The 144,179-nt window shown below is 44.6% G+C and overlaps 2 long non-coding RNA genes across 2 annotated transcripts; one reads left to right on the forward strand and one right to left on the reverse strand.

Annotated features, from left to right (window-relative positions):
* Nucleotides 1-37,010: 37,010 nt before the first annotated feature.
* On the forward strand, nt 37,011-90,350 carry LOC140132458 (uncharacterized). The gene is made up of 2 exons (XR_011855659.1): nt 37,011-37,415; nt 89,912-90,350. It is a non-coding gene; the product is annotated as an uncharacterized lncRNA (long non-coding RNA).
* On the reverse strand, nt 55,088-57,210 carry LOC140132457 (uncharacterized). Its single transcript, XR_011855658.1, has 2 exons — nt 56,110-57,210; nt 55,088-56,076 (listed from the first exon to the last, which is right to left on the reverse strand). It is a non-coding gene; the product is annotated as an uncharacterized lncRNA (long non-coding RNA).
* Nucleotides 90,351-144,179: the final 53,829 nt, after the last annotated feature.

The raw sequence follows: 144,179 nt of genomic DNA on the forward strand, positions 1-144,179 counted from the left end.
TTGAGCCAGATCCAGAGAAGATTGCAGCTGTTCACGACTGGCCTACCCCATCAACCGTACGGGACATCAAAAGCTTCCTGGGATTTGCCAGTTATTACAGGCGTTTCATCTCGAAGTTTGCCCAGCTGGCGGCTCCCCTGCAAGAGCTTCTAAGGGGCCTGCCAAAAGAGAGCCAACGTTCCCGAGTAGCCATTGAGTGGACGGCCGAACGAGAAGCTGCCTTCCAGATGCTCAAGCAACGGTTGACTGAGCCCCCGGTGTTGGGATATCCAGACTATAGTCTGCCTTTCACCCTATACACTGATGCCAGCAAGCAAGGTCTAGGGGCGGTATTATCCCAGCTCCAAAACGGAACTGAAAGGGTCATAGCCTACGCCAGCCGTTCCCTCCGAGAACCGGAGCAAAACGACCAGAACTACAGTTCCTTCAAGTTGGAGTTTCTGGCGTTAGTCTGGGCTGTGACCGAAAAGTTCAAGGACTACCTAGCTGCATCATCTTTCACTGTCTTTACAGACAATAATCCTTTGGCGCATCTGAACACCGCACGTCTTGGAGCACTGGAACAACGGTGGGCCTCCAGACTTGCCAATTTCAGCTTTACCATCAAGTACCGGGCTGGTAAGACCAATGACAATGCCGACGCTCTGTCCCGTCTCCCTGACCAGTGGGAGGGACCCTCCACGGATGCTCAGTGGGAAGATGTCGAGATGCCAGCATTCTATGCCCGGTTTGTGCGTCAAGATGCCCAGAGAGTTTACTCCCTACCGACAGAGGCAGCGCCAGCTACTCCTCAAGAAGAGTCAGAGCCCCCTGCGGAAAAGGACCTCTGGATGAGTCTTCAGGCTGATAGCCGTGCCATAGGAGAAGTAATGGACTATCTCTCTAGTGGGCGAGTGCCTGAAAGAATCCGGCGCAGAAGAGCTGATGGAGAACTGTCTCAATTGTGGCGCCAGAGAAAGACTCTGAGCATGCACCAGGGTCTGCTAAAGAGAAGAACTCTGGACCCTATCACTTATGATCGGATATACCAGATCCTGATTCCCAGGAGGGACGCCAAGATAGTACTGGAAATGTACCATGACCAGTCCGGACACTTTGGCGCTCAGAAGACTGAAGCCACCCTCCGAAGGCGATTCTACTGGGTCAACATGAAGTCCGACATTGAAGCCTGGTGTCGAGAATGCCCAGCCTGCGCCATCGCTCGAGGAGAGCGACACAATCAAAGGGCCCCTCTACGTCCCATTGTGAGCCAACGGCCCTTGGAGATCCTGGCATTGGACCACGTGAAGTTGGAGCCCAGCAGATCCGGTCACAGTTATGCTCTTACGATCATCGACCACTATACCAAATTTGTGGTTGCAGTACCTGTCAGAGATCTGTCTGCAAGGACCACCGCAGCGGCCCTGTGGAAGAGCTTCATCCTCCCCTATGGGTGTCCGGACCAGATCCTTACAGACCAAGGAACAGCATTTGAGTCCCAAGTCTTCCAGGAGCTGTGCACTCTATATGGCTGCAAGAAGCTGAGGACCACAGCCTATCATCCCCAAGGCAACGGGCTTTGTGAAAAGATGAATCAGACTCTAATCAATATGCTGAGGACTCTGACCCCTGCAAAAAGGGCTGACTGGCCAAAACTGTTGCCCGAATTAGTGTACCTGTACAACAATACCACTCATTGCTCCACAGGGTACACCCCGTATTATCTGATGTTCGGGAGACACGGCCATCTCCCTGCTGATATGATCTGGGACATGGAGTCCCCTGATTCCCAGTCTTTACTCCCCCAGACTGACTGGGTTCATGAACACCAGAGGCGCCTGGCGGATGCCAGAGAAGTTGTGGATCTGCGGTTGGAAGAGGCCCGGGAGAAACAAAAAAGGGACTTCGATCGTAATGCCTGTGCTGAGCCTTTTGCCCCAGGAGATCGAGTGTGGCTGCGCAACAACCATCCTACCAGTAAGCTAGATGGGCGTTGGGAGCGTGAGCCATACCTAGTTAGGGACAGTCTCTCCCCTGAAGTCTACGAGATTTCAAGAGGAGACCGTCCACCACTCCGGGTACATAGGAACCGGCTGAAGAGATGTCTTCGTCCTTTTGCCCCTATGTCCACACCTCTCACCTCGACCCCCAACTTACAGACCTCCTTGTGTTCGCCTACCCCCAGTTTCTTGGAACTTGTGACTGTGCCTCAATTCTGTTTTGTTTCCACTCCAGTAAGAGGTACCTCGGAGAGACCATCATCCCCACCGCAGTCTCCAATACTGCTGCCTGTGGAGGATGATCTGGCTCCAGAGTCTGCAACCCCTGAAGCATCAGAGGCAGCTGAGACTCCGACTCCAGCGCCTGAATCAGAGGACGACGATGAGGAGATTGTTATCTTCTCCAGGCCGGAACTTCGAAGGTCTCAAAGGGAGACAAAAGGTAAAGCTCCTGCGTACCTGCAGGAGTACCAGCTGGTGACACGCAGAAGCAGGAGGCAGGTACGTTTTTCTGACACCGAAGTACTTACCACCGAAGAAGATGCTGAGTAACCCCTGAAGGGCTGTAGCCCACTTCAGGTACTGTACTGTGTACATATTGTATATTTCTGTCCTATTCCACAAGAGCTAGAGACTTTCCTGAGACTCTTACCCTTATTTATCTCAGTCAAGAGACTCTCCTTGAACTGATTATTGTCCTGTGCTATGATAGTACCCCTTCCTCTGCCACAGCAGAGAATTTCTTCAAAGGACTCTGTCCCTCTACCCAAAAAAAGAGGAGACCCTTTGCTTCTTCATTGCACTTTTCCCCACATCAAGGGCTGTACCCAGAAGATGGACTTTGTCATTAGAGACCTTCTGTGAGACTTTTGCCAACCTCAAGGAAAAGTTGCAATGTAATTTATTATCCTTTTGCACTTAATGCCTTCCTTTTTTAAGGTACGGACATTATGTTTGCACTTTCATGCCTTTTCTTTGCAGGAAAAGAGACATTTACTATCTTGCTACCCTGAGTAGCCTATCTACTTCTGTAACGGTTGTAGCGTTCAAGATGTGTACCCATTGGGCTCCTAAGCCAATGTGAAATTAACCTGTTTGCACACTGTCATATCTGCCAGTAGTCTGCATTAACCCTTTCATAGGCTTTTCAGGTTGTAGTGTGGCTGTGTCGGACCGTCTTTCTATGTAAAACACTGACCGCTACCTGATCCCTCAAACCGAGGTTTGCACATGGGGGTAGTCCGTAAACTGCGGGTCTTTAGGGGACCGGGGGTGTTACACAGTTAGCACCTGGATGCCACCCATACATGGGTAAGGATGCCAGTTAGGAGGTACTCGTGTCACATATGCCAATGTAATGCATATACACACACTATATAATTGCCGCCAGGGAAGAAGCGTTGATACAACAAATATACAGGCCTTGGTGCAAGGAGTGGATTACAGGACATGACACCACACCTTTCCTACTGTACAGTTCGGTTTAATGGCGTCAGCGACCAACTGTCATACAGCTATATGTTTTGTCTTAGTCCGACACCAACCCAGGTGCCTGTCTCCAGGACCATGGGCGGGTTGTCCCTACACCTCACATAGCCTGCACTTCCCAGAAGTGCCCTTAGCCCCCTCTGTGCCCCAAAACATCTGTAGTCGAGCCGAGGGCGGCTCTTTCAATTGCCCCCGGGGTATGCAACACCCTCGCCGATGCAATGGCGAGGGAGGGTTTGCGAATACGTCCCACCTGCATGTAATCACCTTACACTACATGGTCCTGAGAGGACATAGGGGATATTGCAGTGGTGAATCCTGCCTGGCAAGGCAGAGGTTAAGTATTTTGTATGATGCAAGATGCTGTTGTCCAATGATATGTGTTACATCCTGTGCTCTGTAAGCTGAGATGTGATTGGAGGAGCAGCCACCACCTGACAAAAGGGAGGTAGTAAAACCCCCTGGCCAGGACTTGTTCTGGAGGATTCCAGTATGTCACTCTAGAGAGAAGTCTCTCAGATCTTCAGAGAGATTCTAGTGTAGGAGAATCCTAGTGAGTGAGTGAGTGAGTAATCTCAGTCTAGCCCATACCAGAGCAGGAAGAGCTTAGCCCCTGCCTCTGAAGAGTGGAGTATTAGATTAGAGTTAGTGTAGTGAGGAAAAGGGGTATCATCTTACCTTTGAAGGTGATACCTGAAGCCCTACAGGACAAGCTGAAGCTTCCTACCAGGACACAGCTGCCTCCCAGCCTGCCCTATACATCCAGGCTGGTGAACTATCTCCTGAGGCTCCCTCCAACTCACATCTCAGCACTCCATCTACCTGTTAAAGGCACGTTGCTGCGGTTCCTGCCGGTTCAAATAAAGAACTGTAAGTTGTTTTCTTCAACTTCTGTCTCCGTCTGGTCCCTGCTAATACGGCTGCCTTCATCACCGGCACCCTGTCCATCACCCAGAGACTCACACTCGGGACATTAAGGGTTTGCCCCAGGGAGATTCGCTATAGCAGCCTCTCCCTCATCATTTCTTGCCAACACCACCCTGCTGGAGACCTGCCAGGCTGTAGGACAGCCCTCCGGTTCCCCCGTACCAAGCACCGTGACAATAGCGTGCTTAGGCCGCAACCGCCAGCCACTCCGGTACCGCGGGCCCCGGCTGTCACCAGGCTTCACCTCAAAGGGCTAGGCCCCGGTGGGGGATGTTGCATATCTATCTTGGACTATCTATGACAATGCAGTACATACAGAAGCTATACATTGTAGATGAAGCTTCTCTATTGCCCGGTGGAGAGGTCTCGCTCTATCACTAATCCATGTGACGTTTGATCCTCTGCAGATGTTACCACATGATGTGCGCAGTCGGATTTGAAGAGAATTGTCTCTGACAACTCAATTGCCAAAAAGTACAGTAACTGTGGACAACAATGAAAGCAAAGCAGAGTCTTCAGGGCAGACATTGTGCTTACGTCATCTCTGCGCAGGGCTGGCGGCTGCACTGGGCATACCTGGGCAGTGCCAGGGGCCCAATGCTGTTGGGGGGCCCACAAAAGGCTGTACATAAGGAATCCATGGGGCTGAGGGGGGCTGTATCTAATGAGTCCAAAGGGGGGAGGGTGGCTTATAGAAAATAACCACAAGGGTGCTAGTTGGGATGATAAACTTTGGAATATTTTAGGGAACAGGAGATTGTTTTACTTTCTGAATTTTTAATGCCGCCACATGAGTTCACTGCAAAGGGGCCCACTGAGGCTCTGTCGCCCAAGGGCCTACTGAAACCTGGAGCAGACCCTGTCTCTCTGGCTCAGATTTACTAAAGCCCCTTCACCAGTGTCACGGGTGTTCGCGCAATCCCTGTCTCAGATCGGGGGCGCACCCGTGTGACTCCGGGTGCCCCCGCGGCTGCTGCAGCTCCGGACTGAACTGTCCCGGCTCCTGCTCCCCAGCAGACTGCCTTGCGCACGCGTCCACTCCTTAGGGAGTGCACACCGGCTGTCAGAAATTTAAAGGGCCAGCGCACCGCTGATTGACCCTTCCTTCCCCTGTGACATTCCTGTGTATTCCTGCGTTCCTGTGTGTTCCTGCTTCCCGTGTGCCTGTGTTCCGTTCCCATCTGCCTGGACCTCCCGTTGATGACCCCGGATTGGACTTGACGTTGCATCTCTGCCGCCTGCCCTGACTGTGTGCCTGGACCAGACCACGAGACTGTCTTCCGCTAAGTTACCTCGGCTGCACCGCGGGTTAGTCGCACCTGTGGAACGGCCTGGTGGCACCCTGCCGCAGCAAGACCATACAACTTTGCGGCGGGCTCTGGTGAAGACCATGTACCACTTAGATTCTGGTCCCAGGTGTCGGCTAGTACCATCTCCCACGGTGGTAACAACCAGTTTTCTGTCAGACTTTGCAGGTTTTTTCTTGTGCACACTACTTGCACAAGTGTCTGCGACATATTTATGTGGCACGCAACTCATTTGTGGCGCGTCTGCACTATATCCAATACACATTTCTGCACATAAAGGGGCGCTCCGGAGCTCAGTCGGACCATGTGCCACATTTATCATGCAAAGTCAGACAGAATTGTGTCACAGGTCCCACGTTAGAGGAGCACCAAAAAAAAGTGGTGCACTCTATCGGAGCAGTGCAGGGGGCGCCAGATTCATGAAGAACGAGCGGCAGAAATCCTGAATCTGGCGCCCCCTGCACACTACACAGGACACTGCACATAGTACACACTGCACTGGTTTTGATAAATGTTGGCCAGTGGGTCCAATGATGAGTCACATACGTTCAATGTGATTACGGTTTCATTGTCTATATTAAAAATTAGAGGACAACCCATATGGCCGCCCCGTGTTCTGCTCCATTGAAAAGTGCACCATGGACTCTCTGTAATTATGATGGCAAATAATATCTTATCACGTGCTCTGTAAATCAGTGGTTGCCTATAGATAAGATCCAACCCTGATCATGGCTAGAAGAAAAACTCCATCCAAAAGTGAAGATAACTTTATCACGTCTGTACAGAACATGGCTGATTGTTGGGGCTCAATGAACAGTTAGTTGGACAGGTGACCGGCTAGTATACTGGGTCCCAGGGTCAACATCTGCAAAGAGTTCTGTATGTTCTCTCTGTGTTTGTGTGGGTTTCCTCCGGGTCCTCCGGTTTCCTCCCACACTCCAAAACATACTGGTAGGATGATTAGATTGTGAGCCGCATTGGGAACAGGGACTGATTTGGGAAGCTCTGTGCAGCGCTGCGTAATCTGTGTGCGCTATATAAATAAAGAATTATTATTATACTGTAGCTTTAACCAGTTTAAAGCTTGACACAAATTTTTTTTTCTACAAAAGCAGTTTTAAAAGGTTGATAATTTCTTATTTCATTTTTTCATAAATACATATATTTTTTACATACAGCAAATAGTTTTTGGCGAAAAAAAATGGGGGAACATATCTGATCTTGATATCACAAAACATCACTAGAGATATAAAATGAAACTAAAAACTTTTATACAAATATGTTTAATATTCGAGGAAATGTTTTTTGTTAAGAAAAGAGGAAACATATCGGTTCTTGATAGCACAAAATGTCACCATAGATTTAAAAAATAAATAAAACTTTTTACACAATTAATAGATCAATCACCGCACAATAGATTCATTGGGGGTCATTTACTAAGGGCCCGATTCGCGTTTTCCCGACGTGTTACCCGAATATTTCCGATTTGCGCCGATTTTCCCTGTATTGCCCCAGGATTTTGGTGCACACAATCGGATTTTGACGCATCGGCGCTGGCATGCACGCGACGGAAATCGGGGGGCGTGGCAGAACGAAAACCCGACGGATTCGGAAAAACCGCCGCTTTTTTAAAAAAAAATGTGTCGCGAAAATCGCTCTTACCTTCACTAGGTATTGGCTGGTAAATTTCAGTGCATTCCGGCGCACCTCCGGGAACTTCAGCGCACTAGCGCCACCTGGTGGACGGCGGAGGAACTACCTTAGTGAATACCGGCCGGATCCGAATCCACCGCAGAGAATGCGCCGCTGGATCGCGAACGGACCGGGTAAGTAAATCTGCCCCATTGTGCGGTGCCAGCCAACTTCTTGGTATACAATTAATAGATCTTTTATCATTGGGGTGGGACTGAAAGTTTTATTCCCAATTTTTGGTGTTTTTGGTATTTACTTTTATTTTACACAGTGTATAATATGATACACGTGAGAGTACCGCCCCCCTGACATGGCTCTCTCTAGGACCCAGCAGCTCCTGTACTTACCTAACAAACAATGATCACATGATCACTGGATCGGGAGTGAAAAGAAGCCAATCCCTGCATTTTAAGTAATTAAATGCCAACTTTCCTAAGAGTGATGTCCTAACAGTGATGTCCTGGTCTCTACATAGTATAGAGCCAGTCCATATGGGTCCAATGGACCACATCCCATATTCAGCCTCTGACTTATTCCTTATGTCCGTCTACATTGGAGATGATTGCATTCACAATTATAATCTGCTCTGTATTATATCACGTTTATTGCATGTGATATCTCCCGTACAGTCCTATAGGAACCTTAATGCATCCTCCATTATAGGGTCTGTGTATTAGGACAATTACAGTCAGCAGAATATGGGTCATTACTAAGCAATGTTAATTGTGTGTCCCACTCCCCGTCTTCTATATCTCTGCCTTATACAAATACTGACTTCATCCAACAACGTGGCTGGAGAATCGGTAATACATTTATGTCCTGACCAGGAGAGGGACACAGGGATAAAACGTTCCTCTGTACACAGGATGGATGGATCAATGGATCTGATAACCTATCTCCAGATACATTTCATAAGATGACCAGCCTTGCCATGAGGTGTCTATCCTATTGTCTCTGTCGGGCCACAAAGTGGTTGTGTCAATGGTTTTGCTAGCACTTCCCAGTTTTGTATTAAAGGGATTTTCAAGGCCACAGGAATGCTGCTGATCCTGGGGGGGGGGGGGGGGGGGAGGGGGGGTTGTATCAGAACTTCACTGCTCTGATCCAAAGGTAATCAACATTAATGTCCTAGAAAACCCATTCATGAGTATATGGCATTCATAACCAATTTTGGTCTCCTGGTGGTGCAACTGGAGCAACTACTAGAATTTAAAGTGATACTCCAGGCAAAATCTGAAAATGTACTTAGAGATTCTTTGAGTAGAGATACACCAAACCCTAAAGTGTCATCCATTTGCCCCCCCCAGAGATCAGGCTACAGAAGCAACCAGAGAACACCCCTGTATTACCTACTCCATATTCAATGGGGTTCCTAAGGTTGTAGTAGGTGACCCTAATGTGGCTACTAGATATACTATGAAGACACAACGCTGCCGTCCCTGGGGTTCCTAAGGTTGTAGTAGGTGACCCTAATGTGGCTACTAGATATACTATGAAGACACAACGCTGCCGTCCTTGGGGTTCCTAAGGTTGTAGTAGGTGACCCTAATGTGGCTACTAGATATACTATGAAGACACAAAGCTGCTGTCCCTGGGGTTCCTAAGGTTCAAGTAGCAGTAGGTGACCCTACTGTAGCTACTAGTTATACTATGAAGACAAAAAGCTGCCATCCCCGGGGTTCATAAGGTTGAATTAGGTGACCCTACTGTGTTTACTAGCTATACTATGCAAGAATTCAAGGTGAAGGCCAGAGATTGGTTCATGCAGATAAGGTTCAGGTCAATTCAAGGTCATCAATAAAACTGAATACACAGTGGCAGAGGCAGGGGTCAAACACAGGAATTAAAGGAAACCTTCCATCAGGCTTCTACCAATGAAGGCAGATCTGATGATAAGTTCCTAGTTACCGTCCAAGCCCTAATGCAGTGATGGCGAACCTTTTAGAGACCAAGTGCCCAAGCTACAACCAAAATCCACTTATTTACCGTGAAGAGCCAACATGGCATTTTAAGCAGTAACTTACTGCTACCTGTTCTTCCACATCTTTCAATTGTATCAGCCCCCTGAGGCCACCGATACAGTGGAAAGAAGGAGGGCAAATCAGACTCTCTCCAGGTTTTGTTCCTGTCTGGTGAACTCTGTCCTGGGGTGATAACCTGAGTGCCCACAGAAATGGCTCTGAGTGCCACCCCTGGCACCTGTGCCATAGGTTCGCCACCACTGCCCTAATGTGTCTTTACCTAATCTTAGATGCTTTCTAAGCTTATCTACACTTTATCTACCTAATTTACAAATTTTCTGCAGAGGTTACTGGGGCATGGAGTAGCCTGTCCAGGCAGTGGGAGCAAAGGCTTCTTCCCACTCCAGTAGCCTCTGTAGTCCCTTTTACCTGCATGTCCTGCTGCAGATTCGGCTTCTTCGGGGGTTTTGCGTATGCACAGTAACTCTCGATTCAGAGAGCACGAGCATAGCGCCGTTCCCGTTGGCACTGAAGCCAGAACTACTGTTTCAAAGCTCTAAACGAGATGGCACTGTGGCCAAGGACATGCAGGTAGGAGGGACAGCAGAGGCTACTGGGGTGGGGAATAGCCTTTGCTCCCACAGCCCGGACAGGCTATTCCACACCCCAGTAGCCTCTGCCAAAAATTAGCGTATTAGTTAGATAAAGTGTAGATTAGCTTGGAAAGTATCAAAGGATTAGGTCAAGATAGATTAGGATTTAGAGGGTTGCTCGGAATCTGTAGCCTCTGCTGTCCCTCCTACCGGCATGTCCTCGGCCACAGTCCCAGCTCCTTTGGAGCTTTGCCACAGTAGCCCTGGCTTCATTGCCAACGGGAACACCGCTATGCTCGTGGATGAGCACTGACACATTAGGCATCCTGATTCCAGCAGCAGAAAATGTCTGGCCATGATGGAGCTGAGGGCACAGCAGGACACCAGGGAGAGTGGACCACAAGTGCCGGGCAGGGACTGCTGCCGGTACAGTATGTAAAGAAAAATACCCCCAACCTGTAAGTTACACAAACCATTGCGGCTGTACTACATCTAACACTCATCCACAGCTGCTCACTATCAACCTTGTCACCATTCAGGAATCACTGTACTTAAAGGCAACTAAATGACTGGGATTTTTTTTTTTGCTCTTTTTACGGGAAAATGACTTTGGATGTAACGATGATGGAACACGACTTGTATCCACTTTCTCAACTTTTCAGTATTTTCTAAAATCTCTCCAATTCTGTTGACTTGCACTTTTGCTTCGCATGTGTTCTTGAGTCAATAAACTCTAGATATCCATTAGGTAAACATTATTCAGAAAGCCGTTCTCTTGATCTACTCCTAGAAAGCAAATTCTGTTTTACATGGGGATAATTGCTTCCTTCTTTCTGTCTGAGCTCGGCACATGGCTGCGGACTGTAGCGCTGAAGAACGTTTCATGCACTTGCTCGAAAGTTACAGCTCAAAAAGATCATTGTCATGACGGATCTATTGATCATTTACTGGAGGAAAATCATCCATACTGTCCCAGGATTCATGACCATAGAAAATGTGGGTGACATACAGTTTGTAGTCGTAGTCGTAGTCAGGCCCCGTAGTGGTGGATGGCCCAAAGATCTCTCTGGTGCCATCTACTACAATATTCTATTGTGATACACAGTCGAGAAGGGTGATAAGTGGGGGAGGTCCAAGGAGAACTCATCAGTATCAACGCCCAATTCCTTCCAGAACCAAACAACCCTTTTAATATTAAAACTACATGTGCAAAATTGAAGTCAGATCTAGAAAATCCACTGAAAATAGATGACAATTGGTTTGATAGGCAAATAAGTAGCCGTAATGGTAGCAGAATAACCGGCACCTTGGGTCAAGAGGCCGAAATGCTGCATTTGCCACATAAGAAGGCATTCGTTTTCTAAATTTTATTCTTAAACACTGGACTTGCACCTTGAAACTCAATTTAAAAAATATCTACATTGACATTTTCTCACTACCATGTTTCTAGTTTGTTGTATCACTAAAGATAGTGGAACAAAGTTGTTTAACAGTGTGTAAGAAGATCCCGTAATAGAAATAGCAAACAAATAAGTAGATAGCTCCACCCATAAAGATAATGGGGAAGAAGATTCCACCCATAAGAAGAACAGGGCAGAGAGGCTCCACCCATGAAGATAACAATGTTGAGAAGCTCCACCCATGAAGACACACACAAGTATGGTCGATGGTTACTTTTACTTGGCTAGGAGGTTAGTAGGACATGTGCTTAAGCCGTAGGATGGGATTATAGGATGTATAAAGGTTACTGTTGTATTCAGGGCTGGTTTTACGAATATGTGATCTATTAGCTTGGACAACCCGAACATGAATCTCTGATCCCACACTTGCTTAAAAGAAATTAGAGGTGACTAGTGTCTTCTTTATGTCACTTTGTCCTAATAACCTCTGACCTCAGAGTGGTGGCCTTCTCACTACATATTAGGTCCATGTTTCGAAATGTAAATATGTTCAGAATATCTCACAACTGCAGCTGCTTGTGGTTATCCACAACATGAAGATGATCTGCTATTCGAAAGTGATGAGATGTTTCATATTATTGATGTCTAGTTGTATGCAATGTAATATGATGGAGTGAAATACAGGCAGCCCCCAGGTTACGTACAAGATAGGTTCTTCAAGTTTGTTCTTACGTGGAATTTGTATGTAAGTCCGAACTGTATATTTTATAATTGTAACACCAGCCAGAATTGTTTTGGTATCTGTGACAATTGAATTTTAAAAATGTTGGGTTGTTATAAGAACCAGGATTAACAATGAATTTTAATTACAGACACCTTTGATAACTGTTACAGCTGATTATCGTAGCCTAGGACCAAAGTACAGTAAATTACCAACATCCAGAGGTCCGTTTGTAACTAGGGGTCGTCTGTAAGTCGGGTGTTCATAAGTAGGGTACCGCCCGTACAATGTTTTTTACTAAGTAACCAAAAAAAGTACAAATGTAAAGCTTTTCGGTTAACACCTAAGTTCTTCTGATGCCTCCTACTGGTATATTACATATTTGACTGACTTAGTGGAGACACCGGTTGAGGAGGCGTAGCAGGGAGGTCATTGTATGTTGTAGACAATTCTAACCAGGTAGGGTTTCAGGTTATGTGTAAAGGGGTAGGTGGGGGAAGATCTGATTTAGAGGTATACACAGTAGACTTCCTGGAGATGGTTTTGGCAGGGAGGGGGCAGCACCGGGCTGCAGTGGGCTGGCCGGCGGCATATCTTGCCCCACTCCTGCACACCGCCTTTAGCCTGAGCCCGTTCAGGCGCAGTTCTACACTTGGTCAGGCCTTGCGTAAAAGTGCCCCACCAGTGCAGCCAATCACAGCTGTCCGTCGGGAGCCTCCTGATAGATCTGGGAGTGCTATGGAGCAGGGGAACCATCACACGCTGGCGCACATAGGGCCAGTGTATGATAAATGTTCCCCTACGTGTGGGGACAACTTTGAATTGGTTATTTCAAATAAGTTTGGTCCCAATTCTCCTCACTGATCGCCAGCAATCGGAAACTTACGTCTAACCTAAGGTAGAGTATAAGTGTTTATTATGGCATAATCCCTCAAATATATTTCCAGTGGTATTTATTGTAAGGATATTATAGATGAGTAGGGGGTCTAATTAATGGGATGCCAAAGGAAAGGGTCATAATTAGTGTTGAGAAAACCCATCAAAGTCCAGGTTCGTTGGATTCGGCCATCCATCAACCCATCAACCAGCTTTTTCAGTATATCCCAAATCCTGACTGAAGTTCGGGTCCGGGTTCGGCTCTACACAAAGTTCGGCACAAACCCTAAACTTTGCGATTCAGGTTCATTCAACACTAGTTTTGATGTAAGTTATAAAAACTTGAGACATTCAGTAATTGTCCTTACTAGTCCATTCATCCCTTTTCCAGTTCCTCACAATTTGGTCCCTCAATAGTTAAAGTTTGATAAAATAAAATCCAAGAATATTACTTCCATCACTAATTAACAAAAAAAAAAGCTAATTGATAAAATTAATGAAGTATGCAAATAGGGGGAAAATAACGGAGAAGTGGATTGCTTTATCCCTATTCAGTGACTGAGCCCTTACAGTCCGATCCTAAAAATAGCTGAATTCACAACCATGAATGCACTGGAGACCATTCACATGAATGAAACACCCCACAGTTCAGGGAAGCGCCGTCTGCAGATTTTTTAATTAGACCCGTTCCTCTGTGCAAGGATTTAATCACTCAAATTTCATATTAAGACACCGGGAGGGGTGAAGACGTCTATTGAAGTGCGGAACAGATGTGGGGAAATAATCCTCTCAGTGTTCAGCCTATCCATCCGATCCATCACAGCCACAGAGGAGACGTGTAGATGGGAAGATCTAAGGACGTGCTCAATGCTAATATCTCTATTACTGAGTCTATCATGGAAATTATGCCCTCAGTAAAAGTGTCCCCGGCCAATCCCTGGTGGTTCCTGGTTAGAATAGACGTCTTCCCTCCATCGGAAGGTACTTGGGCATTATAAGCTTCTGCTCAATTTCCAGAGAAGGTGTTTGATCTCCATGTTCTCAACCGTGATGGACTTCGTCTATGACCTGTATTTCTTTTATTTTGACCTCTTTGTTCTTTATTCTACACATTGATAGCTGCTCCTGTTCTGCTGACCCTTTGGTAATAAGTCGGGCTTGTCCAAAACCTCATGACTGTGCTGCCCATTCTGACCTTGGCCAGTCTTCAACCGATCTATGCCATCCATGCCTTAGATCCTTGGATTTGACCTTTCTGGGTCAGCTCTTGCCTATGATGGGACAACCTTAGGAGACCTGTAGACCCTGTTGCGACAAAGACCATGGTAACTTAAAACTACTCTGAGTGTAGGCTACAGTGAAACTGGTTAGATGGTACTATTTCTATTACAAATTGATATGTTGCCTGATGGGCAGGAAAGGTCCTCCAACCGAAATGTTCCTTTAAGCTTCTCTACATTCTGGTCAAGATAAAGATCCTAAACTTAGGACTCAACCTTCACCATTACTATTGGGGCCCACACAGGGGTAATCAGCCCAAAAAAAGTGCACTTACCCTGCTTCAGCTCCCAGTTCCAACATCAGAGAGAACTCCCATGCTTTTGCACTGTTTTCAGATTATAGAGAATAAGTGATGTCCCTGGTGCTGCTGAGGGGGCAGTAACAAATACTGAGAGACTGACTTGATACTGGAACCAGGAGCCCCATCCTTTAATTCCTTAAAGTTGTTGTCTGGGATTGACCAGAGACCCAGCAGTGAACAGGAGCACCGGAGCCATATATAACATTTTTTAATAAGGTGTATGACAATAGGACTAATAAATTGGCTCCCTTTTAAAATTCAGTTACATCGCCTACAGATACACACTCAGCCAATCACAGGCCATAACATTGATCCGCCTCTCAACTAGGCGTTTCCTGTTTCCTGAGTCCACAGGAAGTAAACACCAGCAGGTAACCAGGCAGCATCGGGTCTTTGGAGAGAGGAAAATTTTACTTTTTCTCAACAACCCATGTTTAGGCTTTTTTATATATATATTTTCAATGTTACAATTGGTACCTCTGCCACCAAAAATGAAGGGCAGAAAATTGTTCCATCATCTTCTGTATATTGTTAAGTTATTTTATTATATTCCAGGAGGTTTTAGATGATAAAATTCTTTTCATATGCTTTTCCAAGAATTCTATGACAAGTTACATTTTTGATTTTTCTGGACACTATTACCAATTTTAAGATTTACCTTCAAAGTAAAACTTTTATCCTTTCCTAGACTTTGGAATTTTCTTGCTTTAGAGCAAATCTACTTCTTTGCTTTGATTCATCATGTTTCTAAAGTTTTCTCACAGTATTATTTCACGAGGTATGAAGATTTCAATTCTCTCTATCTCATATCTATCTATTGAAATAATAGATAATGGAGCAAATTTACTTACCCGGTCCTGTCGCGATCCCCGATTCGGACGGCCGACAAAGATGAAGTCCGGCGCGATTCACAAAGCTTGTGCGCCGAGTTCCTACATCCGTCACTTCCCCGCTGAGGTCCGCTGGAGTTCACCTTCTTCTTCCCGGTGCTTGTAAGTGCGTGGGTTGCGACACAATTCTAAATATTAAATCCCGCGCGTTGTCCGAATCCGTCGGGTTGTCCGGCAGCCCGCCCCCCCGATTTGTGTTGTGTGCAAGCCTGCGCGATGCGGCGCAAAAAAAATGTGCACTGCGGACCCTTAGTAAATGAGCCCCAATATATTACATATACATTATATACTGTGCACTTTAATGGATTTGAACCATTGAGGCCTGGACCTCACAAGACTTCTGAAGAAATCCTGAGGAGCACCAGGTGATCTAGAAGGGAGCAGTCATCTGTCTTATGTTGTTTTATTCTTTCCAAAAACAAAGGGGGAGAATTCAGCCTCAATTCCTGGTACGGAGAACTATATGTCGGTTTGGGCGGTGCCGGGCCATGCAGTGGACTGTCTCATGGCTTTCCTGCCCCGCACACTGTCTATAGCCAGCACCCATTCAGGTACATGCTTGGGTGCAATTCTATGGTAGATGAGCCCTGGCGTAGAAGAAGTTCCCCGTCGGCTCAGAGGATCACAGCTGCTCGATCCGACTGCTCCCTATATCCATGAGGAGATGTCATACATGATCTGTTACGGCCTGGGCTTGATTAAGATGGGGGAACTTGGACCAAATATTTTATGGATGCTGTCTATCACCCTTAGATCCCATCCGATACACCATCACTCTGCTCTGACCCAAAACTATCCTGAATTGGCCTAATATATACATAAGTATTGTCAAATTTGGGCATGTCCTGACACAAAGGTGTTGGGCTTGTAAAATCTGGCAAGTTGTCAACTCTGCCAAGTTTCTGGATGTCCATGGGCAGGTCCATGGCTGGTCAAGGGGATGGACTTATTTATTTATCCAATTCAGAATGAATATAGGACAGGTGACATACCCCCATCTGCAAATGTCCCTTTAAGGTCCATATTTGCATCATTTCTCGGTCGGTTGGTATCATTGACAGAGAGTGATCGGTGGTGATGACCTAAGACCCTAAGGCAGTGATGGCGAACCTTTTAGAGCCTGAGTGCCCAAACTTCAATCAAAAGCCACTTATTTATTGCAAAGTGCCAGCGCAGCAATTTGAGCAGTAATTTATTTCTCCTTGTTCTTTGACAACTTTCAATTGTTCAGCCTCCTAGGGACACCAATGCAGTTAAAAGGAGGAGGGCAAATTCATCTATCATTGTAGGAAGATTCTATAGGAAGATTCTTTGAGTCCTGTCTGGTAAACTTCATGCTGGGGTGATGGCATGGGTGCCCACAGAGAGGGCTCCGAGTGCCGCCTCTGGCACCAGTGCCATAGGTTCGCCACCACTGCCCTAAGGCGTTTGACGGCCCCTAGACATGTTCTGCTTACGTGAGCAGTGGGCTCTTAATACTCTAATATTCATGGTTGCTGACATATTGTAGTGTGCTCTGTTTTTAGAGCACTAATAAAAGTGAACTGCTGTGAAATCCTCCCCATCGCTTTACTGCTCATTCTTGTAAAAGCCTCAGGTAGCAGGAACAAAGAAAGACAAATATAGATGGAGGCTTCATAAAAACGTAAGGATTATTCCTATAAACTGCAGGGGAGCCCCTAGTAATGTTTTCACTCCCACAACCAGTTGCCTTCAATCTACAGAGGATTTCCATGAACACATATTGAGGGGTTGTGCTTAAAGGGGATCTCAGAGTTAAAGGGATTGGTGACATTTCCTTACATAGGTCATTAAAATATTGGCGGGGGTCCGAATGGAGATTCATGCAGTAACACAGCTGGCCCAACGGTTTAGAGATCGATGGTACTGGTGGCATCTGTGAACAACTGGGGGTAGTGGGTTCTGAATCCCCACTGATCTGATATTGATACCTATCATAAGGTTTGGTTAGGCAGTCGAGTGTTACTGGTGGGGCCCAAAATCCTGCGGCAATACAGAACTTCTATGAATGTTATGGTTGGCCAAACCATATAAGCCATAAATCTAAAAAACAAATTTTTGAAGGATGTTTTTTAGACTCATATATCTGGAGCCTGGATAGAGGAACATTTTGGGGCCCTGCCATGTGCTCTTCTATGATCTATAACAGTGATGGCGAACCTATGGCACGGGTGCCAGAGGTGGCACTCAGAGCCCTTTCTGTGGGCACTCAGGCCATCACCACAGAGGTGACCAAATAGGACGAATCCACCAACTCTTCCTGCAGTCTCAAGCAACGTATGAGATGCTGCTCTCAGCGCTATTGTAAAGCGACACTTCATTGGCTGATTGGAACTGCAGGAAAAGTGAGGTGTGGACTGGGCTGCATTATCTTTGGAGGTCCTCCTGCTGGACGCACCATTCTTCCTCTACCTTTCAACTGTATTGGTGGCCCTAGGTGGCCGATACAATTGAAAGATGTGGAAGAACACATAGAAATAAATTACAGCTGAAAATGCCACGTTGGCACTTCACAGTAAATTACTGGATTTTGGTTGTAGTTTGGGCACTCAGTCTCTAAAAGGTTCGCCATCACTGATCTATAAGGTCCTCATTCAATATTTGAAGTTGTAGGTTTTGTTATCGTGATTGTGGTTGCAAGGCAGTAAAAACCTGGATGTGGATCCACTTTGAAACAGCTGAGCAGAGAATCACTGGCTCCATGCCCTGCCACTTACCGAGTAAAATGACTCTTAAAGGAGGTGGGTGTATCAGGACGTGAGCCAGTTGAAATGTTGCCTTGGGGCTTGTAAGACCAGGGATGTATATTTAGGGGTGCAGATTTGCAGTTGCACCTAGAACCAATACCCTTTTAAAGGGGTTGACCTCTTTTCCACATGTTTTTGTACTGTATGTGTAAGTGTATGTGTGTGTGTGAACCTCCATCTGAGGCCATTTTATGGTCAGGAATCTCTGGTTTATGAGGTAAAAGAGAGGAGGCTTCACTTTACAATTCAGGAAAGCGGAGCAGAACAGGAGGGGTCTATCTAAGCCCAGGAAGCAGAGGTGCTTTAGGCAAGCTGCCTGACACCTTGGCCAGTCAGAAGAGACTAGCCCAGAACAGAGGTCCACATCAGGACTCTCTTCCATCTCTACCAGCCCAGCCTGAAGATACCAGGCTGTGAGCAACCACCTTCATACATCTAACCAGCTGAACCTTTGCTGCTGTTAAGGCTTTTGCCTGCTGTTTGCTGTTCGAATAAAGAACTGTAAGTTATTCTTCACCAATGTGCCTCTGAGTGATCCCTGAATCCGGCTGTATACTACCGAGGGCTCCCCCATCTTCCATCACCGGGGATTCCTTCTACACATCGGGATTGCCCCAGGGAGAAACCTACTCTGTCAGCCTCTCCCTACATTTTCTTGCACACACAACCTGCTGGAGACCTACCAGGCTGTGGACAAGGCCTCCATCCTGATACCAAGCCCCACGATCATTTCGGCCCACAAGGTCGCATTGCCAGCCACTCTGGTAGTCAGAACCCTGGCTTCCTCCAGCCACCCAAAAAAAGGTCAGGCCCCGGTGGGGGAAGTTGAACTTGTATACAATAGCCTGAAATTCCTTCTCTGCAAGGGACTCTAGCTATGCCCCTTTAATATAGGATTCCTGTGACAAATTTGGGCACCTCCTCTCTGCTGTCATCCAGTAGCAGGAAATATTTAAAGGATCTTGTCAGCAAGATGTACAATGGTGACAGATTACCCCCAGCATTGTCTCCCGAATACAATACATTCCACTATTGGGATTTCACAATGTGGCGTCGCGTCCCCTTTAATCCATAGAAGTAAAGATTGTTTTTATTTTGTAATGTGTGGTCAAGGGAAAAAATGTGAATCATTTTGTTATCGTAAAATTATAAGAGCTCCCATGCCAATTTCCTTCCACCAAACAGTCCTCGGGGAGCCCAACAAAAATCTCATAAAATGAAAAAAACATTCAGAGTAACACAGATTTATGTAAGGTTATGCACATCGACCCGGGAAACAAAGAAATAGAATTGCGTGAAAGACTTGTGGGTATTGGCAAAATTTTGTGACCAGAGCCAGGCCCATAAAGTTATGGGATGTATAAATAGAGGTATAAATTCTCATGATAAGGACATAGTTTTGCCCTTACAAATGACTGGTCAGACCACACATGGAATATTGTGTACAGCACCAAGCACCAGAGTATAAAAAGGACATAGTAGAACTGAAGCGGGAGCAGAGGAGAGCATAATGTACAGATATGAGATCACCATGGGACAATCTAATTACTATGAGCAAATACTTTAATGGACAGTACAGAGGTCTTTCTAATGATCTTTTTATACCTAGGTCGGTATTTCTAAACCCATAGAGAGGCGGTTCTATCATCACCATAGACAGGGGCATCCTCTACACCTAGAGGAGAGGAGGTACTACCATCACCATAGACAGGGGGCATCCTCTACACCTAGAGGAGAGGAGGTTCTACCATCACCATAGACAGGGGGCATCCTCTACACCTAGAGGAGAGGAGGTTCTACCATCACCATAGACAGGGGACATCATCTACACCTAGAGGAGAGGAGGTACTACCATCACCATAGACAGGGGGCATCCTCTATACCTAGAGGAGAGGGGGTTCTACCATCACCATAGACAGGGGCATCCTCTACACCTAGAGGGGAGGGGGTTGTACCATCACCATATACAGGGGGCATCCTCTACACCTAGAGGAGAGGCGGTTCTACCATCACCATAGACAGGGGGCATCCTCTACACCTAGAGGAGAGGTGGTTCTACCATCACCATAGACAGGGGCATCCTCTACACCTAGAGGAGAGGCGGTTCTACCATCACCATAGACAGGGGACATCATCTACACCTAGAGGAGAGGAGGTACTACCATCACCATAGACAGGGGGCATCCTCTACACCTAGAGGAGAGGGGGTTATACCATCACCATAGACAGGGGCATCCTCTACACCTAGAGGAGAGGCGGTTCTACCATCACCATAGACAGGGGCATCCTCTACACCTAGAGGAGAGGGGGTTCTACCATCAGCATAGACAGGGGGCATCCTCTACACCTAGAGGAGAGGAGGTTCTACCATCACCATAGACAGGGGGCATCCTCTACACCTAGAGGAGAGGAGGTTCTACCATCACCATAGACAGGGGACATCCTCTACACCTAGAGGAGAGGAGGTTCTACCATCACCATAGACAGGGGACATCCTCCACACCTAGAGGAGAGGAGGTTCTACCATCACCATAGACAGGGGACATCTCTACACCTAGAGGAGAGGAGGTTCTACCATCACCATAGACAGGGGACATCATCTACACCTAGAGGAGAGGAGGCTCTACCATCACCATAGACAGGGGACATCATCTACACCTAGAGGAGAGGAGGTTCTACCCTCACCATAGACAGGGGACATCTCTACACCTAGAGGAGAGGAGGTTCTACCATCACCATAGACAGGGGACATCATCTACACCTAGAGGAGAGGAGGTTCTACCATCACCATAGACAGCGGGCATCCTCTACACCTAGAGGAGAGGAGGCTCTACCATCACCATAGACAGGGGGCATCCTCTACAGCTAGAGGAGAGGAGGTTCTACCATCACCATAGACAGAGGGCATCCTCTACACCTAGAGGAGAGGAGGTTCTACCATCACCATAGACAGAGAGCATCCTCTACACCTAGAGGAGAGGAGGTTCTACCATCACCATAGACAGGGGACATCCTCTACACCTAGAGGAGAGGAGGTTATACCATCACCATAGACAGGGGGCATCCTCTACACCTAGAGGAGAGGAGGTTCTACCATCACCATAGACAGGGTACATCCTCTATATCTAGAGGAGAGGAGGTTCTATCATCACCATAGACAGGGGACATCCTCTACACCTAGAGGAGAGGAGGTTCTACCATCACCATAGACAGGGGGCATCCTCTACACCTAGAGGAGAGGAGGTTCTACCATCACCATAGACAGGGGACATCCTCTACACCTAGAGGAGAGGAGGTTCTACCATCACCATAGACAGGGGGCATCCTCTACACCTAGAGGAGAGGAGGTTATAACATCACCATAGACGGGGGCATCCTCTACACCTAGAGGAGAGGTGGTTCTACCATCACCATAGACAGGGGGTATCCTCTACACCTAGAGGAGAGTACGTTCTACCGTCAACATACACAGGGGTATCCTCTACACCTAGAGGAGAGGAGGTTCTACCATCACCATAGACAGGGGACATCCTCTACACCTAAAGGAGAGGAGGTTCTACCATCACCATAGACAGGGGGCATCCTCTACACCTAGAGGAGAGGAGGTCCTACCATCACCATAGACAGGGGGCATCCTCTACACCTAGAGGAGAGGAGGTTCTACTATCACCATAGACAGGGGGCATCCTCTACACCCAGAGGAGAGGAGGTTCTACCATCACCATAGACAGGGGGCATCCTCTACACCTAGAGGAGAGGAGGTCCTACCATCACCATAGACAGGGGGCATCCTCTACACCCAGAGGAGAGGAGGTTCTACCATCACCATAGACAGGGGACATCCTCTACACCTAGAGGAGAGGCGGCCCTACCATCACCATAGACAGGGGGCATCCTCTACACCTAGAGGAGAGGCGGATCTACCATCACCATAGACAGGGGGCATCCTCTACACCTAGAGGAGAGGAGGTTGTACCATCACCATAGACAGGGGGCATCCTCTACACCTAGAGGAGAGGAGGTTCTACCATCACCATAGACAGGGGGCATCCTCTACACCTAGAGGAGAGGAGGTTCTACCATCACCAAAGACAGGGGGCATCCTCTACACCTAGAGGAGAGGAGGTTCTACCATCACCATTAACAGGGGGTTTGCTCTACATCAAGAAGAGAGGAAATGCTACAGTCACCATAGACAGGGGGCATCCTCTACACCTAGAGGAGAGGAGGTTCTACCACCATCATAGACAGGGGTCATTCTCTACACCTAGTGGAGAGGAGGTTCTACCATCATCATAGACAGGGGGCATCCTCTACACCTAGAGGAGAGGCGGTTCTGCCATCACCATAGACAGGGGGCATCCCCTACACCTAGAGGAGAAGAGGTTCTACCATAGACAGGGCGAATCCTCTACACCTACAGGAGAGGAGGCTCTACCATCACCATAGACAGGGGGCATCCTCTACACCAGGGGTCCCCAAACTTTTTACATAGGGGGCTATTCACTGTCCCCCTCAGACCGTTGGAGGGCCGGACTGGCTGCTGCCGAACAGGAAAGGGTGCGGCAAGTTCAAGGAGCGATGTGCGCCGGGGTTGTCTTCCGGCCACATCGCTCCACCTGCAATAATAGTGCTAGAGCGGCCACGGCCTAATCATCGACTCTATGGGAGCTCCAGCCTGGGGGCCCCCAAATAACAAATCCGGATCCGGGGGCTTGGCACTGGATGGAACAGGGGCCGGATAGAAACGGTCCGTGGTCCATCCCCTTAGACAGGGGGCATCCTCTACACCTAGAGAAGAGGCGGTTCTACCATCACCTTAGACAGGGGTTTTCTCTGTCCCTAGAGTAGTCGCAATTCAAATATGATCACCATAGATAGGGGCATCCTCTACTCCTAGAGGAGAGGAGGTTCTACCATCACCATAGACAGGGGGCATCCTCTACTCCTAGAGGAGAGGTGGTTCTATCAAAATAGACAGGGGGTATCCTCTAAACCTAGAGGAGAGAAGGTTCTACCATCATCATAAACAGGGGGCATCCTCTACACCTAAATGAGAGTGGATTCTACCATCACCATCGACAGGATTATTTACAGTAAAACCAGTAATACTATGGACCTCTAAGCTAACCGAAGCCTCGCCTATTTTACCGCCTCTTCCTCTAATACCTGAAAATTCACGGATCTAAGATCCCGCCAATATAGGTTGTATTCCCATGTAGCAGTAGGTGGGCCTCAAGAATCAATTTCTTTGGTGGGCCCTAGGCACCCAAGTACGACACTGCAGCTTGGCAAACAGCTCAACTCATATTGAAATACAAGGATCTTGTGTATAGTGGATAAGTTGCTTAGACCAGACAGCCCCTTCCTATATCATTAGTCTAGAAAACAAGACTCTGACATTCCACAGTTAAAATTAGCTCTTTTATTGTTTCTCGAATATATTGTATTAGTTTCCAAAGAGATAATGCGGGACAACCTTCAGCACATCTCGTCCTTTGATGGTCACATGATTAATGACCTCCATATCTCCGTCGTGTCACATACCGCACCCTGGTAGACTGGGCATCTAATCTGTTTCCACAGTCCTTCCTGATCACGGTTACTTATTGTACAGTGAAATGTCACGTTCCAGACCAGAGCAAAATATCCCAGGGTGTATTTACTTATTTATTTATTACTGTTTTTGTTTTATTTTATTCTTAGGTTTTGATGAAAAACTTCATTGAGGAACCCACAAAAAAACTACTTAAATATATATTCAAATTGCTTCCTGCCATATTATATATACATTGCCAGTCTGTGTTGGATTATTAGAATTTCCCAATAAATGAACATTTGGAGAGATTATACACCATGTTCCAAATTATTATGCAAATGATATTTATCTCGGTTTTTCCAAGATGGACAATGCAAATGTCATCACTCGTTAGAGTATAAATCAAATTTTATTGAACAGACCTCCCAATGATAACAGGATATTCTTCCAAATTATTCTGCAGAAAACATTTCCAAATGTTTTATAGGTTGTAAAGAACCGAAAATGCACATTTGTTTAATTTGCAGTATTAGGAGGTCACATTCACTGAAATCTAAAGCTTTTTCACTCCAAAACATCCTAATAGGCGAGTTACATGTGACACAGGACCTTCTGTGATTTCACCTGCACAATTCTTACATCCATTGAACTTGTGAGTTTTTGGAGAGTTTCTGCTTGAATTTCTTTGTATGATGTCAGAATCATCTCCCAGAGCTGCTGTTTAGATGTGAATGTCCTCCCCCCTCATGGATCTTTTGCTTGATGATAGGGTTAGTGGGCCCAGACATTCATGAAGACTAATTTTCAAACAGTCTTTATTACTGATGAGTGTTGTGCAACCCTGGATGGTCCAGATGGATGGAGTAGTGGATGGTTGGTAGGTGGAGGTGGCGAGGTGCGTTGTCCGACGAGGATTCGGAGCTGCCGCGATTCACTAAGATCGTGCGTCCAATTTCCCGCATGTGTTGCTTCCCCACTCAGGTCCGCCGGAGTTCACCATCTTCTTCCCGGTGTATGTGAGTGCTGATCTTGCGACACAATTTGAATTTGAAATTCCGCGGTTTGTCTGAATCAGTCAGGTTGTCTGACGGCCTTGCCCTTCGATTAGTGTCGCATGAAAGCCGACTCCGATGCGCTAAAATCCGATCGCGTGCACCAAAATTCCTTGTGCATTTCAGGGCAAATCGGAAATATTCGGGAAACCCGACGGAAATGCGTTCGAAGGACCCTTAGTAAATGTGCGCCAATGCATCATCTCATGCCAAACAATAAACCATCTCATGCAGGACAATGCACCATCTCACGCTGGACAATGTACCATCTCATGCCGAACAATGCACCATCTCATGCAGGACAATTCATCATCTCATGCGGGACAATGCACCATCTCATGCTGGACAATGTACCATCTCATGCAGGACAATGCACCATCTCATGCCGGACAATGCACCATCTCATGCTAGACAATGCACCATCTCATTCTGGACAATGCACCATCTCATGCCGGACAATGCACCATCTCATGCAGGACAATGCTCCATCTCATGAAGGACAATGCTCCATCTCATGCAGGACAATGCTCCATCTCATGCAGGACAATGCTCCATCTCATGGAGGACAATGCTCCATCTCATGGAGGACAATGCTCCATCTCATGCAGGACAATACATCATCTCATGCAGGACAATGCACCATCTCATGCCGGACAATGCACCATCTCATGCTAGACAATACACCATCTCATGCTGGACAATGCTCCATCTCATGCAGGACAATACATCATCTCATGCAGGACAATGCACCATCTCATGCAGGACAATGCTCCATCTCATGCAGGACAATGCACCATCTCATGCAGGACAATGCACCATCTCATGCAGGACAATGCACCATCTCATGAAGGACAATGCACCATCTCATGCAGGACAATGCTCCATCTCATGCAGGACAATGCACCATCTCATGCAGGACAATGCACCATCTCATGCAGGACAATGCTCCATCTCATGCAGGACAATGCACCATCTCATGCAGGACAATGCACCATCTCATTCAGGACAATGCACCAACAACAGCAGCTCTGGGAGATTATTCTGACATCATACAAAGAAATTACAGCAAAAACTCTCCAAAAACTCACTAGTTCAATGGATGTAAGAATTTCAGATGTTTTGGAATGAAAAAGCTTTTGATTTCAGTCAATGTGATCTCCCAATACTGCAAATTCAACAAAAGTCCATTTTCAGTTCTTTACAACCTATAAAATGTTTGGAAATGTTTTCTATTATGTAGAATTATTTGGACCTGGGCATTCTGAGTTTTTTTTTAATTTTGAAGAAAATCCTGTTATCACCAGGAGGTTTGTTAAATAAAATTCAATGTATACTCTATCAGGCGATGACTTATTATACTGACTGTCATTTACATCGACCAAAGAGATAAGTATAATTTGTATAATAATTTGGAATGTGTTGCATATTCCCTGTATACTGTATATCAGACATGTGTCCTAGTTATCGGCTTTGCTATCTTACTTGTCCCAGTTTCCTGTCGGCAAGAGTCTTGTCAGTGTCCGACTTCCAAGAATTTACCCGATTGAATCCGTTTTGTCTGTTTTCTTAAAATTTCTGCCTGAAGGATTCAATTAGACAGCTCCGAGATATCACTTGTCACCAAAACCACAGATTATTTTACAAACTGTTTTTTTGCGACACCCTCTGCTTCGGATTTACAACACGTTTTTTGTAAAAGGATAAATGTGTAGAATAAAAAAATTGGAAACAAATTTTTTTTAAATTATAGTTAGAGGCGAACGATCTTTTTGTCGATTCGTACGAATTTGGTACGAAATTTGCTGATTTTACTGCAATGATTGAAATTTTTTCTTATTTGCTACAGATGAACTGATGTTGCTCCAATTGTTCTGGAAATTCATATATGACCCCTTCTAGTCCTTGGAAATACAGATATGTTTTATCTAATAAAAAGATTTGTTGTACCATATAATTTCGGTGCACCGGATTATAAGGCGCACCATCAATAAATGACTACGTTCATTTATAAGGCTCCTAGGTTCATATATAAGGCACACCATCAATAAATGCCTAGGTTCATATATAAGGCGCACCGGATAATAAGGTGCACCTGATTAAAAGGATGAATGACCAGCAGGTGGCAGACCTGTGCACTGTTCAAGGCAGCTGGTGTCTGTAAGTACAGTTCATATATAAGGCGCACTGGACTATAAGGCGCACCTTTGATTTCTTAGAAAATCAAAGGATAGTCCGAAAAAAAAAAGGTAAATGAATGAAACGATATTAAATATGATCACTTTTTCAGAGGACAAGAGGGGGTCATATACAAATTTTTAGAACAATCTGAGCAACATCAGTTTGGACCAATTCGATTCAGACCCGAATCTTAGGCGAATCTCGGCCAATTGAATCTGGAATCAAAAGTGCTGGAACCGATCTTCAAATTACTAGAGAAAATAGATTTTAATCATATCCCACATTAATGAAAGTACACTGCTCAAAAATAAAGGGAACACTCAAATGACACATCCTAGATCTAAATGAATGAAATATTCTCATTGAATACTATATTCTGTACAAAGTGAAAGTACTGACAACAAAATCATCCAAAGAAATCTAATTTATTGTCCAATAGAGGCCTGGATTTGGAGTCACCCACAAAATTAAATTGGAAACACACACTACAGGCTGATCCAACTTTGATGTACTGTACGTAAAACAAGACAAAATGAGGCTCAGTATTGTGTGTGGCCTCCACGTGCCTGTATGACCTCCTAACAACACCTCGGCATGCTCCTAATGAGGTTCAGTATTGTGTGTGGCCTCCCCGTGCCTGTAGGACCTCCTAACAACTCCTCGCCATGCTTCTAATAAGGTTCAGTATTGTGTGTGGCCTCCACATACCTGAATGACCTCCTAACAACACCTCGACATGCTCCTGATGAGGTTCAGAATTGTGTGTGGCCTCCACATACCTGCATGACCTGCTAACAACTCCTCGGCATGCTCCTAATGAGGTTCAGTATTGTGTGTGGCCTCCCCGTGCCTGTATGACCACCTAACAACTCCTCGGCATGCTCCTGATGAGGCTCAGTATTGTGTGTGGCCTCCCCGTGCCTGTATGACCTCCCTACAACATCTCCTTGGCATGCTCCTGATGAGGCTCAGTATTGTGTGTGGCCTCCCCGTGCCTGTTTGACCACCTAACAACTCCTCGACATGCTCCTGATGAGGCTTAGTATTGTGTATGGCCTCCACGTGCCTGTATGACCTCCCTACAACATCTCCTTGGCATGCTCCTGATGAGGCTCAGTATTGTGTGGGGCCTCCCCGTGCCTGTATGACCTCCCTACAACGCCTCAGCATGCTCCTGATGAGGCTCAGTATTGTGTGTGGCCTACCCATGCCTGTATGACCTACCTTCAACTCCTCGGCAAACCACACAAGTGACTTGGGTAGTGCAGCTCATCCAGGATGGCACATCAATGCGAACTATGGTCAGAAAGTTTGCTATGTCTGTCAGCGTAGTGTCCAGAGGCTGGAGGGGCTACCAGGAGACAGGCCAGTACACCAGAAGATGTGGAGGGGCCATTGGAGGGCAACAACCCAATGAGGAACACTGCAAATGCTCCATAACCTGGATCAGAGTTCCAGTAACTTCCATTAGAGAACTTGGGTCTGGTGTCACTTACATAAAGTAGTAGGAATCCATAACTTGGTACTGCTTGCAAGTGACCACACCACATTTGGGCGATATCTTCCCAGAGTCATCCTTTACACTATACACCCAAACTTTTCTGGTATATGGAGGGCTGTATGAGCTTCACAACCATCCTAGCTTGACTTTTCTTGACCCCTTAATGCTTTGTGGTTCAAAATGCTCAAATCTGCAACAGCAACTGGAAACGTTCCCTGTGATCACAGCTATGTGATGTATTGTCCCTGGTGCTGAACACAGAGCTGAAGGATCCTGAGAATCTATACAGAATCTCTGTGTTGGTTACTTCTGAAGGACTGGGGATATTGCAAATTGTTGTCATCATATTTCATCTGCTACAGAACCTCCTTCCCATTGGAAACTTGCCCTTGTTCCAATATGGCAGCTTTCAAGATGGCAGCCATGTTGCAGACATGAAAAATAGGCCTTCTCGCCTACTACTTGCTGGGGTATTCAGATATGTCATTTTCACTTTTGTTTCTGAGTGGTGTTGAGCGGGCCTGAATCTCAAAATTTGGGTTGGCATCAGAAGTTTGGTGTTTGGTCCGACCTTGAAAAGCCAGTTGATTGGCTGCTTTTAAAGGAAACCTACCACTTGAAGTGACAGGTATAAGAAGGAAATACCGAGTGTTTTAAACCGCTATATCGCCGTTTAAAACACTTTTTAAACTGTATAGCCGGCGCAGGGAGGTACGCGCTCGGCGCTTACCATGCGGGCGGCTCTCCTTCACTTCCTATGTAGCCGCGCACACAGTCGCACGCATGGTAAGCTCCGAGCGCGTACCTCCCTGCGCCGGCTATAAAGTTTAAAAAGTGTTTTAAACCGCGATACAGCGGTTTAAAACACTAACAAAAATAAGCTCCGGCACCAGCTCAGCCTGATCTGGTGCTCGGTATTTTCTTCTTAAACCTGCCATTTCAAGTGGTAGGTTTCCTTTAAATATGTGTGAAAACAGTGGTGGCACCGATCATGGGTATTACCCTTTAAATGCATACAGCATAAGAGCACCGCCATTTTCCCGATGACATCACATGGAGCGCTAAGAAAGAAAATGCCAGTGTCTTTTATACGGCTCTTTTATCCGGCTTTGCCAGAGACATTTAAAGGGTTAACAACTGCACTGGGTCCCTGCAACGATTGCAGATGCTTGCGGTCAGTTTGGGTTTGGGCATCCAAACCAATCTTTTTTAAGGTTTGGATGCTGCTCATCCCTATTATTGAGAAGTGAATGGGGCACATTTACTAAGGGTCTGAATCCAGTTTTTCCGCCAGGTTTTCCAAATTTTACTGTTTTGGGACGAATTGGCCCGGGGTTTTGGCGCACGCGATCAGATTGTGCCGCATCGGCACCGGCTTACACGCGGCGAAAAACGGGGGACGTGGCCGTCGGAAAACCCGCCGGATTCGGAAAAATCGGGCTATTTAAAAAAAAAAAAAGTTAAAATTCGGGGGACCTCGGCGCAGCAGCGACACCCGGTGGACATCGGGCGCATGGCCTTAGTTAATCGCCGGAAGACCCGTATCCTCGTCGGAGAACGCGCCACTGGATTGCGACAGGACCGGGTAAGTAAATAAGCCCCAATGTATAATATGTAGCAAATAATAATATAATCGAAAATACATAGTAATACAAGTAAAAAGGATAAAAATGAAGCTCTAATTTGGAATAATCAGACTACTCAGAGGTCAGGATCTGGTCGGATGGCTGTAACAGGGAGCTATTATACTGTACGAGGCTTTCATGTGCACAGGTGAGCCGCAGGAAGACAAGTGGGACATTGAGAGCAGGAGGGAGAGGAATACATAATTTACCCTAGTGGTGCGATACTGGAGGGGCAGGAAGCGGAAGGTCTGCATAGAGCCCTCTTGTTGCCCACGGTTTACACCTCCGCACAGCCGCGCACCCTTTGATTGTCTCTCTGTTCCTGTTCTATTTGCTTAATAACCTCCAGGTGCTCGGACAGAACAGAAATCCCAGTAAACTCCTTCTATTACAGATCCGTAGCATTAATTGTCGTCTGCGGGGGCCAAAAAATTTTGATATGAAAAGGAAACTTCCTTCTAAAATGTTTCAGATCCAGACATTAAACTTTATAGAAACATTGGGCCACATTTATCACTATTGTGCGCCTAAGTGTAGTAGTTGCGCCTAAATTCGGGCGCACTGTTTTGCCAGAATTATCACAAGCTACAACCATCTGTGATAAGTATATTTTCTGCCTCTTATTAATCACTTTACTTTAACACAGTTTAGGCGCAGTTTAGGCGCAATGTTAGATTCGGGCACTTACATGTCATCCTGCTACAAGCTCCTCTCTGCTTCTCCCACAGCCCAGAATGGAGATAACACTCACAGCAGCACCCAGGTGTGTGACACCCTGCACCCAGTGACCTCCTCAGCAGCACCCAGGTGTGTGACACCCTGCACCCAGTGACCTCCTCAGCAGGGGCTTCTCCTGGAGGGGATCCCCCAGTGCTGGTCTGCTGCTGCACCCCTGTAATTCTGCACAATATCCCCCTCAGACACTGTGCAGAATTACATGGGGGACACTTGTTTGCAGTATCTGCAAAATTCTGCAAACTTGTGCAAACTTCTCTTCTCTCTTGCTGTGAGCTCAGGTTTTGCAGAATATTTTGTAAATAGAAGTGATGAACTGTAAATAGAGTCTGCAGCTCCTGTCTGTAATGTATCTAATGTATCTATTATATGTTCCAGTGTCTGTAGTGTATCTAATGTATCTATTATATGTTCCAGTGTCTGCAGTGTATCTAATGCATCTATTATATGTTCCAGTGTCTGTAATGTATCTAATGTATCTATTATCTGTTCCAGTGTCTGCAGTGTATCTAATGTATCTATTATATGTTCTAGTGTCTGCAGTGTATCTAATGTATCTATTATATGTTCCAGTGTCTGTAATGTATCTAATGTATCTATTATATGTTCCAGTGTCTGCAGTGTATCTCATGTATCTATTATATGTTCCAGTGTCTGTAATGTATCTAATGTATCTATTATATGTTCCAGTGTCTGGCTGAGCTCTGCTGCTAGAAATGAGCTCTTCTGCAAAGGGTCTCAGTGCTTTCTTCTCAGATAACGCCACCTTCGGGCTGGAGTGTTTTTGCGCCCGTTTTTGCGCCTAAATGCAAAAGTCGCACGTGATGAATATCATTAGGCGCAGCAAAACATCTGGAATTGAACGATAGATGAGGGAAAGGTGGTTATTTTTGCTGCGCGGCTAATTTGACGTTTAATCGCAAAAATGGCGCAAAAACGGTGCGCCTAAACGAAAAGGCGCAAAAACAACAGAAAAAACAAGTGATAAATGTGGCCCATAAAATACAAGTAATTACCTTTAATTTCCCGCAGGTGGAACGGAGCTTTGTGCCCTAACACGCACCGCTTCCAGAAAATTCCGGTAGCTTTGGGATTATAAACTGAATTCACAGATTTCGCTGATAAATTTATTGGCTGGTTGTGTGTGGGATTTCACTTACATGGAGCTGAGCTGTAATACCAGGCACAACCTGAGAATAGGTGTGGCGCTGTGTAAGGAAGGCAGCCATGTTTCTCTAAATCTGGTAAACTCCTATAAAACGTGCAAGACAGGTCCATGCATATACAACCACAGACTCCTTTAATAATTGAGAGGATGTAATTAGTAATGATAAAGGGTATATGTTATTAGATTTATGGTAGGTGGTATTAACCCTTAAACCCTCTGTATAGGAATCTTGATTAATCCTTTTAAATAAAAGGTACCATCCCGTGCTGAAAGCATTACATTTAATGGATCTCTAGTTTCTTGCTTAGGTTTGGACCTTGTTCCGATCTTTTTGATTTCTGCCCAGGTTTTATTGTTGACCCTTTAATGAGATTTGTATACTGATCCTTATTGAATACTTCACCCTCACCTCATTACAAACTATCTGCTTGCCCTGACCTAAGCTTGTTACTTGGACTCTTCCACTGAACTCTGCCTGCCCTGACCTCCACCTGTCTATGACTGTTCTCGGTCTGAATCTCCTGGTGCCCTCCTGAACCACTAAACTAGGATTACTGTATAAGGTAGCAGCCTGAAGACGAGATCTCATTACAAGGTTATAGCTTGAATACTAACAGGAGCTGAAGACATTGGGGCAGATTTACTTACCCGGTCCATTCACGATCCAGCGGTGCTTTCTCTGGGGTGGATTCGGGTCTTCCGGCGATTCACTAAGGCAGTTCCTCCGACGTCCACCAGGTGTTGCTGCTGCGCTGAAGTTCCCTGAGGCCCGCCGGAGTGCACAATCCTATACTTGGTGAAGGTAAGCACGTGTCCCGCAACACTTTTTTTTTTAAAATGCGGCGGTTTTTCCGAATCCGTCAGGTTTTCGTTCGGTCACGCCCCCAATTTCCGTCGCGTGTATGCCGGCGTCGATGCGCCACAATCCGATCGCGTGCGCCAAAAACCCGGGGCAATACAGGGAAAATCGGCGCAAAATGGAAAAATGTGCGTAACACGCCGGTAAAATGCGATGACTGTGTGATGTTGGGAGATTTCTCGGCTGTTTAAATTTTCTATACAGTTGTGATGTATTTATTCCATTGTGCCATTTACACATCTGTGGGCCAACCCCCGGGTATTCATCTATGGCGGGTTATTTATTTTTATCGTTTCGGTTTTTTTTCTTTCTGTTTTTGATGTGAAACAAAGAAACAAGCAATGAGACAGATCACTGACAGACGTAGACGCAAGTCACAGGCACCAGCAGCTTCTCCTCCTAATTCATCCAACGGTACGGAATATACAGAGGAACTGGCGATTTCATATTACAAAAAATTATTGATGTTTTCTTGGCTGACATTTTCCTTTTAACCCTTTAAGTGTGTTTCAAAGATTTTTGGAAAGCCCATTGAGGTTAGGACAGGAGTAGGAAATCGAAAACGAGTTATCAGCATCATGTTGATCGTTGTTTTCTTGGCACTCCCATCTAGGATGTCACCTAAAAGCTTATGAAGGCCACTTCCAGCCCAGCCAGAAAGTGGTCTCCATGGACGAACCACAGCAGGGCAAGTACAGTTTATTTTTTTTGCTTACCTATGTCCTAGCCCCCAAGAAATTCCTGGAAAACCCCCTTGAAAATGTGTCAAAATGGGCCCAACCTCCATCAAGACCTAAGAAAATGTGTAGCTTCCAAACTTGGTTGTCTTAAGTTGGACCTTTACGGCACATTATTTTTTTAAAGCCTTGTCCCACTAGAAGATTCTCTGATATTCTGTTGAGCCAATCCAAATCTTAAAAGCATCTTTCTCCCCCATTGGTTCTTTTATCTCTACTTGAAGAGCACCTTCATACCACCTCATACACTTGAAAATGAACATACCATTTTGTAGGGGTTACTACACAGATTCAGGGGCACTTTTAATTTTCTTTCTAGCCAATGCTGTTGCTGAGATATCAGTCCCAGTATCTGACCAATGTAAGTCTCTCCACTGTCAGAGAGGAGGTGCTGGAGCAGTGGGCATATGTCATGATAATCTTCTATGACACTGAGACACTGACATCATAACACATGCCCCTCCTCCACTTCAGCACCTCCTTCTCCGACACTGAGACATTAAGAAGATTATCATAACACACGCCCACCACTCCATCACCCCTTTCTGACAATGGAGAGGATTAGAGTCATCAGATACCGGAACTGAAATCTTCACAACAGTGGGAACTAGAAAGAAAACTCAAAGTCCCACTGAATCTGTGAAATCCATTATGGTATGCTGAGGGTATAATGAGGGAGCCCAGTATGTAAATTCATTAAGAGGGCAGTGTATATAATTCATAAGGGGGGCCCAGAGTGTATAATTTATTAGGGGGCATGTTTTAGGGCTTGTGTACCTAATCTTCTGTGCCCATAGCCAAACCAACTAAATGTGAGTGATGAATGTGTTGTTGGTCCAATAATTAAACATTTGGGGCCCCAGTTTAAATTTTGCCCAGGGCCCCACTTTGCCTAAAACCGTCTATACTATAGGATTTGGTTTTATGGATGGAGTTCAACCAGAAATAAATCTTATGATACAATATGGAAGAGCAGCAGTAGGGAAGCGTGGGGCCCCAGGATTGGAAACTGTCCAGGGCCTATGGTCTACGTAGGTGGTGCCTCATACATCAGTCAAAGAGAAACCTATGGCATAGCAGATACTGGATCCATGGGGTCATTCCAAGTATTTCTAGCGGAAATGTCCATGATATCCCTCACGCTTCCCTGTTTAGATAGGAGGGTGAGGAAGAGTGATCACACATTTCTCTTCGGGCACATACAGATACAGCAGATCAGTCAGAAATGTCTCCTCCGTCGTCACAGCCAATATATAGTAGTAGGTTAATTTGTAGACCGCTCCGAATTCCCGGCCGACACATTCTCCTATCTCCATGGATTGTGGCATATGACCCACTCAGCGCCTCGCCGGCCGATTCCGCTATGTATTACCGCAAACTGTGCACTTGTCAGCGTATGATGGGAGCCATAAATGTAGGGAAATAAGTGTCACCCATGCTGAGAGCAGAAAATGTCTCTGAATACCAAGAATATAAAGAGCTTCCAGCGTCCGTGAGTGGAGCACAGGGTATGGAGGGCAGATGGTGGTGGGAGGATGCGGGCATGGTGTTAGAATAAACTCTGTACAGATGGCGCGCACAATTATAATACCTGCGCTGCTATTCACGTACAGGGGATCCCGTTGAGCTGCAAATAATTACTATACATGAATGAGGAACATTAGATCAGGAAATCTGCATCATCTGCGGCTTTACATAGGACTGCAGGTTAACTCTCTATGGACATTTTTTACCGCCTTTTTCCTTTTTTGTGTTTCCCTTATCTGTGAGACAAATCCTACCTCGCATTGATATCAATTTATATTTTGTCCAGTGTACATGGAAGCTGGAAAAAAAAAATTTCAAAAATTTTAGAGATTCTAAAAATCCTAAAAATATTTTTTGGTAAAATTACCAAAGAAAACACAATTGCCCTTTCTTTTTACATTTTTTTGAAATCTCACCCTCCCCTTTATTCGTTGGATTGGCACGATCACAGAGACACCACATTTATATAGGTTTTATTTTGCATTCATTCTATTAAATAAAATAAAAAATTCAAGCTTTTATCCCAAAAAACTAATTGTTAGTTTTTTGCATATTTTGTTGGCAATAACTTTTTTATACTTCAGTGCCCGGAGCTGTGTCATAAGTCATTTTTGCAAAATGAGATGACATTTTCGTTGATACCATTTTGGGGACTGTACGACCTTTCGATCACTATATAGCCGCTATTTTCCGTTACACGCTTCGTCACCGGGAATAACCATTTTTATATATTTTGATAGATCGAACATTTTGAGATGTGGTGATACCTAACATGTTTATGATTTTACATGTTTATTTACTTTTTTATGTGTTCTAGGCAAAGGGGGTGATAGAAATTTTTATATTTTATTAAAATATTTTTTATATTATATTTTCAGGCAGCTGCTGCATCTGTCAGGAAGCTCCAGTGCAGTAGCCGTTGATCCCTTGGCAGGGGTCCCAATTGTATGTTCAGTAAGAGGCAGCACTCCAATGTGCTTATTAATGGAATAAAGAATCACCCATTTTCACGGACATTGGAGTGCTGCCTCTTACTGAACATAGATAGATAGGTAGAAAGATATGAGATAGATATGAGATAGATAGATAGATATGAGATAGATAGATAGATAGATAGATAGATAGATAGATAGATATGAGACAGATAGATAGATAGATAGGAGATAGATAGATATGAGATAGATAGATAGATAGATAGATAGATAGATATGAGACAGATAGATAGATAGATAGGAGACAGATAGATAGATAGATATGAGATAGATAGATAGATAGATATGAGATAGATAGATAGATAGATAGATAGATAGATATGAGATAGATAGATAGATAGATAGATATGAGATAGATAGATATGAGATAGATAGATATGATATAGATAGATAGATAGATAGATGGATAGATATGAGATAGATAGATAGATAGATAGATAGATAGATAGATATGAGATAGATAGATAGATAGATACGAGATAGATAGATAGATAGATAGATAGATAGATGGATAGATATGAGATAGATAGATAGATAGATAGATAGATACACACCGAAACGTCGCCACTTGTTCAATAGAGTTCACCTTTTATTTTGAAATTTGAACCATGGAGTGCTGCCCGCTTTTTACTTTATTTATCTACAAGAGGATCAAGCCAGAACCTTTGGGGGCGCTGCACCCCTCCTTATTAGGAGTCCATAAGATTGTGCTGACTTGGATTTTACTTCTTCTAGATAGATAGATAGATAGGAGATAGATAGATAGATATGAGATAGATAGATAGATAGATAGATAGAATGGAAAAAGTTCAAGTCCGCACAGTAAAGTGACTCCTGAGAAGGAGGGGTGCAATACCTCCTAGGACAGTGGTGGCGAACCTATGGCACGCGTGCCAGACAGGGCACGCAGAGCCCTCTCTGCTGGCACGCACGCCATCATCCTCCACCGTCTGGTGGAGACTGGGACCTTGAGAGAGAGAGGCACGCAGGTCCTCAGTTTAGAAGAACAGCATCTGCCCCTTGCGCTCAGATACAGAGCAGGCAGGTCACACTGCACGGGGTAGATGCAGTTCTTCTAAATTAAGGACCTGCGGGCCCCTCCGATGCAGCACTTGGCCGGGTGCAGGACAAAGTCTGTCAGAGGAGCCACTGCTCTAATAGAAGATCCCAGTGCAGCGCTGGGAGCAGGAAGCAGCATGGAGAGCTTGTACCTCCCCCTCCTACTAGGAGACCAGAAGTGGAGCAGAGAGAGAGGGGGAGGGGGAAGCTGTGACCCGGAACATCCAGAGGCTGCTGTGTGCCTTCCTCATAGATAACTGTAAGTTGTACAGTGTCAAATTTGTTTGTACAGTTCACATACATATATACCTGTGCTATGCATATATGTGTGTGTATATGTGACATTTACACACATATGTATAACACAGATATATAATATGTCTTTGTTATGCACGTGTGTGTGTGTTTATGTCTGTGTTATGTGTATATAAGTATATGTGTGTGTCTGTATCTGTGCTGTGCATATTTGTGTGTATGTGTGTATATATATGTGCCATACATACTGTATATATGTGTGTACTGTATGACTGTGTTATGCATACTGTGCCCACATGTATCATGTATATATATGTGTGCACTGTATATGTCTGTGTTATGCATACTGTATATATGTGTGTGCACTGTATATGTCTGTGTTATGTGTATATAAGTATATGTGTATCTGTGCTGTGCATATTTGTATGTATATGTGTATATATATGTGCCATGCATACTGTATATATGTGTGCACTGTATGTCTGTGTTATGCATACTGTATATATGTGTGCACTGTATATGTCTGTGTTATGAATACTGTATATATGTGTGTACTGTATATGTCTGTGTTATGAATACTGTATATATGTGTGTACTGTATATGTCTGTGTTATGAATACTGTATATGTGTGTGTGCACTGTATATATCTGTGTTATGCATACTGTATATATCTGTGTTATGCATACTGTATATATGTGTGCACTGTATATATCTGTTATGCATACTGTATTTATCTGTGTTATGCATACTGTATATATGTGAGCACTGTATATGTCTGTGTTATGAATACTGTATATATCTGTGTTATGCATACTGTATATATATGTGTGCACTGTATATGTCTGTGTTATGCATACTGTATATATGTGTGCACTGTATATGTCTGTGTTATGAATACTGTATATATGTGTGCACTGTATATGTCTGTGTTATGAATACTGTATATGTGTGTGTGTGCACTGTATATATCTGTGTTATGAATACTGTATATATGTGTGCACTGTATATATCTGTGTTATGCATACTGTATATATGTGTGCACTGTATATGTCTGTGTTATGCATATTGTATATATGTGTATATATATGTCTGTGTTATGCATACTGTATATACGTGTGTACTGTATATGCCTGTGTTATGCATACTAATAGTGGTGGTAAACATGTGGCAGTATTATTTGGCCCTTATATAGGTAATATTGCTCTAAATTAGCATGTTGGCACTTTGCGATAGACAAGTGGGTTTTGGCTTGCAGTTTGGGCACTCGATAGCTAAAAGGTTCGCCATCACTGTCCTAGGATTTCGGCTTGATCCTGGTTTGTAGTCAACGAATGGAAAAGGCAGGCAGCACTCCAAGGTTCAAATCAAACGTAAGTGATTTTTATTGAAACGGGTAGCGACGTTTCGGTGTTGGACAAAGGCTCGAAAAAGGTGTCCAACACCGAAATGTTGCTACCCGTTTCAATAAAAATCACTTACGTTTGATTTGAACCTTGGAGTGCTGCCTGCCTTTTCCATTCGTAGATAGATAGATAGATAGATATGAGATAGATAGATAGATATGAGATAGATAGATAGATAGATAGATAGATAGGAGATAGATAGATATGAGATAGATAGATATGAGATAGATATGAGATAAGTAGATAATCTCCCGGGGATTATACCCATTGGGGGACATTATTCATAGTCTGTTAGACTGTTTTGAGCGTCTTTTAGCGCAAAAATCTGGCGCTTCTCGTTAATTTGGTGCATTTATGCGCCATTTTCTGGCGTGGTTTTGAGTCCCTGTGCTTATCTGACATAGTGAGTGCGTCCTATACAGATGTTTGCACGGGATCTATCACAAATTTGCGCCTAAGAAGGCGCGAAAATGCACCTACTCTGAGCACTTCCAAACTTCCCTTTTCATTACTAAAAACAGTGGGCCACATTTATCACTTTTGTGCGCCTAAGTGTAGTAGTTGTGCCTAAATTCTGGCGCACTGTTTTGCCAGAATTATCACAAGCTACAACCATCTGTGATAAGTATATTTTCTGCCTCTTATTAATCACTTTACTTTACCACAGTTTAGGCGCAGTTTAGGCGCAATGTTAGATTCAGGCACTTACATGTCATCCTGCTACAAGCTCCTCTCTGCTTCTCCCACATCCCAGAATGGAGATAACACTCACAGCAGCACCCAGGTGTGTGACACCCAGCACCCAGTGACCTCCTCAGCAGGGGCTTCTCCTGGAGGGGATCCCCCAGTGCTGGTCTCCTGCTGCACCCCTGTAATTCTGCACAGTATCCCCCTCAGACACTGTGCAGAATTACATGGGGGACACTTGTTTGTAGTATCTGCAACATTCTGCAAACTTGTGCAAACTTCTCTTCTCTCTTGCTGTGAGCTCAGCGTTTTGCAGAATGTTTTGTAAATAGAAGGTGATGAAGTGTAAATAGAGTCTGCAGCTCCTGTCTGTAATGTATCAATTATATGTACTAGTGTCTGCAGTGTATCTAATGTATCTATTATATGTTCCAGTGTCTGCAGTGTATCTAATGTATCTATTATATGTTCCAGTGTCTGCCGTGTATGTAATGTATCTATTATATGTTCCAGTGTCTGTATTGTATCTAATGTATCTATTATATGTTCCAGTGTCTGGCTGAGCTTTGCTGCTAGAAATGAGCTCTTCTGCAAAGGGGCTCAGTGCTTTCTTCTCAGATAACGCCACCTTCGGGCTGGAGTGTTTTTGCGCCTAAATGCAAAAGTCGCACGTGATGAATATCATTAGGCGCAGCAAAACATCTGGAATTGAACGATAGATGAGGGAAAGGTGGTTATTTTTGCTGCGCGGCTAATTTGACGTTTAATCGCAAAAATGGCGCCAAAACGGTGCGCCTAAACGAAAAGGCGCAAAAACAACAGAAAAAACAAGTGATAAATGTGGCCCATAGGGCCACATTTATCACTTTTGTGCGCCTAAGTGTAGTAGTTGCGCCTAAATTCTGTGGCACTGTTTTGCCAGAATTATCACAAGCTACAACCATCTGTGATAAGTATATTTTCTGCCTCTTATTAATCACTTTACTTTAACACAGTTTAGCCGCAATTTTGGCGCAGTTTAGGCGCAATGTTAGATTCGGGCACTTACATGTGATCCTGCTACAAGCTCCTCTCTGCTTCTCCCACAGCCCAGAATGAAGATAACACTCACAGCAGCACCCAGGTGTGTGACACCCAGCACCCAGTGATCTCCTCAGCAGTGGCTTCTCCTGGAGGGGATCCCCCAGTGCTGGTCTCCTGCTGCACCCCTGTAATTCTGCACAGTATCCCCCTCAGACACTGTGCAGAATTACATGGGGGACACTTGTTTGTAGTATCTGCAACATTCTGCAAACTTCTCTTCTCTCTTGCTCTGAGCTGATGATTCTGCAGAATGTTTTGTAAATAGAAGGTGATGAACTGTAAATAGAGTCTGCAGCTCCTGTCTGCAGAGTATCTAATGTATCTATTATATGTTCCAGTGTCTGGCTGAGCTCTGCTGCTAGAAATGAGCTGTTCTGCAAAGGGGCTCAGAGCTTTCTTCTCAGATAACGCCACCTTCGGGCTGGAGTGTTTTTGCGCCCGTTTTTGCGCCTAAATGAAAACGTTGCAAGTGATGAATATCATTAGGCGCAGCAAAACATCTGGATTGGTAAGATAGATGAGGGAAAGCTGCTTATTCTTGCTGCGCTGTGCATTTACTAAGGCAGAACTAGATCCATCATAGATCAGGAGCCAAAAAGAAGAGTAAACCAGGCGCAAAAATAGGCGAACCTGAGATCCCACTATGATTAATGTCCCCCAATATTCCAGGACATGTGAAGTCCCTTAGACATAGCGGAATGTGTGAGAATAACGCAAATAAATAGATATTCCTAGAAAGTTATTTACAAGGAATTTTCCACTGTAGATCCCACGTACACGCTCCTGCTTCTGTTTTATATACATGATAAATTTAATATGCAGAATGATATTCCCTGATGTCCTATACGCAGTAATTCAGTCTGACTGTAACACGACCTCTATTATAGGGTCATCAGTAGAGGTCACCCTAACATAGTAGGGGTTGTCTTGGAATGACTCACGTGATTATTGCAGTGTCCGATGGGAAAGTTGTTGTGATAGCTTTTCCCTCGATAATGAATCCTGAATCCTGGTAATATGTTATAGATTCCCTTAAGGCAGGGAAAACTGCAAGTCGAGGCAATTATATCCCTCCCCAAACAGAAACATTGGGGCTAATTTACTTAATCGGTCCTGTCGCGATCCAGCGGCGCGTTCTCTGACGAGGATTCGGGTCTTCCGGCAATTCACTAAGGTTGTGCGCCCGATGTCCGCCAGGTGTCGCTGCTGTGCCGAGGTCCGCCGGAGTTCACCATCCTATTCCTGGTGCATGTAAATGTGTGTCAAGCAACACTTTTTTTTTTAAATAGCGCGATTTTTCCGACCCGGCGCCGATGCAACACAATCCGATCGCGTGCGCCAAAAACCCGGGGCAATTTGGCGCAAAACGGTAAAGTTCGGAAATCCGGAAATGCAGAAAAACACGATTCGGACCCTTAGTAAATGTGCCCCATGTGGTCACTATGGAGCCCCAATTCCATTATAATCATAATCCGGGTTAAAGGAGTTGTCTCAATATTTAATATTATCCATTACCCACTGTACAGGATTGCTGGAAGTCTTGCCAGTGGTCCCTCAATGGCAGTGATGGCGAACCTTTTAGCGACCGAGTGCCCAAACTCCAAACCAAAGTCCATGTAATCATCGCAAAGTGCCAACACGTCTATTTAGCCTAAAATCACACCATACCACTCTATAAAGGACATATAATACTGCCACATGATGACCATTACCAGTACAACAAGATAAATACCACCAAACTGATAATAAACAGACCACTAAAGAAAGTCCAACATCACTAATTATATCACAAAGCAGGAGCAAGTACACCGGGGAACACTACCCCCATCCAGTGAGGAACACTACCCCCATCCAGTGAGGAGCACTACCCCCATCCAGTGAGGATAACTACCCCCATCCAGTGAGGATCACTACCCCCATCCAGTGAGGATCACTACCCCCATCCAGTGAGGACCCCTACCCCCATCCAGTGAGGAACATTACCCCCATCCAGTGAGGACCCCTACCCCCATCCAGTGAGGAACACTACCCCCATCCAGTGAGGAACATTACCCCCATCCAGTGAGGAACACTACCCCCATCCAGTAAGGAACACTACCCCCATCCAGTGAGGGACACTACCCCCATCCAGTGAGGAACACTACCCCCATCCAGTGAGGACCCCTACCCCCATCCAGTGAGGAACACTACCCCCATCCAGTGAGGAACACTACCCCCATCCAGTGAGGAACACTACCCCCATCCAGTGAGGAACACTACCCCCATCCAGTGAGGAACATTACCCCCATCCAGTGAGGACCCCTACCCCCATCCAGTGAGGAACACTACCCCCATCCAGTGAGGAACACTACCCCCATCCAGTGAGGAACACTACCCCCATCCAGTAAGGAACACTACCCCCATCCAGTGAGGAATACTACTCCCATCCAGTGAGGAACACAACCCCCATCCAGGGGCAATATGAAGGATTATTGAATTCGGGAGGGGGTGTGTAGGGTAATGTGTATGTTGTAGGGTGGGTGTACTGAGCAGCAAATCTACATGGAACCAGGCAGGTGAATTTACCATCAAATCACCACATGACACATGTCTGTGGCCACACACACATACGTATATACATATATATACTGCCCTTGGTCCGGAGCTCTGGGCACCTGTGCCATGCTGTCAGTGAGGGCAGTGTAGTGCACCCCAGGGTCACTGGCAGCAAGGCACAGTGATATGAGATCTGGACCAGGGGCACAATATATGTGGCCACAGACATGTGTCATACAGGGCAGTTTGGGACACTAAACAATAAGCACCTATAGTTGTTTAGTGTCCCAAAGCTGCCTGCCTGTTGCCTGTGTAATATACACAGAGCAGCTCCTGCCTCCTGCTGCCTCTGTAATACACACAGAGCTGCTCCTGCCTCCTGCTGCTCTGCGTGCCCTCTCTGGCACACGTGCCATAGGTTCGCCACCACTGCTCTATGGGCTAAGACCTGTCGCTTTTTTCATTTTAGGGAAAGGAATCCCAAAAACTAACATGTTATACCGTATCCTCCTCAATATTTTATATCTGGCTGAAAAATAACTGGCTGCAGCAGGAGCCTCCTGTCTCTTTCCTGTTTATATTAGGAGAAACATAAAGTCATGCTCCGCCCTCTTAGCTAAGCCCCACCCTCTTTTTTAAAAGATTGAGCAGATTAGGACAATTTTAATACCTTGACTCTATGTAGGATTGACTCAATACTGTTTGTGCCAAGATCATGAAAATAACAGAAAGTTCTGAGATCAGACTACACAAGGCTTGTTTGTAGTCTGTTACTTTGGAGACAGATAATGGTCTATATCAGCCGGCTTTAATCTGTGGAGCAGTCACAAAAAATGATGAAAATGTGATAATTTTTAGTTAGTTTGTGGATCAATCTATGGGCCACATGTATCACTTGTTTTTTCTGTTGTTTTTGCGCCTTTTTTGCGACTAAATGCCAAACTTGGCGTGAAGCAAAAATAAGCAGCTTTCCCTCATCTATCTTACCAATCCAGATGTTTTGCTGCGCCTAATGATATTCATCACTTGCAACGTTTTCATTTAGGCGCAAAAACGGGCGCAAAAACACTCCAGCCCGAAGGTGGCGTAAACTGAGAAGTAGCACTGAGCCCCTTTGCAGAACAGCTAATTTCTAGCAGCAAAGCTCAGCCAGACACTAGTACAGATAATACAGACATTACATACACTGCAGACACTAGTACAGATAATACAGACGTGAGATACTCTGCAGACACTAGTACAGATAATACAGACATTACATACACTGCAGACACTAGTACAGATAATACAGACATTACATACACTGCAGACACTAGTACAGATAATACAGACATTACATACACTGCAGACACTAGTACAGATACTAAAGACACTGCAGACATGCAGACACTAGTACAGATCATACAGACACTACATACACTGCAGACACTAGTACAGATAATACAGACATTACATACACTGCAGACAGGAGCTATAGACACTAGTACAGATAATACACACACTACATACACTGCAGACACTAGTACAGATAATACAGACATTAGATACACTGCAGACACTAGTACAGATAATACAGACATTACATACTCTGAAGACGCTAGTACATATAATACAGACATTACATACACTGCAGACACTACTACAGATAATACAGACATTAGATACACTGCAGACACTAGTACAGACAATACAGACATTACATACACTGCAGACACTAGTACAGATTATACAGACACTACATACACTGCAGACACTAGTACAGATAATACAGACATTACATACACTGGAGACACCAGTACAGACAATACAGACATTACATACACTGCAGACACTAGTACAGATAATAGAGACATTACATACACTGCAGACACTAGTACAGATAATACAGGCACTACATACACTGCAGACACTAGTGCACACAATACAGACATTACATACACTGCAGACACTAGTACAGATAATACAGACCCTACAGACATTACATATACTACAGACAGGAGCTGCAGACTCTATTTACAGTTCATCACTTTCTATTTACAAAACAATCTGCAGAAGCCTCAGCTCAGAGCAGGACAGGAGAGAACTTTGCAGAATGTTGCAGATACTACAGACAAGTGTCCCCCGTGTAATTCTGCACAGTATCACCAGTGTGTCTGAGGGGGATACTGTGCAGAATTACAGGGGTGCAGCAGGAGACCAGCACTGGGGGATCCCCTCCAGGAGAAGCCCCTGGTGAGGAGGTCACAGGGTGCAGGGTGACACACCCGGGTGCTGCTGTGAGTGTTATCTTCATTCTGGGCTGTGGGAGAAGCAGAGAGGAGCTTGTAGCAGGATCACATGTAAGTGCCCGAATCTAACATTGCGCTGAAACTGCGCCAAAATTGCGCCTAAACTGTGTTAAAGTAAAGTGATTAATAAGAGGCAGGAAATTAACTTATCACAGATGGTTGTAGCTTGTGATAATTCTGGCAAAACAGTGCGCCAGAATTTAGGCGCAACTACTACACTTAGGCGCACAAAAGTGATAAATGTGGCCCAAAGTTTGTATCTGCTTAAATGTGAATGAATCCTAGAAAGAGCTAACTTGGTCCTAATGAATGATTCATCCCAACTTCCGCTAGTAGGCCTGTGACAGTATATACATTGTGCTGTATGAATATGTAATACCATCATTCCCTGGTATCTGGCCAAGATGAACGTCAGGATTGTTTGTAGAACAGCTGGGAACAAAATCAAGTCCAAAATGTATCCATTAAGGCAAACGAGAAGCCATCAGAGGGGCTTTGATGCCTCCACACACCCCATTTATATCGCGCCAACCACTCTCATACAGATGGTTTCACTGATGATCCTGATGGGAAATCTTCTCACCATACACAATGGCCGGCGCAGGAAATAGACGCAGGAAGGCAATGGGAAATTAGCTGTGCGCTATACAAGTGACAGTGCTGATGGATAGACTGATAGAGAGGGACATATGGGATAGGGTAATACAGAGATATGACCTAGATAAAAAGATAGATAGATTGATAGATAATGGATAGATATTGGATAGGTGTGAATGAGATAGAGAGATAGATAGATAGATATTAGATAGATAGATATTAGATAGATAGATAGATAGATAGATAGATAGGAGATAGATAGATATGAGATAGATAGATAGATAGATAGATAGATATGAGATAGATAGATATATAGATAGATAGATAGATATGAGATAGATAGATACATGACAGATAGATAGATATGAGATAGATACATAGATATGAGATAGATAGAAGATAGATAGATAGATAGATATGAGATAGATAGATACATGATAGATAGATAGATAGATAGATAGATAGATAGATAGATAGATAGATAGATAGATGATAGATAGATAGGAGATAGATAGATAGATATGAGATAGATAGATAGATAGATATGAGATAGATAGATAGATAGATAGGAGATAGATAGATAGATAGATAGATATGAGATAGATAGATAGATAGATAGATATGAGATAGATAGATAGATAGATAGATAGATAGAAAAACAAAAAGCGAACGGCACTCCAAAATAGTGGAATAATTCAACTGGTGTTTATTCCCAAGCTGCTACATTTCAGCTTCATCTGAAGCCTTTCTCAAGGCTTGAGAAGGCTTCGGATGAAGCTGAAACGTAGTAGCTTGGGAATAAACACCAGTTGAATTATTCCACTATTTTGGAGTGCCGTTCGCTTTTTGTTTTTCTACATTTGGAAGGACGTGGCTGTCCGGTTGTAGCTTGCACCCAGCCTTCACTCTATTGCAGTGCCGCTAAAGTAATCTTCTTTTTTCGTAGATAGATAGATCCACCTGTCTTGGTGAAACATACAAGTTCAAGTATTTTCCCCAGGATTCGGGAGTGCTGCTGTCAGAACCCTCTGAATGGATTCTGGTTGCAGTGTTCTGAGCTTATTGTCCGCCCTTAGGCCTTCTCTGATTGACAGCCGCCTTGCAGAGTTGATTTCCTTGGATGAGCTTAGTGTGTGTTTTGTGGAAAGCTGGGTGGTTTCATGTTGCTACTAAGCTCAAGGCTTCCTATTGTGGGTTGAATAATACATTTCCAAGCCAGTCAGCTTTAAGGGAACCTGTCACCAGGAACGTCACTTTTAGCTGGTGACAGGTTCTAATGAGCTATCTAATGCTGATTTTAAAAATGCCTTCTGAACCAATTCAGTACTTTATAACAGTTTATTTTACTTTACCTGGCTCCCTTCCAGAAACATGTGGTGAGTTCCGGTGAGGGGGAAGCTGCAGCCTTTGTAAACCTGTGTCTCTTCATACATTCTTCCTTTACTTCACACCATACCCCTCGCTCTCCTGCCTGCTCAATGCACATGACAAGGAGTGGGTGGGAGCTGCATGAGTGTAGAGGAGACTGAGACACAGGCACACACAGGCTGCCTCCGCCTCCCCGGGGAATTACCACACGCTGCTGGACCAGGTAATGTAAAATAATCTATTATAAAATGAAATTATTCAAAATTCTGACAAAGACAATTTAAAAATTCAATCCTCAGTTCACTCTGGGCTGGTTATACTTTCTCCTGTGCTTTATAGTACTTCTGTCTGTTTTTGTTTTTCTGGACTTGAAACTTGTTCCTAAACCTGGGTGATGCCTGATAAGGAACTCCAACTGATCTTCAAACCTCAACCCCAATTTGTTCTGGAACTCCCAACCAGTAGTCCCTTACCACTATGGTTCGCAAGGCTATTAGGAAAGGTTTGGGGTTGTGGTTGAGTTCCTTGACAGCCGCCTTGTTTCTACATCCTATATAGATAAATAGATAAATATGTGATTGATCAAGAAATAGAAATGAGATAGATGGCTAATAGATAATTAATGAATATATGTGAAAAAAAAAAACACACACGGGAGGCGAAATTAAAAAGATCACCTTTTTCCATCGGAATTTGGAAGTGTTACCTTGTTTCTGTATCCTATATAGAAAGATATGTGATGGATACATAGATAGATAGATAATAGAATAAATAGATATGAGATAGATAGATATGATATATGCAAAATTAGCAACACAGCAAAAATAACCCTCATCTATCTTACCAATCCTGATGTTTTGCTGCGCCTAATGATATTAATCACATGAAACTTTTTATTTAAGCCCAAAAACAGGCGCAAAAACACTCCAGCCCGAAGGTGGCGTTAACTTAGAAGTAGCACTGAGCCCCTGTGCAGAACAGCTCATTCCCAGCAGCAAAGCTCAGCCAGACACTAGTACAGATAATACAGACACTAGTACAGATAATACAGACACTGCAGACACTAGTACAGATAATACAGACACTGCAGACACTAGTACAGATAATACAGACACTGCAGACACTAGTACAGATAAGGGTACATTCACACAGCGGTATGCCCGCCGTGCGGACATACCGCCGTGTGCTGGAGAGGAGGAGGAGGCGGCCCCTCCTCCCTCCATAGAGAATAGCGGCGCACGGCCGCACACACGCCAAAAGATAGAGCATGCTCTATCTTTTTGCGGTGTGCGGGCCGGATCGGCCGGATCGAATCTAACATTGCGCCGAAACTGCGCCAAAATTGCGCCTAAACTGTGTTAAAGTAAAGTGATTAATAAGAGGCAGGAAATTAACTTATCACAGATGGTTGTAGCTTGTGATAATTCTGGCAAAACAGTGCGCCAGAATTTAGGCGCAACTACTACACTTAGGCGCACAAAAGTGATAAATGTGGCCCATGGTAGATAATAGAATAGATAGATATGTGATGGATAGATGATGGATATTTTAGCATATTTCCAGGATGAATAAGAAATCCTTTAGCACAGTTACATATATAACATTCATGGCGTGTGAATCGTCATTACACGTTTCACTTTACATTGATTTCCTTTTGATGATTTTCGCCCTGTAAACCCCAAGTTATCTAAACACTCGGCTCGTTGTGGAGGCTCAGACAATAATTATGTTCTTGCTTATAGAAAATGGTGTTGAAGATATTTGTAGAGCGATTAACATAACATGGGGAAAAATGTATTTCCACGCAGATCAGAAACATCACATACAGCAAAGTCTGTGAATATCCAACGGCAGGACAGATATAATGGATGTGTTCTAAGATATTCCGTGACTATCCACCATATACACTGCATTCCCACATGTCTTAATAATGGCTCATTGATGAAAGAATTATATGAGATTTTTCATAAGTGCAAAGAAAATTATCATGTTTGCTTTTGCTACAATGTTATTTCTCTGCTCAATAACAGAGAGAAAAAACAATCAGGAAGGGATCATCAATGACACAGTCAAAAAAATTATATTAGGGTGGTCTGGAAAGAATGAACTTTATCCAATTCCTGATAGAAATCATGACAAAAACCTACAAACTGTGATTGATGGTATGTGACACTCACATTTAACCCACTTGCTGTCCATTTCCTTCTGATCCTCCTTGAGATGGTTCTACTCCTTCTTTGGAATCCAGCTGTGTTTATTGGACTTGATTAGGAAAGGTGCACACCTTTCTATGTAAGACCTCACAGCTCAAAGTGCATGCCAAAGCACATGAGAATCATGAGGTCTAAGGAACTGCCCAAGGAGATCAGAGACATAATTGTATCAAGAATTGTGTTTGAATCCAGATAACACATCCAGAGGTCAAACCTTGGTAATTTGACAAAACTATACAGGCTCCTTCCTAGGATACTTCATACCTCATTGAACAGGCACCTTCTGAATGATTCAATAACACAGCCTGCCTTGCTATTAGCTAAACAGTGACTGGCACAGCAGGATTATGCTGGTCCTTTGGCTAGTAGGTGGTACATGTGTATGCACAAGAATATTGTTAGCATTAGGAATCAGCAGCTTCAAGATCCACAACACAGAAAGAAGGAGCCATACATCTGCAATGTGTTCTTCACACATAATGGGGCAGATTTATCAAGCTGTCTGAAAGTCAGAATATTTCTAGTTGCCCATGGCAACCAATCACAGCTCCCCTTTAAAACATTCATGAGCACTGGTAAAATGAAAGCTCAGCTGTGATTGGTTGCCATGGGCAACATGAAATAATTCTGACTTTCAGACAGCTTGATAAATCTGCCCCAATGTTCTTCACATACTATTGTGAAGAACACCGTTCGGCGCGCATGTCTTCCGATAAGTTAGCAGATGTTTGGAACATCTGCAATGTGTTCTTCACTGGCTCGGACTGTTGGTCCTGCTCCAGCCCGCTCCGCTCCAGCCTCCACTTCAGCCCCCGCTCCGCTCCTCCATTCCCGCTCCGTGATGTCTGCTCCAGCCCCAGCTCCGCTCCTCCATGTAGGCTCCTTGATGCCCACTCCAGTCCCCGCTCCGCTACTCCATGCCCGCTCCTTGATGCCCGCTTCAGCCACCACTCTGCTCCTCCATTCCCGCTTCGTGATGCCTGCTGCAGCCCCCGCTCTGCTCCTCCATGCCCACTCCGTGGTGCCCGCTCTGCTCCGTGATGCCACTCCATGATGTCCACTCCAGCCCCCACTCCGCTCCTCCATGCTCGCTCTGTGATGCCCGCTTCGCTCTTCCATGCCCACTCCAGCCCCCACTCCGCTCCTCCATGCCCGCTCCATGATGCCCACTCCAGCCCCCGCTATGCTCCTCCATGCCCACTCCGTGATGCCCACTCCAGCCCCCGCTATGCTCCTCCATGCCCGCTCCGTGGTGCCCGCTCCAGCCCCCGCTCCTCCATGCCCGCTCCAGCCCCCGCTCCGCTCCACTTCAGCCTCCGCATGCCCTATCCAGCGTCAGCGCTCATGTCTTCGGCTAAGTTAGCAGATTCGGAACATCTGCAATGTGTTCTTCACTGTGTTCTTTCACAGTGTTCTTCACTTAAATGATCCTGTGTTCACTGTGTTCACTGTTTTAATTGTATTCTTCTCTGTTCTTCACTGACTGTGTTTTCTTAATTAAATGCTCGATCTCCAGCAGAGGAAATACTCGTCCGAGCAGCGAGCCGTTCCGAGTACTCTAATACTCGGACGAGTATACTCGCTCATCTCTAATCATCACAATACATAATTGGGACATAATCTCAGGTGAGTCATCTTTAGGGTGAATGTTCTCTCTCTCAGCCCTAAATGGGTTAACACGTGCCCCCTTCTCAATGATATTCACAAACAGTAGATCAGAACATTCAGAGAAATGTTGTTGTTCCGGCGAGTCCTCACAGACGGATCATTGTGGGGACATTAAATGGTCCACAAGAAACAAAGTATTGTATAATAGCTATTTGTTATGTAGCTCCATATAGATACATCTGTACAGCACAATTTTTCCCACACAAAAAAGTTGACACCTTGGCAGAAGATCATTTTAAGATTGGACTATATAGTTCTTATTAAAGGTATTGTACATGTCTACTTCTCCAAAGCAGAACCATAACGGTCCAGACGTTGTATATACGGAGTTGCTGCTTAACACCATTCCCTTCAATGGAGCCACAGTAGGCAAATCTTGGATAAAATCCATGTTTAAAAAAAGGTGATGACCCTCGAGTTGACTTTGGGAGAAGCCATGGTGGGATATAGCAAAACTGGACCTTTGCCCTAGATCATGAACATCAGAGGACATTTACGTGTCTCCCTCAGACTTTTCGGCATGGATCCATGGGACCCATGCATTGATACTTGACCATGGCTGGTGGCTTGACTCACCAGTAAAAATGTCAGGCTCTTCATTCATCATAACATCTGATGGCACCAATGTCTACTGATATCATCGTCCATGGTGTACTGCCATCAGGATGCTGTGTCGGCTACCTACCTGTGGCCTGTTATTCACTCCTAGTCGAGTTCTTAATTAGTAGTTTTCTATTGTATCATTGTATTTGGCAATGCCCAATTCAAAATGATCTCAGTCACCATCATTAGAAACCTGAAACCTAAAATGAGAGAACACATGGGATTGATATGTAGGCCCAAAAGGGGGGTCCACATGGTATACTACTCTTCTCAGGCTGCAACACCTAGACGGCTCATATTTTGAAGATGTGAAAATGGAGACATTGGGGGAGATTTACTTACATGGTCCCGTCGCGATCCCGCGGTGCGTTGTCCGATGTGGATTCAGGTCCGGCGCATTCACTAAGATCGTGCGTCCGGGGTCTTGCATGTGGCGCTGCTGCGCCGAGGTGCGCAGGAGTTCACTTGCTTCTTCCTGGTGCATGTGAGTGCTGATCTTGTGACACAAAACCTTTTTTAAAATTCTGTGATTTGTCCGAATCCGCTGGGTTTTCCGACGGCCACGGCTCCCGATTTCTGTCACGTACAAGCCGGTGCCGATGCGCCGAAATCCGATTGCGTGCACCAAAATCCCGGGGCAATTCAGCGCAAAATGGAACTATTCGGGGATGCCGACGAAAGTGCGGCGCTCGGACCCTTAGTAAATGAGCCCCATTGAGTAACCTGACTATGTCAATGGTTTGTCTTGGACGAATACTATAATTCCTGACCGGGCTTTGGTTTCAAATAGGACTAGTGTAAATGTACCGGCAAGGGAACTATTTCTGCATTTGTTGGGTATCTAGTGATGGTGGGAACAATTAAAGACTCTTTATAGACTCTTGTAGACCCTAAAAATTGGTGGTTCTATCGTCTTGTTATATTTTGTCCACATCCCTTTCATGCTTTCACAACCTACAATAAAAGCCATGGACTCTACTCACAGTTTGCAGTAATAAAAAGTGAGAAATGTAAGCACAAGAGCAACTTTTCTTCTATTTATTTCCACTTTCATCGCTGAGCCGAGTGGAAAACTTTATCATCGAGGTCGTTTTATAAGAGTTTGTTCCATTTTGATCTCTCTTTTTACAATTGTTTAAAGTTATTACAGCTGTTGAAATGCGGCTCTCGAGTCGGGGGAAATGATGGTGGATACAAAGCCATAGATAGCGGGAGGGGCTCCTCTGTTATCTGCAGTGTTGTACTCCTTGAGTGGCTTCAGACTTTAGACGTTTCAGCTGGAGACCCCTGAAGTGTGTTTACTTCGTAAGTTATTCTTCAAAGTGTGCGCTGACCCTTAGCTATGATATAGAAGTCATAAATCAAAGGAGCCGGGGAAAGTGTATTTATTTAGGGCTGTACCAATAACAATTTATTCAATATTCTACGTAACAAAGTAGAGTAAACACAAACAGTGCAGGAGGCGACATCAACCATGATGACTACAACCTCAAGAGGAACCCACCAAGGGCATTGTATAGATGTTGAAGGCATAAGGACACAACATCTTACCAACTGCTTGGTCCCTTGACATTAGCAACATTGAGATTTAGATCTGTAGTTTTCCCAAAAAGGAGTGCATTACCTACCATCAAGAAGAACCCACTCAAGGGCATTGTACAGACATTGAAGGCGTAAGGACACAACATCTTAGTAACTGCTTTGGTTCATTGACATCATGAACATTGAGATTTAGATCTGTAGGCCTCCCAAAAAGGAGTGCATTGCCCACCATCAAGAGGAACCCAACACGGGTATTTTATAGATGTTGAAGGCATAAGGACACCATATCTCACCAACTGCTTTGGTACCTTGACATCACTAACATTGATATTTAGATCTGTTGGCCTCCCAAAAAGGAGTGCATTGCCTACCATCAAGAGAAATCAACTAGAGTCAATTGTATAGACACAATGGGGGTCAGAATCACGTTTTTACATCGGATTACCCAAATTTTACCATTTTGAGCCCATTTGCAACGAATTCCGCCGGGTTTTTGGCGCACGCGATCGGATTGTGTCGCATCGGCGCTGGGTTGCACGCGACGAAAAACGGGGATGTGGCCGTCGGAAAACCCGTCGGATTCGGAGAAAACGCCGTATTTTAAAAAAAAAAAAATGTGTTGCATGACACGCACTTACCTGCAACCAGGATAGCTTGGTGAACTTCAGTGCACTCCGACTGACTTCAGCGCAGCAGCGCCACCTGGTGGACATCGGGCGCACTACCTTAGTGAATCGCCGTAAGACACGAATCAGCGTCGGAGAACCCGCCCCTGGATCGCAAATGGACCGGGTAAGTAAATATGTCCCAATATCTTACTAACTTCTTTGGTTCCTTGACATTAGGAACATTGAGATTAAGATGTATAGGCTTCCCAAAATGGAGTGCATTACCTACCATCAAGAAGAACATACTTGATGGCATTGTATAGACATTAAAGGCAAAAGGACAGAACATCTTACCAACTTCTTTGGTTCCTTGACATCAGGAACATTGAAATTTAGATCTGTAGCCCTCCCAAAAAGGAGTGCATTGTCAACCATCAAGATAAACCCGCCCTAGGGCATTGTATACACATTGAAGGTGTAAGGACTAGAGATGAGTATACTGACTCGTCAGAGTATACTGCTCGGTCGAGTATTAGCATACTCGGACCGGCTCGTTACTCGGTCGAGTATCTCGCCGGCTCGAGATCGAGCAGTAAATTAATAAAATAAATTGAATACAAGTATTTTTATTGTAAAAAAAAAATATTACACATGTTTCCATATGTTTTGCTTGTAAGAACACATTGAAATAACACTATTCTTCACTTTGCAGGTGTTCGCGCGTGTCTCCCGCTAATTTAGGAGATGTTCGGAACATCTGGAATGTGAAGAATAGTGTTCTTTCAATGTGTTCTGCACTTAAATGGTCCTGTGTTCACTGTTTTTAATGTTTTAATTCTATTCTTCACTTTGCAGCTGTGCGCGCGTATCTCTGAACCTATCGGGAGATACGCGCGCACACCTGCAATGTGAAGAATAGAATTAAAACATTAAAAACAGTGAACACAGGAGCATTTAAGTGCAGAACACATTGAAAGAACACTATTCTTCACATGACGTGTGGATATGGGATGGACCCCCACTTTATTTTAAACGGTGTATGGAACACGGTGTATGGAAAAAATACACAACCACATAACGTAATGGGTGAAATGGCCACAGCTTTATTTGAATCACAGGAATAAAACAATCAGAGGAGGAGTCAGGTGACATGCTAGGGGTGGGATTCCCCAATACCCCAATCTAAAGTTGCCTGACATACAGCCCCCGGCCAGACATCAACAAAGGGGGGCGGCACGCTCTGGCTTGCCATTCTAGCAGAGCCAGTACACTTTAAGGGCACCAATGACCCTGGTGAAGATTATCCATTGTGTGCTTCAACACCGTGCCCGCCCCTGGCTGCTTTTACCATTACCAGAGCCTTGAGGCTGCCACTTCCAAAGCTCAGGCTGTTGACCACCATGAGCTTTTACATCCTCTATAAGTTAAATTAGTCCACCAATAACTTGCCTGCACCTTCCACCTGACTCCTCCACCGCAAAATAAAAGCTGCGACAGATAACAAAATGCCATACTTTGACTCCCATTCTATTTTTTTTTAAATACATATTCTTTTATTTATTTGTTTTTAATTTTATATCTACATTTTTATTTAGATATTTCTTTCTTCTTCCATTTTAAAACCAGGAGCATAACATTGAGAATTTTTAATCTCCAGGCAGAAACTTTAAATATGTGCAACCTCCGACTCACAAAGAGTCATCCCACAGCGCTCAGGAGAGGAAAAACCCCCTGTGGAGGAAACCTCTAGGGAACCATGGCTGAAGGATCACCCTTCCCCTGGGCTTAGGAGGATAACGCCAACTTCATCTCATCAACAGTCAATTAAGAAATTTACATGATACAAGATAAACAGTGTCAAAGTTCAAAAAACAAACAGACAATCATTTTCATAGCATTATACGTGTAATTGGTAAATAACCAGTTGTAAATTAATGATAGTAAAGGGCGGGTGGGAGGGACATGTTTCTTTCTGTGCTTCTAGAGAGAGAAAGAGAAAGAGAGATACAGGACAGGGAGTGACATCTACTCCTGAGCCCCTCCCCTCTTACATCACTACACTATCCCACCTACACTGTTCTTACATCACTACACTATCCCACCCACTCTGTACTTTTAACAAGGACCATCATCTTACATCAATACTATCATCTAAATTCAGTCGTTATAGGTCCCCCCTTACCACCGTCATGTTCCTGCTTCGCCTATGGCTCCGCTGTTGTCATGACGTGTGGATATGGGATGGACCCCCACTTTATTTTAAACGGTGTATGGAACACGGTGTATGGAAAAAATACACAACCACATAACGTAATGGGTGAAATGGCCACAGCTTTATTTGAATCACAGGAATAAAACAATCAGAGGAGGAGTCAGGTGACATGCTAGGGGTGGGATTCCCCAATACCCCAATCTAAAGTTGCCTGACATACAGCCCCCGGCCAGACATCAACAAAGGGGGGCGGCACGCTCTGGCTTGCCATTCTAGCAGAGCCAGTACACTTTAAGGGCACCAATGACCCTGGTGAAGATTATCCATTGTGTGCTTCAACACCGTGCCCGCCCCTGGCTGCTTTTACCATTACCAGAGCCTTGAGGCTGGCCACTTCCAAAGCTCAGGCTGTTGACCACCATGAGCTTTTACATCCTCTATAAGTTAAATTAGTCCACCAATAACTTGCCTGCACCTTCCACCTGACTCCTCCACCGCCACAAAGAGGCCATTTGACACCTTAAATGGACTCGACCGCCACCAAACAACAAAAATCCCATCAATGGGAATACAATGGGTTAACGAATAAAGTGTTGAGAAAATTACAAATACAATCCACATGCACAAAGTGGTAAAAACATTGCTAAACTCTAAACTTCTACAGATATACCAAACCGTGTCCAACAATATAGTGAAGCAGGATACCGTACAACAATGATGTGGAATAACTGCCCTCGGAACTAAATATATTCTGAAAAGACTAAGTACTAGACACCAAAAGCGTAGATTTATCTCCCCACCGAGTGGGAATATCGCTTACTGTATCTCCAGTATCTAGAGAACCACTAGTCATACTTCAATATATGTATCATGCACCAATACTATTGACAGAACAGACATGAAGAGGATAGGTAAAGAAGAAGAAAGTTTACTTCTGTGCTCAGCTAATGCATAGGTAGGGGGGGGGGCAACCCCACTATGTGTCATAGCGTATGCACTGCCACGGCATAGCCCCCTGACAAAATGTTCAAAATGCTGTGCGATGTCTTCGCTCTCTTTTTTATATATATATATATATATATATATATATATAGTATTACAATAACATAGTGAGCTGAGCCGAGATATACTCATCTCAAGCCTTATAGCAAACCAATTTAAAATTTATTTTGTAGTTGGCCTAGCACCAGCTCCATCTTGCTCCAATACAGAATACAGCGCAATAGCGGGCAAGTACTTGACAACAGAACAGCAAAGGCTTGTCCATTTTGACAACTAACTTCGCCCGGTATAATACTAAATAAATGTAACTTTGCTCAAAAAACACGCTCAGCGTGCAGAGAAACCACAACTACCATATCCACAAGCCACAACCTCCTGGCAAGTGGTGAGAGCAGAATGTGGCCATATCAAGCCAAATCCATAAATATAATTTTTTGCTCAAAAAACACGCTCAGCGTGTAGAGAAACCACACCTGCCATATCCACAAGCCGCAACCTCCTGGCAAGTGGCGAGAACAGAATGTGGCCATATCAAGCCAAATCCATAAATATAATTTTTTGCTCAAAAACACGCTCAGCGTGTAGAGAAACCATAACTACCATATCCACAAGCCGCAACCTCCTGGCAAGTGGTGATATACAATGCACGCACAGCGTACAAAACCAACACTCTAGTGATCCACCAGCCGCTATCCTCTTAGCTAGTGGCGTAACTAGGTGTGGATAACCGAACCAGAACCATCTTCTCAGGGACCGCCCCTTAGAGAAGTGCATATATGTCTCCACATATAATCCACTAGCCACCAACCTCCAAGCTAGTGGTGTAACCAGGTGTGGAGAACTTGTCTCCCATAAACCATAATTACGCGCACAGCACGCGAGAGCCACATCCCCAGCTCCACATAGCCGCCAACCTCCTAGCTAAGTGGCGAAAGAAGATGTGGCCCTAGACCAACCATTTGAGACAGTAACATCAACCACATATAAGACATTATATAAATGTACCAAGGGCCTGGATATATAGGATCCATTTATCTTACAGAATTAGGTGCAGCAGTAACACTGACCATGTGTCTGGCTAATTCTCCAGCCATTTCATGGGGCTAAATGTAATGTAACATTACAATGCTAATTCACCATTATAGTCTGAGGTGGCATGTAACCCCCTCAGTATTGTACCATGTACCACTCATGTAATCTAGAATGTATATATATATATATATATATATATATATATATATGAGTGCACATAAGGTATACATGGACAGTCCATAATATAGAAGCCACAACTAAAGGCTAGTTATATATATATATGTAAGATACAGCCTGATCCATAACTACAATAAAGCAGTGAGATGGAAGTCATGTACACTGCACCAGGCACATAAGCATCTGAATGCAGCATGTGGTGACTATATAGCAATGACCTGGGATGGGCTACTATAGAATCCGTATGTATATCAGTGACATGGAGGTTTTATTCAGATAGCTAAGCTCCCCATATCCAGAAACTACAAATACTCAGGTCAATGCTGGGCCATATAGACCAGGAATGTGGGGGACCTGCACCTATCATGGTCAGTAAATCACAGTAAGGTGTAGGCCACCAAGACTATAGAGAACCGAGATTATAAAAGACTAGTAATAATGCAGCCTCCATCTGTGATCCTGTACATGTGCTCTCTCTGGGCAGCTCCTCTCTCCCTAGTGTATAATACATGTAACCTCCCCATAACAAGCAGAGTAATGGTGGACATCTGCCCTCAGTCTCTATCCAAAAGGACTGGACTCCTGAAGAAGCTCCAAGCTCCAAAGCGATTGCTTTGCCATATCTGTGCCACGAGGATTCGTACTAAAATAGCCATGTGTACCTGTGTCATGAAGGTATAAATGTAACCTTAAACCGTATACAAGAGGTCATTACCCTCATGTAAATTAGTGATATATGCAGTGAGTGAGGTAAGTACACACTCATCACTCAACCTCATATAAATCAGTGATATGTACAGTGTGTGAGGTAAGTACACCTTCATATAAATTAGCGATATGTACAGTATGTGAGGTAAGTACACCCTCATATATATCAGTGATATGTACAGTATGTGAGGTAAGTACACCCTCAAGTAATTCAGTGACCTCATATGAATCAGAGATAAGTACTGAGTGTGAGGTAGGTACATTCTCATATAAATCAGTGATATGTACAGTATGTGCGGTAAGTACACCCTCATATAGATCAGTGATATGTACAGTGTATGAGGTAACTATATCCTCATATATATCAGTGATATGTACAGTGTATGAGGTAACTACATCCTCATATATATCAGTGATATGTACAGTGTATGAGGTAACTACATCCTCATATATATCAGTGATATGTACAGTGTATGAGGTAAGTACACCCTCATGTAAATCAGTGATATGTACAGTGTATGAGGTAACTACATCCTCATATAAATCAGTGATATGTAAAGTGTGTGAGGTACCTACCCCTCATATACATTAGGGCATTAAGCAGTATGTTAAGCAATAAGATGACATATCAGCCATGTATGTAGTATGTGAGATGACCTGGGGCAGATACACGGTTAGTTATCTCCCCATATACAGCGCTGTATACACTGAGGTCACCTGCTCCCCTATACATAAGTGTCTGTACTCCATCACATGTGAGGAGCAGGACCATGAGGACACATGGACTCCCATCCTGCCACAGCTGCCATGTGTAAGATAGCTGGGAGCAGATACATGAGGAGACCTGAACTATCATGTCCACATTACACTAGTAAATAAATAAAGCTCCCATGTAGCATAAAGCAGCCATATCTATAGTGTGAGGTATAATCTGACAGATATCGCCGCCATAGCTGCAGGGTATAAGATGGCAGGGAGCAGACTCCTGAGGAGACTTGGCGGCTTCTTACATCCATGTGCACATTACATGAGGCAATGCTGCTCCCCTGTAACATTACCAGTCATATCTACAGTGTGTGAGTATAATCATACACATACCACAGACATCACTGCAGGGTATACTATAGCTAGGAGCAGACTCCAGAGGACACATGGCTGAGGAAACATGGCGGCTTCTTACTTACCTTCAGCCATGTGCACATTACATGAGGTAATGCTGCTCCCCTGTAACATTAACCAGTCATATCCCAGTGTGGGGTTATAAGCTCACATATATATCATAGCCAAAGCTGCCATGTGTGAGATAGCTGGGAGCAGGTACATGAGGAGACATGGAGACATGAACTCCTGTGGTAATTATTAATTCCTGAGGTAAAATCCTCTCATATATGATGTGTAAGCTGAGTCTACCCTGGTACATGATGTGTGAGGTGTATGTGGTGACAGCAGAGTGATATAACAGGGTAACCCCAGTGTTATACCTTCTGAGTCTGTCAGACATGTTTCTTTCTGTGCTTCTAGAGAGAGAAAGAGAAAGAGAGATACAGGACAGGGAGTGACATCTACCCCTGAGCCCCTCCCCTCTTACATCACTACACTATCCCACCCACTCTGTTCTTACATCACTACACTATGCCACCCACTCTGTTCTTACATCACTACACTATCCCACCCACTCTGTTCTTACATCACTACACTATCCCACCCACTCTGTTCTTACATCACTACACTATCCCACCCACTCTGTTCTTACATCACTACACTATCCCACCTACTCTGTTCTTACATCACTACACTATCCCACCTACTCTGTTCTTACATCACTACACTATCCCACCTACTCTGTTCTTACATCACTACACTATCCCACCTACTCTGTTCTTACATCACTACACTATCCCACCCACTCTGTTCTTACATCACTACACTATCCCACCTACTCTGTTCTTACATCACTACACTATCCCACCCACTCTGTTCTTACATCACTACACTATCCCACCCACTCTGTTCTTACATCACTACACTATACACCACCTACTCTGTTCTTACATCACTACACTATCCCACCTACACTGTTCTTACATCACTACACTATCCCACCCACTCTGTTCTTACATCACTACACTATCCCACCTACACTGTTCTTACATCACTACACTATCCCACCCACTCTGTTCTTACATCACTACACTATCCCACCCACTCTGTTCTTACATCACTACACTATCCCACCCACTCTGTACTTTTAACAAGGACCATCATCTTACATCAATACTATCATCTAAATTCAGTCGTTATAGGTCCCCCCTTACCACCGTCATGTTCCTGCTTCGCCTATGGCTCCGCTGTTGTCATTCCAGATGTTCGTGCACATCTCCATACTTAGCGGGAGGCACGCGCGAACACCTGCAAAGTGAAGAATAGTGTTATTTCATTGTGTTCTTACAAGTAAAACATCTGCAAACATCTGGAATTTTTTTTTTTGCACTGTTCTTTTACTGTTCAGTTTTATTAAAAAAATGCTCGGGTCTCCCATTGACTTCAATGGGGCTCGTTATTCGAGACGAGCACTCGAGCATCTGGAAAAGTTCGTCTCGAATAACGAGCACCCGAGCATTTTAGTGCTCGCTCATCTCTAGTAAGGACACAACATCTTAGTAACTGCTTTTGTTTCCTTGACATTAGGAACGTTGAGATTAAGATCTTTAGGCCACCCAAAAAGTAGTGCATTGTCTACCATCAAGAGGAACCAACTTGGGGGCACTGTATAGACATTGAAGGCAAAAGGACACAACATTGTACCAACTTCTTTGGATCCTTGACATCAGGAACATTGAGATTTAGATCTGTAGGCCTCCCAAAAAGGAGTGCATTGCCCACCATCAAGAGGAACCAACTAGAGGGCATTGTATAGACATTGAAGGCAAAAGGACAGAACATCTTGTCATCTTCTTTGGTTCGTTGACATCAGGAACATTGAGATTTAGATATGTAGGCCTCCCAAAAAGAGTTCACTGACCAGCATACTACAGGACATGAAGAAATGTATGTGCACCCCATGCTTTTTTCTAAATAGAGTTGTTTCAGCTCCTCTGCAAACAGGCGTATGGAGTCAATCGGGAAGTCTTGTAAACATTGGTAGTAGTATGTGTCATGTACAAGAAAACTGTGATTTGGACCTGAGTTCAGGATCCTGTGGGTTGCTATGGATTTGACTGCAGAGTTCCTGCAGCAAGAGGAACATGCACAAAATCAGGGCAGGCAGCAGAACAAGGTCAGGAATAAGCCAAGAAATACCGGGAAACTCAACAAACGTAGCACTGAGATCTGTTGGAAAGATTTAGGAACCTCCTGCTCAGGCAATGGAATGAAGGAGGAGGCAGATCTTGATGACATCATCATAACCTGCCTAGGAAGTAGCTTAAGGTTGTATCACCAAAAAAGTGTAAATCTGCAGGAAACAAGGTCAAGTGTTCAGTTTTATCCCAGGGAATTAACGCATGGTTAGTCCATACACTGCCTGAGCATGGAGGTTCCACTGAATGGCGAAATTCTTTGAATATATTGTTACCAAACTAGTAAATCTAGTAAATGAACTTAAAATGCTCTAAAGGCGATTTGAAGACAGGTGTTAATGATTTAAGGGCAGTCAGGTCTGGTATGTAATGAGCTTGGTGCACTTTTTGGGATTTTGGGAAGTCATGGCAGTGAATGGAGCTTTAGAGTGCCCTATTAATTTAGGGTTTTAATGATCTATAAATCCCCTTATAAAGTCTCACTTATAAGATTTGTTATAGTCCGGCTTACTTGCTATGGAAAGCTACATTCTCCTCTTCATATATCTATAGTATATGTTCTTCTATCACTTCGTTTCCCATTAATTCCCTTTACGAAGTTGTCTGGACTTTCTCAGATCCCCTTTATCTTTAGCATCAGATATATTGTCTGTATTCTGCCCATATATTCCTATTCTGGGACTGAGCTAGCTTTATAGGCGCAGTCACCCTGGTGTTCTTCTCCCACCCAGACTGTGAGCGGCTTTACCAGACATTTTATTACTGCTCTTGTCAATGTCATATATATGGAGCTCGTAGAATTGTGTCTATTGTTTTATCTCTTCTACCCAAGGATGATAAATGTCAGTGTAGGAGTCTAGACTCCTACGCTTTTTTTTTTGTAATGTGTTGAAAAAAAATAGAATTTTCTTCCCTGTTCCGGATATCCATTAAAAGTCAGTAGAGTTCAGTATGAGTTTGTAGAAGAATGAATTAATAAGAAAACCCCTTTAAAACTGAGTCCACTGTCCACTGTTGAGGATGATCATGGCAATAGTGTAGAGGAGTCACACTCTGGAGGACCTGTACTGCATATAAATGGACACTGTGTAATACTTTGTTTCCCCTGCGGAGGCGCTGCAGGGAAATTGAAGGATTATAGTATTTTCAGATTTTCCCATAAATCATTACTGATGGGTCCTAACTGGAAGATACTTTTAAATCAGGCATGTATCCCAATGCTTGTGTGGGGCCCTATGGTTCAGGAAGGTCCCATACAGTAGAGAGATACAAGTTGGCAAGATCATTATTAAAGGATCCAAATTTGTAGGATCAAAGGGGTTCAAGAAGGTCCAACAGTAATATTAACTTTACTGGTTTGCTAGGGGGCTTGCTTACCTCCTCCGGTGCTCCCGGTGTCCATCGCCACGCCCACACGTTTCTTGTCCCAGCACTGAGACAGGAGAAGGGTGTTGGTGCCAGGTGCCTGAAGTTGTCGGAGCGGAGGTGCCGTGGTCCTATAAACAAACGGGAACAGTAGTGACGGACGGAGGAGCGGGAAAACGTGGAGCTGAAGGAGGTAAGGATAGGTAAATTTTTTTCACAGCCCCCACTGGTAAAGTTTTTATTCATGTCGGACAACCCCTATAAAAAATAATGGGCTGTTCAGTGAAGCAAAGAGGAACGTGATGAAGACTCCCCATGAAGTGTCTTCATCCTCCTCTTACCGTGGCAAGAATCTAGACGAGAAGATCTGGGCCAGACCATGGGGGGAGCAAGTAGGGTGGGACGTCTTCATTCCGATCCTACTTTGTCACCAAAACCAGTTGCTATTTTAAAATTTGGATCGGTAAACTTGTCTCCCACCACTGTGTGAGGCCCCCCCTGATATAAGGGTCCCTCTGCAAGTGCATGGGATGTGTTATGGGGGAATCCACCCATAATTTAAATGTCTGTCAGTGGAGTCCAAAAACTGTGTTTGGGGCCCCCAAGAAGTGGCCAACTCCTTTCAAGAATATGCAGCTGTTTGAAATATTTCCAATGTGATAGGGATCTAGATCTAGGAAATTAGGGGAAACAAACTACTTCTTAAAGCAATAGTCCCTCCAATATGTCAGGGGGCAATGTGTTCCAGCCGAGGGTCCCCTCCCCCTCCCTTTTATCTGGTGATATACAGTAGGACATTATAAGCTGCTGAGTGACATGCTCCAGTTTGCGGCTCGTGAATGGGGTCCTTTGTGTCTCCCGCTCCCTACTGCAACGTGTCAATTAAAAAAGAAAAATGGGATAAAAATGTGCAGATAAGGGGCCGAGGTTTTGCACTGGGGGGTTTGATAAATGTTCCACTTAATAAAATAACCTTTCTACTATAAAACACAAATAAAGTTCAAAGTGGCAAAGGCATAGACCTGCCGCGGAGCTGCGTACACCGAACAGTGGGACATTGATTGGACGCTGGAGATGAGGTCAGACGCCTCTATCTTTCTGATGTGGATGGGGAACACTGCAGCCGAGGAACGTGGGAAAATCAAAGAGAAACATTCTAGGAAAACTTCTACATCTACCTGGAAGCGACAATGAAATGGAATAATCCACTAAAATACATCAAATACCGCTCCAAGAAGAAGTTGGAAAGGAATGGATCTTTTTGTGTGACTGTGATGATGATGATGTATGGAAGTGATTACAATATAAAGGCTAAAGGTGAAGGTTGTTGGGAAAAATTGTGAAAAAAAGTGTGAAACTTTTTCTAATATAATTCATTAAGAAATTCTGCTTAGTTTGCAAAAAAAAAAATTAAGTTCCTCCCTCCCATAGAGATGTGTATTCCAGCCTGTACAATCTATGGCTGCATGGGTTCACATCTAACCTCCCTGTGTTTGGTTAAACAGTTTTTAGATAGATGGATTAACACTTTCACCTCGATGTTTGAATTTAATGCTCATAGCATACTACAGCCAGAGAGAGCAGCAGGAAGAGTTAACACTCAAAGCTGTGTAACAAACACGAGAGGAGAGAGAGAACCCTCTTCAATCTTGTAGACGGATTTGCCACAGCAACAGACAAGCAACATTGTAGCTAAGGGGAACATTGCAAACTTAGGAGAAAAATGGCCTCCTTCTGGACCAATGGGCCAAAACAGATCTAACTTATGTGAAGGCCTGGGAAGAGGGAATAGGGAGAATGTTCACTGCGGGGAAGTGGGACAGGACCCATGAATTTGTCACAAATTGTCCATATCGGGAAACGAATTATCAGATTTTACCAAGATGCTATTGTGTCCCTTCCCGACTTCACTGGATATACCCAACGTGTTCCGATGAGTGTTGGAGATGCAGACAGGCTCCTGGTACTATGACGCATATTTGGTGGAGCTGCCCTCATTACAACCATTGTGGTCGAAGATTATTAATTATATAAAGAAATTATTACGATAATAATCGTAATGACCTATTGATAATATTGGTATCTTCTTGGTTTAGCGATGGGGGTCAAAGGTCTCCTCCAGGGTCGTGGAGTTGGGTGCTCCGTCCCCCTATGACTGTATTTTTGTTTATTGGTACGATCCTTAATCTGATTATTCAAGAACATCGAGCAGGAAATTCCAATCGAAATATTCAGTTAAATTTTTCAGAAAATAAATATCTCGGGTCGGAGAAGCGTCTGGAGCTGACATGAAGCAGACGCCGCGCAGTACACCGGGCGCTATTATTCTTACCTACCTGCACTTGACATGTCAAACTTCCAACTCAAACTGTGTAAAGTAGAACATATGTTCAGCGGAGCATCTTTATTCCTACAAAGTATCCCAAAGAGCCCTGACCTGCACAGAATCACCGTGATTGGTCCAATCCATCATCTCCAATTAGAATCGCTCCTCGTACATGAGGAAACGTCTCCTGGAATAGAGAAAGGACAAAGTCAAAGGAAAATATGGATGAAATAGATCCAATTGTTGCTAACCATGGCAGGAAGTGTAATAGATGGATGAGGATCAAAAGTTTGGACACACCTCCTCATTCAAAAATGTTTCTGTATTTTCAACCATGAATTAACACATGTGGAATTATATATTTAACAAAAAAAGTGTCAAATAACTGAAAATATGTCTCATGTCCTCGGTTCCTTGCTGTGATTACTGCTATGCACATCCTTGGAATTCTCTTGATGAGCTTCAAGAGGTAGTCACCTGAAAAGGTTTTCATATCACAGGTGCCCTGTCAGGTGTAATACAGGCAGTCCCCGGGTTACGTACAGGATAGGTTCTGTAGGTTTGTTCTTAAGTTGAATTTGTATGTAAGTCAGAACTGTATATTTTATTATAGTAACCCCAGTCCAAGCTTTTTTGGTTCTATTACAAATGGATTTTAAAAATGTTGGGTTGTCATAAGAACCAGGGTGACTGTTTATGACTGTTGCAGCTGTCTATTGTAGCCTAAGGCTAAAGTATAGTAAATTACCAACATCCGGATGTCCATTTGTAACTAGGAGTCGTCTGTAAGGCAGGTGTTCTTGTCACGGGTGCTCCCGCGATCCCTGTCACGGATCGCGGGCGCATCCGTGCTCCTTCATGTGCCCCCGCTGCTGCCCGGTCTCACTTACCTCTCCCGGCTCCTGCACTTCCTCGGACTGCCGTGCGCGCGCGTCCCCGTCCCCAAGGGCGCGCGCACGGCTCCTGCCGAAAATTTAAAGGGCCAGCGCACCGCTAATTGGTGCACTGGCTGAACACCCCACCTTTAAGAATCCTGCCTCTTCCTTTGTTCCTTGCCAGATCTTTGTGCCTCATAGCCTTAGAGAAAGCTTCCAAGCGAGTATTCCTGCGTTCCCATGTATTCCTGTGTATTCCTGTGTGGTCCCGCTCCTGAGTCCTGTGTTGCCGTGTTACCTGAGTTCCTCCGTGTTGCTGTGTTCCTTGTGCCTGTGTTCCCGTTCCCACCTGCCTGGACCTCCTGTTGCTGACCCCGGACTTGGACCTGACGTTGCATCTCTGCCGCCTGCCCTGACCCTGTGCCTGGACCTGTCTACGAGATTGTCTTCCGCTAAGGTACCTCGACCTCGGCTGCCACCGTGGGCTAGTCACACCTGGGAACGACCTAGTGGTATCCTGCCGCAGCAAGTCCAACCCGCTTTGCGGCGGGCTCTGGTGAATACCAGGTGCCGCTAGGCTCCGGTTCCGGGTGTTGGCTAGTTACATCTCCCGCGGTGGTCCAGAGGATCCACTGATCCTAACAGTTCTTAAGTCGGGACCGCCTGTAAGTGGAATTTCTTGCCTTATAAATGGGGTTTGGACCATCAGTTGTGTTGTGCAGAAGTCGGGTGGAAGAGCAGCTGATCCCACTGAATAGATTGATAGAAAAAAGCAGCTAAGTAAAGAAAAACGAGTGGCCATCACTACTTTAAGAAATGAAGATCAGTCAGTCAGAAAAAATTGGAAACCTTTGAAAGTGTCCCCAAGTGCAGTTGCAACAACCATCAAGAGCTACAAAGAAATTGTCTGAGATGAGGATCACCCCCGGAAAGGAAGACCAAGAGTCACCTCGGCTGCGGAGGAGAAAAGTCACCTCTGCTGCGGAAGAGAAGAGTCACCTCTGCTGCGGAGGAGAAGAGTCACCTCTGCTGCGGAGGAGAAGAGTCACCTCTGCTGCGGAGTATAAGGCTACATTCACACTGCCGTTGCCCGCCCGTACCGTACCGTAGCGGGCAACGGCAGTGTACGGGGAGAGGAGGAGGAGGTGAGCGCAGCTCACCCCCGCCCCTCTCCATAGCAACCTATAGCGCACGGCCCCGTATTACGGGAAAAGATAGGACATGTCCTATCTTTTTCCCGGGTACGGAACGGTACGGTGCCGCACGTGTGCTGCACCGTACCGCTCCCGTAGGGTGCCGTGCGCTCATAGGAGTGTATGGGGGACGTATATCGGCCGTATATACGTCGGCCGTATATACGTCCCCCATACGTTCGTGTGAATGTAGCCTAAGAGTCACCACAGCTGCAGAGGATAAGAGTCACCTCTGCTGCGGAGGATAAGTTCATCTGAGTCACCAGCCTCAGAAATCACAGGTAACAGCAGCTCAGATTAGAGAGCAGGTCACTGCCGCACAGAGGTCCAGCAGTGGACAACAACTGGTAAGAGGAGACTGTGTGCAGCAACTTCATGGTAACATCACTGCTAAGGACCAGCACCAAGCACAAGAGACACAAGGAATGGCCATTACACCAGGGGAAATCTGGGCTTTGGTCTGATGAGTCCAAATTTGAGATCTTTGGTTCCAACCACCGTGTCTTTGTGTGATGCAGTAAACGTGAAGGAAAGGACTCTACATGACTGGCTCCCACCGTGAAGCCTGGAGGAGGAGGTGTGATGGGGGGGGGGGGCTCTGCCGGTGACACTGTTGGCTGTGATGGTGTGGGGGGGCTTTGCTGGTGACACTGTTGGGTGTGCCGGTGTGGGGGGCTTTGCTGGTGACACTGTTGGGTGTGATGGTGTGGGGGGCTTTGCTGGTGACACTGTTGGATGTGATGGTATGGGGGATTTTGCTGGTGACACTGTTGGGTATGATGGTGTGGGGGGCTCTGTTGGTGACACAGTTGGGTGTGATGGTGTGGGGGGGCTTTGGTGGTGACATTGTTGGGTGTGACGGTGTGGGGGTCTTTGCTGGTGACAATGTTAGGTGTGATGGTTGGGGGGCTTTGCTGGTGACACTGTTGGATGTGATGGTATGGGGGGCTTTGTTGGTGACACTGTTAGGTGTGATGGTGTGGGGGGCATTTCTGGTGACACTGTTGGGTGTGACGGTGTGGGGGGCTTTGCTGGTGACATTGTTGGATGTGATGGTATGGGGGGCTTTGCTGGTGAAACTGCTGGGTGTGATGGTGTGGGGGGGCTTTGTTGGTGACAGTGTTGGGTGTGATGGTGTGGATGCTTTGCTGGTGACACTGTTGGGTGTGATGGTGTGGGGGGCTTTGCTGGTGACACTGTTGGGTATGATGGTGTGGGGGGCTTTGCTGGTGACACTGTTGGATGTGATGGTGTGGGGAGGCTTTGCTGGTGACACTGTTGGATATGATGGTGTGGGGGGCTCTGTTGGTGACACAGTTGGGTGTGATGGTGTGGGGGGCTTTGGTGGTGACATTGTTGGGTGTGATGGTGTGGGGGGCTTTGCTGGTGACACTGTTGGGTGTGATGGTGTGGGGGGCTTTGCTGGTGACATTGTTGGGTGTGATGGTGTGGGGGGCTTTGCTGCTGACACTGTTGGGGGTGATGGTGTGCGGGACTTTGCTGGTGACACTGTTGGGTGTAATGGTGTGGGGGGGTTTTGCTGGTGACACTGTTGGGTGTGATGGTGTGCGGGACTTTGCTGGTGACACTGTTGGGTGTGATGGTGTGGGGGGGGTTTGCTGGTGACACTGTTGGGTGTGATGGTGTGGGGGGCTTTGCTGGTGACACTGTTGGATGTGATGGTGTGGGGGTCTTTGTTGGTGACACTGTTGGGTGTGATGGTGTGGGGGGGGGGCTTTGCTGGTGACACTGGTAGATGTGATGGTGTGGGGGGCTTGGCTGGTGACACTGTTGGGTGTGATGGTGTGGAGGGGCTTTGCTGGTAACACTGTTGGGTGTGATGGTGTGTGGGGGCTTTGCTGGTGACACAGTTGGGTGTGATGGTGTGGGGGGCTTTGCTGGTGACACTGTTGGGTGTGATGGTGTGGGGGGCTTTGCTGGTGACACTGTTGGGTGTGATGGTGGGTGGGGGCTTTGCTAGTGACACTGTTTGGTGTGATGGTGTGGGGGGCTTTGCTGGTGACACTGTTGGGTGTGATGGTGTGGGGGGGCTATGCTGGTAACACTGTTGGATGTGATGGTCTGGGGGGGCTTTGCTGGTGACACTGTTGGGTGTAATAGTGTCGGGGGGCTCTGCTGGTGACACTGTTGGGTGTGATGGTGTGGGGGGCTTTTCTGGTGACACTGTTGGGTGTGATGGTGTGGGGGGCTTTGCTGGTGACACCGTTGGGTGTGATGGTGTGGGGGAGCTTTGCTGGTGACACTGTTGGGTGTGATGGTGTGGGGGGGGGCTTTGCTGGTTACACTGTTGTGTGTGATGTGTGGGGGGCTTTGCTGGTTACACTGTTGGGTGTGATGTGTGTGGGGCTTTGCTCATGACACTGTTGGGTGTGATGGTGTGGGGGGATTTTCTGGTGACACTGTTAGGGGTGTATACTGAACAAGCTTGGTTACCACAGCATCTTGCAGCAGCTGCTATTCCATCCGGTTTGCGTTTAATTGAACCATAATTTATTTTTCAACAGGCCAATGACCCCAAACACCTCCGGGCTGTGTAAGGGCTATGGGACCAAGAAGGAGAGATGGGGGGGGGGGGGGGCTACACCAGATGACCTGGCCTCCACAGTCACCAGACCTGAACCCAATCCAGATGGTTTGGGGTGAGCTGGACCGCAGAATAAAGGCAAAAGGGCCAACAAGTGTTCAGCATCTCTGGGATCTCCTTCAAGACAGTTGGAAGACCATTTCAGGTGACTACCTCTTGAAGCTCATCAAGAGAAAGCCAAGAGTGTGCAAAGCAGTAATCACAGCAAAAGAACCCTAGAATATAAGACAGATATCCAGTTGTTTCACATTTTTTTGTTAAGTATATAGTTTCACATTTGATAATTCATAGTTTTGATGCCTTCAGTGCCTTTAGAATTTTTACAGTCATGAAAATACAGAAACTCTTTGAATGAGAAGATGTGTCCTAACTTTTGGTCTGTACTGTACATGAGGAGCAGAGGTTGCAGTTAGACCTGAGGTCTCCCAGCGCTTCTCTCACCACACAATTACTCTACACCACATGTAGCTCTGGGGGGTCCGGTTGTACATTCTGCACTGGGGTCTTGAAGCGTCATGTTTTCCCACCTGTTACTTCTCCCAGTTTTTGTGTTGAGGTGTTGATTGGTCAGGATTGGGCTGTAATTAATAGACTTGGTTACTAGTTATCAGCTCCAGCCCTGCAGTTCATGAGGGTAATGTATGGCAGATGCGGGAGGTTACACTGTAATTAATGACCTCGGAAGCCAAGTCCCATTACTGGTCACCGGTGAGCGGGAATTTCCTATTGTGTTTCCTAATGCAACGAGACAATGCGTGGAAGGAAGGATTTCACCAGCGCAATTCCCCTAGTCTATAGGAGCGAAGTGTAATATGTAATATGTATGGACAATATAGATAACATGTCTCTATGGGCAGATGGTTGGTGGAAGATACTGGTAAACAATTTACCAATGTCCCTCTTCAGTAGAGGCATAACCAATCTGATCGAAGTTATCACAGTTAAATGGCACCCCATTAATCTCCAAGCAGATAAAGATGAAATGCCCTTTCTAGAATTCCCTCTTTTATGTAAAATCTCACCTATTTACCTATATTTAAGAAATCTCCTCCAAAGTCATGTGATAATGATCAGAGAAGAGCCATTTTTTGTCTGAGATGTGTCAAGTAGAGGCTGCAGGCATCCTCTGTTCTATAGCACCTACCATAAGCTTCTTGTTCTGTGTTCTATAGAACCAGAGACAGTGGCAGTAAAAGTCATTGGGGGTCATTTATTAAGGGCCCGAATCACGTTTCTCCATCGGGTTACCCGAATTTTACAGTTTTGCGCCGTTTTGCCCCGGGTTTTTGGCGCACGCGATCAGATTGTGGCGCATCGGCGCCGGCATGCACGCAACGGAAATCGGGGGGCGTGGCCGTAAGAAAACCCGACATTTTCGGAAAAACCGCTGTATTTTTTTAAAAAAAGTGTCGTTTGACACGCGCTTACCTGCACCCAGGATAGCTTGGTGAACTCCAGTGAACTCTGACGGACTTCAGCGCAGCAGCGACACCTGGTGGACATCGTGTGCACTACCTTAGTGAATCGCCGGAAGACCCGAATCCTCCACAGAGAACGCGCCGCTGGATCGCGAATGGACCGGGTGAGTAAATCTGCCCCATAGTTGGAAATGTGAGTTGTAGATAAGGACCCAGTTCCGTATATTTTTAACTTATCTGTAGATTGCACCAAATACAAGCTTGAGGCCATCTGAAATATGAAATTTTTATCTTTAATATGACACCAGCACCATATTTGGGGGTATTGGTTTTATGGGATAAAATCTGGTGACAGGTTCCCTTTAAGTTAGGTCCACCTAGTGGTCTTAATGTGATAACTTCCCAATTTTTCATACTATAATTGCCATGAAATGAAGTACAGAACGGGCCCATGGACCCATCTGTAAAACATGGCTCCCAAACATGGGTGGTATTGCTCATAACACCCCACAAAAATTGCACAGGGTTCAAGAGATATGTACAGTAACCTATATATATATTTGCCTAACATGTGGTTGGATGGGATAATTTCACTCTGTTTGTCACCTTATACTTTTTAGATATTTTTCTACAGTATTGATGGTCCCCACAAAAGCCACAACCATTGAGCTGAGTGCACACAAAGTCTTGGAGGTTTTTATTAAGGGGCGCTGAGACCTGTTCACCCCTGACCTAGCTAGGGGCCTCAGAGGCTCCAAATCACTCATTATTCCCAAATATTAAAATAGCGAACCTATGTCTATAGAGTATGTTAGTATTCAACCTCAGCAACGTTAGAAAGAAACAGGACTAAGTTACTATATCCTACTTCTACTCTATCCCTCCTCTACTCTATCCCGCTTCTACTCTATCCCGCTTCTACTCTATCCCGCTTCTACTCTATCCCGCGTCTACTCTATCCCGCTTCTACTCTATCCCGCTTCTACTCTATCCTGCTTCTACTGTATCCCGCTTCTACTCTATCCCGCTTCTACCTGATCCTGCTTCTACTCTATCCCGCTTCTACTCTATCCCGCTTCTACTCTATCCTGCTTCTACTCTATCCTGCTTCTACTCTATCCTGCTTCTTCTCTATCCCGCTTCTACTCTATCCCACTTCTACTCTATCCCGCTTCTACTCTATCCTGCTTCTTCTCTATCCCGCTTCTACTCTATCCCACTTCTACTCTATCCCGCTTCTACTCTATCCTTCTTCTACTCTATCCCGCTTCTACTCTATCCCGCTTCTACTCTATCCCGCTTCTACTCTATCCCGCTTCTACTCTATCCCGCTTCTACTCTATCCTGCTTCTTCTCTATCCCGCTTCTACTCTATCCCGCTTCTACTCTATCCTGCTTCTACTCTATCCCGCTTCTACTGTATCCCACTTCTACTCTATCCTTCTTCTACTCTATCCTGCTTCTACTCTATCCCGCTTCTACTCTATCCTGCTTCTACTCTATCCTGTTTCTTCTCTATCCCGCTTCTACTCTATCCCACTTCTACTCTATCCCGCTTCTACTCTATCCTGCTTCTTCTCTATCCCGCTTCTACTCTATCCCGCTTCTACTCTATCCTGCTTCTACTCTATCCCGCTTCTACTGTATCCCACTTCTACTCTATCCTTCTTCTACTCTATCTTGCTTCTACTCTATCCCGCTTCTACTCTATCCTGCTTCTACTCTATCCTGCTTCTTCTCTATCCCGCTTCTACTCTATCCGGCTTCTACTATATCCCGCTTCTAATCTATCCTGCTTCTAATCTATCCTGCTTCTACTCTATCCCTCTTCTAATCTATCCTGCTTCTACTCTATCCTGCTTCTACTCTATCCCGCTTCTACTCTATCCCGCTTCTACTGTATCCCGCTTCTATTCTATCCCGCTTCTAATCTATCCTGCTTCTACTCTATCCTGCTTCTACTCTATCCTGCTTCTACTCTATCCTTCTTCTACTCTACCCTGCTTCTACTCTACCCTGCCTCTACTCTATCCCGCTTCTACTCTATCCCGCTTCTACTCTATCCCGCTTCTACTCTATCCTGCTTCTTCTCTATCCCGCTTCTACTCTATCCCGCTTCAACTCCAACCTGCTTCTACTCTATCCCGCTTCTACTGTATCCCGCTTCTAGTCTATCCTTCTTCTACTCTATCCTGCTTCTACTCTATCCCGCTTCTACTCTATCCTGCTTCTATTCTATCCTGCTTCTTCTCTATCCCGCTTCTACTGTATCCAACTTCTACTCTATCCCGCTTCTACTCTATCCCGCTTCCACTCTATCCCGCTTCTAATCTATCCTGCTTCTAATCTATCCTGCTTCTACTCTATCCGGCTTCTACTCTATCCCGCTTCTAATCTATCCTGCTTCTACTCTATCCTTCTTCTACACTATCCTGCTTCTACTCTTTCCTGCTTCTTCTCTATCCCGCTTCTACTCTATCCCGCTTCTACTCTATCCTTCTTCTACTCTATCCCGCTTCTACTTTATCCCGCTTCTAATCTATCCTGCTTCTAATCTATCCCGCTTCTACTCTATCCGGCTTCTACTCTATCCCGCTTCTACTCTATCCTGCTTCTAATCTATCCTGCTTCTACTCTATCCTGCTTCTACTCTATCCTGCTTCTACTCTATCCCGCTTCTACTCTATCCGGCTTCTTCTCTATCCCGCTTCTACTCTATCCTACTTCTACTCTATCCTGCTTCTACTCTATCCCGCTTCTACTCTATCCGGCTTCTACTTTATCCCACTTCTACTCTATCCCGCTTCTAATCTATCCCACTTCTACTCTATCCCGCTTCTAATCTATCCTGCTTCTACTCTATCCGGCTTCTACTCTATCCCACTTCTAATCTATCCTGCTTCTACTCTATCCTGCTTCTACTCTATCCCGCTTCTACTCTATCCCGCTTCTTCTCTATCCCGCTTCTACTCTATCCTACTTCTACTCTTTCCCGCGTCTACTCTATCCTGCTTCTACTCTATCCCACTTCTTCTCTATCCCGCTTCTACTCTATCCAGCTTCTACTCTATCCGGCTTCTACTTTATCCCGCTTCTAATCTATCCTGCTTCTAATCTATCCCGCTTCTACTCTATCCCGCTTCTGATCTATCCTGCTTCTACTCTATCCGGCTTCTACTCTATCCCGCTTCTAATCTATCCTGCTTCTACTCTATCCTGCTTCTACTCTATCCTTCTTCTACTCTATCCTGCTTCTACTCTATCCCGCTTCTACTCTATCCCGCTTCTACTCTATCCTGCTTCTACTCTATCCTGCTTCTACTCTATCCTGCTTCTACTCTATCCCGATTCCACTCTATCCCGCTTCTACTCTATCCCGCTTCTACTCTATCCCGCTTCTACTCTATCCCGCTTCTACTCTATCCTTCTTCTACTCTATCCTGCTTCTACTCTATCCTGCTTCTTCTCTATCCCGCTTCTACTCTATCCTACTTCTACTCTATCCCGCTTCTACTCTATCCCGCTTCTACTCTATCCCGCTTCTACTTTATCCCGCTTCTAATCTATCCTGCTTCTAATCTATCCTGCTTCTACTCTATCCCGCTTCTAATCTATCCTGATTCTACTCTATCCGGCTTCTACTCTATCCCACTTCTACTCTATCCTGCTTCTACTCTATCCCGCTTCTACTCTATCCTGCTTCTACTCTATCCCGCTTTTACTCTATCCTGCTTCTACTCTATCCCGCTTCTACTCTATCCTGCTTCTACTCTATCCTGCTTCTACCCTATCCTGCTTCTACTCTATCCCGCTTCTACTCTATCCCGCTTCTACTCTATCCCGCTTCTAATCTATCCCACTTCTACTCTATCCCGCTTCCACTCTATCCTGCTTCTACTTCTACTCTATCCCGCTTCCACTCTATCCTGTTTCTACTCTATCCCACTTCTACTCTATCCCGCTACTACTCTATCCTGCTTCTTCTCTATCCCACTTCTACTCTATCCTGCTTCTACTCTATCCCGCTTCTACTCTAGCCTGCTTCTACTCTATCCCGCTTCTACTGTATCCCACTTCTACTCTATCCTTCTTCTACTCTATCCTGCTTCTACTCTATCCCGCTTCTACTCTATCCCGCTTCTACTCTATCCCGCTTCTACTCTATCCCGCTTCTACTCTATCTTGCTTCTTCTCTATCTTGCTTCTTCTCTATCCTGCTTCTACTCTATCCTACTTCTACTCTATCCCGCTTCTACTCTATCCCGCTTCTACTCTATCCGGCTTCTACTCTATCCCGCTTCTAATCTATCCTGCTTCTAATCTATCCTGCTTCTACTCTATCCCGCTTCTAATCTATCCCGCTTCTACTCTATCCTGCTTCTACTCTATCCCGCTTCTACTCTATCCCGCTTCTACTCTATCCCGCTTCTACTCTATCCTACTTCTATTTTATCCCGCTTCTACTCTATCCCGCTTCTACTCTATCCGGCTTCTACTCTATCCCGCTTCTAATCTATCCTGCTTCTAATCTATCCTGCTTCTACTCTATCCCGCTTCTGATCTATCCCGCTTCTACTCTATCCTGCTTCTACTCTATCCCGCTTCTACTCTATCCCGCTTCTACTCTATCCCGCTTCTACTCTATCCTACTTCTATTTTATCCCGCTTCTAATCTATCCTGCTTCTAATCTATCCTGCTTCTACTCTATCCCGCTTCTAATCTATCCCGCTTCTACTCTATCCTGCTTCTACTCTATCCCGCTTCTACTCTATCCCGCTTCTACTCTATCCCGCTTCTACTCTATCCTACTTCTATTTTATCCCGCTTCTACTCTATCCCGCTTCTACTCTATCCGGCTTCTACTCTATCCCGCTTCTAATCTATCCTGCTTCTAATCTATCCTGCTTCTACTCTATCCCGCTTCTAATCTATCCCGCTTCTACTCTATCCTGCTTCTACTCTATCCCGCTTCTACTCTATCCCGCTTCTACTCTATCCCGCTTCTACTCTATCCTACTTCTATTTTATCCCGCTTCTACTCTATCCCGCTTCTACTCTATCCTACTTCTACTCTATCCTGCTTCTATTCTATCCCGCTTCTACTTTATCCCGCTTCTACTCTATCCTGCTTCTACTCTATCCCGCTTCTTCCCTCATCTCATTTCCACTGTATCTTGATTGTACTCTATCCCCCTTCTTCTCTATCCCCCTTCTTCTCTATCCCGCTTCTACTGTATCCCGCTTCTACTCTATCCTGCTTCTACCCTATCTCATTTCCACTGTATCTTGATTCTACTCTATCCCTCTTCATGACTTCATCATTTACTTTTATTTAAAAAACCTCATTACAGTAATGAATTCCTAGACATCCCGTTACTGTACAATGAGTGAAAATAAATGTTCCTTTTCTACCCAAGTTACTTCCACTTGGCTGGGAGCATGGGGGATGTACAAATCCTTGGAAAGCGCTGGACCCTTAATCCATGTTTAATGCATGAGCTGGTTTGTTTAGACTATCGGTTCTGGCAGCGGGTTTCGGGCCAGGCGTCCATCATGTTTCAGTCCAGCGTTAATTATAGGCTGGAGTTCAGTCATCAATCGTATTAGTCAAACAAAGTCGTGAGTGACGGAACTGAGCCGCTCTCATCAATGGGAGAGGAATAGCTCAGCAGCCATGTAATGGGATAGGGGGAACACTGCAACGCTGCAACGTACGATGGAATATTCATGAGCGCCGCGACTACTGTGCCGACACTGTATGGGCTTTGTTACAGGAATGAAACCTCTGACAACGTGTTGATATAGTCCTGGGAAATTCTGAGTATCAAAGGTGGATTTGATTAGAAGCTTTACCTTTTATTTTTATAAAAAAATTATATTTTTTGTAGTTGCTTTTAGGATGGACTCTTAAAGGGGTGGTCACATCTGGACTCAATGGGGGTAATTTACTAAGTTACCCGAATATTTCCGATTTGCGCCGATTCTCCCTGAATTGCCCCGGGATTTTGGCGCATGCGATCAGATTGTGGCGCATCGGCGCTGGCATGCACGCAACGGAAATCGTGGGGCGTGGCCGAACAAAAACCCGATGGATACGGAAAAACCGCCGCATTTAAAACATAAAATCTGTCTCGGAACTTGCACTTACCTTCACTCAGCCCGAACCGGTGAACTCCAGTGCATTCCGATGCTTTTCAGCACAGCAGCGCCACCTGGTGGACGGCGGAGGAAGTACCTTAATGAATCCCGGCCGGACCTGAATCCACCGCAGAGAACGCACCGCTGGATCGCGAACGGACCGGGTAAGTAAATCTGACCCACTATAGTTATAACCAAGAATATTATTTGTTCATGGATTTTTACCTGGGAACCCCACTATCCATTTGTTATCCATTCAATGCTCCGGGACATCTAATACTTTGGATCTTGTATGGGTTCTGTATTTTGTTTAGTGGAATATGAGTTTGGTATTTGTTCAGGGGTCTATCTAGTCCCCTACTTAAGAACACCCGACTTACACATGACCCCTAGTTACAAACGGACCTCTGGTAATTGGTAATTTACAGTACTTTATCCTTAGGCTACAATAATCAGCTATAACAGTTATCACAGGTATCTGCATATAACATTTTTAAAATCCGATTGTCACCGGGACCAAAAAAATTCTGTCTGGAGTTACAATTATTCTGTTATCCTTAGTATATTTAAGAATTTTGTCTTTGTGGGAATACTCCTTTAAGCATCATAAATCCTTCAACCTTACTCTGTGCACTAAGATTTATGACATGTAGATTTTTGGAGGCTGATGGGATCTTGTGAGCTTCTGTAAGGTACTGATTGGGCATGAGGAAAAGTATTTTGGAGGTGTCAGACAAAATTTTTGCCCTCTGCCCCATGAGTCTTTAGTTGCATCTCTGTTTTAGGGTTTCTCTGGGCTCTGCACTTGATTACAGGTCTTATTTGGGTCTATATTTGTTTGGGGCTCCTATATAGATTCTCTCCCTGTTTCAGTGTCTTATCTGGGGTCAGTATTTGTTTCAGAGTCCTATATCAGGGCCTGTACTTTTTTTAGGCTACATGGTTTGGGGTCTGGTCTGGGGTCTTTGATTTGTGATTTTTTTTTTTCCAAAAAGAGGAATCTACCATGAATCTATCAATTTAGGGGTCTTATCCGTTTTCGGTTATATATTGTTTTATAGGTTTGGTCTAATGTTTGTATTTGTTTTAGGGTAAAATACCTTATATGTAATATTTGTGCAAATTATTTTGGATGTGGGTGTGTCCTACATAAATGGGTGGGGCCTATGTAAAAAATTAATTAAAGAAAAGGAATTTAACTCTACAAACATGATTGAAGTAACGGTTATCGCACTTCTAAAGCTGAAATGTGATGTTTTTTGGGTAGCGGGTAACAGAGCGTCTCTTTCACATCTCCCCCGGAGAGGAGTAGTAGTAACACCTCCGTGCTGGATCCTGTAACATCTCCTCACAATTTCCTTCCTGAATTAATCTCGGCTCAGGTGAACCCCCTGGGGAATTATTAATACACTCATTAGGTTGTGAGGAAGGTTTGCAGGTCCTGAATAAGTGAATGTGGAGGCCAAGGGGAAAAGTTCACGGCTCACAATAGGTCGTAGCGAGAGGAAACGTGTGGCCCCTGTGATTGAAGCTGATTGCTCTACACGGGCTGTGAAAGGAGCCATTACATCTGTAATAATCACTCTCCACCACACAACACATCAATAAGACCCCAACAACGAGGGGAACAGCGCGGCCTCCATCTACATCAGAGAGAAAGAACCGATACTTCACATCTTGTATCACCAGCACTGGATCCAAAATGACCCCCATTATAACTGGAAAACCCTAAAAATGACACCACTTAGGAGATGATGACATTTGCTTTATGTCTCTCTCATATCTACATCATATCTCATATCTATCTCATATCTATCTCTCTATGGGGGACATTAATCATCGGGGGTCTCAGGTTCGCCTATTTTTGCGCCTGGTTTGCTCTTCTTTTTGGCTCCTGATCTATGATGGATCTGGTTCTGCCTTAGTAAATGCACTTTGGAATTGTCGCATGTCCGATTCATTTGCGCCTAAATTTGGCGCAATTGTTAGATCTCATTTGTGAGCAATAATGAAAGGAGACTGAGAAAATGTGACAGAACGTTCAGGGCTTCATCTCTGCTCAAAGAACTATCATTGTGATGTAACTGCAGGGACTAAAAGTTACAGAGATGTAAAAAAAAAAAAAATTCTTGCTGAAATGAGTCTTTGCCTTTTTTATTATAATTTACATGAAATGGAGACTAATAATATTCTCAGATCTGTACAATAAGACAATAATCACTCCCAGAGATGATCCCATAGACAATGATGAAGTCGTTACTGGAGAAATTTTACATTTTAAAACTGCTCCAAAGTATTTTCCATGTTGCAAAGAGGGAATTTCTCATTTTGGAACCTAAAATTTGTTTTTAGTAATGAAAAGTGATTTTTTTTTTAAGTACACCTGCTCAGAGGAGGAGCATTTTTGCGCCTTTTTTGCGCCTTTTTAGGCGCAAATTTGTGGTAGATCCTGTGCAAACATCTGGACTCCAAACCACTAAGTGCCGAACTTTGCCGTGCGCCAGAAAATGGGGCAAAAATGCGCCAAATCAACGAGATTTTTGCGCCAAAAAACGCTCAAAACAGTCTAACAGACTATGATTAATGTCCCTCCTTATATATTGGGAAAGTGTGTGTGTGGGGGGAATATATATCCCGTCTTGTACGTCCGAATTCTGCCGTATAAGCAGTGACTCAGTTGCATGAATTACGACGACTCCGCCCTCCGAACCGATTTTGCGTTGCTGGTGGTTCGGGTACATTTTAGTACTGAGCACAATGGGCCACATTTATTATACGCTGACGCTAATTGCGCCATCTTATGACGCTGACCCTGGAACCCACTGGATTTATTGGGAGCACAGAACCCAGCCAGCCGGTAGCGCAGCCATGCACCTTGCCGCCGGAGCTCACAATTGCGCCATAGAATTTCGACTAAACCGCGGCTTGCCTGCCAGTTTTCAGATATATGAGACGTGCAGCCCAATGACCCCAGCATCTGCGCCTACTCTGCTCTGTAGAGGCCGGCAGGGGCTACCTACCTACCTATCCATGGAATCTATCTAGCTATCTATGTATCCATCTCTTATCTACCTGTGTATCTTCTATTTTTCATCCTCTGTCCTATGTGATATGAAGAAGCTGCAGTAATACCGTACATGAAATTGACGTGTAAACGTTCCCGCAGTTTTACCGTCTCTATGATGAAACCTCAAAAGTAACAAAAGAGATAGAAATTCCGAGCAGATGCAGCCGAGTTCTCCTGTAAGGTTCTGTCATCGCTGAGGCTGGGAGAGAGCGGGGAGTGAGGGATATGTGCCGGGGATGGATGGATCGCATGTGATTACCTTGTGTAGGTCTTCCCCCAGTGCGGCTCATACATGATTATTACCATCTGCTCGGAGCTCCACTCGGTGAACTCTCAGGATGCAGAATGTGACGCGTCTCTGCATGTGGTCTACTGAAATTCATTATCCGCCTTACAATTAGAGGTCAGTAATTCATCCTGAGCAGTGTTGTAAGAATATCGTATGATGTCCAGCGCGCTCTGGCTGTGATATAGGACGTGACGTCTACAAGGGCTCCTGTGTAGTAAAGGTCAGGGGGTGAGCTGAAGGGGGCGCCACTGAGGTCCTGGCACCCAAATCATCAGAAAACCATCATTAAAACTCTTAGTAGTGATACTAATGCATTGTATGGAGCTGTTACACAACATATGGTGATATTTTGCAAGTACTGAAGTTTGTATGATCTGAGCACTGTATGTTAGTATTATATGAGCTCAGTATGTTGGTATTACCTTAGTATTGTATTTTGGTTTTATATGAGTACTGTATGTTGGTATTACCGGAGCAATGTATGTTGGTATTATATGAGTACTGTATGTTGGTATTATATGAGTACTGTATGTTGGTATTATATGTGTTCTGTATGTTGGTATTACATGAATACTGTATGTTGGTATTATATGTGTTCTGTATGTTGGTATTATATGTGTTCTGTATGCTGGTATTACATGAGCACTGTATGTTGGTATTATATGTGTTTGTATGTTGGTATTACATGAATACTGCATGTTGGTATTATATGTGTTCTGTATGCTGGTATTACATGAGCACTGTATGTTGGTATTATATGAGCACAGTATATTGGTTTTATATAAGAACTGTATGTTGATATTATATATATACTGTATGTTGATATTATATGAGTACTGTATGTTGGTATTTTATGAGCACAGTATATTGGTTTTATATAAGAACTGTATGTTGATATTATATATATACTGTATGTTGGTATTATACACTCACCGGCCACTTTATTAGGTACACCATGCTAGTAACGGGTTGGACCCCCTTTTGCCTTCAGAACTGCCTCAATTCTTCGTGGCATAGATACAACAAGGTGCTGGAAGCTCCTCAGAGATTTTGGGCCATATTGACATGATGGCATCACACAGTTGCCGCAGATTTGTCGGCTGCACATCCATGATGCGAATCTCCCGTTCCACCACATCCCAAAGATGCTCTATTGGATTGAGATCTGGTGACTGTGGAGCCATTTGTGTCCAGTGACCTCATTGTCATGTTCAAGAAACCAGTCTGAGATGATTCCAGCTTTATGACATGGCGCATTATCCTGCTGAAAGTAGCCATCAGATGTTACAGGGTACATTGTGCTCATAAAGGGATGGACATGGGCAGCAACAATACTCAGGTAGGCTGTGGCGTTGTACCAAGGGGCCCAAAGAGTGCCAAGAAAATATTCCCCACACCATGACACCACCACCACCAGCCTGACCCGGTGATACAAGGCAGGATGGATCCATGCTTTCATGTTGTTGACGCTAAATTCTGACCCTACCATCCGAATGTCGCAGCAGAAATCGAGACTCATCAGGCCAGGCAACGTTTTTCCAATCTTCTACTTTCCAATTTCGATGAGCTTGTGCAAATTGTAGCCTCAGTTTCCTGTTCTTAGCTGAAAGGAGTGGCACCCGGTGTGGTCTTCTGCTGCTGTAGCCCATCTGCCTCAAAGTTCGACGTACTGTGCGTTCAGAGATGCTCTTCTGCCTACCTTGGTTGTAACGGGTGGTGATTTGAGTCACTGTTGCCTTTCTATCAGCTCGAACCAGTCTGCCCATTCTCCTCTGACCTCTGGCATCACAAAAAGGCATTTCCGCCCACAGAACTGCCGCTCACTGGATGTTTTTTCTTTTTCGGACCATTCTCTGTAAACCCTAGAGATGGTTGTGCGTGAAAATCCCAGTAGATCAGCAGTTTCTGAAATACTCAGACCAGCCCTTCTGGCACCAACAACCATGCCACGTTCAAAGGCCTCAAATCACCTTTCTTCCCCATACTGATGCTCGGGAGAACTGCAGGAGATTGTCTTGACCATGTCTACATGCCTAAATGCACTGAGTTGCCGCCATGTGATTGGCTGATTAGAAATTAAGTGTTAACGAGCAGTTGGACAGGTGTACCTAATAAAGTGGCCGGTGAGTGTATGTGTTCTGTATGTTGGTATTACCTTAGCACTTCAGTGAATCTAAAAGCCAAGTGTAATTGTCAAACTCAGACAAAAAAAGACCCCAAATCATAGAACAACCCAGAATATGTATGAAGATGTATTATGTATATTACCGCACTATGAAGCCTCATGACATCAGGACAAAGAAGCTGCTATATAGCGGCAGCAGCTGTTACCACCATCCCAGAGCTGCAATATCCATAATGAATGGATGACATGTAACATCATAACAAGCCTAAAATATGTGCCCCCCCATCATAATCACTGAGCCTCATTCCTCTCCAATTAGATTTGGTATGTATAACTAAAGACATGATGTACTGATGACATGGAGGGGATGATTCTTACATCTTTATTACTGACAATTGCTGGATATTAGGAACCGTGAGTGAAAAGAGACAGAGCACTTACTATGGATACACGGCCTAACAATCAGGGAAGGTATCACTACCCGGGGGACATAGACGGTGGTCAGACCTCAGCAGGATCTGTAGTTTGGGGGCTTAGGGTTGGTGATGATCAGACATAGACACACAGCGTGGCCCAAAATCCACATACACATAGCATACTATACAATGTACAGAATAATATGTATATAATGGTGAACATCCATACTTTAGTGTCAGGTGAGATGACGGAGGCCACTTGACACTACAGGCCCCATAGCGGCTGCTATGGCTGCTTCTGCTGCAGTTACACCCCTGTGACAGGTAAGCTAACCCACAGTCAGGGCCGGATTATAGGCGGGGCTCCCGGGGCTCGAGCCCCGGGGCCCCCACCATCTTGCCCCCCCTTGGGGCCCCCACCAGATCGCACCTCCTGTGCGCCCGCGCCGCCCGCCTGAGATGCCCGCTGGAGGAGCCGCCCGCCCCCCTTGGCATGAGTGTTACTAACTCCTCCTCAACGGCCGCCATCTCCCCCCGGCACAGTTGACACCGCCTCCGGGCCCGCCCCAGCACAGGTGACACCGCCTAAACCCTGCCACAGGTGACTCTGCGCTCGCCTCTCTGCCCGCCCCCCCAGAACAGATGACCGCCTCTCGGCCCGCCCATCCCCCGGCATGCATGGCCGAGCTACCAACCCGCCCCCTCCACCCCCCCGCTAGAACAAGCACCCGCCGCGCACCCCCGCTAGAACAAGCACCCGCTGCGCACCCCCGCCCCCCCTCCACCCCCTAGAACAAGCACCCGCCGCGCACCCCCCCCCTCCGCCCCCGCTAGAACAAGCAACCGCCGCGCACCCCGCCCCCCGCTAGAACTAGCACCCGCCGCGCACCCCCCCTCCGCCCCCCCGCTAGAACAAGCACCCGCCGCGTTCCCCCCCCTCTGCCCCCCGCTAGAACAAGCACCCGCGCGCACCCCCCCTCCGCCCCCCGCTATAACAAGCACCCGCCGCCCCCCTACCCGGCCGGACAAGCAACCCCCCCTCCGCTCGAACAAGCACCCACCGACCCCCTCCCCGGCCGAACAAGCAACCGAAAGACCCACCCGCACGAACAAGCACCCTAAAAGGTAAGTATATACATATCAATTTATCTGTGTGTATATATGTATATAGTGTATATATGTATATACAGGGCATATGTGTATATACAGGGCATATGTGTATATACAGGGCATATGTGTATATATGTATATACTGTGTATATATGTATCTACTGTGTATATATGCATCTACTGTGTATGTGTGTATATACTGTGTATGTGTGTATATACTGTGTATGTGTATATATGTATCTACTGTGTATGTGTATATGTGTATATACTGTTTATTTATGTGTATATACTGTGTATATTGGTATATATGCATTTACCGTGTATAAATATATATACTGTGTATATGGGTATATATGCATCTACCGTGTATAAATATATATACTGTGTATATGGGTATATATGCATCTTCCGTGTATAAATATATATACTGTGTATATGGGTATATATGCATCTACCGTGTATAAATATATATACTGTGTATATGGGTATATATGCATCTACCGTGTATAGGTGTATATACTGTATTTATACATGCATATATTTATATAAGCATATATGTGTGTATATTTAAATATATATATATATATATATATATATATATATATATATATATATATATATATATATATTACTGGGAATATGGTATGTATATGCTCTATATACTTTATGTGTGTGTATATGCTATATGTGTGTATATACTTTATGAGTTTATATATACTCTGTGTATAAATGTACCGTATTTTCCCGGGCCATTAGGCGCACCGGAATATAAGGCGCAACAGTCCGATGCGCCTTATATATGTAAAAATTCCATATATAAGGCGCATCGGACTATAAGGCGCAGGGTCGGGGGCGTGGCGGAGGTCCGGGGGTGGAGCGGAGACGGGACGCGACGCCGAGAAGAGACACGGAACGCGGGGAAGGGGAGGTGGAGAATGGAATACTTACATAGGTCCCCGCTACCGGAGACAGCAGATCTCCAGCGGGAACTGCAGACCACGCGGCAGAAGTTGTTCGTGCCGCGTGGTCTGCAGTTCCCGCTGGAGATCTGCTGTCTCCGGTAGCGGGGACCTATGTAAGTAGGGTCCGCTGCCCTCATATAGGGCGCACCGGACTATAAGGCGCACTTTGGATTTCCAAGGAAATCCAAGGCTTTTAAGTGCGCCTTATAGTCCGGAAAATACGGTATATGAGTGCATAAATGTGTGTATAAGTGTATACTTGTGTTTGTATATATGGGCGCAAGTATACGAGTGTAGAACTTTATTTGTGTGTATATAAGTATATAAAGGTGTGTATATATCAGTGTGTAATTGTATAAACATGTCTGTATAAGGGAACATGTATGGGGGACGTATATCTGGCCGCAAATTTGCTACCTGATACACTTCCCTCATAGGCATCTATAGTGCTTTGGTATGGTGAGCACAACGAGTACTCACTGTTTCGTGCTGCGGCCGCAAAAGAAATAGAGCGTGCTCTATGTATGGCCGTAAGAACGACCATGCAGCTCTATTCTCTATGGAGACGGGAGGGGTGAGCTGCGATCTTCTCTCCACAATGCCCGACGTGTGCCTGCCAGGCTATAGTCAGCGGTGTTACTGAGGGGGAGGCAGCTGTATGTAGCTGTGTTACTGAGGGCGAGGCGGCTGTATGTAGCTGTGTTACTGGGGCCAAGGTGGCTGTGTGTAGCTGTGTTACTGGGGATGAGGCGGCTGTATGTAGCTGTGTTACTGGGGATGAGGCGGTTGTATGTAGCGGTGTTACTGGGGACGAGGCGGCTGTATGTAGCTGTGTTACTGGGGGTGAGGCGGTTGTATGTAGCGGTGTTACTGGGGACGAGGCGGCTGTATGTAGCTGTGTTACTGGGGATGAGGCGGCTGTATGTAGCTGTGTTACTGGGGGTGAGGCGGCTGTATGTAGCTGTGTTACTGGGGCGAGGCGGCTGTATGTAGCTGTGTTACTGGGGATGAGGCGGCTGTGTGTAGATGTGTTACTGGGGGTGAGGCGGCTGTATGTAGCTGTGTTACTGGGGGTGAGGCGGCTGTATGTAGCTGTGTTACTGGGGGCGAGGCGGCTGTATGTAGCTGTGTTACTGGGGGTGAGGCGGCTGTATGTAGCTGTGTTACTGGGGATGAAGCGGCTGTATGTAGCTTTGTTACTGGGGTGAGGCGGCTGTATGTAGCTTTGTTACTGGGGTGAGGCAGCTGTATGTAGCGGTGTTACTGGGGACGAGGCGGCTGTATGTAGCTGTGTTACTGGGGTGAGGCGGCTGTATGTAGCTGTGTTACTGGGGTGAGGCGGCTGTATGTAGCTGTGTTACTGGGGGTGAGGCGGCTGTATGTAGCTGTGTGACTGGGGGTGAGGCGGCTGTATGTAGCTGTGTTACTGGGGGTGAGGCGGCTGTATGTAGCTGTGTTACTGGGGGTGAGGCGGCTGTATGTAGCTGTGTTACTGGGGGTGAGGCGGCTGTATGTAGCTGTGTTACTGGGGGTGAGGCGGCTGTATGTAGCTGTGTGACTGGGGGTGAGGCGGCTGTATGTAGCTGTGTTACTGGGGATGAGGCGGCTGTATGTAGCTGTGTTACAGCTGGGATAGTGGAAAGGAAGCAGGATGACGTGTGTGTACGCTATACTCAGTGGGGGCCTCCACCAGATTTTGCGCCCAGGGGCCCCCACCAACCTTAATCCGGCCCTGCCCACAGTGACTAGCCATTTATTTTACAACTGCTATTATACAGAAGTACAACAACTATCCCTATATTGTTCCTCCCCATGCCTGTAAAGTTCCAGAGTCCATTCATAAAGTTGGCTCACCATCTATGTTAATGATCCCATGTGAGTCCGATCTTCGTCTTTCCTTTGAGTCCGGCATAAACATTTCTTTGTGAACACCCAAGGCAGCAGCTAATTCCCCCTTCCATCAGTAATAAGAGAGACATTGGCTGTGTGACCTGCTGGTGCACGGCTCCTTATATCCCTGGTCATGTGATTTCACACAGGTGCACGGCTCATTCTATGCCTGGTCATGTGATGTCACACAGGTGCACGGCTCGTTATATCCCTGGTCATGTGATGTCACACAGGTGCACGGCTCATCATATACCTTGTCATGTGATGTCACACAGGTGCACGGCTCATTATATCCCTGGTCATGTGATGTCACACAGGTGCACGGCTCGTTATATCCCTGGTCATGTGATTTCACACAGGTGCACGGCTTATTATATCCCTGGTCATGTGATGTCACACAGGTGCATGGCTTATTATATCCCTGGTCATGTGATATTACACAGGTGCATGACTCCAGATATCCCTGGACATGTGATGTCACAGAGGTGCACAGCTCATTATATCCCTGGTCATTTGATTTCACACCGGTGCACAGAGCATTATATGTCTGGTCATGTGATGTCACACAGGTGCACGGCTGGTTATATCCCTGGTTATGTGATGTCATACAGGTGCACGGCTGGTTATATCCCTGGTTATGTGATGTCATACAGGTGCACGGCTGGTTATATCCCTGGTTATGTGATGTCACACAGGTGCATGGCTCATTATATCCCTGGTCATGTGATGTCATACAGGTGCACAGCTCATTATATCCCTGGTCATTTGATTTCACACCGGTGCACAGAGCATTATATGTCTGGTCATGTGATGTCACACAGGTGCACGGCTGGTTATATCCCTGGTTATGTGATGTCATACAGGTGCACGGCTGGTTATATCCCTGGTTATGTGATGTCATACAGGTGCACGGCTGGTTATATCCCTGGTTATGTGATGTCATACAGGTGCACGGCTGGTTATATCCCTGGTCATGTGATATCACACAGGTGCATGGCTCATTATATCCCTGCTCATGTGATGTCACACAGGTGCATGACTTGTTATAATATACAGATCTAATTACTCTTTGTGATACTAACAAGCCATGCAGTTTTTTGTCCAAAGAAGTAAACATAGAAGCTTTGTATAGAATAGAAAGTAACTGATACAGAAAGTATATCAGAAAAGTGTACAACTTTTCATCTCATAAGCAATAACATAGATTTGTTGAAATGGGAATACCCTTTTAAGCAGTCCTACTTTTGTACTGTGTGCAGACCCTCTGTGCCTCTTTCCCTACATCTCTGAGACCTGCTGAATAGGAGGAGCTGCAGCAGTAGAGTTATGACTCATCCTGCTCCCTTATCCCAGGAAGGACTGTGAGAAGATAGAGAGAGAGGGGATGACATGAGATGGATGTCCTGGAGTAGAGACGGCAGTGGTGTGTTTATGCAGAGGGCAGCATGAGGAGAACAGGGAAAGCTGAAGCTCTAAAAGGAGGCAAAGACACACATACATGTCTAATAAAAGAGATTTATTGAAAAGTGGCCAACCCCTTTAATCTGTAATCCGCTTTAATTGATGTTTTATCTGATGGAAATAGGAGATCTTACTCCTTCCCATCCCTTTACAAAAGATCAAAAAGTTAAACTCATACACAATTTTTTGTATGTCATGAAAGTCTCCTAATTTTGTTATGTTCCGCTCAACAGATGAAAGTCCTTGACGGTAAGAAGAGCCGGTTACACCGGAGGAGTATGTGGTGGACGACCTGTGCGGGAAAGTGGAGATCCCAATCTTCCACATCTTTATGTAACATTTATACACTGAAAACCTCTACAAAGTGCAACAAGTGAGGAACAGCAACACCGTGAAGAGCTAAAGCAACAAGGAGCCGAGCTAAGAAAACACATCGGAGCTCGGCTTTGATCTGAGCTTTAAGAAACCATTATGTTTGAAGAATGGCGTGGAGAGAAAAATGTAGTCAGCTGGAGAAAGTGTGAAAAACATGTGATAAAACATCAACATTTCACAGCAGAAAAACTTCACATCAAATTAGGAAATTCCTAGGAAATATCTATCTATCATCTATCCTTCTATTATTCTATTTATGGCAATTTGCATTAAATCTGCAGCAAAGTCACACATGGATGACGGCTTATTTGTATAGGAGTCATGTTTTTATTTAAAGGGGAGGTCTAAGATATTATTTTTTTTCTTCTGGCTTTGGGTGGTGTTAGAAAAAACTAATAGGGTACTTTCTTCTTCACTCCAGCGCGGGGCTTTGTATTACTGATGTTGGTATAGAGGGGCTCAGCAGTTACATCCCAATGACAGCTAGCGGCTAAGGACTGCAGCGGGTGTGACCTGCTGACCAGACCAAACAGATAGCAGGTGAGAGGTTGGGTCTAAGGTAAGTAAATCATGGTTGAAATAACTATTGAACACTTTACCAAAGTAAATATGTTACTAAAGGTGCTATTGACGCGGAAAGATCACCAGATTCTTTGAACAACCGAGCCACTCCTTACCGATAAAGAAATCAAACTATAGATGTCCTTGAATTATTATACATTGTATATAAAAATAAGAAGTTACACAGGAAAAAAGTATTGAACACACGAAGAAAGAAAGATGCAAAAAGCCAAGGAAAGTCATGACACTGGCTGGAAACTATCAGTAATTAGAATGCAATCTGTGTTCAATTTAAGGTAATAGGGTCAGATTTACCCAGTCCAGCGGAGCGTCCTCCGATGCTGATTCGGGTTCTACCGGGATTCACTAAGGTTGTGCGCTCGATGTCCACTAGGTGTCACTGCTGCGCTGAAGTCCGCCGGAATTCACCTCCTCTGTCTCGGTGCATGTGAGTGCTATTTTTGCGACACAATTTTTTTTTAAAATTCCGCGTTTTTTCCGAATCCGTCTGGTTTTCCGATGCTCTCGCCCCTTCCCCTCCCCCCCCATTTCTGTCACGCCGATGCGCCACAATCTGATCGCATGAGCCAAAATCCCGGGGCAATTCGGCGCCAATCGGAAAGATTCAGGAAACACGGCGGAAAAGCACGATTCGAACCCTTAGTAAATGTGCCCCAAAGTGTAGACTCCTTGTGTACTTTTATTAATGATCACTAGTAGCCGCTGTTTCTCTCAAATCTTGTTCTGCTGCACTTCTGATCCTCACCACTGGAGGCGGCTATTTTGTGGATTGAATGCCTCGTGGTGACCATCTTGTTTCCTGTTTAGGCCTTTAAGTACCCTATGCAGCAATCCTAACATTGCTCGAGTGTTGAGACTTCCTACTCCCTCCAACTCCCTGAACTGTCTTACCCAGACTGTTCATATCTAGGTGTATATTATACCTGCTGTGATCTACTCTACTACCTGCACTACTGTTACAAGGCCTCAGTCCATCCTTGTGCCTGGCACTCTTCATCTGGCCAATGGATTCCAGCCGTGTTTACCAGTATCGTAACACATAGACCATAGGCAAAAAGTTGAACAGGATTGCCTCCTGGTTACTGGTAGTTTCCAGGTGGTGTCATGACTTTCTATGGCTTTTTGCACCTTTCTTTCTTCATGTGTTCAATACTTTTTTCTAAACATGGTGCTACACACAAGAAACATCTCATGATGGGTAAAATCAGTCTCAAAATCTCTGCAACCTTATTTTTGAAAAACATACGGACAGCATTGACTATAGAAGAATTTCGAAACTATTATATTGGGGACATAATCCAGAAGTTGAAAGAACATCATTTGAATTGGTCATGACCTGCACGATTTCAGACAGAAGAATGGAAAGAATTAGCAGAAGACTTGTATAAAAGTGAAGGACCTCTCATGGAGAGCTACAGAAACACCTGGAATCAGGTACTCATCCTGACCACACAAGACACCATTGATGGTGGAAGAACTTTGCCTGATGAGATACGAAGACCAAATCTGAAATCTTTGGATGCCATCATATACACAGTGTTTGGTGGCCATAAGGCATTGGACCACTAGTGAAGTTTGGAGGTGGGGACATCACGGTTTCCATTGTTCAGGATACAGCACTGGATATTTTGGATACAAACCTACTGCCACCTATCAGGAATTAAGATGAAACTAGGGTGGGCTTTTCACCAAGACAGTGATCACAACCACAGCAATCCCTGTATCTACAATCTCTACTTGTTAGAAGGGTCCTTTTACATAAAACTCATCACTGCTGGGGCTCCTGGTAATCAGCTTTAATCTATAGGGAAGACATGCAGCACGTATACAGTTTCCCTACAGCTCCTCCACAGGCGACAAGATGCATTACATCATTTTAACTGAATTCATTGAACTGATTCTGCAATACAGAGTAGGACAGGCAGGACTATCATATTTCGTAGGTCCCTTCCCCCTAACATTAGTCCTGGTCCTGGACTGTAAAGAGACTGTGGCCTTCCCAATGGTCTACAGTTTATAAATGGTCTGAAGTGAAGTGCATAAGAATAGCAAAATTACAAAGCTTGTTGCACATATACTATAATGTAATTTAAACCAAAACCAATCTTACTACCTAGATAGAGCACCAGAACCAAGCTTACTACATACAGTAGATAGGTTACCACAACCGAGAGTACCTCATATATACCTTACTAGAACCAAGATTACTACATAGAAACAGCACTCGAACCAAGCTTACTACAAATATATGTTACCAAAACCAGGATTTCTGCATAGATACATAACCAGATCCAAGATTATTACATAGAAACAGCACTAGAACCAAGCTTACTACAAATATATGTTACCACAGCAATGATTACTGCATAGATACATTATCAGAACCAAGATTACAAAATAGAAACATCACTGGAACCAAGCTTACTACAAGTATATGTTACCACAACCAGGATTACTGCATAAATACCTTACCAGAACCAATATTATTACACAGAAACAGCCATGGAACCAAGCTTACTACAAAGATATGTTACCACAACAACGATTACTGCGTAGATACATTACCAGACTAAGATTCCTACATAGAAAAACCAGAAAAGAATCATATTTTGCCTGAGATGAGTCACGTTTAAAGACTTCAAGGGAAGAGTCACTTCATAAGCCTATATCTTCTGTAGCACCTGGAAACTTGCTGCTGGTGTCATATTTAAGATAAGAATCACATCTTTCAGATCATGGATGTGGCTCTGTGAGCTACAAAAACAGAAATACAGGCTGCTAAAACCATAATTGGAAAAGTGACTTGCAGATAACGATCCAGTTCCTGCCTTCTGTAACTGTCTGTATCTTTTGTTTCTCTATCTCCCAAAATCACAATCCTGATGCAGTCTAAAAGTTGGGATTCTCATTTTTAATATAACACCATGGCACATGTATCATAAGTCTGGTCATATGTATCTTAGCAGTTTTTCCTTATTGATACATGTAGCATTTGGTCTTGTCTTTCCAAAAGTCGCAATCAGTTTTGAGCTAATTTCTACTCCTCGTCAGGGACAGTGGCAGATTTGGTAAAATCTGACTCTTCTCTGCTCATTGTCATAGGACTTTGAAGGAGATTTTTTTTTATAAGTAAACGGGGACATTTCACATAACAGAGGGAATTCTAGAAAGGAAATTTCATACTTGCCCTGAGGGGGCTGGGAGTTTAATGGGGTAAAATCCAGCGATCCCTTCAAAGAAATGAATTTAGTGAAAAGTTTCTTTGGAATATCCAAATATTGTATATTCTTGCATTTCTTTGTATTCAGTTCAAATTTGATTTTCTCTTAAACCTTCATAGAGGGTGTTCACCAGCTGCTACATAACAAAAGAGACATTGGGGATCATTTACTTACATGGTCCTGTCGCGATCCAGCGGCGTGTTCTCCGACGAGCATTCGGGTCTTCCAGCGATTCACTAAGGTCATGCGCCTGATGTCCACCAGGTGTCGCAGCTGCGCCGAGGTCTGCCGGAGTTCGCTGGAGTTCACCATCCTATTCCTGGTGCATGTAATTGTGTGTCAAGCGACATTTTTTTTTAAATAGCGCGATTTTTCCGAATCCGTTGGGTTTTCGACGGCCACGTCCCCCATTTTTCGTTGCGTGAAACCTGACGCCGATGCGACACAATCCGATCGCGGGCAATTCAGCGCAGAACAGTAAAATTCGGGAAACCTTACAGAAAAATGAGATTTGGATCCTTAGTAAATGTGCCCTGATGTCTAAACATCCAAGACTGACCCAAGTGCTGAGAAGAAGAAACTTCTCAGTTAAAGATGTCTACTTATAGAGGACAACGACAGTTTTGTAGAAGAGGAAACTTCTCCCAAGGTTTTCTAGTGATCCGTGTCTTACTGTACACCAGACTTGTGTGATCCATGTGAATTTACAGGAGACGTCTAGACCCATAAATGTAACATTTCTCCTTGTTGCATGTCAGGGTTTTAACCTTCTCCTCCAGACGCCAGACCAAGCCTCAATATCTGCCGAGAAGATGCCGGACCATCTCCTGTCCACCAGTCAGTTGGATACTAGTCAGATATGTTCATGTTGTCTGACTGGTGTGAACAGAGCCCAATTCAAAGAGGGAGTAGGAAGGAGGGCCCAAGAGAGGATGACCTCACCTACCTTACACCTACCTCAAAGAAGGTGCAGATATCATAGGAAGAACCCAAGAAGAAAGAGAAAAGGAAACCGAGAGCCAGTGCAGGGTCAGCTCCTTTCTTATGACACCTTGTCCCCATGGGGTTTGCCAGAAGTAATTGAGAAACTCTATAAGAAATTTCCACTACATTCCATGTACCTGTGTCCAGAGCATAACACCCCGACCCCCGTCTAGTCAATAAGCTGCACCCCACCTGTGTGGGGCTCTCTCTCGGGCTCAGGAGTTCTAATGGGAACAGTTGCTTCATACAAGATTTACAATTTTTGCATTTGTATTTCTGATAATTAGTATTTTTGTCAACTATACCTGCAGTCTAAAACAAAGTAGCAAATGTTATTATGATTTTTGTGCATACATTGGAGACATTTTGCTCCCCATCCACACATAAAATTTTTCCAAAAAAGTGAGGATGGAGCTAGGTAGAAGGGTCCTGGTGATCTTGTAGATTTTTCTACGATTTATGGAAGAAGTTGATCCAAATTACAGTGATTAAGTGACGTAAATTTGTTCTTCTGGTTCAGTGGCTTTTGGAAGTTTAGGTAACTTTATTTAGAGGTAGGCCTCCTGATCTCACTCTAGTGATTTTGCTATTAAGAATGAAATTCAATTTTTTTTACAAATATTTCCCTCACTGAATTTTAAAGACAGCTTTCTGACTTGTTCCAGTCACCACTAGAGGGAGCTCAGGAGTTTACTGAATACAGATCATAGAACCAACTATATAATAACACAGTGGTGCACATTTACTTACCCGGTACTGTCGTGATCCCCGCTGTGCGTTGTCTGACGATCATGGACTCCATCGCGATTCACTAAGATCGTGCGCTCGATGTGTCGCTTCCCGCTCATGTCCGCCGGAGTTCACCTACCTCTTCTTGGTGCATGTAAGTGCATTGTCTTGCGACACAATTTAGATATTGAATCCCGTGCTCAGTCTGAATCCGGTGGATCGTCCGACGGCTGCCCCCCCCCCCCCTGACTTTTCTCGCATGAAAGCAGGCGCGATTACACCAAAATCCAATCGCGTGCGCCACAATACCCTTTTAAATGTGGCGCAAATCGGTAATCGTTGGATTATCCGACGTTTGTGCGATCCGCGGACCCTCAGTAAATGATCTCCAATATGCTATAAGCTCCTCAGCTCCCCTAGTGGTGTCTGTAGGGAGCACAAATGCATTTTTCACTTTTCCCACAAGATTTCATGAACTCTACATATTGACATGTTTCAGGATTGGCTAGTGCCCACCTGGTGCCTCTTTTCCACACATCCCTCCACCACCCCCTAAAATTCATGGGTACTGCAGTATTACTAACTATGGGCTGACATTAGTAGATAGAAATGCCATATTTCGACAATATTTTTGCTAAATAATTGGCTTCTCAGCTCCCCCTAGTGGTTGTTGCCAGCAGCTACAAATTTGGAATGTAGAAAATTGATACAATTTAAATTCCACTCCAAATGTATATAACGAATATCAAGTATGAAATATTCTTTCTATAATTTTCTCTTTTATATGAAATCTCAGCCATTTATCTATAAAAATAATTCCCCCCAAAGTCAGACAAATATGACTCCTCTCATCCCATTTTCACATGAGATGAGTCAAGTTTAATAGTGATAGGAATAGTGTCACTTTAAACTAGGCATTAAAAATTCAACATTCCACTTTTACAATACTTAATGAAAAAAAGGACAACTATCTTTATACTGTAAGAAGAATAAGGCTTTGCTGCAATACCAAATACAGCCTGAAGGTAAAAGTGGCGCTGTGTATGAAGAAAAAGTTCTAATCTTAGACAACCCCTTTAAGACGATGAGAATTGCTCCATGACCTGTCATTCTGGTGATACGTGATCAATACATGTGACAATATTTGCCCCCGATGTCCATTGGTCCTTGGTCTATGGGGTTTTTATGTATCTCGTGTGACTCTCATAGTCTGCGCTTGAGTGCATGACTAGAAATATGTAGTGCAATTAAGGCTATGTGCATTTTATCTATGTGAGGCCCAAGGTTTTTTTTTTATTTCTAGGAAAAACAAAAGCAGACCACCCCTCTTATACCGGCCAGGAGCCATCTGGTAACCATAAGGGGAGCTGCTCAGAAAACAAGGCAAGATGTGTGCAAAGTATAGAAGAGAGAAGGAGACAGAAAGATCAACCATAGAGAAATATCTGTAAATGTCCGGAACATGTCACACAACACAGAGCCATTGTTATCTAATTGTCCGAAAACTAGGAGATAGATATGAGATAAATAGATAGATAGATATGAGATAGATAGATAGATAGATAGATAGATAGATAGGAGATAGATATGAGATAGATAGATAGATAGATATGAGATAGATAGATATGAGATAGATAGATAGATATGAGATAGATAGATAGATATGAGATAGATAGATAGATAGATAGATAGATAGATAGATAGATAGATAGATAGATAGATAGATAGATAGATATGATATAGATAGATAGATATGAGATAGATAGATAGATAGATAGATAGATAGATATGAGATAGATAGATAGATATGAGATAGATAATAGATAGATAGATAGATAGATAGATAGATAGATAGATAGATAGATAGATAGATAGATAGATATGATATAGATAGATAGATATGAGATAGATAGATAGATAGATAGAAAGATAGGAGATAGATATGAGATAGATAGATAGATAGATAGATAGATAGATAGATAGATAGATAGATAGATAGGCTTGAAAAAGGCTCCTTGGAGCAGAAGCGTTGCTGCTGTACCTTGTTGTACTTCTGAACATGGAATAAAGCATTTTCACTTTCTTCACCTAACCATTGAAGCCCTGGAGTGCTGCTTGATTCTCCTGTATTAGATAGATAGATAGATAGATAGATAGATAGATAGATAGATAGATAGATAGATAGATAGATAGATATGAGACAGATAGATATTAGATTGATAGAGATAGATAGATAGATAAATAGATAGGAGATAGATAGATAGATAGATAGATAGATAGATAGATAGATAAAATCCAAAAAATGAAGCAGCACTCCAAGGGCCACATTTTAGCACTTTTGTGCGCCTAAGTGTAGTAGTTGCGCCTAAATTCGGGCGCACTGTTTTGCCAGAATTATCACAAGCTACAACCATCTGTGATAAGTATATTTTCTGCCTCTTATTAATCACTTTACTTTACCACAGTTTAGGCGCAGTTTAGGCGCAATGTTAGATTCGGGCAGTTACATGTGATCCTGCTACAAGCTCCTCTCTGCTTCTCCCACAGCCCAGAATGGAGATAACACTCACAGCAGCACCCAGGTGTGTGACACCCAGCACCCAGTGACCTCCTCAGCAGCACCTAGGTGTGTGACACCCAGCACCCAGTGACCTCCTCAGCAGGGGCTTCTCCTGGAGGGGATCCCCCAGTGCTGGTCTCCTGCTGCACCCCTGTAATTCTGCACAGTACCCCCCTTAGAAACACTGGTGATACTGTGCAGAATTACATGGGGGACACTTGTATGTCGTATCTGCTACATTCTGCAAACTTCTCCTCTCTCTTGCTTTGAGCTCAGGATTCTGCAGAATGTTTTGTAAATAGAAGGTGATGAACTGTAAATAGAGTCTGCAGCTCCTGTCTGTAATGTATCTAATGTATCTATTATATGTTCTAGTGTCTGTAATGTATCTAATGTATCTATTATATGTTCCAGTGTCTGGCTGAGCTTTGCTGCTGGGGATGAGCTGCTCTGCACAGGGGCTCAGTGCTTTCTTCTCAGATAACGCCACCTTCGGGCTGGAGTGTTTTTGCGCCCGTTTTTGCGCCTAAATGAAAAAGTTGCAAGTGATGAATATCATTAGGCGCAGCAAAACATCTGGAATTGAACGATAGATGAGGGAAAGCTGCTTATTTTAGATGCGCAGCTAGTGTGACGCTTAATCGCAAAAATGGCGCAAAAACAGTGCACCAGTATGAAAAGGCGCAAAAATAACAGAAAAAACGAGTGATACATGTGGCCCCAAATCTCAAGCATGCTTGAGAAAGGTGGTAACACACCGAAACGCCGCCAGTTTTGGAATAAACTCTTCTTCACTTTTACCTGCTTGGATTTGGAGTGCTGCTTTATTTTTTGGATTTTATGCATACATGGGTTCCCACCCCGAACTCTGAGGCCTCTGCAACCCCCCTTGTAGGGGAACTTTGGACATTTTGCTCTTGTGGACTTTCCTTTTTTTAGATAGATAGATAAGTTATATAGATACTTGCATAGTTATGATGCAGACAATAGATAGATAGGGCCAGATGTATCACTGTTCTGCACTTAAATGAAGATAACACTCACAGCAGCACCCAGATGTGTGACACCCAGCACCCAGTGACCTCCTCAGCAGTGGCTTCTCCTGGAGGGGATCCCCCAGTGCTGGTCTCCTGCTGCACCCCTGTAATTCTGGCCAGTATGCTCCTCAGACACCAGTGGGGTCATCCTGATACAAGGGACACTTCTTTGTAGCATCTGCAAAATCCTAAAAACTTCTCTCCTGTCCTGCTCTGAGCTGAGGCTTCTGCACATTGTTTAGTAAATAGAAGGTCATGTACTGTAAACAGAGGCTGCACATAGTGTCTGCAGTGTCTAAAGTGTCTGTAGTATCTGTAGTGTCTGCAGTGTATGTATGGAAGGCACTATATAGCAGGCACTATATGGAAGGCACTATATGGCAGGTACTGTATGGAAGGCACTATGTGGCAGGCACCAAATGGCAAGCACTATATGGCAGGCACTATACGGAAGGCACTATATGGAAGGCACTATATGGAAAACACTATATGGCAAGCACTATATGGCAGGTACTGTATGGAAGGCACTATATGGCAGACACTTTAAGCAAGTACTATATGGCAGGCACTATATGGTAAGTACTATGTGGCAGGTACTATATGGAATGCACTATATGGCAGGCACTATATGGTAAGCACTATATGGCAGGTACTATATGGAAGGCACTATATGGAAGGAACTTTATGGCAAGCACTATATGGCAAGCACTATATGACAGACACTTTATGGCAGGCACTAAATGGCAGGCACTACATGGTAAGCACTATATGGCAGGTACTATATGGAAGGCACTATATGGAAGGAACTTTATGGCAAGCACTATATGGCAAGCACTATATGACAGACACTCTATGGCAGGCACTATATGGCAGACACTATATGGAAAGCACTATATGCAGGCACTATATGGCATGCTATATGACAATAACATCTGCTTGCACTAGCCGCATATTATCTAGGTTATTTGTGCCCCATCCCATAAAGATACACCCTTGGGGCGAGTAGATAGGTTGTGTTCTACTGGACCTGTTATGGCAGGAGCTGATCTGACTTCATATTACCTCTCCATGCCAGGTGGAACATAATTGCCATGTCAGTAAGAATTCAAGACCAATACAAAAAAAAAAATCACCAATATAACACAACATAAAAATTTACTTTACTTCAGCCTAAGACTAATCATAAATCTCCTCTTTTTTGGGCTTTTTGCCTTATCTTTCATCAGTACTGAAGTCTCTGTGATTGATGCTCCCAGTATCTCTGCCCGGGTGGCAATCACTTCAAAATGTAAAATGTTGCAGCACAAACAAAGAGTCAAGAAGCAACAATTTCTTTGAAAATAAGGAGTCGCTACCACGAGTTAGTAAAAATAAATTGTAAGTGGAGACGTGTTGTCTATTTATCCTTTCATACTGGAATCAATTTCCAAATAGACCCCCCATCACCATCATCATGAGAACATCACACGCTTGGCTGAAGACCTCGCCAGGGAAAAGTCTTTATAAGGCATGAATATTTTACAACTTTTCTCTCCAAAAATTTGTAAAAAAAAATCAAATAAACCCATATAACAGTGATGGCGAACCTTTTAGAGGCCGAGTGCCCAAACTGCAACCCAAACCCCCCTTATTTATCGCGAGGTGCCAACCAAAAATTAAATCAGTAACTTATTGCTCTCTGTTCAAAAAACTTTCAATCATATTGGCCTCCTGAGGACAGCAACACAGTAGAAAGATGGAAAATTTTCATCATTTTAGCTTCTTTCCAGTTTCCCTCTGTACACAAAGAATGGTACCGCCAGCAGGAGGTCCTCCAAAAATAATTCGACCCAGTCTAATCCTACAGTTCCAAGTAGCGAAGTAAGTATCAAAATATAACTGAAAGCAGGATCTTTTAAGTTGCTTGGAACTGCAGGAAGATTCTTCGAGTCTTGTCTGGTGTGCTGGGGCGATGGCCCTGGTGCCCACAGAAAGGGCTCTGAGTGCCGCCTCTGGCACCCGTGCCATAGGTTCGCCACCACTGCCATATAATATTAAGAATCCTGAAAAAACCTCTCCGGGCCGGAGCAGGGATAACCAAATTAATAAAATTTACTTTCACTCCTTTTCTTCAACTACTCCAGAGGAGTTGGAAGGTCAAGGGTCATGGGATGTAACCTCCTCCATGTCAACTCAATTAGGTCCTAGCTTTACAGCAAGCTCCTCACAACCAGTGGAATCAGAAAGTCCAAGGTTCATGGGATGTCACTTCCTCTATGTCAACTTAGATAGGTTCTAGCTTTCTTGTGGGCTCCACTTCTTCTACACCACTATTGGAAATGGAAGGTCCAAGGGTCATCGGACTTCACTTCAGTGAAGTCGGACTGATTTGCCAAAATGCGTTCTGTGACTTTGCCATTCAGAGGAGGGTAGGTCACCCTCACCCCCAAGGTGTTTTCCAGGATACCCAGTACAGGCAGTCCCCGGGTTACGTACAAGATAGGGTCCGGAGGTTTGTTCTTAAGTTGAATTTGTATGTAAGTCGAAACTGTATATTTTATAATTGTAGCTCCAGACAAAAAAATTTTTGGCCCCAGTGACAATTGGAGTTTAAACATTTTTTGCTGTAATTGGACCAAGAATTACCAATTAAGCTTCATTACAGACACCTTACAGCTGATCATTGCAGTCTGGGACTATAGTAAAGTATCCAGAAAGCTTCACCAGAGGTCAGAGGGGTCTGTCTGTAACTATGGGTTGTCTGTAAGTCGGGTGTCCTTAAGTAGGGGACCGCTTGTATAGTACTTTAAGGAATCTACTCATATTCCAAAGACAAAACATGGAGTTTGTTAGAAACACTGAAAAAGATATGTTCATGACCACCTTCGACCATAAGCTAGCATTGGTATCTTCTAATGGAGCAGAACGACCTCTGACATGACTTCTACCGTTTCATTGGCCATTAGCTTCGTCCTTGGTTCTTTCACAGCTTCCGGATAATCACTGCTATTACCTGTAGTGAGCCACTTTATCAGCAGCCTATCAAAAATTTTAATACATTTTTTTAGTAGGGTAATGAGGTTTAGATACAACGAATTCTATACATTCAGCTCAATGCCAGGTGTCTGGCTTTGAATATAAAGCAGAAATAGCTGCTTATGAAATGAGGAACTTTTACATTGGGTTGGTGGCTGGTGATATCAATCAGTCCATCTCCCAAAGGTCACTCACCTTCAGATTATGTTAGACTTCCGAGCTGATGGTCAGGTGTAATGTTCTCACTGATGTTATTCAAGTCCAAGGCAGAGACTGACGATGGAAAATGGTAGAGAACAGTAATGGACAACCTTTTGTAATAAAATTTGTAATAAAAACAAGCGTAACTTAGGTCATGTGTCACTTCTAGAAAATTCTATAATTTTGTGATACATATAGATCTAATAACAAAAAGTTTGCTCCCCCAATATTACTGAGTGGTAAATGTGGTGGGTGCACTGGCAGCAGGGTGGGATTTTTGTAGCTGCTATATGATAATTAACTGTTGTTAATGGAATGGACCTTGCTCTAGTAGTCTTTTAGCTGACAAGGCAACTGTGGGGCACAGCTCTAGTGTCCCCAGCTATCTGGGTGCAAGTCAGCCATACATTTAGTAGGAGCTCTGACATCACTGCCTTCACTAATGGAGGTAAGATGGCCGCCTTTGGCGCTGTGCCCCTACATGGCATCTCAGAGAGCGTCCGTGTCTGACTACACTGTCAGGTAGTGAAGCCAGAGGAGCAGCAGGTGGCTTCTAGAGGCCAAGCAACTCTTCTGCGGATGGGGGCCATCTTGGCTCCGATTGTAAAGGACACATGTGCCATGCCCTCAACTGGAGAGTTGCCCACGAGATGCCGTCAGCTTGTTGTGTGTCAGCTATAACTTGTTGGTGTGTCACCTCTGAAACGCATAACATAGGTTAGATAGCAAACTCATCTAGTCTGGTTATCCATATCTATGAAAGTCATGATGGGTTTCAATTAATCATCAAACTGTTTCTTTCTCATATGTATAACTAGCAAACTCCGACTGCTCTGGATATTTGTGCACCTTGGCCATAATCAAAGTCATGGTAAAGAGTGGATCCTTCGATCTCAAGATTGCATCCTTGTACCCGTGTTGCTAAAGAGTGGCATCTTAAACATGGGGGTCATTTACTAAGGGCCCGATTCGCATTTTCCCGACGTGTTACCCGAATATTTCCGATTTGTGCCGATTTCCCCTGAATTGCCCCGGGATTTTGGCGCACATGATTGGATTGTGGCGCATCGGCGCTGGAATGCAATCAACGGAAATCGGGGAGCATGGTCAATCGAAAACCCGACGGATTCAGAAAAACCGCCGCATAAAAAAAAAAAAAAAAGTGTTGCGGAGCTTGCACTTACCTTCACTAGGAATAGGCCGGTGAACTTGAGTGCGTTCCGATGCTCTTCAGCACAGCAGCGCCACCTAGTGGACGTCTGAGGAACTGCCTTAATGAATCCCGGCCGGACCCGAATCCACCGCAGAGAACGCGCCGCTGGATCGCGAATGGACCGGGTAAGTAAATCTGCCCCATTGTCTCTCCGATAACCCTTCCGTCGAAATGATCAAAATGGCAACATGGAAACTCAACTGTGGTACGGACAAGGATCTTAATCCTGGTGTCAAGGTTCTGTTCTTGAGTAGGTCATTAATGTAACGGTCCAGGTGCATCCAACAACATCATCTGAGCTAAGCTTCCATAATCTCCTGCTTTGAGGGAAGCGAAGAACAAGGGAATCTTGGACTCTATCATCATGGGTTGGTGTGACAAGACTTTGTTCGGGAACTTTGTTGGCCTTTCCAAGAAAATTCCAAAAATTCTCAAATACATCACATGGAACATTTAAATTTAGCCTCAAATTAGAATTAGAAATGTCTACGACGGAGCAGCTGTCACTCGTAGGGCACTCTATGTATATCACATGCTCTACTCTATGATAACCATGGATACAAGCTGTTGGGAATATTCACGAATTAATCTGTGGTAACTGCTGATATCTGTCATATTGTAGCCCTGGGAGGAAAATTTACTTTGAAAAAATTCAGAAAATTTCAAAAAAGTTGAACTTTTGTTTCATAAATATTGGGTTATTTCACATCAAAACTGGACAGGAGATGTATAGAGCAGGCACAGGGGTCCATGATATGGGGGGTCCTGGCCGTTTTATACATCTGACATCCCCTCTAACTTCCAGGATCGGAGATTTTGCAGATCCAGGAGGCTTAGTCCCATAGATGGTGCAGTATCTTGATGGACAACAAGGAGTGGTTCTTTCTATCCCCAATCATATTATCACCATAGCTCAATTATAGAGTATTAATGTGTAGACAGACTTAGCGGAGACCCCCCAAAAGTTTTAAATGACACCCCCCCAGCATATCTTGCCAGATGACACCTGCAAAAGACGTACTGCAAGAGTATTACATCTAATGTCCCCTGGAGGGAGCTAAAAGAAAAATGTATAAAGTTTATTAAAGTATCAGAAAAGATAATTAAAAAAATTCCTATGTAAAATATGGAACTATAACCAAAAACTAACAGTAACCAAAAAAATTGTACTTGCCCCGTCTGGAAAGTAAACAATGGAAATATCATGTTATTTATCCTCTACAGAAAAATAAATAAAAAAAATAAAATATAAAATTATAAAATAAATAAATAAATAAAAAGTCATCAAAAAGTTGTATGTAAGGTAAGAATACAAGCTACATCTTGCATATAAGCTCTTAAAGTAATTTAGGCAAGACGTTTTTTTTTAAAACTTTATCGCTTTTAGAATGTTGTGACTTAAACACAGTTTTAATCACAGTTAAAATTTTAAAACAAAATCTACCGTAAAAATCCATCATGATAAACCAGATACAAATTTTTTTACAGGTTTTATTGTGTTTTAAAACATTTCAAAAAGTTAAAACCTTGGGCCACATTTATCACTTTTGTGCGCCTAAGTGTAGTAGTTGCGCCTAAATTCGGGCGCACTGTTTTGCCAGAATTATCACAAGCTACAACCAACTGTGATAAGTATATTTTCTGCCTCTTATTAATCACTTTACTTTAACACAGTTTAGGCGCAATTTTGGCGCAGTTTAGGCGCAATGTTAGATTCGGGCACTTACATGTGATCCTGCTACAAGCTCCTCTCTGCTTCTCCCACAACCCAGAATGAAGATAACACTCACAGCAGCACCCAGGTGTGTGACACCCAGCACCCAGTGACCTCCTCAGCAGTGGCTTCTCCTGGAGGGGATCCCCCAGTGCTGGTCTCCTGCTGCACCCCTGTAATTCTGCACAATATCCCCCTCAGACACTGTGCAGAATTACATGGGGGACACTTGTTTGCAGTATCTGCAACATTCTGCAAACTTCTGCAAACTTGTGCAAAGTTCTCTCCTCTCTTGCTGTGAGCTCAGCGTTTTGCAGAATATTTTGTAAATAGAAGGTGATGAACTGTAAATAGAGTCTGCAGCTCCTGTCTGCAATGTATCTAATGTATCTATTATATGTTCCAGTGTCTGGCTGAGCTTTGCTGCTAGAAATGAGCTGCTCTGCACAGGGGCTCAGTGCTTTCTTCTCAGATAACGCCACCTTCGGGCTGGAGTGTTTTTGCGCCCGTTTTTGCGCCTAAATGAAAACGTTGCAAGTGATGAATATCATTAGGCGCAGCAAAACATCTGGATTGGTAATATAGATGAGGGAAAGCTGCTTATTTTTGCTGCGCGGCTAGTTTGGTGGTTAATCGCAAAAATGGCGCAAAAACGGTGCGCCTGAATGAAAAGGCGCAAAAACAACAGAAAAAACGAGTGATACATGTGACCCCTTGTGTATGAGAAAAAATATTTGTTTCTCCATCTCCTGATTACTTTTTCATTGTTCGGTGTACGGAGCTTTGTGTGATGTCATTTTTTGCAAGACGAGGTGACATTGCTGCTATTTTGAGGACTGTTTGACCTTTTGATACGTTTTTGTTATGAATAATTTTTTATATGTTGCAAACTGGTAAAAAAGTGTAGTATGGGACATTTAGCCACTATTTTCCGTTATGGGATTCAACATTGGGAATAACCGTTATTATATTTTGATAGACCCGGAGCACGGAGATACCTAACATGTTTATTTTTATATCAGTTCTAGGGAAAGGGGGGTGATTTGAGCTTTTAGGTTTTATTAATTTGTGTTTTCTTTTTTTCTTTTTTAAAACTTTTTTTTACAGATTATCTGATAATGATCCTACCATATACTACAGTATAGCATACTACATCATAGCATACTACAGTATGGCAGTATATGGGGATTTTCCATATCATCTATTATGTCATGGCAACAACTCGCCGCTTCCTGGTGACATCACGGGGAGCGACAATTAAAACAAAGATGGCATCGTTCCCCCCAATTGTCTTTTAAATGCCACCAGAAAGCATCAAAGGTTAAAACCGGCGATCGGTGCTAGTACCAACTGTACCAAGCCCCATTGGGGATCATTTACTAAGGGCCTGATTCGCGTTTTCCCGACGTGTTACCCAAATATTTCCGATTTGCGGCGATTTCCCCTGTATTGCCCCGGGATTTTGGCGCACGTGATCGGATTGTGGCGCATCGGCGCCGGCATGCACGTGACGGAAATCGGGGGGCGTGGCTGAACGAAAACCCGACGGATTTGGAAAAACCACTGCATTTAAAAAAAGAAATGTGTCGCTTGGGACGCGCTTACCTTCACTTGGTCCGGCCCGGTGAACTCCAGTGCGTTCAGATGCTTTTCAGCGCAGCAGCACCACCTGGTGGACGGCGGAGGAACTACCTTGATGAATCCCGGCCGGTCCCGAATCCAGCACAGAGAACGTGCCGCTGGATCGCGAACGGACCGGGTAAGTAAATCTGCCCCATTGTCTCTATGAAGTGTTACAAGTGGGGGTGAGCCTAAACAACGAACTCCAACTTCTGGCTAAAATCGGGGTTTGAGGACCTGAACCCACAATATTCAGCATGGACCCGAACATTGGGGTTTGGGTTTGGTCAACCCAAATTTTCACAAGTATAAGTCAACCACAGTATATTTATAACTGGGAAATCCCTCTAAGTCAGTACATTTTAGCAATGGTAATATTTTTTTAGATTTCAGTACTTTCTAAAGAAAAATGAACATTTTTGTCGTGGTGACATTTTTTTTTTTGCCTGATTTTTTTTTGTTATTTCTTGACAACATTTTGGAGAATGATTTATTTATTGTTTGTTTTCTGTTCGTTGGAAAAAAAGATCTTTTTATCTTATTAATGATAGATTTTGATGTTATTATTGCAACAATAAAATATCTTTTTCTTAATTAAAATTTAATTGTATTTTAATTGTTTTCATTTGTTATTAAATTATATTAAACCTAATTTAACGTTTATATTTCTCTGCCTAAAATCAATCTGTCAATAGTTTTGACTATGCAGTAGAGATGAGCAGAACCGCTGGTCGGGTTCGAGTTCGGCCGCCTCACCCAGATATTTGCCAGCTGGCGGCTGATCAGCCAATCTGGCAAACTGATGCCCCTAGCAATGGCTTTGATTGGCCGAAACCGAATGCCAAACCCGACCATTGGGTCCGGTCATTTCTACTATGCAGCAGTACAGTCAGTTTAAGGTATTGTCTCTGGACATAAGACATTTGTGTATGTTGTTAGTAGCAGCAGGACTGTGATATATATGCATTTATATTCCAGGATTCTGGAGGTATGTCCTCACACTGCTGTGCTCTTAGCTCTATGCATCGAACAGCCGTTTCCCTCTGCTCTGGTATCTAAACAACAGCTTTTACTCAGAGCAGAGCCTATGAAGCCTCTCAATGCAGAGAACTAAGAGCACAGCAGTGTGAGGACACACTCCTAATACACTTGGAGATTCTAAAACCCCTGTATATAAATCTATTTTCACAGTTCTGCTGCTACTAACAACATTCACAATGATTACACATCTCTCCAGGCACAATACATAACATGGGTTGTGGTACTATATGGTCCATTACCTCTTCCTATGCCATGAAAACCCATTGGTGCCAACAATAGAGGGGACCAACAGACTGACAAAAGTAGGAATTTTAGTGTAAGGGGTTGTATCGGGTAGTACATTTATCCCCTGTACCTAAATGTGTGATCGTGGGGCTCCAACAGATGATGTCATCTGCGATCTGCAAAATATTGGACCACAAATCCCCCAACGTGATCCATACAAGGGGGACCGTAGGTTTCGACCACCCTGGTGGTGAACATGGATGTCCCATAGAAGTCAGTGGTGCCGAGGACAGTTCTGCATCCTCCGTTCCTTTGACTTTTATGAGGATTCTGAATTCCCCCTCGGGGCACTTGCAATGTCTCTGCCGATTGCAGGGATGCACTGATTTTCTTTGGATAGGGAATATGTGTAATCCCTTTAAAGGAAACCTACCACTTGTAGTGGCAGGTTTCCGATGGAAATACCGGGCACCAGCTCAGGGTGAGCTGGTCCCGGAGCTTATTTTAGTTAGTGTTTTAAACCGCGGTATCGCGGTTTAAAACACTTTTTAAACGTTATAGCCGGCGCAGGCAGGTACGCGCTCGGCGCTTACCGTGCACGCGGCTCTCATTCACTTCCTATGTAGCCGCACGCACGGTAAGCGCCGAGCGCGTACCACCCTGCGCCGGCTATAAAGTTTAAAAAGTGTTTTAAACCGCGATACCGCGGTTTAAAACACTAACTAAAATAAGCTCCGGCACCAGCTCACCCTGAGCTGGTGCCCGGTATTGCCATCGGAAACCTGCCACTACAAGTGGTAGGTTTCCTTTAAGGCTCATTGTTTACATTATTTCATTCCAAATTTTTGTAGAAATAAATGACTAGAGAATAGAAGAATTTCCTCTAAACCAAAATCCCACACAAGGAATCTTCTGCATGTTGTTTTCTCTACGTGAAGCCCCATTCCCCGTCTATAATAAGCTCCCGCTGACTAAGCACAAGCGGGAGCCGCTGGCACGCTGCGGGCGCCCACAGACACCGGCTTCTGCCAAAACTGACCAGCTCCCCATTATTTCCCATGGTTAGTTAGCACGGTGTGGAGACTGTGTGTACTCGGCCGGCTCGAGGAATTGGCACTGCAGGCACAAAACCCATGTTGGGGGTCTGTAATCCCTATCATCAACAGCATAGCAGATGTTCCTTCTATGTTCCTTCTTTTAACCAAAGAACATTGAAAAAAAATGTTTTCATCGTAAAATATTTTCCATCATCGTAGTGAGTTTTTTGTGTTATGGATTTTTGGCTGTTATTATATTCATGTGCAGGGCTGCCATTCGGAATTTTGGAGCCCCATTAAGGCAAGATGTTATTGATCAGACATAGGCATAAGGGGTATATAGAATGGTGACCATTCTCTCTTATGAGTCCAGAACTTTAAGATGATTTTTTACTGGTCATGACTTATCCCTACAGAACTCATCATCCAGATGTATTTAGCTTTTTACAACACATATCCACACTGCATACCTAAAAATCCCACAGTCACTTACAGTGTAATATTATATGCTCCTCACACCAGTTCATTCTGTGCTCCTGCATATATCATATATAACCATCACCCCAGAACTGACCACACTCTGCCCCCACATATGTCATTTATATCACTCAAGACATATATCTTTATAATACAAAATAACACCTTGATATAAAACACCGTCAAAACATCACTGACAATAGATGATGTCACAGCTTATCTCCTCCCCCCCCTGTACAATGACCTCTAAATAGATAACACTGACCCATCATTACATCACTACTGACAATAGATGATGTCACAGCTTATCTCCTCCCCCTCCCTGTACAATGACCTCTATATAGATAACACTGACCCATCATTACATCACTACTGACAATAGATGATGTCACAGCTTATCTCCTCCCCCTCCCTGTACAATGATCTCTATATAGATAACGCTGACCCATCATTACATCACTACTGACAATAGATGATGTCACAGCTTATCTCCTCCTCCCCCTGTACAATGACCTCTATATAGATAACACTGACCCATCATTACATCACTACTGACAATAGATGAAGTCACAGCTTATCTCCTCCTCCCTGTACAATGACCTCTATATAGATAATACTGACCCATCATTACATCACTAGTGACAATAGATGATGTCACAGCTTATCTCCTCCCTCTCCCTGTACAATGACCTCTATATAGATAACACTGACCCATCATTACATCACTACTGACAATAGATGATGTCACAGCTAATCTCCTCCCCCTGCCTGTACAATGACCTCTATATAGATAACACTGACCCATCATTACATCACTACTGACAATAGATGATGTCACAGCTTATCTCCTCCTCCTCCCTGTACAATGATCTCTATATAGATGACACTGACCCATCATTACATCACTACTGACAATAGATGATGTCACAGCTTATCTCCTCCCCCTCCCTGTACAATGACCTCTATATAGATAACACTGACCCATCATTACATCACTACTGACAATAGATGACGTCACCGCTTATCTCCTCACCCTCCCTGTACAATGACCTCTATATAGATAACACTGACCCATCATTACATCACTACTGACAATAGATGATGTCACAGCTTATCTCCTCCCCCTCCCTGTACATGGACCTCTATATAGATAACACTGACCCATCATTACATCACTACTGACAATAGATGATGTCACAGCTTATCTCCTCCCCCTCCCTGTACAATGACTTCTATATAGATAACACTGACCCATCATTACATCACTACTGACAATAGATGATGTCACAGCTTCTTTCCTCCCTCTCCCTGTACAATGACCTCTATATAGATAACACTGACCCATCATTACATCACTACTGACAATAGATGATGTCACAGCTTATCTCCTCCTCCCCCCTGTACAATGACCTCTATACAGATAACACTGACCCATCATTACATAACTACTGACAATTGATGATGTCACAGCTTATCTCCTCCCCCTCCCTGTACAGTGACCTCTATATAGATAACACTGACCCATCATTACATCACTACTAGAGATGAGCGAACACTAAAATGCTCGGGTACTCGTTATTCGAGACAAACTTTTCCCGATGCTCGAGTGCTCGTCTCGAATAACGAACCCCATTGAAGTCAATGGGAGACCCGAGCATTTTTCAAGGGGACCAAGGCTCTGCACAAAGAAGCTTGGCCAAACACCTGGGAACCTCAGAAAAGGATGGAAACACCACGGAAATGGACAAGAAACAGCAGGGGCAGCATGCATGGATGCCTCTGAGGCTGCATAATCGCAACATTATGCCAAAATTATGGGCAACAGCATGGCCATGACAGAGTGACAGAATGAAGCTAGATAGCATCTAAAACATCCAATAATTGACCCTGACACTATAGGGGACGGCATGCAGAGGCAGCGGCAGCAGGCTAGAGAGTGTCATGGCGACATACCCTAAATGGACTCAGGCTTCAAACCAATGGGTGGCAGAGAGGAACCAAAGGAGGTGAGCAAGAAGCGCTCAAATAATATCGGTACATGATAAAAGTTTGCCAGTATATTTTGTGGATTACACAGCAGGGTGGCGACAAAGTTAACATGGAAGCCATGAAAACAACCCAAAATTCTGCCTGACACAGCTCGTTTGATAAGGGGACCATGTATGGAGGCAGTGAACTAGTAGTAGATTAAAGGTGCTGCAGTTAAAACTATGTTAGTTGGATCTTGGCATGGAGCTGGCGCTCCGCTGCCAGGCGAGCTTTCGCCAATCCAAGCCCCTGTCTATAGGCTACTCCCCAAACAGCACTTCTAAGAACCTTTTGTATAAGATCAAGTGTAGTAGCGTTCTTATAAGTTTAGGATATGGCGGGTGAGGGGAATGTAAACAGATGCGCAAGAAGCGCTGAAATAATATCGGTTAATCATAAAAGTTTGCCAGTATATTTTGTGGATAACACAGCAGGGTGGCGACAAAGTTAACAACTTTGATGTGGAATCCATGAAAACAACCCAAATTTCTGCCTGACACACCTCGTTTGATAAGGGGAGGATGTATGGAGGCAGCTATATGGACGACTTTTGGAGGTAGCAATGGAGACAACGTGTGGAGGCTGCTATGGAGACAATTTAATTTGGATAGTGCCTGTATGTGGCAGTCCCAAAAAGTTTTCAAACCAGAGGAGCAGGTAGGTGTCCCTCCAGAAAAATGGAATAGATTGAGTGCCTGTATGTGGCAGTCCCAAAAATGTTTCAAACCAGAGGAGCAGGTAGGTGGCCCTCCAGTAAAATGGAATAGATTGAGTGCCTGTATGTGGCAGTCCCAAAAAGTTTTCAAACCAGAGGAGCAGGTAGGTGTCCCTCCAGAAAAATGGAATAGATTGAGTGCCTGTATGTGGCAGTCCCAAAAATGTTTCAAACCAGAGGAGCAGGTAGGTGGCCCTCCAGTAAAATGGAATAGATTGAGTGCCTGTATGTGGCAGTCCCAAAAAGTTTTCAAACCAGAGGAGCAGGTAGGTCTCCCTCCAGAAAAATGGAATAGATTGAGTGCCTGTATGTGGCAGTCCCAAAAATTTTTCAAACCAGAGGAGCAGGTAGGTGGCCCTCCAGTAAAATGGAATAGATTGAGTGCCTGTATGTGGCAGTCCCAAAAATTTTTTAAAACAGAGGACCGGGTAGGTGGCCCTCCAGAAAAATGGAATAGATTGAGTGCCTGTATGTGGCACTCACAAAAATTGTTTCAAACAGAGGACCGGTTAGGTGGCCCTCCAGAAAAATTAAATGCATAAAGTACTATAGCAAGAGCCAGTGGGCCCTGTCAAAAAATAGCCAGTTTCCTCTGCTTTACTGTACAAAGAGGAGGAGAAGGAGGAAAATGAGGAGGAGGAGGAGTGGATCAATTATTCAGGTTGAGCTTCCTTCACCTGGTGGAGATTGGAAATTCTGAGAAATCCAGCCTTTATTCATTTTAATAAGCGTCAGCCTGTGAGCGCTGTCAGTCGACAGGCGTGTACGCTTATCTGTGATGATGCCACCAGCTGCACTGAAAACCCGCTCGGACAAGACGCTAGCGGCAGGGCAGGCAAGAACCTCCAAGGCGTACAGCGCCAGTTCGTGCCACATGTCCAGCTTTGAAACCCAGTAGTTGTAGGGAGCTGTGTGATCATTTAGGACGATGGTATGGTCAGCTACGTACTCCCTCACCATCTTTCTGTAAAGATCAGCCCTACTCTGCCGAGACTGGGGACAGGTGACAGTGTCTTGCTGGGGTGACATAAAGCTGGCAAAAGCCTTGTAAAGCGTACCCTTGCCAGTGCTGGACAAGCTGCCTGCTCGCCTACTCTCCCTCGCTACTTGTCCCGCAGAACTACGCACTCTGCCGCTAGCGCTGTCAGAAGGGAAATACTGTTTCAGCTTGTGCACCAGGGCCTGCTGGTATTCATGCATTCTCACACTCCTTTCCTCTGCAGGGATGAGAGTGGAAAGATTTTGCTTGTACCGTGGGTCCAGGAGAGTGAACACCCAGTAATTGGTGCTGGAATAAATTCTTTGAACGCGAGGGTCACGGGATAGGCAGCCTAGCATGAAATCTGCCATATGCGCCAGAGTACCAACGCGTAAGAATTCACTCCCCTCACTGGCCTGACTGTCCATTTCCTCCTCCTCCAACTCCTCCAACTCCTCTTCTTCTGCCCATACACGCTGAACAGTGAAGGACTCAACAATGGTCCCCTCTTGTGTCTCGCCAACATTCTCCTCCTCTTCCTCCTCATCCTCCTCCACCTCCACCTCCTCCGATATGCGCTGAGAAACAGACCTGAGGGTGCTTTGGCTATCAACAAGGGAATCTTCTTCCCCCGTCTCTTGTGACGAGCGCAAAGCTTCCGACTTCATGCTGATCAGAGAGTTTTTCAACAGGCCAAGCAGCGGGATGGTGAGGCTGATGATGGCGGCATCGCCACTGACCATCTGTGTTGACTCCTCAAAGTTACTCAGCACCTGACAGATATCAGACATCCACGTCCACTCCTCATTGTAGACTTGAGGAAGCTGACTGACCTGACTACCAGTTCTGGTGGAAGTTGACATCTGGCAGTCTACAATCGCTCTGCGCTGCTGGTAAACTCTGGATAACATGGTCAGTGTTGAATTCCACCTCGTGGGCACGTCGCACAACAGTCGGTGAGCGGGCAGTTGGAGGCGGCGCTGCGCTGCCCTGAGAGTGGCAGCATCTGTGCTGGACTTCCTGAAATGCGCACAGATGCGGCGCACCTTCGTGAGCAAATCTGACAGATTGGGGTATGTCTTGAGGAAACGCTGAACTATCAGATTTAACACATGGGCCAGGCATGGCACATGTGTCAGTCTGCCGAGTTGCAGAGCCGCCACCAGGTTACGGCCGTTGTCACACACAACCATGCCTGGCTTCAGGTTCAGCGGTGCCAGCCACAGATCAGTCTGCGCCGTGATGCCCTGTAATAGCTCTTGGGCGGTGTGCCTTTTGTCGCCTAGGCTCAGCAGTTTGAGCACCGCCTGCTGTCGCTTAGCGACGGCACTGCTGCTGTGCCTAGAGCTACCGACTGATGGCGCCGTGCCCACGGATGGTAGTTCGGAGGAGGAGGTGGAGGAGGGGTGGGAGGAGGAGGAGGCATAGTAGGCCTGAAACACCTGGACCGAGGTAGGCCCCGCAATCCTCGGCGTCGGCAGTATATGACCAGCCCCAGGGTCAGACTCGGTCCCAGCCTCCACCAAGTTAACCCAATGTGCCGTCAGCGATATATAGTGGCCCTGCCCGGCAGCACTCGTCCACGTGTCTGTGGTCAGGTGGACCTTGTCAGAAACGGCGTTGGTCAGGGCACGGGTGATGTTGTCTGACACATGCTGGTGCAGGGCTGGGACGGCACATCGAGAAAAGTAGTGGCGGCTGGGGACCGAATACCGAGGGGCGGCCGCCGCCATGAGGTTGCGAAAGGCCTCGGTCTCTACTAGCCTATAGGGCAGCATCTCCAGGCTAAGCAATCTGGAGATGTGCACATTAAGGGCTTGGGCGTGCGGGTGGGTTGCACTATATTTGCGTTTCCGCTCCAGCGTCTGGGGTATGGAGAGCTGAACGCTGGTGGATGCTGTGGAGGATCGTGGAGGCGACGATGGGGTTTTTGTGGCAGGGTCCTGGGCAGGGGGCTGACTATCAGCTGACACAGGGGAAGGAGCAGGGGTGTGCACGGCCGGAGGTGAACGGGCTTGTTGCCACTGAGTGGGGTGTTTAGCATTCATATGCCTGCGCATACTCGTGGTAGTTAAGCTAGTAGTGGTGGAACCCCTGCTGAGCCTGGTTTGGCAAATGTTGCACACCACAGTCCGTCGGTCATCCGGTGTTTCCTTAAAGAACCTCCAGACTTCTGAAGATCTAGCCCTCGCCGCAAGAGCCCTCACCACGGGAGCTTCACTAGTTGACACATTTGGCGCTGATGCACCAGCTCTGGCCCTGCCTCTCCGTCTGGCCCCACCACTGCCTCTTCCAACCTGTTCTGGTCGAGGACTCTCCTCCGTCTCAGAAGCACTGTGTTCACCCGGCCTCTCAACCCAGCTTGGGTCTGTCACCTCATCATCCTCCGATCCCTCAGTCTGCTCCCCCCTCGGACTTCCTGCCCTGACAACAACTTCCCCACTGTCTGACAACCGTGTCTCCTCATCGTCGGACACCTCTTTACACACTTCCACTACGTCAAGAAGGTCATCATCACCCACAGACTGTGACTGGTGGAAAACCTGGGCATCGGAAAATTGCTCAGCAGCAACCGGACAAGTGGTTTGTGACTGTGGGAAGGGTCCAGAAAACAGTTCCTCAGAGTATGCCGGTTCAAATGCCAAATTTTCCTGGGAGGGGGCAGACTGGGGGGGAGGAGGCTGAGGTGCAGGAGCTGGAGGAGTGGCGATTTCGGTGACATGGGTGGACTGCGTGGAAGACTGACTGGTGGACAAATTGCTCGAAGCATTGTCAGCAATCCACGACATCACCTGTTCGCACTGTTCTGGCCTCAACAGTGCTCTACCACGAGTCCCAGTAACTTCAGACATGAACCTAGGGAGTGTAGCTCTGCGGCGTTCCCCTGCTCCCTCATAAGCAGGTGGTGTCTCACCCCGGCCAGGACCACGGCCTCTGACCCCTGCAGTAGTTGGACGCCCACGTCCCCGCCCTCGTCCTCTACCCCTAGCCCTCGGGTTAAACATTTTTAAAATGAGAGTTATAGCTTTAATTTTTTTTTAACTTTTTTTTGTGTTTTTTTTTTTTTTTTTGTGTTTTTGAGTTTTTAAAACCAAACAATGCTATCCTATTGCTATGGCTATTTTCTAGCCAAGTATGAAAGCACACTACTATGCCAGATGAGATGACACTGAGTTATTAAACAAAATAAACGTAAAATAAAAAAGGACAAATGGCAGACTGTGCCTAATTGAAATCCAACCCCTAATAAATTTTCCCACTTCGGTCTTTGCAATGGATATGTGCGTCACTAAGCGCAAAACACAGCGGTCGCAAGTCTCACTACAAATTGCTCACAATTGGCTAGTAGATGCACTGCAGCAAGTACAGCCACCAGCAGATCAACCAGAAATCAAATATATAACGCTACTGTAGGCGTAAGCCGTTTGGATTCTCCTATGGCTATTTTCTAGCCAAGTATGAAAGCACACTACTATGCCAGATGAGATGACGCTGAGTTATTAAACAAAATAAACGTAAAATAAAAAAGGACAAATGGCAGACTGTGCCTAATTGAAATCCAACCCCTACTAAATTTTCCCACTTCGGTCTTTGCAATGGATATGTGCGTCACTAAGCGCAAAACACAGCGGTCGCAAGTCTCACTACAAATTGCTCACAATTGGCTAGTAGATGCACTGCAGCAAGTACAGCCACCAGCAGATCAACCAGAAATCAAATATATAACGCTACTGTAGGCGTAAGCCGTTTGGATTCTCCTATGGCTATTTTCTAGCCAAGTATGAAAGCACACTACTATGCCAGATGAGATGACACTGAGTTATTAAACAAAATAAACGTAAAATAAAAAAGGAAAAATGGCAGACTGTGCCTAATTGAAATCCAACCCCTAATAAATTTTCCCACTTTGGTGTTTGAGGTGGATATGTGTGTCACTAAGAGCTAAACACAACGGTAGCAAGTCCCCCTGCTAATTCCTCACAAAATGGTACTAGATGCAAATAAAAAAAAAAAAAGTAGAACGTTATTGTAGCCCTAAGAAGGGCTGTTGGGTTCTTGGAGAATCACTCCTGCCTAACAGTAAGCTAATAGAACACCCTAACGCTTTCCCTGACCAGCAGCAGCTCTCTCCCTAGCGGCATCCAGAGACAGAATGATCCGAGCAGCGCGGGCAGCGGCTAGTCTATCCCAGGGTCACCTGATCTGGCCAGCCAACCACTGCTATCGACGTGTAAGGGTACCACGTCATGCTGGGTGGAGTGCAGAGTCTCCTGGCTTGTGATTGGCTCTGTTTCTGGCCGCCAAAAAGCAAAACGGCGGGAGCTGCCATTTTCTCGAGCGGGCGAAGTATTCGTCCGAGCAACGAGCAGTTTCGAGTACGCTAATGCTCGAACGAGCATCAAGCTCGGACGAGCATGTTCGCTCATCTCTAATCACTACTGACAATAGATGATGTCACGGCTTATCTCCTCCTCCCTGTACAATGACCTCTATATAGATTACACTGTCCCATCATTACATCACTACTGACAATAGATGATGTCACAGCTTATCTCCTCCTCCTCCCTGTACAATGACCTCTATATAGATAACACTGACCCATCATTACATCACTACTGACAATAGATGATGTCACAGCTTATCTCCTTCCACCCCATTTACAATGACCTCTATATAGATAACACTGACCCATCATTACATCACTACTGACTCCTCCCCTCCCTGTGCAGTGACCTCTATATAGATAACACTGACCCAACATTACATCACTGCTGACAATAGATGATGTCACAGCTTATCTCCTCCTCCTCCCTGTACAATGACCTCTATATAGATAATACTGACCCATCATTACATCACTACTGACAATAGATGATGTCACAGCTTATCTCCTCCCCCTCCCTGTACAATGACGTCTATATAGATAACACTGACCCATCATTACATCACTACTGGCAATAGATGATGTCACAGCTTATCTCCTCCTCCTCCCTGTACAATGACCTCTATATAGATAATACTGACCCATCATTACATCACTACTGACAATAGATGATGTCACAGCTTATCTCCTCCCCCTCCCTGTACAATGACGTCTATATAGATAACACTGACCCATCATTACATCACTACTGGCAATAGATGATGTCACAGCTTATCTCCTCCTCCTCCCTGTACAATGACCTCTATATAGATAACACTGACCCATCATTACATCACTACTGACAATAGATGATGTCACAGCTTATCTCCTCCTCCTCCCTGTACAATGACCTCTATATAGATAATACTGACCCATCATTACATCACTACTGACAATAGATGATGTCACAGCTTATCTCCTCCCCCTCCCTGTACAATGACGTCTATATAGATAACACTGACCCATCATTACATCACTACTGGCAATAGATGATGTCACAGCTTATCTCCTCCTCCTCCCTGTACAATGACCTCTATATAGATAATACTGACCCATCATTACATCACTACTGACAATATATGATGTCACAGCTTATCTCCTCCCACTCCCTGTACAATGACCTCTATATAGATAACACTGACCCATCATTACATCACTACTGGCAATAGATGATGTCACAGCTTATCTCCTCCCCCTCCCTGTACAATGACCTCTATATAGATAATACTGACCCATCATTACATCACTACTGACAATAGATGATGTCACAGCTTATCTCCTCCTCCTCCCTGTACAATGACCTCTATATAGATAACACTGACCCATCATTACATCACTACTGACAATATATGATGTCACAGCTTATCTCCTCCCACTCCCTGTACAATGACCTCTATATAGATAACACTGACCCATCATTACATCACTACTGACAATAGATGATGTCACAGCTTATCTCCTCCCCTCCCTGTACAATGACCTCTATATAGATAACACTGACCCATCATTACATCACTACTGACAATAGATGATGTCACAGCTTATCTCCTCCCCCTCCCTGTACAATGACCTGTATATAGATAACACTGACCCATCATTACATCACTACTGACAATAGATGATGTCACTGCTTATCTCCTCCCCCTCCCTGTACAATGTCCTCTATATAGATAACACTGACCCATCATTACAATAAATGCTGTATATAAATCTTAGTTAAAATGGCTGCCCTGATATTTATGGACAGAGATTCATGTAACAATCGCACAGCAGAGCCTTCCTGGTCTCCTAGGTCATGGGTGGGTTCTCTCTTGAAGCAGTAGCCGCCCATACAATCTAAAGGTTAACAACCCATCACCATTAACACGACTGGTCCTGGTTGAGATAGTCCAAACCTTCTTGAAGGTGACATCTTCAAAGTAAATCATTACCATGTCAAGAGAGTAACTTCCTCCAAGGTCTTTGAAGCCGCGGAACAATTCATTAAAGTTGGAGGACGTGATAAGTGGAGGGGAAGCCTCTGAAGATACCCGCTCCATAATGGCCGTCCTTCACATGTTTTGTGTAAAAGTATCAGCCCCCGAGATCTAGAACATATCTGAAGGTTACCGGGAGTTCACCAGGTTGAGTAAATGAAATCTGCCATGAGGTCATGTTCTTGACATTATTTGCTGAAGTTTTTCATTTCATCGGGGCAGAGACATCACTAATGACATCCATGTGTTGCAGTTTGATGACCATATGGAAGCCACTAGTTTTATCACAGCCCCATGGTAATTGTCAGGATTTCTTCACTGACCAGGCCTGATGTCATCCCGCTAGTAATAATATATGCTCCCTGGATGTGCGCAGTATCGGTTACCCCCTGGCTTATCTGCAACGCCACATAAAAAATTACCGTACACAGATTTATGGGGTTGTCATATAAAGTCATGCTAATACAGATGTAGCAGGGCCGAGGCGGGCACAATTCTAAGGCTACGTTCTACTACTAGCGTTATTAACCAAAGTGGGTTTCAAAAGATCCGGAATTGAAAAGATAAATAAATTACTTACCCTGCTCTGGTTCCAGTTCCCTCATCGCTATGGTCCTTCCCACTGTCGGGATTGTAAGGGTCCGAATCGCGCACTTTCGTCGGGTTTCCCGAAGATTTCCCATTTGTGCCGAAATGCCTGGGATTTTGGCGCATGTGATCGGATTTTGGCGCATTGGCGCCAGCTTTCATGCAACGGAAATCGGGGGAGTGTGGCCGTCGGACAACCCGACGGATTTGGAAAAAACACGGAATTTAAAAAAGAATTTGTGTCGCAAGATCATGCACTCACATGCATCGGGAAGAAGAAGGTGATTTCCGGCGGACCTCGGCGCAGCAGCGACACCTGCTCATCGGAGAATGCGCCACGGGATCACGACTGGTCTGGGTAAGTAAATGTGCCCCAATGAGTGTCTTCCGGGGACCTGGAGAGAATTAAGGAAAACATCTCCATGATCAATGGAAGTGACGTCCGAAGAAGTCCCCAGCACCCTAGACTTTTCCAGATAGTTTATGGTTTGGGGTTTAAATCTCTGGCCTGCATAACCTTTTTGTGCTTTGTTTTAAAGGGGTTTTCCAAACCAACAATATTAATGACAGGTCATGAGTAGTTGATAGGTGGTAGTAAGACACCTCTCACTTAAATCAGCTTTAAAGGAAATCTACCATTTGGAAATGGACATTCTGACCCATACCTGCACATAAGCGGAGCTGAGATGATGCAGGAACATATTTTGGTTAAGCATATAATCCGGCCATTTCGTAAAAATAGATTCTTATATTTGCTAATCACCTACCAGGTGCTTCTGACGTCACCGAGCCCTCAGGAGCATTAGGGCATGCACCATGCCGTCCCGCAGGGCAGCTGCGCGTACTATAACAGAAGTCTTGTGTTACCACAAGACTTCCACGAGAAGACCTCCAAAGTCTCGCGGCTGGGTCGCAGGGTGGCTGCGCATACTATCGCCGAAGTCTCGTGCTATCGCAAGACTTCGGCTAGCAGAGCGTCGAAGTCTCGCAATAGCGCGAGACTTTGGTGATAGTACGCGCAGCCCCCCTGCCAGCTGGGGCGTGCGCTTTGCAAGCCAGCGATGTGCATGCTCCTAGTGCTCGGTGACATCACCACAAACAGACTTCTGTGTTCTGCAGACCAGAAGCTGCAATGTTTGGTACGAACCTGAACATTGCAGTTCGGGTCATCACTACCAATAGCAGGGGAAGATAAGCCCGCCATGTGCCCTGGGCTGTATGAATATTATGGCCCCTACAAGTCGAGAATCATTTCCTACATCTGGTACTAGAATCAGCTTCTTGGAAATTGGAGGATGTGTCCCTTCTGCTGCGGTTTCAGGACCTTTGGAGGACCTTATAAAGTCCTGAAATGGCTCTTGTGTACAAGTGTATTGAAAGCATGAACAACTATACAAAGATTTCAAGGGTGAAGGTCCTTCTCAGTATGAAATTTGGTAAGTGGTTTGGGTGATCATGAGCCCCCTAGAAGGCTTGGGCCCCAGAGCTACCGCCCCAAACCACCTATATTATAATCCACTACGGACCCATAGACAATGTTTTCCTGAGACATAGATTCTGGTTTTCTTTCTTAGGATTAGTGAGGATCGCTGTCATCACATCAGTCTGGAGAACTCTCAGAGTCTATTACTGTTACACATGTTACATGACAGTATGAGGGATGAATATGTAGTATGGGAGAGAGCAGGGATCAGCAGCACCGATATTACAGAGATCTACTGTGTATCAATGGAATAATACATAATAATACAAAAATAACGCAATCTAAATCTGCATATGCAAATTTACCTTAAATAGTCACAGGGGCAGGGACCAGCTTGATCTAGTCATGCAGTCATAGCATTAAATCTTGAGTAAAATTATACTAATGAGCCAGAAAGGCTCTGGGTGGGCGTTACCAGAGCCCTTCTGTTGTGCAGATTGACAGGCTGTTACACTGTGCAGGAGCCCTCCCCCACCTTCATTTTATGAATTTGGATTTAGGTCTGAGTTATTTAGGTTTATGGCCTTGAGTTTAGTTTAGTTAAGAATTTTGTGTTCTAAAGTTTTGAGGCGTTTGATCAGAGTTAAGAATTGATTTTTGGGGATTGAACTGATATGGTATGAAATTTAGTATGCAGAAAGTGGACGAATCATAAAGATATAGAGTGCCCATGGGTCCTTCTGTGGTCCGTAGTGCCAGGCTTTGGGTCGGATGGAACCCTGTGCAGCATCCACTTTTAGTTCCCCCCGCTTTAATTTCAGCAGAAGCATAATTCCCTGTTAAAGTTACTGTACGAGGGCTGTTTTTTTGCAGGACGAGTTGTATTTTTTCATTGGTACCATTTGGGATTAGATAACATTTATTACGTTTTATCATTTGATTTTTGAGGAGAAGATGCATAAAAACTAACAACTGGGTTATAAGTAATGTCCCTTATTGTGCTCACTGAATAAATGTTTGCCCCACATAAAAAAGAAACCCCCGTAGAGCACCACAGAGGGAGTGAGGACATCATCAAACCTCCCCCATCAGAGAAAGATTACTTATCCTATCTCGCTTTGCCAGGGCCATGTCCCTTTTCATTTATATCAGTGTTCTGAAGGTTTTGAAGGATAGGAGATAATTCTCAGATCGGGTGGGGGGTCTAACTGCTGGGACCCCACTCCGATTGGCAGGACAGAAGACCACAAGTCCTCCTTAATTCTCCTGTATTGCAGCTATTCAAATTGGGCTTGGCTCAGTGGTTAGTATTACAGCCTTGCAGCGCTGGGGTCCTGGGTTCAAGTCCCATCTAGGTAAACATCTGCAAAGAGTTTATATGTTCTCTCTGTGTTTGTGTGGGTTTCCTCCGGGTCCTCCGGTTTCCTCCCACACTCCAAAACATACTGGTAGGTTGATTAGATTCTGAGCCCCATTGGGGACAGGGACTTATTTGGCAAACTCTGTGCAGCGCTGCATAATATGTGTGCGCTATATAAATAAATAATTATTATTACAGGAGTAGATGGAGCCAAAACTCTGTATTATAGAGCAACCAAATGGGAATTGTGGTCCAATCCTGACAATATGGGGGATGCCCCCCAAAAATGAGTCATTTATCCCTGGGAAAAAAACCCTTTAAGAACATGGATACAATAAAACCCAAGCTGGGAGGCTAGTTTGGAGACAGAGGTGACTGTCTGCACCCCCTTTTTAGGGTCACATATACCTACAGTTACGAGGCTGGGTACACGGTATTACTTTGTTCTCATGCTCTTATATTGACATTTTTGCTCTTATTTTGAAAATTTCTAAGTTTTTCATACTTTTTGACCACTCTCAATCACCACATCGTTAATATACTGTAACGTGGAGAACATAAAACTGACTAATAAAACAAACCGAGGCGCAGCGTCTGGCGAGCAGAGTATGGAGGGGATGGTTTACCCGCAGAACGGTAGTTGGAGGACTGGTCATTGTAGACATAAGATCTGGAGAACATCCAAGCTGCAGCGCTGATTACATACATGGGGCGAAGAGTTATTTATTTTTTGAATATTTTTGTCACGACTGGCAGCGAGCTTATTATAACATGGGATTACATAATAGGAGTTCTGTAGGATCTCACTCGAGTCTCCAGGAAACTACGTTCACCTGGATGGGAAATTATATAAGATGAGAAAATAAATCAATGTGGAAACAGTTGGTCATAGCCCAGAACATGACAGATCCAGAATTCGTCAACTTGTATCGTAGGAGTTCTCCACTTTAAGAATATGGTGGCATGGGGTATAGGTTTTTTAGAGACAGATCATGAAAATCCTGTGAACGTTTTAGACAAAGCGGTTCCCTACTAGGCAGAAGTAAAGAGGACCTGATGAAGAAGTAAACAACCCTGGCTGGACGGCCAGGTCGATGAAGAGTTGTGGTCGTCCCAAACTTCTTCCATTTTAGGATGATGGAGGCCACTGTGCTCCTAGGAATCTTGATTCAGTATTTCAGTTTTCTTGTTTAATAAATTAGCAAAAATTAGCAAAAAAAATATTTTCAGTCAGGATCAGGGCAGGGGGAACAATAAGCAAAAAGCAGAACTTTTTTTGATCTTATCAATTGGCTGCAATTACCATATATACTCGTGTATAAGCCGAGTTTTTCAGCACAAAAATTGTGCTGAAAAACGTCCCCTCGGCTTATACACGAGTCATACAGTCTAAAGATAAAAAATCTTTAAAAAATAATAAACTTATATACTCGCCCTCCGGTGGCCCCGACCTGCCGCTCCCCCGATGTCCGCGCGGGTCCTCTTCTGGCTCCCGCGGCCATCTTCTGTCTTCACTAACTTCGTCCCGGGCGCCGCCGTGTTTTTCCTCCAGGCGGCGCCTAGTATGACGTCAGCAGCGGCGCGTCATACTAGGCGCCGTCCAGGGGAGAACAATGGCGGCGCCCGGCACGAAGTTAGTAAAGAAAGAAGACGGCCGCGGGATCCAGAAGAGGACCCACGCGGACATCGGGGGAGCAGCGCTGCAGGTCGGGGCCACCGGAGGGTGAGTATATAAGTTTATTATTTTCTTTTAATGCTGGGCTGGCTCTATATTACTGGGGGCAGTGCTGTATACTACTGGGGGCTGTGCTGTATACTACTGGGGGCTGTGCTGTATACTACTCCGGACAGTGCTGTATACTACTGGGGGCTGTGCTGTATACTACTGGGGGCAGTGCTGTATACTACTGGGGGCTGTGCTGTATACTACTGGGGGCTGTGCTGTATACTACTGGGGGCTGTGCTGTATACTACTGGGGGCAGTGCTGTATACTACTGGGGGCTGTGCTGTATACTACTGGGGGCTGTGCTGTATACTACTGGGGGCTGTGCTGTATACTACTCCGGACAGTGCTGTATACTACTGGGGGCTGTGCTGTATACTACTGGGGGCAGTGCTGTATACTACTGGGGGCTGTGCTGTATACTACTGGGGGCTGTGCTGTATACTACTGGGGGCAGTGCTGTATACTACTGGGGGCTGTGCTGTATACTACTGGGGGCTGTGCTGTATACTACTGGGGGCAGTGCTGTATACTACTGGGGGCAGTGCTGTATACTACTGGGAGCTGTGCTGTATACTACTGGGGGCAGTGCTGTATACTACTGGGGGCAGTGCTGTATACTACTGGGGGCTGTGCTGTATACTACTGGGGGCAGTGCTGTATACTACTGGGGGCAGGCTGTATACTACTGGGGGCAGGCTGTATACATACTGGGGGGGTCTGTGATTAATGCATTTCCCACCCTCGGCTTATACTCGAGTCAATAGGTTTTCCCAGTTTTTGATGGTAAAATTAGGGGTCTCGGCTTATACTCGGGTCGGCTTATACTCGAGTATATACGGTAAACAAAGAGTGAAAATTTGAAAGTGGCCTGAATACTTACCGTACCCACTGTAGCAATCTGAAATCAGTAGGTGCATACTATCACATACCTGTCCAGCAAACAGCGCAACCATAAACAGACTTTTGCGCAAGCTCCCAGACTGGGCAAGCATTGGCAAACTTACCCTGCGACGTCCCACAGGCTACCAACTGCCTAAAGCAGATATCCTCCCTCATAAAGGCGGACCTGCTATTAGGAACCTAACTAATGAACACTCAGAGACCCTATATGGGACAACTTACTTTGTCTGACAGCTACTTGATGGTGGAGCGGACAGGTAATAGGAAATCTGAGATAGGCCAGTGTTCACACTAGGACACACTAGGGAAAGTGGGAACACAGTGGACGATACACAGCACTGAGAGACAAACAACAGATACAGACACACAAGTGGAGTCAGACAGAACTGGGTCAAAAACAAGATGGCGGCAAAGGTACAGAATTAAATTACTAGCAAAAGGTTGAGTAACATAGTAGAGGCCGGATACACAGAACAGCTAAGCAATCAGCAATAAGGAAAGGTATAAGGAGCCTAGTAGAAGCAGCACGGTGTAATGAGACTGGGTAAATATATAAAGGAAGTCCTGGACATGCCTCCATGAGCTGATTGGATCAGGTGTCCCTCACTCAAGTAACCATTGCAGGGCGGGGCTGCAGAGAACTGGGTGTGGTTCAATCAATTACAACACAGCAGCATTGCCCAATCCACACCCTTCCATGTGCACTTGGTGTGGAGATGGTGTAAGGGGTGGAAAAAGTCACAATTCTTGGTCCTGGGCCAGGAATTGTGACTTTTTCATGGCTTGTATACAAGTACAAGCCTTTATAACCCCCACAGTTTCTTAGATAGTATTATTTTAGTAGACTTAGCTAAAATATGTGTGAATTAGTGGATGAGATATACATATATGTATTTGGAAACTACATAAACTACTTTCTAAAATTTTTGAGAAGGGAATTTTACTTTGCCTCCAGTCCAGGGCCCCATTTTGTCTGCACGGATCTGGTTGCCACCAAAGTCCTGTCTGAAACAGATGAACATTGACAACGTTGACTACATTTCATAGTGAGTGATTCAGCCGAGGACGTCCCGGTCACTTCCATAACTCAGCAGTGGAGACCCTCGGCTCTCCTATATGCGCATGTGATGACAGGTCTGTCAAATCTAAGCTGTGTGACGGGAAAGTCATGGCCGCTATGAAAACTCAATACTCCCTGATACAATATTCTCTACATTCTAACATTTTATACATTATTACTAGATTTAGAATATTATTTCCATTATGATAGATTTTTTTTTTTGTTGGTGTCTGAATTTTTATACTGTTTATTTGGAGCAGTCACAAACCGATCAGTAAATGTGTGTTTATATGACTAATTTACAGAGCAAAAACAGCAATTCTTTAGCACTTCGGAAGATACCCGAGTGCACCTCTAGAAACAGCAGTGTATCAAAAATAGCCACGCTATATGCCTGCCCTATTATGCTAATGCCCAATCGCTGTGATGCACACATAAGCGCCGAGCACTGAAAAAAAATGTTTTCGCCCCCTTCCCCCCCGGATCCATTGTACCAGTGTTACTTTAAGACATTGGTACAAATGATCACCTTCTGGTTTGTGTACTTTTCTGCTTCTATGCTGCGTTCGTCGGTAGTGCAGCAGAGAAGCAGAATCCAAAACTCACCTTTCCTCGTTCCCCCACGCTGTAGCCGGCGCACATGATGATGTCATCAGATCACGTGTGCCGGATCCAGAGCCGGCACGTACAGCAGGCACATGCCGACGAAAGAAGGTGGCCGCAGGCGCTGCTCTGGGGGAGCGAGGAAAGGTGAGTTTTTTTTCCCCCCAGAGTAAAGGGGGACAAGTGTGGCTACAGGAGGAAGAGTAGTGTGCCTTATGGGTGGGGGGAAACAGTGTGGCTACGGGGGGGGGGCAGTTAGGCTATGTAGGGCATACCTCCCAACATTTCTGGAAGGGAAAGAGGGACAAAATGGCGGTACGCGTAGCCACACCCCAAACACTCCCTGGCCATGCCCCAAATTTTTACCATGTTATAATAATAAAAATCATCTTCTCAATAATAATAATAATATTAAATTTTTTTTAGCTAAGTTGGGATTTGCCATAATGACACAGAGCCTCTATCAACTGAGCTATGAGCTCAGTGATTATCCAGCTGAGGATTTTTGGTAACTAAGAGCTGTTACCTGTGTTACACTGTGTTACACTGTGACACATACTTAATGGACTAATATATAGAGATGCATCTTCTCAGAGATTATTATTGTAATTATTGAGACAATTATTATTATTTTTATTATTTTTACTATTATTAACCCCTTAAGGACGCAGCCATTTTGTAGCTTAAGGCTCAGCCCGATTTTTTGGATTCTGACCTGCGTCGCTTTATATGGTTATAACTTTTGAACACTGTTACTTATCAAAACGATTCTGAGATTGTTTTTTCCCCACATGTTGTACTTCATTTTAGTGGTAAATTTTGGCTGATAAGTTTTGCGTTTATTTACAAAAAAAAAGAAAATATGATACATTTTTTTAAAAATTTGCCATTTTCGAAATTCAAAATCATTGCGTTTTCAGGCAGATAGATTTACCACCTAAATAAGTTGCTGAATAACATTTCCCATTTGTCTACTTTACATTTTCATAATTTCTGAAATGTCTGGATAATTTATTTTGATGTCACGCGGCTTACAAAAAGAATATTGCTTTTCCGATTTTCAGAATTGACTATTTTGGGGATAAATACAGTTTTGAATGAAATTTTACATATTTAGCATCAAAACCCCCTATATAATCAACCCATTTTCAAATCTGCACCCCTCAAGCTATCAGAAACAGCTTTTACGAAGATTGTTAACCCCTTGAGATCTTCATAGTAATTGAATCAAAATGGAGGTGAAATTTAGAATGGTCAAATTGTTCCCCTATACGTTCATTTAGCACTAAAATTTACACATTTCCAAAATATAAAAAGAGAAAACCCACCATACAATTTGTTCTGCAATTTCTCCTGAGTACAAAGACCCCCCACATGTGGCTGTGACTTGTGTTATGGGGGCACAGCGAGACGCAGAAGGGAAGGAGAGCCCTGCAGCTGCCAGGATTTTAGTTTCCTCATTGGCCCCCTTTGAAGGCTATAAAATTTTCGCTTTTTCGTTACTGGGGCCATGTGATGCCATTTTTTTTGCGGGATGAGATGCTTTTTCCATTGTTACCATTTTGGGGTTGGTATCACCTATTGTTGAAAATTTAGGACCTTTTTTTGAGGGCAGGAGTAGAAAAGCATCAATTCTGTACTGGATTTTTTACTCTTTTTTTTTTTATGTTCACCGTATATCCTAATAATCCTGTTATCTTTATTCTATGGGTCGATACGATTACGGGGATACCAGACATGAATATATTTTCTTACGTTTTACTAAATTTGTCAAACAAAACCCTAATGTGGGGAAAAATCTATCATTTATGTATTGCCGTCTTCCAAGTGGCATAACATTGTTACTTTTTTGGCTACGGAGCTGGTTGATGGCTTATTTTTTGCGGGACATGTTGTACTTTGCACCAGTATCATGTCGCAGTACATATGGTTTTTTGATCACATTTTATAGCATTTTTTGTGGGATTGAATAGCTAAAAATCATAATTTTTGGAAGGTTTATAGCAGTTTTTTTTACGGCGTTTATCGTGGGGGTTCAATAATGATTTACTTTTATTCTACGGGTTGTTACGGACGCGGTGATACTATATATGTGGGGTTTGTGTTATGATTTAGACTTTTTTTTTAGTTATATGTCTCTTTATATGTTTTGGGGGTTTTGGGCATTTTTAGTGATTTATTACTTTATTTTTTTATTGAATAACATTTTTTTTTTACTTTTTCACTTTTATACCATGGGACATGAACAAGAAATCCTCTGATTGCTTGTTCATGATAATATTCTGCAATACTCATGTATTGCAGAGTATTATCAGTCTCAGCCTATACACTTGCATAGGCTGGCACTGTGCCAGTAAGATGACGTCACAGACGCCATCTTACCGGCAATTCTTGCAGGTAACTCTGGGGTCCAGATCGGACCCCAGAGTTGCTATAGCAACAATCGGCGCCCCCCGAAAACGGTTCGGGGGGGGGGGGCGATCGTGGGGGAAAGACCCCCCAGATGCATGTTAGATGCCGCGGTCGCGCTGACCGCGGCATTTAACGGGTTAAGCACCCGCGATCGGGGTCAACTCCGATCGCGGGTGTTACAGGGGGTGCCGGCTATCAATCACAGCCGGCACCCCGTGTTTCCCGATGCCGGTTCGGCTCAGATCTTGAGCTGAACCGGCATGGGCTCAGCGTCCGATATATCGGACGCTGAGCGCTAAGTCATTGAGCTCAGCGTGTTAACAGGTTAATAACCGTCTCCATAATAATAAAAATAATAACATTTATAATAATAATAATTGTCTCAATAATTACAATAATAATCTCTGTGAGAAGATCCCTCCCTATATATCAGTGCATTAAGTCTGTGTCACAGTGTAACAGTAGCAGTTACCAGATCTTAGTTACCAAAAATCCTCAGCTAGATTATCACTGAGCTCATAGCTCAGTGGGGCTCATTTACTAAGGGTCCGAACACCGCACTTTCGTCGGGTTTCCTGAATATTTCCGATTTGCGCTGAATTGGCTGGATTTTGGCGCACACAATTGGATTGTGTTGCATCGGGGCTGGCTTTCACGCGTCAGAAATCGGGGGGCGTGGCCGACGGACAACCCGACAGATTCGGAAAAAACATAGAATTTAAAAAAGAATTTGTGTCGCAAGATCAGCACTTACATGCATCGGGACGAAGAAGGTGAACTCCGGCGGACCTCGACGCAGCAGCGACACCTGCTGCATATCGGGCGCATGGACCTTAGTGAATCCCGGCAGACCCGAATCAGCATCGGACAACATGCCGCGGGATCGCGACTGGACCGGGTAAGTAAATGTGCCCCAGTGCGTGTATGGCAGAGGGTCTGGGGTTTAAATCCCGGGCTATGCAAAAACTTATTTAATTAAACCTTGTGTCTGGGGAAGCCCTATATAGACCCATATATGGACAGATGGTGATCTGAACCTGATGACGTGGTCCCTGCTTTTCGCTAACCCGACATATATCTCAAAAGGATTCCCTGGCCGATGTCTGTAGAAGCCATTCAGTATCGCAGGTTCTGGCTTTGAAAGTATTTACTATGCGGGACACAGAGCTGGGACAACCCCAGCCAGTGCGGGACCTGGAGGGAATATCCATGGCAATCTCCCAAGTGCCTGTGATGCGGGGCAGAGGTAAAAAAAACGGCACTGTCCCGGCCAATCCGGGATGGTTGGGAGCTATGATGTAGGGGGAAGGGGCAGTATGACTACCTAGGGGGAGGACTGTGTGGGATATGAGGTAAAGTGTGGCTATGTAGGGGTTGACAGTGTGGCTTATGGGGTGACACTGTGGGTACATATGGGGGGGCAGAGTGGCCAAGTAGGGGGGACAGTGTGGCTAATGGAATGTGGCTTAAAGGGGGACAGTGTGACTACTTAGGGGAGATAGTGTGGCTACGGGAGGGGGGGGGGGGGCCGGGACAGTGTGGTTACTGTAGTTTGGAGGGGGCTACAGTCTTGCTACTAGGGGGAGGCCCACTAAGGGGCCCACTAACGCTCTGTCGCCCAGGGGCCTACTTCAACCTGAAAGATATAAGAATCTATTTTTATAAAGAAACGGCCGGATTATATGCTTAACCAAAATATGTCCCTGCTTCATCTCAGCTCCACTTATGTGCAGGTAGGTGTGGGTCAGAACGACCATTTCCAAATGGAAGGTTTCCTTTAAAGGGTGAAAACCAGAGCCCCTCCATGCTGCAGATTTCCAATGTGCAGGAGCTGAGGCAAGGAGTACAGTGTAACAGCTTGTGAATCTGCAGCACAGAGAAGCTCTGGTAACAGTCCCCTTAGCCCTTCTGGTTCATTAGCATAATTTTAAAAGTTGATTTTAGAAGGAAGGAGGCCATGGATAACATGGTTTGTGATGGTGGATTTCCTTTAAGAAACTTGGAAAAATATTGGGAAAGTCAGTTTACTTTTCTAGTTAAATCTTGTCCCCTATCGAGTCCCCGCCATCTCCTTCTCATTAGTCTGGGACCTTTCCTCGCTCCTTTTGCAGGATTTTGCTCCCAGCTTCCCATTGTTATTGGCCTTTCAGCCACTAATTTTCACTTGAGAAGGTAAAGGAGTCGAGCGGGAGTGAGTTAGCTAACACATGGCACCTCTCCAAAATTATATAACTCCTGGCAGCTTCCCCGGCTCACAGCGGCTCTCACAGAACACTGGAGGGATCAGTAAGGACCCGATAAGAGATTGTGGAGAGGAGATTTCTGTGAAAGCCGTTCACATGCTCCTGGGGGGGCTCCCACAATGTCACAGCCAGGCTCCCAGGGGGCTCCCACAATGTCACAACCTGGCTCCTGGGGTGGCTCCCACAATGTCACAGCCCGGCTCCTGGGGTGGCTCCCACAATGTCACAGGCCGGCTCCCGGGGGCTCCCGCAATGTAACAGCCCGGCTCCCCAGGGGGCTCCCACAATGTCACAGTCCGGCTCCCGGGGGCTCCAACAATGTCACAGGCCGGTTCCCCGGGGGCTCCCACAAGGTTACAGCCTGGCTCCTGGGATGGCTCTCACAATCTCACAGGCCGGCTCCCGGGGGGCTCCAACAATGTCACAGGCCGGCTCCCGGGGGGCTCCAACAATGTCACAGGCCGGCTCCCGGGGTGTTCCCACAAGGTCACAGCCTGGCTTCTGGGGGGGCTCCCACAATGTCACAGGCTGGCTCCCGGGGGGCTCCCACAAGGTCACAGCCTGGCTCCTGGGATGGCTCTCACAATGTCACAGGCTGCCTCCCAGGGGCTCCCACATTGTCACTTTTCTTTGCTTGTTACATATTTTTTTGTTGAATAATATTTGCCTTTGGTGTAATTGTTGCTTCTTCTCCATGAGACTGATAAATGACAGGTTTATCCTGGATGTGATACACCATGTATCAGCGTCTCCTCCAGAATACGATGTAAGCTGAGCCGTCTCCGAGGAGCTTCCTGCTTTCTAGGAACCTTAAAGCTCTTCACACTTTCATCCGAGCCCCCAGATACATTTCTCCTGCTGTATTGTATTTATTAAACTATGTGGAAATGTCTAAAATAAGAGCCATATGGAATTAAACTGACCATTGTGGATTTCTACTCAGATGGAAAATTACTAACAAATGCCGACTGCTAAGAGATACCGAGCGCCGAATGTAGAGACATAACTTATGGACGGCAAATATTAGGAAAATAACGAATGAATAAGGGTCAGAAACATCATTCTAAATAGTTCTATCATCTTAGATATTGTGATACATTATAGGGGCCTGGTACGGGGTTTGTATTGGGGCTCAGCATATTCTACTGTCATAGTATGGTCAACATATGTGCAACTGCTCGGACCCCCGCTGGTCTCAAACACAAGAGCCCCCGATCTTCACACTGTGAGGCGTTTTTTGTAGAAAGCTTTCCGATGATATTTTATACGTTTTCATGTAGACAATGCTCATTGGGATTTATCTCTAAATCCAGAAGGGAGCCCAGGATCAGTAGTGGATTATATCATGGGCTGTCGCTCGGGCCACCCATTCCTTCTAGAGGGCCCATGGCCACCCAAACCACCCACTAAATTTTATTCTGATGAAGAACCTTCACACATGAAGTCATCATACATATGTTCATCCTCTCAGTAGACATTACACAAGAGCCATTTCAGGACCTTTGAAGGTACAGCGCAGGACCCATGGTGGTCTTAATCCCCCCCCTGACCAGGATGTTTTATTTATGGAAACATTGGGGTCTTTGTGAGCATCTAAGAGGGTATCCGGTCAGAATAATGGGGCACATTTACTAAAGGTCCGAACACCGCACTTTCCTCAGGTATCCCGAATATTTCTGTTTTGCCCTGAATTGCCCTGGGTTTTTGGCGCACGCGATTGGATTGTGGTGTGGCTTGCATGTGACAGAAATCGGGGGCCGTGGCTGTCGGACAACCCGACGGATTCGGACAAACCGTGGAATTTAAAAAGGGAAATGCGTCGCAAGATCAAGCACTCACATGCAGCGGGAAGAAGAAGGTGAACTCCGGTGGACCTCGGCGCAGAAGTGACGGATGCAGGAACTCGGACGCACGATCTTAATCGCGCCGGACCCGAATCCTCGACGGACAACGCACCGCGGGATCACGACTGGACCGGGTAAGTAAATCTGCCCCATGGTATCTGCAGAGTGAGAACACGTTGTCAGAAGTGGCCATTCATTGGCTAATATCATTCCCCTGGATTAGTGACAGCACCCAACTTCTCTCTAATAAGAGGATAATATCGATTATACGTTTCTTCAAATGAAGCCGTCATTGTCACCAAGCTTGTTATGATCTTAGAATTCTCATTACAGATTACAGAAAAAGTCCACCAGTGTTGGGTCAACTCTTTCAAGCTGCTTACAGCATTGGCTCATCATAAAGGGTGGTCACCAGCAGGACGGACCACCTCCATAATGTACACAAGGGCAAGTTGTTGTGCATCTGTGACAATGGGGCTTATTTACAAAGGGTCCTGCGGCCACCTTTCTGTCGGGTTTTCCGATGTTTTCGGGGATTGCACCGCTGGGACACGGATTTAGAAGGGGATTGTCTCTCACGCGATCGGATTGTGGCACAGCTCCGCTGCTTTCAAGCAACAGAAATTGGGGAGGACAAATAGACAAATGCTTATGGCTCCGCGCTCTGTGTTTCCATGCTGATCAGACTAGGTGTTGCCCTCCTTCCACCTTCGATCAACTACTGATGGACTACTCTGAAGATAACACAGTATGGGCCACATGTATCACTCGTTTTGCTGTTGTTTTTGCGCCTTTTCATTCAGGCGCACCGTTTTTGCGCCATTTTTGCGATTAAACGTCAAATTAGCCGCACAGCTAAAATAACCAGCTTTCCCTCATCTATCTTACCAATCCAGATGTTTTGCTGCGCCTAATGATATTCATCACTTGCAACGTTTTCATTTAGGCGCAAAAACGGGCGCAAAAACACTCCAGCCCGAAGGTGGCGTTATCTGAGAAGAAAGCACTGAGCCCCTTTGCAAAACAGCTCATTTCTAGCAGCAGAACTCAGCCAGACACTGCAGACACTGGAACATATAATAGATACATTAGATACATTACAGACAGGAGCTGCAGACTCTATTTACAGTTCATCACCTTCTATTTACAAAACATTCTGCAAACTCCTGAGCTCACAGCAAGAGAGAAGAGAAGTTTGCAGATTCTACATACAAGTGTCCCCCATGTAATTCTGCACAGTATCACCAGTGTGTCTGAGGGGGATATTGTGCAGAATTACAGGGGTGCAGCAGGAGACCAGCACTGGGGGATCCCCTCCAGGAGAAGCCCCTGCTGAGGAGGTCACTGGGTGCTGGGTGTCACACACCTGGGTACTGCTGTGAGTGTTATCTTCATTCTGGGATGTGGGAGAAGCAGAGAGGAGCCTGAATCTAACACTGAATCTAAGTGCCTGAATCTAACACTGCGCCTAAACTGCGCCAAAATTGCGCCTAAACTGTGTTAAAGTAAAGTGATTAATAAGAGGCAGAAAATATACTTATCACAGTTGGTTGTAGCTTGTGATAATTCTGGCAAAACAGTGCGCCAGAATTTAGGCGCAACTACTACACTTAGGCGCACAAAAGTGATAAATGTGGCCCTATGTGTTTTGGGTGGAAAATAATGAAGATCGGTGGCTCTTGTGTTTCAGATCAGCGGGGGTCAAAGCAGTTGCACAAATGTTGACCATATTATAACAGTAGAGTATGCTGAGCCCCCATGCAAGTCTAGTCTGATCAGCTGTTCAGCAGCATGGAAACACAGAGCACGGAGCCATAAGCATTTGTCTATTTGTCCTTGTAGTGACCGTCTAATCGGCAATAAATGGAAGCTGAAATTGAATCTACTGGCTGCTCCAGGGTCATGGAGTCAACACTTTCCAGCTCCATGCCCTTTGTTCTAATGGCACCCAATAGCTTATCAGTGCATTGTCCTAGTGTTGGCCACACTGATTTACTACCCTGCTCTGGGGGTTAAGGTGACATTCCAGGAAAACCCTTTAAGACCACAGTATGTGTTTTGGGTGGAAAAGGTCTATTGAACATGATGTCTCCAGTGGCCGTGAATTACGTGCCGATGTTCTGTCTTACATGGAGCGTCTATAACTGACTCCTTACTGTTTCATATTCTGATTCTTGAAGTCCTTGACTTCTAGGAACCCTTTCCAGTAATGGGACAGGCTTACAGTGTGAATGACATAGAGTATCTGCTCCGGCCTATAACCAGCACTACACAGCGAGCAGTCCGTCGTTACTCTTCGGAGGTGATGAGTGCTTGTTCTTAACAAATTGGTCACATCTGTCGGCCTGGTAGAAATGTCTGTTTAATATTTCCCATGTTTCCCTTTATGCTTCGAATGAGGAAGTGTTATCACCAAGAGTTTAGATATGTTATTCTATGCAATGTATGGATGGTTCTCATTAGTTATATCCACAATTACTTTTTATTGTTTCACCAAGGACAAGGTTCTTAGGCTAAGGCCTTCCTAAAGAAACCAAGGTCTTAAAGAGGTTTCCCGAGCATAAGTATCGAGAACATAGAACATATGGATTACGCAGTTGAGAAATGTCTTCATGGTTGGGTCCAACCACTCCCGCCCCTCTCCATAGAGTAACATAGGGCTCGGCGCCATATTCCGTTGAAATATAGGACATGTTCTATCTTTCTATGGGCTACGGAATGCTCCCGTACGGTGCCGTTAGGTCATTGCAGTGTATGGGGGACTTTTATATGTTGCATATACGTCGGCCGTGTATACGTCCCGCATACGTTCGTGTGAATGTAGCCTAATAGTCAAGTGGCACTAAGATAGTGGGGCAGATTTACTTACGCGGTCCAGTCGCGATCCAGTGGCGCGTTCTCCGACGCTGATTCGGGTTCTGCCGGGATTCACTAAGTGCCACTAGGTGTCGCTGCTGCGCTGAAAAGTCTGCTGGAGTTCACCTTCTTCGTCCCGATGTATGTGAGTGCTATTTTTGCGGTTTTCCAACGGCCACGCCCCCCCCCCCCCCCGATTTCTGTCGCGTGAAAGCCGGCGCCGATGCGCCAAAATACGATTATGTGCGCCAAAATCCCAGGGCAATTTGTCACAAATCGGAAATATTCGGTTAATCCTATGAAAGTGCGGCGTTCGGACCCTTAGTAAATGAGCCCCATCGTCTTATAGTGACAGTAACTGCGTGTGTGCACCCATATTATTCTTTTCTTAATTTTTTATGTTATTATTTTAAGATCATTTCTTGCCCCATTTTTGGAAGGGCAATTGCCCTGTCATTACTTGGAAGCAGGAAACTGCGGTCACCTAAGCGTCATTGCTGATTGGTGGAGATCCATCTAAGTCCAGCCCATCAACTGAACCAAATTCCGGGATAATCAACACAGATTTAGAAATCTCGTATCATAGGAGAAATGATTAGTATTCTAATACAGAAATATCCTGTACTATTAGTATCAAATGTTATTCCCACACAGTTCCCCAGGTGTCACATCGGAGCGGTGGGAAATTACCCATAAATGCTGCGTTTTCATAATTGTCCACTTTGCCATAAAACAGCCGAGCGTCAGCGACAGAACAAAGTGAAGATGAAAGGATCCCCCCGCGCTTTGTTCCTGGACGAGATTTAGACACAAAACATGTTAAACCTCATGTAATTTATCAAAGTATCTGAAAGCTTCCAATATCCAGCGATACCTTCCCAACTAATAGACGGATCTTTATAGTAGACGTTAACCCCTTGTAGCCGCTAATTTCCTTTTTTGCGTTTCAGCGTTTTTTGCTCTCCTCCTTTCAAACGCCATAACTTTTATTTTATTTTTCTGGTTCCAGGATTGTACGAGGGCTTGTTTTTTGGCTAAAAAACTCCACTTCCATTTTCCAACAGGAAAAAAAAATTTACAAATGCTGTGAAATAGATTAAAAAAAACACATTTGTGCCTCTTTTTGTGGGCTCTGCAGTCCCAGCTTTCAATGTGAACCCTCCCTTTTATTCTGCGGGCCGCAGGGCCGGCGCTATGGGTAGGCAAAGGAGGCAATTGCCCAGGGCCCCATGAAAGGGGAGAATCTCTTCTTTCAAATGAATCTTGAATTTTGTTTCTAGGTGCTATGGATCCAGAGATATTCAGGTTTAAAGTGAGAATATCAGGTGCCATTTTTATATATAAAAATCACTGCCAACAGCAGGTTAACAGTTATTATCTCCATTTTCCTAAAACTTAGAAACACAAATATAGATTCATATAAAAGAGGAGACTCTCTTCTTTCATAGGAAAAAAGAAGTGAGGTTCTATGTTTCAAAGAGCCAGAGATATAGCCCCCTGAATTGTACCCCCCCCCCCCTCCAGATTCTTAGCCATCAGGCTGCAGGGAGCATTTGCTGGACACAGGAGCTGCTGCACCTCACAGATAATGGAAATATTCACTTTATATGTTACTATATTTTGAGAATGGATAATATGAACTAATATTCATGTTTTTAACCCTTCTCTATGCAGAACTATCTAAGAACACACTTTCTCTCTTATTCCCTTTTATTTTGTGATAGTTTTTTGTTGTTGGGAAAATTGACTGATACAATGAACATTCAAACCCAGAACGTGTCCATAAAGTTATATGTAACACCAAAAACACACACATGTTCTGGAATAAAGTTTTTATTTCCCACCATCCTCCATTACTTACACCTATGTTATGACGTTCTCACTCTCCTTCTTATGATCCACGGAGGGTTCTGTTATTGTGCAGCTAATACAATGGCGCACATCTACAAGTGACTTTATTATCTCATTAGCTTGGTTTATGGATATATAGTTATTTATTTGGGTGACCATTGTGTAAGGAACATACAATGATACATCTGTGTGAATTCTGTAGCTGAAAAGCAGATATCTAGTTATTACAGTGTTAGTGATATTATGATGATTTATTTATGTGAACATATCAATATGGGACATTTGTGAACTCTACAAATGTCCATCTATTACATTAAGGAGATGTGAAGGTAAATAGTTTCTGTTTGGAGCACATTTTTTTGCCATCAAAGTCAAATTTTAAGTATTTTTTTGTAAAATGTTTCATTTCGAATCAAAGTTGCATGAAGGTGCTTATGTCCATAAACTCTTTGATGCTATTTTGAAAATGGGGCAAGTGTCTGCTTTCAGAAAATATCAGTCCCTCTTCCCAATGGGCCTCACAAGTCTAATCAGCCTACCAGTAATTTTTTGGAATGTGGGAGAAAACCGGAGGACCCGGAGGAAACCCACGCAGACACAGAGAGAACATACAAACTCTTTGCAGATGTTGACCAGCGCTGCAAGGCTGTAGTGCTAACTACTGAGCCACCGTGCTGCCCATCAATCTCCCTATCAGCTATCTATCTCCTATAAAATTCTGCAAAATTACAGTTTGTTTTACCATACTAAAGGGAGCCTCTTGCTGACTGTGACTGGTCATAAAATAGTTTTATTTTGGGGCCCCACTTTTAGTTTTGCCCAGGGCCCCACTTTGTCTAGAACCGGCCCTGGCGGGCCGATACATTCACAGAGATAACAAAGGTTTTATTATGTCTCAATACATTTTAAAACATTGCCTAAAAACCATATTCTAGTGCCCATAACCTTTCCATACTTCAGTGGGCGGAGCTATGTAAGGTGTCATTTTGCATGGCTTGAGATGATATTTTGGGACTACCTTGTAGTCAAATTTTTATAGATAGCAAAATTGCGGAAAAGTCGAGATACCGTATATACTCGAGTATAAGCCGACCCAAGTATAAGCCGAGACCCCTTCTTTTCCCACAAAAACCCGGTAAAACCTATATTTTTTTTACTCGAGTATAAGCCGAGTTTGGGTTTTCAGCACATTTTTGTGCTGAAAAACTAGGCTTATTCTTGAGTATATATGGTAATTGTTTTTATTTCAGTTCTAGGAAAAGTAGGATTATTGGGAATTTTATGATTATTTTAAATTGTTTTTTACTATTAGTTCAGGCCCCAAGGAATTGAACCCAAGGGGACCTGATCGCACATCCAGTATAATACAATACTGCTGTGCATTGGGATTTTACAACATACAAATTATACACTAACTTAATTACAAAAATGCAACAATTTTTATTAAACTCCTATCACTTGCAAATGTAAAAATATTTTCTCTTATAATAGAGCAGTAGAGTCCTTTGATCCGGTACTTTGTAGTCATCATGTATATGATTTTGGTCGTTACTCGTTTATGAGGGCAAAGACTTTGTATGTTCTCTCCATGTTTGCATGGGTTTCTTCTGGGTCCTCCGGTTTCCTCCCACACTCCTAAACATACTGGTAGGATGATTAGATTGTGAGCCCCATTGGTGACAGGGACCAATTTGGAAAGCTCTGTGCAGCGTTGTGTAATCTGTGTGCGCTATATAAGTAAAGGAATTATTTTGAGGGAGGGTAATGCTCACTACTGGAACAACAGCCAATCAAATAGATAGAACTAGGCATATGTCAGACTAGCAGTAACAGGAAAAATCTTGTAATGGGACATCTACCTTATGAAAACATAGTGGCAAATCGTAGAGATAAACCATAACTTGGTAAACAGCAAAAAATTCCCATATACGAGAACAGGATCTAATTACATGATAAATTATTGTGGATTTAAGATGGAAAAAAATATTTTTTTTTCTCAGAACTTTTCTCATAATTACTCCCCTATTACAGTAAAAAAAAAAAATCTGAAAATGTGATGTGTTCAAGGCAGGTTTTTGTAGGTTGTAAATTAAGTAAACATCATAGTTTCGTGGGGGTCTTCATTAACTCTTACAATATTGTAAGAAAGAATTCTCACGAGCGCTTTGTACAATGACCTCCCACCTAGAGAGAATACGTCTTCCACTCCTGCCTCGGAGCCCTGGGGTCTCCCGTCCGTGTAATGTATTCTGAGACAGCGCAGACGGCTTCTCCTTTGTGAACCAACATGTAATCCCCTGTGGAGGTGTAAAAAAGGGCAATTTCCCAGACTCAGATGTTACCTGGTCAATGAAAAGGAGAATGATTGCCAAGGAACATCAAAAAAGTCACTAATATAAAGCAATTTGTTGTTTTATTTTTACTTAATTTTTTAAATATTTAATAGTATATACCTGAGTATAAGCCGAGGCCCCTAATATTAACACAAAAAAAACTTGAAAAACATATTGACTCGAGTATAAGCCGAGGGTGGGAAATAAATTGGTCACAGCGTCCTCAGTATACAGTCAGCCAGCCCCCTGTAGTATATAGCCTGCCGGCCCCCTGTAGTATATAGCCTGCCAGGCCCCTGTAGTATATAGCCTGCCGGCCCCCTGTAGTATATAGCCTGCCAGCCCCCTGTAGTATATAGCCTGCCAGCCCCCTGTAGTATATAGCCTGCCGGCCCCCTGTAGTATATAGCCTGCCAGCCCCCTGTAGTATATAGCCTGCCGGTCCCCTGTAGTGTATAGCCAGCCAGCCCCTCTAGTATATAGCCTGCCAGGGCTCTGTAGTATATAGCCGGCCAGCCCCCTGTATTATATAGCCGCCAGCCCCATGAAGTATATATCCTGTCAGCCCTAGTAGTATATAGACAGCCAACACCTGTAGCATATAGCCTGCCAGAGCATCGCTGTATAGAAGAGGACCTGCCGGGGAGGGGGGCCGTCAGAAGGTGAGTACACTGTTTGGTTTTTTTCTTGACTCGAGTAAAGGCTGAGGTGCGGTTTTTCAGCAAATTTTTTGTGCTGAAAAACTCGGCTTATACTCGATTGATTTTATTATTTCATAATGAGTTGTCCCATTTACAATTACATTACTATTTACTATCACCTACAGAGATGACATGTGCCCTATCATTGGTGGACCCTCACTGATGATGAGAATAGGCTAATGGATTCAAATATAGGGTTGGACTGGCCGAGTAACAAAAAAATCCTTTGGCAGCCCAAGGTTTTAACACAACAAAAGGCAGTGGCATTACAATACAGGTCACTGTGGCTGTATTTGCTACTAGATTATCTTATATTATTATATTGCCAATTATCTAGGGGGCCCCCAATCTTTTGTATAACACTTTGAACTCCTTTGATTTCTCGCAATTTGAGAATAGTAAATCCTTCAACGTCACTCAGTGCACATGGATTTATAACACAAGCTTCCACATATGTCACCCACCCTCCTTAGGAGCAGCAGTAGGTCAGAATATAGTGAAGTAACCGGGGCTATAGAGAAATATGCAGCTGCAAGGGCTACAGTGTTCTCCCTGTACGCCATTTTCACTACACTCAGAGAAGACACTACTGGATATAACTGGAGTGTAATTGTTGTATACAGCTGTTATCTAAACCATGTTTACAAAAAAATCTAAAAAATGTATCTAAAAAATGTATCTACTAGATATACACGATAACTAAGATGCCATTATTTAGGCATCCACCTTACTTTGAGCTGAGGTGCTATATCTTAACATCCCTATTTGATATCTATTATTGAAATATTATTTCCAAATTACACATAGATTGTTTAGGGATCAGGGAAAAAACCCTTTTATTGGGTCAGTGCAACAAATTTTTTGAGACCCTGTCAATGAAGCTTGCTGTAAGTGCTGCTTGATTGGAAGGGGTGGATAAAGACTGCCATGGGGCCTTGGGCTATATGAGTATTACGGCCCCTACAAGTCTAGTATTCAATTTCTAAATCTGGTACTCGAATTAGCTTCTTGGGGAATGGAGGATGTGACCCTTCTGCTGCTTTCAGTCTGTGGTTATAAGACCTTTTGAGGACCTTCGAAGGTCCTGAAATGGCTCTTGTGTACATGTGTATTGAGATCTTGAACAGATTTATGAGGATATCGTGGGTTAAGGACCTTCTCAGTATAAAATTTGGTGGGTGATTTGGTTGGCCATGGACCCCTTAGAAGGCTTGGGTCCCAAATTACCGCCCCAACTACCTATATTATAATCCACTTCTGATGAACGTTCCTTCGGAGAGGCTCAATAGGATTGCAGAACATGAGTGAAATTTGTGCAGCCCCAAGTTAATCTTTTCCCTGGAGTTTATGAGTCTCTAGTTTAGGGTTTTTAAAATTTTTTTCTATATACAGGCAGTCCCCGGGTTACGTACAAGATAGGGTCCCGAGGTTTGTTCTCAAGTTGAATTTGTATGTAAGTCGAAACTGTATATTTTATAATTGTAGATCCAGACCAAAAAAATTTTGGCCCCAATGACAATTGGAGTTTAAACATTTTTTGCTGTAATGGGACCAAGGATTATCAATAAAGCTTCATTACAGACACCTTACAGCTGGTCATTGCAGCTGGGACTATAGCAACATCCAGAGAGGTCACCAGAGGTCAGAGGGGTCTGTCTGTAACTATGGGTTGTCTGTAAGTCGGGTGTCCTTAAGTAGGGGACCGCCTGTATCTCTATGGGATCGAGTACAGTTATACTGGAACATCCGGTGGTTTTACCAAAATTTGCTTTACTCCAGTATCAGATGAGTGTGTTATGGGTAGATTTTTACCCACCTATTACCGAAGAGTGTCCTTGGATAACCATTGAATTCACAGCATCTTAAGGCCATAGGAGGTCTTGGTGTTATGGCCATGAAGGGTAAATTGGAGCCACATTACGAGTGCACTCAGCCACCCCTTTGAAAACCAAAAATATATATATATATACTATGTATATCATTCGTTGTGTTCAGTTATATCTAATTCCATTCTAGACTCATAAAGTTGTTGATACAATGTCCTGGGGGGGGGGGGGTCTAATGTATCCCTCACTGATCCGTGTATTACGGCCATGCAGTCTATATTAAAATCCCTCCCTTTCTAGACATCTGTGCTGGAATTGCTTTCTTTAATTTCCCTTTTGCCCTTTTGGGCTTATCTTTGTCAATATTGGACGTGATACATTATAACGGAGCGCGCTGCCTTCTGCTGATCCCAATGTCATTCAGGATTAGCACCATATAAGTTACATTGGGTGTAATGGGTTTTGCCTCAGTCGGATTGAAGTCAGGTATTTTCTAGGCCATTAGGCCACATCGGTCTTATCTCTATGAAATGTTTTATATGACTGGAGCACAGTCAAGGAAAACATGGAAGAACCATACATGGGATTTAAGGTTTCCTTTAGATTAACCCCTTTTTTGCTC

The sequence above is a fragment of the Engystomops pustulosus genome, chromosome 5, assembly GCF_040894005.1.
Source record: "Engystomops pustulosus chromosome 5, aEngPut4.maternal, whole genome shotgun sequence".
Classification (NCBI taxonomy): domain Eukaryota; kingdom Metazoa; phylum Chordata; class Amphibia; order Anura; family Leptodactylidae; genus Engystomops; species Engystomops pustulosus.